Genomic DNA, 144,179 nt, shown 5'->3' on the forward strand with positions numbered 1-144,179 from the left:
CTAGAAATTTAAAAAGCAAAATTTTAGTTTAAGTGACGACTTCAAATGAGCGAAATTGTTTTGACAGTGAAGCTTTTTATATGTTTATTCCCTAAAGTGATTTCTAAAACAATTATTTATGTTTACAAACAAATCTTAAAAGAAATGGAAAGAGACTTTTAGCTCAAAAGAGAAGTTAAATATAAACTGATTCGAATTCAACAATAATTACACAAATTGTAATAATAAAAAGGATTTTATTTCATTGTGGTTCAGTGGTTAAATCCAAACTGAAACTTAAGAAGTGAAGAAAAAATAATAAGAAAATTGTTTGCGCTCAGCGCCATCTGTTATCATAAATCCTCAACACTCCCCACTTGAACTCCTCCGAGTTCACTAAAATTTTAAACATAAAAATTAGACAAAAATAACATAAACATATTTAAAAAAAATAACATTTAAATGTAAATAAATTTGAAATGAGATGCAAATATTCACTTGAAAGAAAATAAAATAAAAAACATAAACTATTAAAGTTTATCATTGTTCATTTCAGTCATTGAGTTCTAAAGGATAAATAAGTTGTACTGGGCGTTTATATTCGCCGTTGGATATGCGAATAAGGCAAGATCTTACAAGTCCATCACGCCCTTGAAATACTTTTATTATAATACCTATGTCCCATAATAGTTTTGATTTTGTGGTGCCCTCCATCACAACCACATCTCCCACTTTCAAACATTTTGTTTGGTTAGGAGAAGTAAAGTTGTGTGCAGATCTCAAATTAGACAAATAGCGCTCCTTCCAGCGCTTCCATAAATTAGCCAATAATGTAGCTTGGTATTCTTTTCTTTTTATAAGAATCTTTTTGGTGGATTCTCTATGGATGGTTTCTATGAAATGGGCTGGATACTCTGCCTTTTCTTTACCAGAGATTAAAAATTGTGATGAAGTAAGAATTTCCGGTTCACCAATTTCGTTAGTGACGTAGGACAAGGGTCGAAGATTAACGATGGTTTCGATTTCAGTCAATATAGTGGTCATCTCTTCAAAATTTAAGAGAGCTTTTCGAAGTATTTTCTTTAGAGGCTCTTTGACACTTTTTACCAATCTTTCATAAAATCCTCCCCACCAAGGGGCAAGTTGGACGATGAATTTCCAGGATATTCTTTTAGCAGCAAGAAAGTTTTTGAACTCGCAATTTTCCAAAATATCAAATAATCTTTGAAGCTCTTTATCGGTACATTTAAAAGTCTTGGCGTTGTCGGAGTAGATTGTATGACAACCACCTCTTCTACAGAGAAATCTTCTGAATGCCAGCAGAAAAGTCGAAGTAGACATGTCTGTGACTAATTCAAGATGTATTGCTCTCGTGACTGCACATGTGAACAAGGCTATATATGATTTCTTTATTCCATTTTCACCCTTGATGTAGATTGGTCCGGCAAAATCAATTCCGCATACGGTAAAAGCAGGAGTTTCACTAATTCGATCTTTTGGAAGCTGTCCAGTCATTTGGGTAGAAGGCTTGGCTGTGTATCTGCGACAAATCAAACACTTCGAGACAACCTTTTTTACTAATTGTCTTCCTTTAGGCACCCAAAATCTTCTCCGAATTTGAACTAGAGTGCTCTCTACTCCAGAATGAAATACATTTTCGTGTTCTCGCTTGACAAGCAACTCTGCAAATTTAGACTGTCTTGGTATGATTATAGGCTTTTTCTCATCAAAAGAATAATCTCCTTCGTCCAATCTTCCTGTGATTCTCAGGATACCTTTTTCATCAAGATAAGGAGCTAAATTGAAAATAGTAGAAGAAGCTGGAATAGGCAAACTAGATTGGAGAGCTCGTATCTCACTTTCAAAGAATTTTGCTTGAGTAAGCTTTACTAGTATATTTTCAGAATTTCGGAGCTCTTCTGCAGTCAGAGTTTCCATATTCGGCTCAACTTTCTTTAAACAGTTCAAATATCGCACTACCCACGCTATGATTCTAACAACTTTTTCGAGGTTGCTAAAGTTAGCGATATTTATCAACTCAAGTTCTTCACCATCTACACATTTCATAACGGTGATTTCATTTTTACGATACTCAATTTGTTCATCATTTTCTTTGAAGAGTTTCAATTCTGGCCACATTTCGGTCGGAAGCGACAACCAAGGTGGCCCCTTCCACCAAATGTCGGAATTCTTCAATATACTCATGGAAGCACCTCTACTAATAAGATCGGCAGGATTGTCAATTCCGGGGCAGTGGAACCAGTCCTTAGGTTGAGTAATCTCTTGAATTTCTTCCAATCGGTTACGCACAAATTGTTTAAAACGAATGGCAGGAGTTTTTATCCAACAACACACAATAGAAGAATCGGACCAAAAGAAACTGTCACACGGAATTTTTATGGCTCTAGTAATAGTTCGAAATAATCTAGCAGAGAGGAGGGCACCTAGTAGCTCAAGTCGTGGTAATGTAATCATTTTGAGGGGCGCAATTCTACTTTTAGCTGAAACAAAACATGTAGAAATATGCCCATCACTAGTTTCTGATCTGATATATGCTACTGTACCATAACCCTTTAAGCTGGCGTCAGAGAAGATATGTAACTGTGAACTTATAATTTCTTTGTTACCTGCTTCGAAAAAATAATAACGCGGTATTTTCAAATCATTAAGTTCACCGAATTGTTTACATATATCGCGCCACTGATTTTCCATATCTGAGGGTAGCTCTTGATCCCACTCCAATCCGCTTTTCCAAATGCTTTGAACTAGAGATTTTAGAAGCATTGTAAAGGGTCCCAAAAATCCTACTGGATCAAAAATACGCCCAATGATTTTCAAAATAAATCGTTTTGTTATTTGCCCTGTGTCTATCAATTTTAACAGATATTTGGACTCAAAGTAAAATACATCTTTTTTAGGATCCCAACAAACTCCCAAAACTTTAAATGGAAAACCTGATTGACCTAACGATTCCTTTTCATTCTGAACATCTATACCTGCATTCTTCCATAATTCGCGTAATTTTTTATCATTTGTTTGAAACTTTCTCAATACCATTCCCGCATCCCGAAATATTTCAACACAATCAGAACTTATTTGAAATGCTGTATCTGTACTGTCACTTCCCCCTATGACGTCATCGACATATACCCTTTCATTTAGTAATTCATACGCAAGAGGCATTAATTTTGCAAACTTTTTAATATGCTCTTTAATAGTAGCCGCTAAGAGAAAAGGGCTACAGTTGATACCAAATAGTACGCGGCAAAATCTATAAATTACTGTAGACGAATCATTATCGGGGTCATCTGACCAAAGAAATCTTGTGACATCTCAATCTTCTACATTAATCCCTATTTGTAAGCAGTGGCGTAGCGAGCTTAACTCGCGCCCGGGGCACAATACCTTTTTAGCGCCCCCCCCCCCATTCGAAAACCATACAAGATAATATGTAAAATACACTAGCAAATTAATAAATAAATAAATAAAGTAAAATAAATAAAGTCATAGGCTCAAGCTAGGCTTTAAATTTGAGACAAAAAATGCAGTTGAGAAAACAAGACTAGATTTTGAAATGTATATGGTCATTTATAATTAGTTCAAAAGATACCTATTATTTATTTTTCATATTTATAAAGAAATATTTTAAAAACACGCAGTTTTAAAACAATAAAAAAGTAAATATTTATTATCTCTAAGGAGATACATATATTTAAATGATTATAATACATTAATAAAACTAATTACTATGTATAAATTTTCCTTGCTTTTGATGAAGCAAATTTATCAATAATATCATCAAAGCTGATAATTTCAAATTTTTCTCTTTCCACACTTAAAAATGCTAGGTCACTTAGGTGATCTTGTCCCATCGTTGATCGTAGATATGTCAAAATTAATTTTAATTTGCTGAATGGACGTTCGCAGCTAGCAATTGATACTGAGATAGTCAGGAGTACTTGAAGTGCCACTCTCAGGTTCGGAAAATTATCTTCTCCATACGAGATTATAAAAGTAAGAAATTCTAATGGAGTTTCAGGTTCGATTTTTTTTCTACTGCGGAGTAACATTTTTTCAGTCACATATTACGAGTTCTATTTCATTAAAATCTGCATCATAAAATTCCCCCAAATTTTTAAAAATTTTTTCCAAGGTCGTTATCAACATTATCCTTGTTTAATAAATTTTCAACGTCTAGTAGAAATGCAAATTTGAAATTAAGGTCACTTAATCGTGTACATATTTCTTGGAGACGATCAACAACGCTTTCCATAACGCGAGAAATTTCACTTTCTGCGGAAATACCAACATCTCTAGCCAATTCTCCGGGCATTTTGCGGCGTTTTCTTACACGTATTGTTGTATCAATATCCCATTTTTCACAGAGACTTCGCTTTTTCTAATGCCTCTTCACAGAGCTTGTCTCGAATTTCGGCTAGTTCAGTAGTTAATGATTCAAGATCATGGAATGCTTCTCTAAAATTCATTCTAGGATCTTGTAATCTGAGCTGCGCACGATCAATCCTCCTTAAGATTTCACACCAGAAATGAACTTAAGTTATGAAACTAAAAGTTAGTATATTTTGCAACAGAATTGCAACTTCACTTCTGGTGTCACTTGTAGTGGTAGTGTCCTCTGCTAATTTTTCTAATAGTTCTACTATATTCTCTAGCCCATCGGCGATAACGCTAACCGCTTGTATTCTGGAGCTCCATCGTAACGTTGAACATGAGAAAAATAGATATATGTTTTCAATTATTCCAAAACATGTCACAACAATTGGATTTTGTTTAGCTGCAGCAACTCCTACTGAATTCAATGAATGGTAATCACAATTTACAAATAATGGTTTATGATTTTTTTTCCATTATTCTTTGTTGAACGCCAGATGTGAGACCTGCCATCTCGGCAGCATTATCGTAACATAGTGATCTGCAGTTTGTTAATGAAATTTCATTGGAATTAAATTTTTCTAAAATTGTATTTTCGATCGAGGCTGTATCTTTATCGTGTATTTCAATAATACCCAAAAAAGATTCTTTGATTGAAACTTTTTTTATGGATAAAATCAACATCTACATACCTAGCGACTTGGGACATTTGTTCTCGATGAGAGATATCAGGAGTTAAATCAAACAAAAGTCCATAATATTTATTTCTTTTGATATCGTTTACTAGTTTATTTCGAATTGTTTATGCCAGAAGATGAATGAATTCATTTTGAATCTGTGGTGACAAATATGAGACAGTTTTTGGAGTTCCTGTGGCATGATTAAGATGATTTGCTAGTAGCGGATCAAACTGAGCTACAAATCTAAATAAAGATAATAGGTTTCCTACATTTGTACCATCTTGAAGTGCTAGTTTTTCAACATGGCCACGTAGAAGAAGATTTTGTATAATTAAATATCTCAACAAGCTAATATTCCTTTAAACATATTTCGCCATTGTTCTTTTTTGGACTGAATGTTAGCTTCTAATGATACATCATTTCCCGTTCTACTTATTAATCTTCGTTCTGTTTCATTCCAAGTCGTAAGTGATTTTCAGTGATTTGGACTTCTTTCATGGCTAATCAATTCATCTTTTTCTTCCGTTTATTAAAACCAGCGACGAAACCAGTTACGAAAGATGATTGTGTAGCGGAATTTGATGTAATAAACAGTAAACAACAAAAGCAGTACGCTGCATTATTTTTTGGTGAATATAATAACCAGGATCGGTTAACTCAGTTCCTTCTTCTTCATTACCGTCCCGTCGAGAAAATCAAGATTTTGGCATTAGACGATTAGTTGACCGTGACTGTACAGTAAGTACATTAGAGTGTTTTTGTTACTGTTTTAAAATTACAAGCGTAAGCTACATTGCGTTTATAGAAATAAAAAAAAATAGTGTTCTGAAAGGAAGAATGTTTGTACTTTGTACTCTGCAAATATTTATTGTAACATATTATTTTATCAGACAAATCAAGAAAGGAGATAATTTATGTAACCACACAGCGTAGATGCCATAAGGAAGTGCTGACAGACACAGGTAGAGTCAGCCCTGCCAGTAGAAAAGACGTGCCATTTCTATTATGAATATATTATTACAGTTTGGTTCAGCCTATTAGTGTTCCTTTTTTTCCTTTTTATTTACGAATTAACATTTATTATATTACACTGGCACTAAATTTAAAATATATTTTCTAGAAATCAATTATAATAAAAATAAAAATTATCCAGCAATTTTTTGTTTTGCGGACCATTTGGCGCCCCTTTGTGAGTAGCGCCCGGGGCATGATGCCCCCCCTTGCCCACCCCTCGCTACGCCACTGTTTGTAAGAAAGCTTGCTGAACGTCCCCTATAAAAGCAATCTTGTTTTCCCGAAACGCTAGCATAAGTTCATATATATCTGGGTATAAATTTGGCCCAATATACAAACAATCGTTAAGAGACAATTCATTTTTCTTATGCGCGGAACCGTCAAATACAATCCTTAATTTGCTAGTTAGTTTATCGTTTCTTATAACCGCCCTATGAGGTAAATAACATTGTTTATAATTTTGGGGATCAGTGTTTTTAACTTTCTCAATTATCCCTTCATTTTCGTAAGTTTTTATAACTTTTTTATATTCTTCAAATAAGGATTTATCATTTTTAAATCTTCTCTTTAATTTGTCAAACCTCTCTGAAGCCAGCTCAAAGTTATCATTTAACAAATGTTTTATATTTGGTCTCCAGAGAAGTCGTACACTATACCTATTATTTTCAAAATGTAAATCAGAATTAAAATCTTTTAACAATTCACTTTTATTATCAACATTTTCTTCGTTCATAGTATTTATTCCTAATCCTTCAAGGTTCCAAAACAAAGAATAATCAACATCAGATATTATAGTATTGTTTACAATCCTACTTAATTGGCAATTATTCATGAATCTCCCTTGAACCACAAAACCAAATAAACTATCGGTTGCAACGAGCCCTTTTCCGAGCCTCAAAGACGTATCAAAGATTACGTCATGTAGGAAATCGGCGCCGATCAAAATGTCTATATCAGCTATTTCTCCGGTATCCGAAAGAAAAATATTATTTTTCCTTGCTAATTGTTTAATTTTCTCTTGGGGTGCGGCTATTTTCCCACACGTTATTTTTTCTACTACAAATGCTTCAATGCACACATTTAATTTTTTATCGTTTTTGTTCTGAAGATTCACTTTCACTAAATCATAAGAACACCCCTTGGAAATTTTTTCTCCAAAACCGAAAACATGCAACCGTTCAGTTTTAATGGTCCTGAGGTTCAACTCATTACAAATATCCCATTTCAAAAAACTGCGATGGCTACCAGAGTCAAATAAAATTCTAACCAACTTCTTTACATTACCACAAATCAAATACGCTAAAGAAGTCTGTAAATAGATCATTTCATTTTGTTTTCGTTTCGAAACACATGAAGCGGTAACGGATGCCAAAGTATCGTTTTTCTCTTTCGACTCATTATTTATTGCTGATTTATCACAAATTAATTCGCTATGCGGTTTCTTACATAATGTGCAAATACATTTATTCCAACATTTTTTGGATGTGTGATATTTCTTTAAGCACCGGAAACAGCGAAATTGATCTTTCAGCGTTTGTTTTTTTTCTTCGATGGTCAGAGAACAATCTTTCGATTCGTGATTTTTGGAATTACAAAACAAACAAAATATGTTGTTAGATGCCGAAACTAATGCTGAGGAAGATGAGAACTTTCGATTATAATTATGTTTACTATGGCTCTCCGACCGTTGCTGTGTTTCAAAATGAACACTTTGTCTTTTAGAACTATTAGACAACACATGTGAGGCTTCTCTACATTCTACCTCTTTTCTAATAAATGAAATTAATTCATCAATGTCAAAATCTACACTTGATTTTCTATTTTTATTATAATCTAAATTTAAATCCTCTGGTAGCTTTTGCAAAATAACAGGACAGAGTAAATTACCATAACTACCTTTTGTTACATTCATTGATTGCAAACTGCGAATGTGGATTTCACATTCGTCATAGAATTTACGTAGAGCTTTAATATCATATGAATTTCTTACAGAATTAATTGATAAAAGTTTATTCATATGACTACTAATAATTAAATCTTGTCTACCAAATCTTTCAGTTAGCAACTTAATAGAAGAATCATAATTACTTTCAGTTAATGAGAATCCAGAAATTGCACTTAAGCAACTCGCCCTAAATACATCTTAAGATAATTAAATTTATCAATTTTTTTAAGACTCTCATTACTATGTATAGCTATGTTATAGCTATTCCAGAAACTGTGCCACTCACAAGCATCACCAAAAAATTTGTTTATCTCCAATTTAGGTAATTTAACGTTAGCAACGTGCGAGATATTTCTATAAGTTATATTTTCTTGTAAATTATTGTTACCACTATTAAGCGTTACTTCCTGTCTTGTAGTCTGGCATTTCAGTAAATATCTTTCAATTTTGCCTTTATAAGCCACTACTCGATCTTGATACTCTTGACTTTGTATGATTTCACTCTCTAATTCCTCGCTCTTATCAAAATAATTTTCAATTTTTAAATCAAGAGCCTTTAAAGTTTCGTTTTTTTCATTTAACTGATTTAGATAATCATACAAATCAGGATAATCAGGAAGTGTTTCTAATAACGATTTATCAACTTTATTTATTAATTTTGTAATCAGCTGTCTGATTACTGCTCTTTTGGACTTTAATTTTTCAAAATCATCCATTATAAACAGCTCGCACGTTACTATAATAAATACAATACAATTAATGCAATAAAATATCAAAATAAATTACCGACTTAAGGGAGACCAAAACAAAACAAATGTTAACTTACATTTCATGCAGGTGGCCTATTTTCGGCCGGTGTAGCACCATGATTCGAATTCAACAATAATTACACAAATTGTAATAATAAAAAGGATTTTATTTCATTGTGGTTCAGTGGTTAAATCCAAACTGAAACTTAAGAAGTGAAGAAAAAATAATAAGAAAATTGTTTGCGCTCAGCGCCATCTGTTATCATAAATCCTCAACATAAACAGACGTTAAGCATAAGAGAGATGATTAAACATGATGGAAAGCATAAGAATTAAGCAGACAGAATTCGTTTTAGCACATGCGTAAAAGAAAACGTATGGAGAGAAAAAAACAGTTTTTTATCAAAGATAAAAAAAACCATTGAGGCGGCAATCATACGGGACTTGTCAGCGGTAGCGAACAATCAGAAAACTTCAAAAACGTTTTTCAAACTATTAAGACCCTCTTAAGCGCTAGAGGCTTGTAATTTTACTTTTGAATAATCAAGTTTATATGAATAGACAATTATTAAAAATTTATTAAATCAATTCCATTACATAGTTAATGGAAATTAAGAAATAAGTAAAATTCAAGTTATTTAAATTTGATAATTGAAAATAAATTCTTAGACAGATTAAGATATAAATAAAGAATATGAAAATTTTTCATTGATTAGTATTTTATATTATCACTATATACTAAATTATTTTATTTTTTATTTTATAACCGTTGTTGAACAGCCGACCCAATTTTTGGGTTTACGACTACTTATGTCCAACTCCGTAGCCTTGTAATTTAAATTCGTAGATGTAATTTAAGCCATTCGTTAGGTAATTTTTCCGCTCATATGGTAACGGTTCACCGAAAGTTCCGGTTTTCAAAATTTTCTAACCTATACATTGATTGCAACCAATTTTTTAGCAATCACTTGGGTCAAATTCAAGATAGGATCCGGATTTAAGATTTTTCTCACAGCTCCCAACTCAGAACTGTTCCAATTTTTCTGAAGCAATTAGTTAGGTTTACGCCCAATTAAACTATTATAATATAACTAATATAAACTATTTCAAATTAGCTTATAATGCATTAATAAGGTTACGGTCATTCGATAGCTAAAACAACTGTTAGACAGATCTCGGGTCTTTGTAATATACTTTTAATTGCTTGAAGATTGAGACAAATGACTGCACTTTTTACAGAAATCGGGTGATACAATATTTCAGAAGCACTATAGACAATAGGACCGTGAAATGATCTAATTTCTCTCTTATAATTTTAAAAAAATGTGTTAACATCACAAAATATTAATTTTCCTAAGTTTTTTTTCGCCTGTCACAGAGTAATTCAATAAAATTTTAATAATTAACATTTTTTTAAAAATTAAGAAAAGTATTGTTTCGCTACAGAAAAATCAATATGATAAAGCAATGCTTTGATGCATTTTTCCAGTAAAATTATTTTTACACGCAAAATGATATATTTCCAGTTTTTTTTTCTCTTATTCCAGTTGAAAATGACATTAATTTAGAAATTCTTATATTGATGAGGTTTATCGGAAAAAAACAGAATTGAACTTGATTATTTACTAACAACGTAGAAAATAGACCAAGGTTTTAATGACATACATTTTTCCTGCCCGAGAATAAGATTTGTGAATAAGATTAATTGTATTGACAGACATATTTAAATTAACCATGAAAATTGCATAACTAATCTACTATACATCAACATATTACATAATTTACGTAATTCTCAGTTAAGATCCTCAATCAACACATCTAAGGCGCATGTCCTAAGAAACCAGACTAACAATGTAACTAACAGTATTTTACAACCTTGAGTTGTAAGAGAAATAAACATATTTAATTATCGCACGAGATTTCAGTTTTTCAACCTCATTCTTCATTGATGAGGTCAAAATTTCTAAATAAAAAAAATTAATTAATAAAAAAATATGCATCGCCATAATATTGCTGCACTTTAACATAAATATTGAAATTAATTTTTTAACACCTTTGCCAGTTATCTTTAAAAAAGATTTAGTATAGTTATTTTTAAGTGTTTGAAATTTGCGTTACTAAACACAATTCTTGTATTTATTTATTTTTTTTTAAAATATTGATTATAATCAATACAATTTTAGCATACTAAATTTCAATAACAACTGATTTTATTTTATTTCATAACCGTCATTGCACAACCACCCTAATTTCGGGTTTACGACTACTGATGTTCAACTCCGTGGCCTTGTAATTTTGAACCCAATCCAGAAGACAAGGGAACTCCTGGATCAAGTTTGCCTCAATGGAGGACTTTTTGATGGAGCTAACCCGCATTTGTGTTATATAAAGAAGAAAATCACGAAAACATCCCACGGTTAGCCTGAAGGGAAGGGAACTCCAACCCATGATTCGTCTACCACTGTGGATATTTTACGTCAGAACTCTGGTCAATGCGAGTCGAGTATGGAATTCTTATCAACCAGCAATCGCCGGTTTTCGAACCCGGTTCATCTTATTGGAAGGCGAATGCTCTATCCCCTCGGCCACCATGGCTCAAGAACAACTGATTAAAAAAAAAGAGACAAAGATCACGTTTTAAGCAAAAAATCTCAATTTCTCTAAATAACATGAAATCATAATGGTCTAACGCCGTTTTCCATTGTTGTCGGCGCATTTTTATTGGCTGGAAAATCACGTGGTAGGATCCAGTTTCCCCCCATTCATTTCCATATTGTTTAGGTTGACATCAGAGTTAATGAAAGTAATAAAGGTATTGTTTTCTATAACTTTTTTTTTTGTATCCCTAATTTACAGGTATTTTCCTGTGCTGATTATGCTTTTGATAAAGGAGTTTAAAACTAAGATAATGAGATGCCAGCAAGTGATGTAGTGTGGGTATCTCGATCCTGATTGGTTGTTGAAACGTGGCATTTGTTTACGTTGGTAGTCGTTCTTTTCATTCTATTTCGAGTAAGCCAAACCCGTCAAGAATCAATACTGTTGTAAATATTAGCAAAATAAAGGTGACAGCTATTTTAAATAGTATTTAATATGAACTTAGAAATAAAAAAGGAAAAGAACGATTAGAAAAAATAAACTCGGAATATACAAGAAAAAGAAGTTGCCAGATTACGAAAGTGCAACTCTACATGATAAACAAAAAATAGCGTGAGGCTCGCTATAGCATGCTCGATTTATAACAGCCTCCTTCGAGCATGAAAACAGTCAGTAGTCAATATTGTCACTCAAAGAACTGCTCTTACACCAAGTAATGTCTTTTGGGCATGAAACTTCGGTACTGGAAGTGCCTTTGTCAGAATGTCTGCTCGTTGCTCATCACTTCTGACGTAGCCTAGTTCAAAATGTCCTTTAGCAAACTCATCTTGGACAAACTTGTATCTTTGATCGATGTGCTTAGTGCGAGCGTGAAACATCGGATTTTTGATGTACTTGATGGTACTTTGATTATCAATCTGGAGGATTGGTAATGAGATGTCGTTGGCTATCTCGGCAAACAGGCGCTTTAACCATATCAGGTCTTTTGTCGCATCCGCTGCTGCCATGAACTCTGCTTCTGTTGTTGAATTAGATATAGCCTCCTGCAACTTACTTCTCCAAGTAATTGCACCTCCACCGTAGAAAGATATCACACGTGTTCGAGATCTCCGAGTTTCAGCACAACTGTTGTTATCTGCATCACTAAATAGCATAAGGCTTCTATCATCTGTATCGCTATATACGATGCCATGTGTAACAGTAGTACGAAGGTACCTGAATGTAGTCTGCACAATTTTCCAATCAGTTTCTGTGGGATTGTCCAATTTACGAGATACTAAACTTACTGCATAAGCAATGTCAGGTCGGGTTCCCATCGCTAAATAAAGCAAGCTACCTACTGCTGATCTATATGGAATGTGACTGCTAAGAGGATTTGCCTCCTTGATCTTTATCATCCCATCAGCATTCGGAAGTTCATATTGAACCTTCAGATTTGCCTTTTTCACCGGAATGCGTGATGTTTTGGTAGTATCCCCAAAACGCTCTAGCATCTTTTTAGTGAATGCTTCTTGGTGCAAAAAGATTGAGCCGTCCTTCAACTGTTCAACTTGTAGACCAAGAAAACAATTTAACGTTGTCACTCTGAGGTTGAAATGTTGCTTAAGTTCGTTCATAAAGGTCAGGAATGATGCTTCGTCTTGTACAGCGACAATACCATCATCGACATAAATCGCCATCAGCATCTTGTGTCCCGAATCTTTACGAGTGAAGAGGCAGTGGTCAGATTTGCTTTGGGTCATACCATGTTTCTTTAGCACGTCGGTAAACTTGGCATTCCAACATCGACCAGCTTGTTTAATACCGTACAAAAGTCGGAGCATCTTGCATATACGTCCACTTCCGTCATCATATCCTTCGGGTTGATACATGTATATATCCTCAGTCAAATCACCATAAAGGAAAGCTGTCTCCACGTCAATTTGAAATAATTTTAATTTCTCCTTAGCTGCTGTTGCAATTAGAGCTCGAATAGTGTCGTAGCGACAAACTGGACTAAAAGTCTCCCCGTAGTCGATATCTTTCGTCTGCGTATATCCTTTCGCGACTAATCGAGCCTTAAATCTTTCGATAGAGCAGTCTGGGTTAGTCTTCACTTTGTAAACCCAGCGATTTGCAAGAATCTTTCTTCCTTCAAGTGGTTCAACAAGTTTCCACGTACCGTGCTTGTTTTGCGAAGACATCTCTTCGTCCATGGCTCGTTTCCAGTTGACATGCATCGAAGACTTCATAGCTTCTTCATATGATTGGGGTTCTGTCAAATTCAGGATGCTGCTGTAGACTTCATAGTCGTTAAATCTGGGTGGGCAGCGTACAGTTGATCGGTCACGCAATCCATGCGTCGTCATCTGTGATGCTTCACCTTCTAGATTGCGAAGATTCTCAGCCTCCTTCATGTCAGCACCATCGGAACTATCCGAAATTTCAAATTGCATACCAGTTGATGTACTAGTACTGGCACTAGAAGTCGTTTCTGAAGACAAGGAAGTGGGACCTATCTGCTGCTCGTTGAACACCACATTGGCGCTCTTGACTGTGTCATTCTTTGATGGTATAAAAACACGATAGCCATCACAATCACAATATCCAACCAAATATCCCTTTACAGCCTTGTCGTCCAGCTTACTTCTGTTGACATCCGGTACATGTACAAAAGCAGTTGATCCAAAAATTCGAAACTTGTCGATTATCGGCTTGCGTCCGAACCATACTTCGAATGGAGATTTTCCTGTGATTTTACTTGGTCCAGCTCGATTAAGAATGTAGACAGCCGTCGATGCTGCTTCTGCCCATAAAAACTGTGGTAAGCCTGTATCTTTGAGCATAGTACGAACTGAGTCCATTATTGTGCGGTTTTCTCTCTCAACTGCACCATTTTGTTCTGGTGTGTACGGCATAGTGATTCTTAACTTGATGCCTTCATCATCAGTCAGTTTTGTCATCTTAGCGTTGTCGAACTCACGACCGCCGTCTGTAACCAGTTCTTTCACATTTATGCCGTCCTTATTAGCCTGAGTAAGAAACGATTTAATCTTATCTACAGCTTCATCTTTATGTCTCAGAAATTCTACACTTCGAAATTTGGAATAATCATCTTTGATCACTAGCATGTACTTCTTTCCACCTCTTGACAAAACTGGCGATTCGATTAAATCTGCATGTATGATTTCACCTGACTCCTTCGTTTTAAATCGTTTTGATTTGAAAGTCCGTCGGCACTGTTTACCATACCTGCAAGGTTCACAAAAGAGTCCATCATCAGTGAAGTCTATACCATTTTGGCGCAAGTACTGTTTCACATATTGTACTCCCTGATGCCCGAGTCTTCTGTGCCAAACTGAAAGTGGCAACTTTGTCGTTGTCACCATTGTTGCATCTGGGTAAGGTGTTGTTACGTCATCGTCGACTAGGTAAGCTGAAGCAGCAGAACCTCCTTCTGGCTTGACCGGTTTTGCACGTAATTCAAAGAGTCCACTAGATGAGCATGGAGCTTCTAAAAGTATATTTTCAGGGTTTTCTTTACGAAAGAAACGACAAACCATGTCATCCGAATCTCTGAAGTTTGATATTCCTCGTTTCATAGCCTTTGACGCTGATAGTAAATTTTTGCTGATGTCTGGTGCATATAATACATCACTGAGCTCAATAGACTTTTGCAGGGTTCCAACAATTGCGCACATGTCAATTTCTCCGCAGCCATAAGCTGGTATTGTCTGTTTGTTACCAACTACGATTTCTACTGGCTTGTCAAAATGACGATACGTCTTGAAATATTCGGCTGAATTTGTGATGTGTGCTGTAGCTCCATCGTCTTTGAGCGACACATTTCGGCTACTGTCATTTTGGCAAATAAAAGCACTACATTGACTAGTTGTAAGAAAAGTTTCGGTTTTATTACCCGACGTCTTTGGCTTGTCTGGAAAATCAGGACAAAATTTCCCCATGTGCCCTGGCTTATTACACCTAAAGCAGTTGCCACGGAAGCTTTTCACACCGTCATTGCCCTTAGTAAGTTTACTCATACCTGTAGTTGTCGAAGGTTGAGATTTTCTCGCCATCTGGTACTTTGTCCCCTTCCTCCATTTCTTCTCTCCGCTGGCACTGTACCTTGCACCGCTTGTTACAAAAGCTGTTGTAGCGTCTTCTTTCATGCATACATTCTGCCTTTGAAGGCGCATCTTTATTTGTTCCATCAGTCTCTCGGATGACTTTTCGGCTTTTGGTATCGAGTCCCACTGTGACTTGAACTCCCTGCATTCGGCATCCGGAAGAATCGATAATATGCGCGGCATAAGCAGATTTTGGGGCAACTTCCCTTCGCCGCTCGCCTCCTGTTCCCGTTGCAAGTCGACCCATAACGTACGCAAACGTGCGAGAGACTTCATTACGTCTTCATCCTTCTCGATTTTGAAAGTGAAAAATTGTTGAAGAAGAGTATCCAATTTTACACTCGACACTTTGTCGAAGTTGTTCAGCAACTCCTTCCATATTTCCCGTGCAGAGTTACCATGCATGCGAATTAGATTTAAAATATCCGCCGATACATTTGATCGAATAATTATTGCGGCTTTTGCATTCGTCTTTGTGTAGGATACGAGCGCTTTGTTGTACTCACTGACCGTCTCGGCACTGGCGTCTTTCACAGGTACCGACGGTTCAACAACTGAGCCATCCAGAATTCCAACACAATCATTTAGGACGAATAAAGAGTTGATTTCTAATTTCCAGTCAGTCCAGTTGGACGCACCTTCCAACTTCGTGCACTGTATAAAATTCTTTCCTTCCATCGCCAAACTGTTAATCCACAAAAATGAGCAATCACTTCACCACTAACGTTAATGAAAAACGAAGTACTACTCACGATTTGGCATACAAAAGTTCATACACGTCGTCAAAAACAGCTATCCACGCAGTAAAACGTTGCTAATAGCCCATAACCTGTTGTAAATATTAGCAAAATAAAGATGACAGCTATTTTAAATAGTATTTAATATGAACTTAGAAATAAAAAAGGAAAAGAACGATTAGAAAAAATAAACTCGGAATATACAAGAAAAAGAAGTTGCCAGATTACGAAAGTGCAACTCTACATGATAAACAAAAATTAGCGTGAGGCTCGCTATAGCATGCTCGATTTATAACAAATACCCTTAAATGTCACATTCCATTGACAAAGATTTTAATTCTTTTACTAGATATTTCGTACTTAACACAAAGACAGGCACGAAGCCGCGTGAAACGTAAACAAACTAATTATGCATCGAAGTTGCCAGGTACACAAAATCAAAAATATATCACAGTCACAATAAAATACATTAACAAATAATGAATTTAAGTTAATTAAAAGGCGTAGACGTGAAAGACTATTTAAAGGAATTCGATATGTGATGCGGAAATGTATTTAATTAACTTCATGTTAATTAACATTCTAACTTGTTGTTGTAGTAAATTTACCTCGCAGTAGAACTGCACGATGGGCTATTGGCGACGGTCTGGGAAGCACCCGATCCGAAGGCAAGCTATCACAATTTTGATCCTCTGCACAGGGGATGGCACCCCGGCTTCGGTAGCCCGACGACCTGCACGCGAAGTCGAGCACTTTACGGTAGAATAGTTTAACGAGGACCAATACCGCACACCCTCGGTCCCTACGCAGACTGATCCAAGTGATCACCAAGCCATCACCCACCCGCACATTGACCGCAGCCAGTGATGCTTGACTTCGGTGATCTGCTGGGAACCGTGTCTGAACGATCAGTTCACTGCGGAACTTCTAACTTGTGTGGAGAAGCTTAGCTAATCTTTAACACGCCATTTCGCTCATAAGCGATCAGCTGATGCTGACTTCGTAGGTCACATGTGTGGGTATCGGTGATCTTCTTCTTCTTAAACTGCATAGTACCCAATTTTTTTTTTATTTTTTAGTATTATTATTATAACGTAATTCTGCGCTACATTTTAAGATAAAGTTACTTAAAAAGTGCCTAATATTATTAACCGTTAAACAATTATTATTTTTTGTGCAGATAATTTTAACATATTGTTATAAATTACCGTTATAGAGGTCCCGTAGTGGACTGATCGTTAAGACACGGTTCCCAGCAGATCACCGAAGTCTAGCATCACTGGCTACGGTCAGTGTGCGGGTGGGTGACCACATAGATCAGTCTGCGTAGGGACCGAGGGTGTGCGGTATTGGTCCTCGTTAAACTGTCGACGGGCTACCGAAGCGGTGAGTGCCATCCCCTCCTCAGAGGATCAAAAGAGGATGGCATGTCTTCGGATCATCCTCCGGGATGTTTCCCAGACCGTCGCCAATAGCCCATTGTGCAGCTCTAGTGCGACGTAAATTAACAACAAACAAACAAATGTTATAGAGGTTCGTTAAATGATTCAGATTGTAATGATTACCTTCATTCACAATGTGATGTAAGCAAAAAAAAAAGTATTTAATATATTCGCCAAATTACGGTTGCGAACTCACCAAATTCGTTAGAACAATATGTTATTACGATAATTGCGAAGCAATCATTGGGGTCAGTGAGCGGTAGCGAACAGGTGGCTTAGTCCCCCTAGTATTAAATAAAGAAAAGCATTTTTATTTCATTCAGCCTAATTATAGCAGATTCCAAAATTCTTTTAGATATAAATAAGAAGATTAATACAAGGATTATTTCCGTAACATAGGTAACAAAATAAAATGAAAATGCTCAAAGAATTTAGTTACTAATTAAATTCATTATTTTTTCATTCTTGATAACAACAATACATAATAAGAAAAGCACCATATATTTCTCCTACTCATAAGTAAATTGGGAGCAATGAAAACTCCAAGGAAAATCATATAATAGCTGAAAGCGGGCCTATTGCGAGAATTACACCGATCAAATCACGAATTAAGTACGAAAAATACATAATTAAATTCTTGAATAATGTTTTGTCCGTTTAAATCCCTGAAATATAACATAGATAAAAATAATTTGAGGTCATATGAAATCTATTGGGAGCGCCGAAATGACTACTCAGTTACATGTAAATAGCATAATTATATAAAAATAATTTTGTTAACCTAGTGAAAAGAGTTTGGTTTATGAGAACACAAAAGTGATTTTCATAATATTCATTTTCAGATCATTTAAGTTCTCAAACTAAAAATAATTTTTGAAGTATTTCCTAATTTAAAAATAAAAAAAATTACTCAGTAACAAAAAAATATAGGAATTTCCAATAAAGAATTTAGGATACTTTACAGGTCTTTTTTTTTCTTCTTTTTTTTAAATTTGCATGCTTTACAAAAACTCAGATTAATAACTTCAGAAAACTTAATTAATCCATTTTTGGTCAAACATTAAAATTTTTAAACTGTGGTATTATTTTAATTGAAATATGCTTAAATTATATTTCGTAAGACACAAAAAGAGTTTCGAGTATGAAAATTAATACGTTATTTAAGAAAGGAAATGGTGCGTATATGCAAATCATTGGACAAATCAGTAAGTTGAACACTAGCTTTTTATGACATTTGTTTCAGTTTAATGTTATTTTCAGAACTTTCAACTTTCCTTGATCATAAAAATGTATGATGAATTTCAAATGAAATAATTATACATTTTCAAAAAATCGAATCTGTCAATAACCGTTTCAAAAAAAAAAAAAACTAGCGTGGTTTAAAAATTTCTCAACAGAAAGTGATTACTTCAATTGAATTACTTATACTTTATAGATGTCTTCAGAACCCTTGACAAAAGCAGAAAAATAAAATTAATAAAAAAATATACATCAGTGTTAAAAAAAAAAATCTATTGAAAAATTTTAGACTTTATTTTTATCGTTACAAAAGTTTTGATATTGAATACTGAAGAATAATTTTCTTCAAGGCAATTATATATATAGATATATATTAAATTTAAAATAGCTGAATACAAAAAACTTCGAAATTACCTATATAAAAATAAATATCTTTTTTATGCTGAATAAATTGTTGATCAGGGATGAATTAACTCGTCATTGCACTTGAATTTTTTATTCATATTTATGAAACCCATAGATATATTATACCCCAAAGTTTGATTTCACTTCATTCAATATAAATAAAATTTATTGGAGTTTGTTTAGATTGTTTTACTAAACTTCCATATTCAGTTACAAAATAATAGCACGTAACATGACGTAGTTTCTGTGTAAAATTGTCAGCCAATGAAGTGTTAAGATTGAAAAGTTTGCTGCTTAAAAAGAAAAAAAAAACTGTTACTTACAAGAAGTTTATCTTCTCATTTAACTTCTGCATATTAAAGTTAGAGAGGATTTTTCTTTTCCTTTAAGAAATACTCCTAAATATTTGAGTGTGATAATACATATCCTTGGTTTAAAGAAATACAATACCATTGTTACGTCACTCTCATAAGATGACGTCATTCATTTAAAGTGTAAATATTAACTAAAACGATTTTTTAGCCTGTGTATATATGAAAAGTGTGAGTGGCAACAGAAAGAATGTTGTGCTAGATGTGTTCTACGAAAATAAAATGGTTGCTTTTGTAAATATGTGTACGCAGGTATTTCTTGTAAATTTAAGTTATTTCATCGCTGGATAGATCGGGTAGATTTATCGGAAGCACGAAACATTGTGGTGACCCGGATTTTAAAGGTTAGTTTTCATTTGCAATATTAATTGGCGACTGCAATTATGGATTCTCTTATCGCCAAACGAACTCCTGTTCGTGGAACATTTACAAAACGTTATAATCAGTTATTGGCGATGTGTAAGGAAAATAAAAGTACTCGTGAAGATATTGAAATTAAATTTTCCTCTTTTGAACGTATTGCAAACGATTTGGCATTATTAGATGAAGAAATATATAAATTATTAGTTGACGCCAAATCAGAAAACTTATCTGAAGAATACGATAAAATTGAAGAGTATAAGGAAAAAACTGATGCAATTCGTATTAAAGTTAAAATATATTTGGAGAAATTTCTCACATTTCCCGAAACCGCTTTGTCTGTGGCGGCTGAAAAGACAAAATTAAAGCTTCCCAAAATAGAATTAGTTAAATTTAGTGGGGAAGTCAAGGATTGGTTAAGTTTTTGGAGCCAATTTAGTCGAATCCATGATGATGAAGGTATGAGTGATGAGGACAAATTCCAATATCTCATTCAATGCATGGTTGTCGGAAGTAGAGCAAGGGAAATTGTGGACAGTTATCCGCCGTCTGCTGATAATTATGCCAAAGTGGTAGAAAGTTTAAAAACGAGATTTGGGCGGGAGGAACTTCTCGTCGAATATTACGTAAGAGAGTTATTAAATTTAGTGGTGAAAAATGTAATGAACACAAAAGCAAAGATGAACATAATGCAACTTTACGATAAATTGGAGTCATATCTGCGTTCACTGGAGTCTATTGGCGTAACAAAAGAGAAATACGCAGCAATGTTGTTTCCGCTTGTGGAATCATGTATTCCAGAGGATTTATTAAGAGTGTGGCTGAGAAATCCTGTAATTACTAAGGAAAATGATTCAAGTGATTCCTATGGCAATAAATTATCGCAGTTATTAACATTTTTGAGAGCCGAAGTCGAAGGCGAAGAACGTATTTCTATGGCGAAAACTGGCTTTAAAAATAATGACTCTTCGCATCGTAAAAGAGACAAAGATTTCGAAGTATCAACTCCTGCTTTTACTGCAAATGATTTGCTCTCTGAGAATAAGCCCATAGCACCACATTTTAAACGCAACTGCATTTTTTGCGGGAAGCAACATAGTTCAGAAAATTGTTTTAAAGGAAAGAATTTATCATTAGATGAGAAACAGGAAATAATAAAGAAACAAAAGGCCTGTTTTTTATGTCTGAAGGTGGGACATCGCTCGAAACACTGCAGGGCTAATATTCGATGTATTGTTTGTAACAAAAGACATTGGCCTGTAATGTGCCCAGACTTGAGCCAAATAAATCAGACACCGGCTGTGGGCACATCAGCTGAAGAAAATACTACTTTGTCGAATCAAAGCCAACCTGAAGTCTTATTGCAAACCCTTATGGTAGTTATTGAAGCTAATGGACGACGGAAAACTGTTAGAGCACTATGTGATACAGGATCTCAACGGTCGTACATCCTGAAATCAACAATAAATGAAATGGGATGGAAGACCAACAAATATGAAACTTTAACACACGTAGTCTTTGGTGGAGCTAGTTCCAGAAAAGAACATAAAAAATACACATTGTGGATAAGAAATATGAAGAAAAATAACAAGTTCGAAATTCAAGTTTTAGACCAACAGGTAATATGTGGATGTATTCCAAGTTTGAAAAATGGTTCTTGGTTAGCTGAATTACGAAGTAAAGGAATCCATATCTCTGATGTAGGTAAAGATTCTCAACAAATCGAACTTTTGATAGGAGCGGATTATATTGGAAAACTATACACTGGTCAAACCATGCAATTAAAGTGCGGACTGGTAGCGATGGAAACGTACCTTGGTTGGACTGTAATGGGAAAAACAAACCATACTTGTAGTTCCACTGGGCTTATCTCAACATCACTTTTCATTCAAAATACTTCGGTTACTGACTTATGGGAATTGGAAACAATTGGTATATCTGATCCTTGCGAGACAATTACTTCAGAAGAATACGATGCTCTTGCAACGGAACACTTTTCTAGAAATGTCAAAATAAACCCAGATGGTCGATATGAAATTAGTCTTCCTTGGGTGAAAGATGTAAACGATATGCTCAGTAACAGAGATATTGCGGGCAGAAGATTGAAAACGATGACAACTAAACTTATCAAGGATAACCGTTTGGATAGTTATAATGCAGTTTTTGGAGAATAGATAAAAGAAGGTTTCATCGAAGAATCAAACGAAGGTACCGGCCATTATCTTCCTCATAGAGGAGTTTTCAAGTCCAATTCCACCACGAATGTCAGACCAGTTTTTGACGCTTCTTGTAAAACAAGAGATAACTTATCGTTAAATGACTACCTGATGAAAGGACCAAATTTGTTAAAAATGATCCCTACCTTACTAATAAAATTTCGAGAAAAGAAAATTGGAGTTATATCAGATATAAAGAAGGCTTTTCTCCAAATATCCGTAAATGAAGACGATAGAAAATATTTAAAATTTCTGTGGTGGGAGGAAAAGGAAGCGAAAACAGTTAAAGTTTTTCAACACGCCAGAGTTGTCTTTGGTTTAAATTGCAGTCCCTTTTTGCTGGGAGCTGTTATTCAACATCATTTGAACAAGTATGAATCCTCCAATTTCCAAGATGTGGCTATGAAGTTGAAAAAATCCTTCTACGTTGACAACTGTGTCACGTCTGTGGATTCTGAACAAGAGTTAAAAGAGTTCATTCAAGGTTCGACAGACTTAATGGCTGCAGCGAAATTCGAACTGCGAGGTTGGGAGTTTACAGAGAAAGAAAACTTAACTGAAAAATTTGAACCGTCACCTGTGTTGGGTCTTCTGTGGGACAGATCAGAAGACGTATTGTTTTGTGACACTCGAACTATTATAGATCCTCCAGAAATTATCACCAGAAGAGTAATATTATCTTTTGCTAATCGAGTGTTTGATCCAATCGGATTTACTTGTCCAATTATGTTATATCCGAAGATTTTATTACAAACAAGTTGGCAATCAAAATTAGGTTGGGATTCAAAAGTTTCCGAGGATATAAAAAAGAAATTTCTCAAATGGTTGGAAGATCTGAATATACTGCATACAGTGAAAATTCCCCGTCACGCTATTTTGAGAAATAGTAGCTTAAGTCTTCATGTATTTTGCGACGCTAGTGGTCTGTCATATGCAGCTGTTATTTTCATAAGATGTGAGACACCATATCAAACAACAGTACAATTGTTACTTGCTAAATCAAGAATAGCACCTTTAAAAAGAATATCTATTCCCAGACTTGAACTTCTAAGCTGTTGCATTGGTACTCGTCTAGCAGATTTCGTTAAGAAAAGCTTGGAAATCGAAAATGTCAAGATTCATTATTGGTCCGATTCTACAACTGCTTTACAATGGATCCAGAAAGATGAGCCATGGAGTGTGTTTGTCAGAAATAGAGTTAAAGAAATCCGTGCTCTTTCATCAGGAAATTGGCGACACGTCCCCGGTCACTCTAATCCAGCCTATCTACCATCACGCGGCTGCTCGGTAACAAAATTATGGAGTTCAAGGTGGTGGGAAGGTCCTTCCTGGTTGAAATTACCTGAAAACACATGGCCTCTATCTGAATATAAAATTGATGAAGACGTTATCAACAAGGAAAAGGAAAAAAGAACAACCATACTCGTAAGTAAAAATTTGCTTGGAACAAACCAGTTTTTTTCTTATTTTTCAAGCTACACAAAAAATGTCAGAATGGTTGGATGGATTCTAAGATTCCTTGAAAATTGCAAACTGTCTGAAAAAGATAGGAAAAAAGGTGGACTAACTCTGGCTGAAATAGAAAGTGCAGAAATCAAACTTATAAAAGTTATACAAAATGAAGCCTTTACAGCAGATTATATAAAAAGCTTAAAATCATTGAATGTCTTCAAAGATGAAAAAGGTATATATAGAATTAAAACAAAATTGACAGAGAGAAATGATACCGAGAATTTTAGATTACCTATTTTGTTTCCAGAAAAACTTGTGTTGGTTGATATGCTAATCAAAGAGAAGCATTTGAAATGTTTACATGCTGGACTGCAAATTTTACTGTCCAATTTAAGAGAAAATTATTGGATTATTAATGGACGTCGAGCAGTTCGTCGCATCCTCAAGACCTGTGTTAGATGCAAACGATATAATGCACGAAGTATAAAAACTGTTCCCGTAGGTTTACCTGAAGACAGAGTTAAAGAAGCTTCTATTTTTGAAGTGGTCGGGATAGATCTTGCCGGACCTCTTCATTTAAAGGAAGGTGTGAAAAGTTGGATTGTCATCTACACATGTGCCGTTTATCGATCAATACATCTCGAACTTGTGCTGTCACTTTCAACTAAGGCGTTCCTTTTGAGTTTACGACGATTCATTGCTCGCCGAGGAAGACCTCACATCATCTATTGTGACAACGGGAGTAATTTTATAGGAGCTGAGAATCTACTTCAGTCCTTAGATTGGAAGTCAATTGAAGCTGAAACATCAGTATACAAAATTGAATGGAAATTTAATCCACCATCTGCTCCCTGGTGGGGAGGCTTTTGGGAGATTATGGTGAAATTGGTAAAAAATATTCTTCGAAAAATTTTGGGGAAAGCATGCCTTTCATACGAAGAAATGATTAGTGTTCTGTGTGACTGCGAGTCCGTTATCAATTCAAGACCTCTCACATACCTCTCAGAAGATCTGGATGACTTAATACCTCTTTCTCCGTCCATGTTTTTACAAGAGATCTCGACGGTGGGAGTACCTGATTTAGATCAGCTGGATACAATAGATCTTAAAAAACGCTATAGGTATCAACAGACGTTAAGAGAACAGTTGAGAAAAAGATTTCGCCGCGAATACCTAGCGACACTCCTTCAACCGCGCAAGAAGAATAACTATTATGATCTAAAGGTTGGCGAGATTGTGTTAATCGAAGATGACTTAAAGAAAAGATTACACTGGCCGATGGCTAAAGTTATTGCCGTCTATCCGGGAAAAGATAAAAGGGTACGCGTGGCTCGACTTAAAACAGCACATACCGAGTTTTTGAGGCCAGTGCAGCGGATTTATCCGCTGGAAATACGTTCGACACCAAATGAAGGTTCAACTCCAATCGCAAGCGCAACTTCAAATGAAGGTGACAAGCATAAAAAATTCCAAAGTACCTTACGAAACATCGTTACCACAAGAAGCGGCCGAACGGTTAAGATTCCATCAAGATATTTGGACACATAATTTTAAATTTATATTAGATTTTTTGTTATTTTGATTATTGAAATACACATAATCAAAAGGTGGGAGTGTTACGTCACTCTCATAAGATGACGTCATTCATTTAAAGTGTAAATATTAACTAAAACGATTTTTTAGCCTGTGTATATATGAAAAGTGTGAGTGGCAACAGAAAGAATGTTGTGCTAGATGTGTTCTACGAAAATAAAATGGTTGCTTTTGTAAATATGTGTACGCAGGTATTTCTTGTAAATTTAAGTTATTTCATCGCTGGATAGATCGGGTAGATTTATCGGAAGCACGAAACAACCATAAAGCTTTATAAAGCATCATGTTTTCTTACAGTAACTGTGCATTATATAAAATATACACAACATTCCTCTTAAAACTTATTGAAGGTTCCACCGCTAATGATGGGATCGCTAATCTTTGGGCTTAAAGGGCAGCATGCATACAATTAAAGACTGACTTTCTTCTACTTTGCATAAATCATGATTAGGCTATCTGCTTCAAATTTTCTTTTCTCCCACTGCAAACTTTTTTTTTTTTTTTTTTTTTTGCATGTGCGGATAACCACCAATAAATCCGTGTACAGTGTATGTGCATGTGTCTATATTATCTAACTATGTATCTTTTGTAAAATAAATTTAAAAAAAGAAGAAAAATTATTATTTAGTGTGCATTACTGCTCTCCACCCACCCCCAAATGCTAATTTATATTGTAAGAATCATTTAAAAAATTAAATTACATTTCATGTAGATCTAAATTCTCCTAGTTTATAGTTGCATTGACTGAAAATCATTTATTTTTTTTTTTCCTTTTAAAAAATAGAAGATATAGAAACTATGGAATGGATTCTATAACAGTCAGTAATTCCTTTAACTTTCTATATATAACAAGCTTAATTTTCTTAAAAATAAAAAAATCCACCTAGTAAATTAATAATCTTGTCAGTGCATTTTCAATGTTGTTAATAAAGACTTTAATATGATAAAAAGTTTTATTTACAAATTTTAAATTACAAAAAATGAATTACTAAATGACAAACAAAATCTTGATAAAGAGATGATTCAATGAGACCATAACTAATCATCTTTCAAAGTACCTAAAAATTAAATAAAGTATAAGAAACTTGGAAATATAATGCATCATTGATAATTTACTTCAATTATAAATTATATAATTTATAACATATTTTAACAATATCAAATATATTCATATTATGATACACATTAAAATATTAGAGATATTTAGTTGTAATACAACTATAGGAAATATAGAATGGATACTAATCGCACATCAGTGGCGTAGCGATTTTAACTCGCGCCCGGGGCACAATACCTTTTTAGCGCCCCCCCCCCCCTCACGTTCGAAAACTATACAATATAATATGTAAAATATACTCGCAAATTAATAAATAAATAAAGTAAAATAAATAAAGTCTTAAGCTCAAGCTAGGCTTTAAATTTGAGACAAAAAATGTAGTTGAGAAAACAAGACTAGATTTTGAAATGTTTATGGTCATCTATAATTAGTTCATAAGATACCTATTATTTATTTTCCATATTTATAAAGAAATATTTTAAAAACACGCAGTTTTAAAACAATAAAAAAGTAAATATTTACTATCTCTAAGGAGATACATATATTTAAATGATTATAATACAATAGGAGGCTAAGCCCCCTGCGCGCTGGCGCTCGCCAACCCCCGGAACTGCTTCACAATCCAATGCTCGCTTTGCTCGCGCATTGGATACGTTCTTAACGTCTAGCTTTTGTATACTTTTTTGAATACTGAAGTTCCGAAAACTTTTCACTGTAGAAAATTCTAAACCTGTACATTTCAATATTATCTGGGCATTTGGCGATACAACACTTATAGAATTGAAGGATTTGTTACGTCAAGCACTCAGGTATCATAATTTTGATCTAGTTGCGCTTCTATGTCATTTTGATTTATGTTGCTAAGTTAACTTTCAAAATATTCTATGGCTGGCAACAGCATTTTTATTTTTTAAGTTGTTTATTTTTATTTCTTTTAGAAATCGTTATTTTTTTTAGCGAAATGTTTTTTAACCTAGCAGAATTGGGTATACTATAGCCTACGTCACAGGTTGTGTTATTCCTACTAAATTTAACCCATGAACGGCATTTTCTGCGAGCCTAACTTCAAGCCACAAATAAACAAACGAAGCGTTTGATCGTTTAAATAGCTGCTCGAGAGATTTTATTGCATTATAAAGAAAATTAATTGATATTCGATTTTTGATTAATAATTGATTTATGTGGATAGTGGCATTTATGTGGATAGTGGCATTTATGTGGATAGTGGCATAGAATTTAGCATTGCGTCATGGTAAATGTTATTCCTACTAAGTGGAAGTAGTTGTGTTTTTTTTATATTATACCCAATTCTCTGCCGACTGCTCTCTGTATATATGACGAAAATAAAGTAAATATTTAAGTGTTGTGAAAAGAATCTTATTTAGTTATACGAAGTACTTCTTTAAAATTGAAAACTGTTGCCACCAGCGGAAAAGAAATACAGCCAAAATTTGGGAGCCACGTATTATATATATTAGATTAATAAAATTAATTACTATGTATAAATTTTCCTTGCTTTTGATGAAGAAAATTTATCAATAATATCATCAAAGCTGATAATTTCAAATTTTTCTCATTCCACACTAAAAATGCTAGGACACTTAGGTGATCTTGTCCCATCGTTGATCGTAGATATGTCAAAATTAATTTTAATTTGCTGAATGGACGTTCACAGCTAGCAATTGATACTGAGATAGTCAGGAGTATTTGAAGTACGACTCTCAGGTTTGGAAAATCATCTTCTCTATACGAGATTATAAAAGTAAGAAATTCTAATGGAGTTTTAGGTTCGATTTTTTTTCTACTGCGGAGTAACATTTTGCAGTCACATATTTCGATAACGAGTTCTATTCCATTGAAATCTGTATCATAAAATTCGCCCAAATTTAAAAAAATTTTTCAAGGTCGTTATCAACATTATCCTTGTTTAATAAATTTTCAACGTCTAGTAGAAATGCAAATTTGAAATTAAGATCACTTAATCGTGTACATATTTCTTGTTGGAGACGATCAAGAACGCTTTCCATAACGCGAGAAATTTCACTTTCTGCGGAAATACCAACATCTCTAGCCAATTCTCCGGGCATTTTGCGGCGTTTTCTTACACGTATTGTTGTATCAATATCCCATTTTTCGCAAAGAGACTTCGCTTTTTCTAATGCCTCTTCACAGAGCTTGTCTCGCATTTCGGCTAGTTCAGTAGTTAATGATTAAAGATCATGGAACGCTTCTCTAAAATTCATTCTAGGATCTTGTAATCTGAACTGAGCACGATCAATCCTCCTTAAGATTTCACACCAGAAATGAACTTAAGTTATGAAACTAAAAGTTAGTATATTTTGCAACAGAATTGTAACTTCACTTCTGGTGTCACTTGTAGTGGTAGTGTCCTCTGCTAATTTTTCTAATAGTTCTACTATATTCTCTAGCCCATCGACGATAACGCTAACCGCTTGTATTCTGGAGTTCCATCGTAACGTTGAACGTGAGAAAAATAGATATATGTTTTCAATTATTCCAAAACATGTCACAACGATTGGATCTTGTTTAGCTGCAGTAACTCCTACTGAATTCAATGAATGGTTATCACAATTTACAAATAATGCTTTATGATTTTTTTCCCATTATTCTTGTTGAACGCCAGATGTGTGACCTGCCATCTCGGCAGCATCATCGTAACATTGTGATCTGCAGTTTGTTAATGAAATTTCATCGGAACTTAATTTTTCTAAAATTGTATTTTTGATCGAGGCTGTATCTTTATCGTGTCAATACTTTTCAATACCCAAAAAAAATTCGTTGGTGGAAACTTTTTTATGGATAAAATCAACATCTACATACCTAGCGACTTGGGACATTTGTTCTCGATGAGAGATATCAGGAGTTAAATCAAACAAAAGTCCATAATATTTATTTCTTTTGATATCGTTTATTAATTGATTTCGAATTGTAGATGCCAGAAGATGAATGAATTCATTTTTAATTTGTGGTGACAAATATGAGACAGTTTTTGGAGATCCTGTGGCATGTTTAAGATGATTTGCTAGTAGCGGATCAAACTGAGCTACAAATCTAAATAAAGATAATAGGTTTCCTACATTTGTACCATCTTGAAATGCTAGTTTTTCAACATGGCCACATAGAGGAAGATTTTGTATAATTAAATACCTTAAGCAAGCTAATATTCTTTTAAATATATTTCGCCACCGTTCTTTTTCGGACTGAATGTTCGCTTCTAATGATACATCATTTCTCGTTCGACTTATTAATCTTCGTTCTGTTTCTTTCCAAGTTGTAAGTGATTTTCAGTGATTTGGAATTCTTTCGCGGCTAATCAATTCATCTCTTTTCTTCCATTTATTAAAACCAGCAGATGTTACGAAAGATGATTGTGTAGCGGAATTTGATGTAATAAACAGTAAGCAACAAAAGCAGTACGCTGCATTATTTTTTGGTGAATATAATAACCAGGATCGGTTAACTTCAGTTCCTTCTTCTTCATTACCGTCCTGCCGAAAAAACCAAGATTTTGGCATTAGACGATTAGTTGACCGTGACTGTACATGTAAGTACATTAGAGTGTTATTGTTACTGTTTCAAAATTACAAGCGTAAGCTACATTGCGTTTATAGAAATAAAAAAATAGTGTTCTGAAAGGAAGAATGTTTGTACTTTGTACACTGCAAATATTTATTGTAACATATTATTTTATCAGACAAATCAAGAAAGGAGGTAATTTAAGTAACCACACAGCGTAGATGCCATAAGGAAGTGCTGACAGAAACAGGTCGAGTCAGCCCTGCCAGTAGAAAAGACGTGCCATTTCTATTATGAATACATTATTACAGTTTGATTTAGACTATTAGCGTTCCTTTTTTTTCCTTTTTATTTACGGATTAACATTTATTATATTACACTGGCACTAAATTTAAAATATATTTTCCAGAAATCAATTATAATAAAAATTATCCAGCAATTTTTTGTTTTGCGGACCATTTGGTGCCCCTTTGTGAGTAGCGCCCGGGGCATGATGCCCCCCCCCCCTTGCCCACCCCTCGCTACGCCACTGAGTCACATACATGGTGGCAATCGTACATAGTCACATAATTATATTTATGTTACTAAATATAATGACAATAAATAAATATTTTTTGACAACAATCAAAAATCAATATTTAGTAGAAAGATTTAGAAGATCTGAGCTTACTTCACATTTTACTATTTTTTAAAAATTGAATTGTATTTTATGTTTAATATAAATAAAGGGTAGCAAATGGTTAGTTTTTAGACCCATAAAAAATTGAAATTTGAACTGGAACATTTCTTTCAATTGAAAATATTTTTAGTAAAGTACCAATTGCTTAAGATAATAATAAAAGGCGGCATGTTTCGAGCGCTCCCATTCTCAAGACTCACCAGATGCGAATGAGGAAAACTAATGAGATATGAAACAGAAAACGTAAAGCTGCTAATGAAAATGGAAAATAAAATTTGAAAAACATAGCTAGAAAAACTGTTGCAACCGAGAGTGAAACAGAAAATGCAAAACAAAAAAGGTACAAAAACAAAACAAGAAAAAATGCATCGACTGAAAGAGTACCAATACCACCACTATACAAAGAAATTATTTTAGATATTTAAAAGGAAATGCATTAAATATACATGAAAACTTTCATACCTATTTTTTTTTATAGCTAACAACTTAGCATACTTTAAATCCATAGGAAAATAAAAACATTTAAATAAGGAAAAAAAAAACATACATACAAAAACAAATCAAAGTAAAAATGTAATCTTTCATAACTCAACTTCTTTAAAAGATTATATATTTTTGCAAATAAAAAGATGATGTTGATGTAGAATAGAGGAAAATATAATGTGAATAAAGCACAAATAAAGTAAAGAAATATAACCATAGAATATCCATTTAAGCATGGTATATCCATTTCCGGACTTTATACACTGATCTTCAGACACTGTTCTTCATTCAACGTGGCATAAATGATACCATCTAATCCTTTTTCCTTCTTCATATTTTTATGCTACCAAACAAAATAATAAAAAATATACAACTTTTACTCATTATCTGTGCTACCCATTATGTTAAGCAAACCATTTAAATTTGATTTTAAATCACCACAAGATTTCATTGAGCTTTGGAAGTTGATTTTTTTTAGTTATATTTTAGTTCAAACTTTGTCAGACTTTCACCCTATTATAATTTAAACATTAGAGTATTATAAAATTGTGTTGAAAACATAACATGCTTTCTTTCAACAGAAGAAGAAATCACGATGGTCCAACTATAAAATAAAAGGTATACTTGTAATAAAAAAATGAATGAAACAACAAAAATTCCAACTGACAGATATTTTTAGTTTTCTCAAAGGTATCAACTTCACCAACTCTTGAAAGATTAATTTGTTAATTGCATAAAAGAATCAGTTCTATGTTAGCATGCAGTACAAGGAGTGCATTTTATTTTAAAAGGCCTCATGTATAATAAAATTTGGATAGACCATATTCAGGACGGCCACTCAAATCAGATTTAAAATTTCCCTGATTTTTCCAGGTAAAAATCCTAAAATTTCCAGGTTCGTGTTTTGTTTTTTTCTTATAAAGTGTAGGATGTGTACAAGAAAAGTGTCTATATCATAAAATATTTCATTCAAAATGTCATTTTTTTTAACATATCATCATGAAAAAAAAAATTATTTTTTAAAGTTTTTGTACAACATTAATTTTTAAAAATTTAAGATATGTGGAGAAAATAATATGTTTACCGTGTAGGACATATTGTTTTCATTAAATTTAATTTTTTTTAATGTGTTACTTTTAGTAGTATTTGCTCAAAGCGTACCTATAAAATGGCAAAAACAGAATGACCAATAAAAACTCGGATAAATATTGTTTAATAATTTTTTTTAATGTGTTACTTTTAGTAGTATTTGCTCAAAGTGTACCTATAAAATGGCAAAAACAGAATGACCAATAAAAACTCGGATAAATATTGTTTAATATATTTTCATTAAGCAATAGATTTTTATAATGACGGTGGCTAACAAAAGTGCTTGTTCAGTGCTTTTATTGGAATAGGAAATAAAAATTCATTAATTAAATTTAATATTTCACAATGGGCATTTAATAATAAGATGTTATAATCGATTCTTAGCAAAACTGCGTGGAATATTTTAAAAACAAAGGAAAAGTTAATTTTTAAGATATCAATAATCAAATAGTAACAATAATTTTACACAAAGAAAGTCATTGTACAGTTAAATGTTTTCGGATTTCAGAATAAAAATTATCGTCAATTGCTTTAATTCTTTTTTCATTTAATTTTTATTTATTTATTTTCAATTTAGTATCAAACTTATGACAGCAAAATTATATTTTAATTCTTGCTAACTAATTCCATAATATGTTATTTTATCATTTAAAAACGGCTCGTAGTCGTAATGAAACAATAGACCAAATTTCATTATTTGTCATCATAAGAGGTAAATCAGTAATAAATATGTTAAATTAGTTTATTGTGTCCTATTGCACTGTGCAATATGTGATGAAATCTTAAAAGAAGGATTTCATATCAGAGATTAAAATTATAAAATCTGTGGAAAAATTCATAAATTCGCAATTGAGTTCTGTAAAATTTTTAAAAAAATATTCTGCACGAATTTCACCTGACAAAAAAACTAGCTACATGTATTTAAAAGCTGTTGTAGAGGCGAAAGGAAACTCTACTAAATCTTAATTTCATGAAAAAATAAATAATTTACTAATAGACATAGTTTTTTTTTTTTTTTTGAAAGTGTCGATGACTTTTGTGGGATAAAGTTATTGTCACTTTTTGATGATTGATGTATTAAAAATAAACTTTTCCTTTGTTTTCAAAATATTTCTTACAGTTTTGTTAAGATCAGAATACATTTTTTATAATTAAATATCCATTCTGAAATATATTCATTTTAATGAATGGGTAGTCTTATTTCATTGAAAGTCATAAGTGTAACAACACTTTTGTGAGTCACTGTAATTACATTTCAATACAAAACTGTACTATATACTGCATTATACTGTATTTTTTTCTTACCAGTGCTTTTTATAAAATTCATTGATCATATTTTCTTTAAACCAATATCTCAAGTCAAATTTTTCAATAACGTTGTTTTGAATTAGCATTATTATTTTAAGAGATTCAGTATACAAAAATAGATGTCACAAATGTAAAATTGTCTAATTTTTTGTTCTATACTCTATGGGGAAAAAAAAGAAGATAAAATTCCTTAAATTTTATACTTTTTTTTTTCCATTTGAAATTAAAACATTTAAAGGATTCCAATCAAAACACACAGTTTTTTAGTTTAGCAACCATGAGAGAATTTTATGAGGCATTCTAGTTTAACAGGGTTATAATGGAGCAAATTTTGATGCAAGCAAAGTAATAGCTAAGTTGATGACATTTTAACTGTTTGGAGACATATTTCCGTCTAAAAAATGTGGGTATAATGAATGAAATAATTTAAATTAAGAAAATTAGTAAATAATTTAAATTAGTGAAATAAAAAAAATCTAAGAAAAAATTTCCAGCTTTTGTTTAAAATTCCCTGATTTTTATTCAAATTTCCCTGATAATTTCAGGTTTTCAAGGTTAGCCATAAGAAAAAAATTCAAAATTAAATTCAGTTTACAGAAGCATTTCAGATTTAGTGTTACCATTTCTTTTATTTCTATTTATTAATTTGAAATAATTATTCAACCTAAAAAGATCCCCCCCCCTCCCAGAAAAAGTTAAAATGAAATAGGAAGAAATTTTTTAATTATATTAGTATTTAATATGTTACTTTTGCCTTGTTAGAATCAGTTTGAATGATGTCACTTCTGAAATTTATTGTTTGACAAATTAAATTTGTTTTATTTATTGTACGTCTATAATTTGCATAAAGCACTAAATTCCTCTAATTGTTTTACTTTTCATGAAATAATTAAGGAAATAATAATAACAAGAAGAGCCCAGATTTTGATGGAAAAAATCCCGATATATCTGAATCCTGTCTAAATCCCTATTAATGCCTTAAAAGAGCAAAAATTGTCTTAAAAATATAAAAATATAAACTAAAGCAATGTTTTTCTCATAAACACAACACATCAAAATATATTACAAAGCAATATCATATGTGTTCCACATTTATTTAAGTTAAATGTTACAAGCTAAAATAACGAAAAATGGAAAATATATATTGACTTTTAAACATTTTCTTTTTTTATAAAAATTTTAATGGACATAAAAATTTCCATATCACTAGATATCAGATTTACATCAAAGTTACTAGATTAGATCATTATCAAATTTTTCAGAATTTATTTATGTTGTCCGTCCACAATTTCTTTCAATAGTATAATCCTTGCTAGAAAACTGTAATGTTCTAAATAATATAAATCAGAGAAGTTGAAAAAATTACAGAAGACAGTTAAGAGATGGAAAAAATTACCATTACTCAAGATTTTATATCAATAACATAACGGGAAAACTTGGGAGTCCAAGGTATTATGAGTTACAATATAAATTACAAGAAAAATCTTGCAATTAATGTAATAAAAAGATCCAAAGTCAAAGAAATAATTAAAAACTGAGAAAAAAAAATATCCCAAAAATTTAAAAAAGGCACTACAATGCAAAAAAAAATGGCCTATAAGTAAAAGTGTTCAAAAATGCAAATGTCATCAAATTCTGGGCCTTAAAAATTAGTTTTCTTAGACGGAATTTTAAATAGGCTAAATTAAAATGAAATATCACATTCTTTGTCATTTGTTTTCATTTCTATTGTAACGAAAATATTTTAATGCATAATAATTATTGTCTAAGTTCTGAATTTTTAATAACCATCATCATTTCTTTAAGACATTTCAACTTCTGTCCTTTCTTTAACAAAAAATTTGCTCTTAGACATTACAACTGTCTAACAAAAGACTGCAACTTTTCTTTTTGCTTCAAAATCAATCTATCTAAAATGTAAAAATAAAATACTGGGATAAACTCTTGAATTTTTTTCCTCTTCTTTAGATTAAAATCTGTAAATGAAGCATCAAATTTTCTAAAACATGCAGCAGAAAAAAAAAAAAAATCTAGGAGCATAATCGAAAGTTCAGTTGAGTAGGCAGTTGTATTAATATTCAAGCCTTTGTATTATTTGTTGTTACATAATGAATATTTTAACAAAGATTCTTTTCATTTATAATTTTTGAAAAATAATATCAGTTTGAATTGTCCTAAATTTTAGGATACCAAGCTTCTACTGTAGTTTGGAAAAATTGATATAAGATACTATACACTTACCTTCTAAGAAAGCCAAAGCTTCACATGCTTCAATACAATCACCTTCAAAAGAAATTTTATTAATTAATTTGAGAATATTTTATATAATAATTTCTAAAAAAAAATCAAACTTTTGTACAATTAGATGACATAAGAAAAAAAAGATTTTAATAAAAACATTAATGTGAATTTCTTATTTTAAAACTAAGCTAACAGCTGATGAAGATTTGGGACACTTCTTGAGAAGAAATCAGATACCTTAGTGTAATGACTGCTCGTAAGTATCATGTTTTTCTTTTATTTCAATTAAAATTTTTAGATTGCAGAGAAGCATTTGATGCATATGCTGATCACTATCATATGATTGCAGTTATTACTTTAAATTTTTTTCTCTTTTTTTTCACATTAAGACTTTTAAAACTCAATATAAAATTCGTCTTTTAATAAAGTATTGTAAATGAAATGAAACACTTATCAGTCTACTAAATTGATATACTCACTAGCCAACAGAATTTTTATTTCATTAACAACAATTTAACATAAATTAGGCTTCAGGGTCACTTTAGTTACATTTTCGAATTAATCATTTTTTGTCTCATTTTTTTTTAATCTTTCAAATTGTCTTTTTCTTTTTCATATAAGATAATTACAATCTTTCCAAGCAAATTCTCTTTGTACATTATAATTATGCAAGTAGAATATTCAGATTGCAAATTTATTATATCACTTATTAGATTATAGATTGCAAATTTAAAATCAGTTTTTTCTTTCTTTTTTTGCATACTTCATAAGAAATCTGTCTGCGAGAAACTTACTATTATTTCCCATGAAAAGGCAAAAACTACACCAAGAATTCATCGTTATACCTCAATCTCATATCAGTCACAGCCTTTTCGTATTTTTTTAATAGATTATAAGATTTTAGGTTTAATAGATTATAAGATTTATAAGATTTTAGGAAATAGTTATCGTTATGGATTCTAGTTCAAAACTTTTCAGATACTTCTTTTCTTAGCGTTTTACTTAATCCCTATAAGCAGATGCGTTACCAGTTGTACTGAATTGCTTGCATTCTGTCAATTTTGAAGTTTAGAGTGAGTCTTCTACTTAGGTACCTTAAAACTGTAACCCCCAAAAAAGCACTATCTCTTCCATGTGCAGTATCCCCCACTATTCTTTTCTTTTAGAATGCTTCACTCTCTTCACAGAGTATCATTCTAAGCAAAAAGGCAGAATATATTAATGAAAGAACCAATATATTAATGACTAGACATGCTTTCTTCCCCTTACATATAGCCCCCCTGCACACATTAATTTTTGTCTCTCTAAAATGCTTAACCCTCGATGCATGGTCTAATTCCAAGTGATAAAAGAACAACATTTTGTTTTAAAAAATTGAACTGAAAAATTGCTCCTATGAACTATAGTTATGTTAAAAAAATTAAGGACTTTTAAAAACCTTGTACCAAAATTAAGTACTTTTAAGGGCCCTTATTTTACAAAATAAAAATTAAGCAGTTTTTAAGAACTTTTAAGGTCCGTGGGAAGAGTTATGGCAGCAGAGGATTGGTGATATAAATAGGAACCTTGTTGGACTGCTGAAAATCGCTTTGTGTTTGTGCCTTTGAAACAAGCACTGTAATTGGTTTGAAGTGTATAAAAGGAACTCAATTTTCTCCTGCTTCAAGGGTATAGTTGGCCAAGATTTCATTGAAAAGGAAAACAATGACAATGAGCAGTCACATAAATAAAGCTTACCATGTAAATAAATTTCTAGAATGTGAAAATAATTATCTAAGACAGTGGTTCCCAAATGATGTTACCCAAAATACGTTCCCAATAGATGTTACCCGAATTTTCAATGTCAAAAAATAATTAATTTTAAAAACTCTTACTTATATCTTTTTTCTGTATAGTTTTCTTTTTATTTTGTTTTGTGAATTTGTAAGCTTCTTTGCCCAACATATGGATAAAGAGTTCCTAAAATATGGAGAAGAAAAAAATGAAATATTATTTATTATAACATTGAAATATTAATCAATTGATATGCTACAGCAAAAATTTTATTAAAAAACCTCTAATGTTGAAATAATTTTGCGCAATAAATATTGCCCAAAATATGACAACATATAAGTAACTTAAGTCTGTCTTTGCTTAATATCAAGCGGTAGGAAAACTTTGCCAATTCACATTTTTTATACAAAATAATATACAAAAAAATTGCAGCCTTTTGCTGTGCAACATTTAGTAACACAGTAAAAAAAAAAAAATATTCTTATTATTCCTTATTTTATTCTAAAGCTGTAGATGAATAATAATAAATGGAAGAATTTAAGTGTTTGTATATGTATTTCTCTTATAACACCAAAACCATTTGAGCTAGGAATCTAGTCAGTGGGTACAAGAGACAATTTTAACAACAAATCCTTAAATATTTTAATTAGTACATTTAGTAAGGAGTTTTAAAAATTGGATTTTGTTTATTGCATACATGTTCCTCTATTAATTATTTTGGATTCATTACATCAGAAAATAGGAAAAACATGTATAACATGTGAGGGCTACATCCCCGTATTAGTAGTATTTCTAAAATTATGAGAAACCATATGTTTATTTTGTTTATAGTTCGCTTTTGAAATGAGTCCTTATAAAACTGAATAATTCCAAATCAAAAGTAAATTAAATTTTAAAATATTAAGTCTGTACTTAAGAGCAAAATAAAAAGAGGCTTGATTCTAGTAAATTGTAACTAAACATTACGCACAATCAGGGTTGGTAGGGTTTAGGACACAATAGATTAATCCACGGCTTAAACCGTCCTGTCCAAAACCCTTTTACTCAAATTATGTCACAATTTTATCTGAACAATATTTAAAAGGTAAAGTAAACATAGAACTAATAACATATTGATAATTAAATCTACAACGGAATATTTGTTTTTAAAAGCATAATGTTTTATTAATATTGTTTGACTCTTCAATTTAAACATTAAACAAAGGAAGATTAATCAGTAATCCACTTCAATTGGTCCTCTCATTCAATAGTACATAACTGAAGTTTGACCTTGCCATACAGGTTAAGCTATTAGGGACTAAGTGCTTGGTTAGTCATAAACAGGTTTGTTTATCTATAGTACTATTCAAGAATACTTTTATTTCATTCATGTTCAATTCTTTTAGCATAGTGGTGATGTGTCAGTAACTGAAACTGATGTCATGCCCTTCAAAACTGTTAATACATTTTTCAGTTATTTTGTATTTAAACTAATATATTTATATTTAAAAACAATTTTTTTAAAAAATAGATATCTTTTTTATCATCCTGTGATGCAGAAATTATAACATTTTTTAAAAAATATATTGTGAAAAATAAAAGGTTAATTTTTAAACAAATTTAGCATTTTTTTTAAAAAATTATTATTTAATATTGCATTATTATCCTTATGCAAAAACATTATTTATCAGTATTAAAAGCATATTTATATTTAAAGAATTATGTATTCACTTTCGTTGTTCAATGAATTATGAATCTTCAATAATTATAAACCTTTTCCTATTATATTATATTATTTTCTTTTAATAAGTTAAAGTAAATTGTATAAAAAATTTCAAATATTTATTGATACATGTAATTATTATGTGTACAATAGTTACACCTATAGAATTTTTACCTTTTACCAAAGTTCAAGGTTTTGGACAGTTTTACCCAGTTAAGGACAGTTTTACCCAGTTTAAGACAGTAAAACCCACTTGTCCTGTCCAAAACCAGTTTAGAACGTCCAAAACCCCAACCCTGCGCACACTAGCATTATTTTTGGAGTCAAATGCTACTACCAATAGTTAAAATTTAATTTGATAAGCTGAAATTTTAATGATGTGGCCTTTTTAGTCTAATAATGTAAAATAACCATTAATGGAAATAAATAATAAATTAATAAAAATTCAAATTTTCTTACTCTTATTGAGGCATAAAAGAATTAAAATCACTATTTAGAATGATTACAATAAACAACTCACAGTTATTATCTGTAATATAAACTAAATAATTGTAATATTTCAAATATTATGAATTTTAAATAGTTTTATATTCTAAAAAAATAAATAGTACCATGTTTTTTGAAAAAGCAATAACGAGTTTCAATATTCTTAGCTTTTTTTTATGCATGATATGATATTGATTATGATTTTTTATTATGAACATTTTATGAATCATAATTAGAGTTGTAGTTTTAATGCAAATATTGTGTGTGATTTAAACAATTATGCAGTTTAACTTTTAATAAATTGTTGTTACTCACATGGAAGAAATTTGCCCTAAGATTTTCCTAGTCAAAACTTTTTTGTCATATTTCAATAGCTTATGACACTTTTAGATAAGTTTTTGACAAGTCATGTCAAAAGCCGGTTTTGGCATCGAAAACTTAATGGATTGGAAGACTCTTAACCTCCTCCCATCATTATTATGCACTTTTTTAATTTATTTCCAATACAAGAATCCAATAGTTTTACTTTACAAAATTCCAGTTCACTTAAACAAAAAAAGATAAAGATACATAGTAGATCAATTTTTTTTTATATTCCAGTATTCACACCCAATAAAGAAATATCAAGTTTGTAATGACATGACTAAAATCAATTTCATTGATTAATTATTTCATCAAAATCTATTAGATGTTTATGATAATATAGACGCTTCTCTTTCCTTTTTAGAAAAAAACTAGTTTTTACTAAACTCATTTACCTGCAACAGAAAAAAAAAAAATTCCTTGATTTAAATTCCCAAAGAAATTCAATAAATTCATTTTTGCTTTTAACTGTTGATTTTTAGTTTTCCCTTATTTATTTATTATTATTGTCATTTATAGCTTGGAAATTAATGAAATCACTCTAACTGGATTCCTTTACTAAACCTTTAAAAAAAACTATTTTAATAATTGATTAAATAAAGGTTTCTTCCATGTGCAAGGTTAAAAACAGGAAAATTTAGTCACTGATCTCTACATAACCAATAACTAAAATATATAACTAGCCTGGACAAATTCACACCACTCTATTTACATGTATCTGCTTTTTTTTGGTTTTCAATAAGTTAATAATATGAATTTGAATGAAAAATTACAATATAAAGAATCTGAATAGTTTACGATAAGGATGAAATATACAATTTTATGACAACAACACCGTCCAAAATACGAAACTAAATATCAAAACAGCAAAACATCTGATTACATCGTCTGTTGGCCAGTGGCGGATAACTAATAATTATTTTATGGCAGTCTGAGTCAAATTTTATTGAACTCGGAACACCGTTAATTTCAAGCCCTGCACTTTGGTTGGAAAATACCTTTCGAGGTGATTTTATCCACTGGGAAAGAAGCTAGCCACCCAAGGCACAGATTTGAGAAATATTTTAACTTGTTTGTTTACTATCAATTTAATCTAGTTTAAACTTACACCAGCTTTGGCTATAGCAAATACAGCATCTTGACTAGCTAAATTAACATCAGGATCTAATTTCATAAAACTTTTGATCCTGGTTAAAGGAAGTTGTACGATCTTTTCCAGCTTTTCAGGAGCAGCGCTGGTTTCCTCATTTTGCCGCCCAGAAAAGGGGTTTGTTTCAAATGCTTCTGTATCATTATAATAGCTATTAGATGGTTCGCCATCAGGCAAAATGTCCACTGTGGCTTCATCAACAACAATCATATCAGACGCATTATTTTGAATGAGTTCATCCATGATTATTTTCCAGTCAAAAGACCACAACAAAATCATCAACAAACAAATAGAATAGAGCCGCGCGGTTTTTTTGTTAGCATTTCCGACTGTCTGTTTCTGCGAGGTACTAGACTAAGCTTACATTAAAAAAAACTTCTGATTATCTTTGAATTCCGCTCAATAACTCATAAAATAAATCTTAATATTTCCTTCTCCTAAAATTTGTGTAATTAGTTCTTAGCATATGTATGTAAATGGATAAAAAAAAATATAAACTTAGAAACTTAATTTTTATTGCTGCTACTGATCTTGATATGACAAAAATAAGTAACCAGAAGCGTAAACAATAAGCGGGAATTTTATTATGATTTTTTTACAAATTTATTTTGAATTAAATATAAAATTTGTATAAACCGTTTAATGTTAATATAAGACTAGCAAATGTCTTTTCACATAGAATTGAAGCTTATACACTATATAATTTAAAAGCATGTCTCGGAAGGTACCTTATTAGGAAGGAAGGCTATTTCATCTTTACTTGGAAAATCGAAAACCTTGCAAATAACGAGTGTATCTATAGATCTACTTTTATTGTTGAAGTTATTCCAAAATAGAAGTGCCGCGTAGACCTCAATCTCTGTGGTCACCCTAGTAATGGGACGAAATATGCTGCATGCTGTTTGAGTACACATACTAATTTTGTTGTTGCTGTTTATTCCCTAGAAATCATCGATTCTGAAGGTAATGTGATTTACTCTCGTGTATGCATTTTATCGTTTTCAGCCGTCAGATTTTATATCGATCCAGGATCTGCAAGTGTCTGATAACAAAATTTTGTTTCGATGATGTAACTACTAATCATTTGATGTCATATTAAAGAGAAGGTATCGAAATTATCAGTTGTTTAAAAGTAGGAAGCGAAAAGATGTCTAAATGTAAATAAATTCTCAAATGCAATTGTGAATGTACAGCATAAACTGAGTTACTTCCAGAATTTTACCTTTTTCATAACTCTCTATATGTTTGTTTTGACATAATGAGCTTGAATCATTAGAGTCTGAATATCTGGCCTTAAACTGGACTAGCTTTCACGAAATTTTCAAAATTCAAGTTACTGTCATTGATGATTAAAGAACTACAATCAATGCATTACATTTCACAGAAAGCTTAAAAAGTTTTGTACCACAGTAAAATCGAAACAGTAACGTGATTTATGAAAATTCAGTGTGGTATAAGTTGGTGCTTAAATTAAATTTTAAATCCAGCACCAAAAAGAGTTTTACTATTGTAGTTGCTTTTTCTGTTGATTCAGTTGCTGAAACAAATGTTTTAAATATTGATTCATTTTCCTAACAAGTTGTTCCTTGAACTCTTCAGAATGTTCTTAGATGTTTGTTTTTAAGCACAATATGTTGTAATATTAAGCTGTAAACAGAAAATCATGAGGAGTTATCATTTTATAAAATGATTCTGTGTTCTTGTTCTCCTGTGTTGTGTGCTATGATTGACCAGACCAGGAAAAATCCTCGTGAATGAGTAATATAATCATGAGTAATCCTCAATGATGTCTTAGGTGTACCTATTGATACACTAAAAATAATTTTAAGGTTTTTTTAGACTGATTTATTCAAAGTTTCTGACAGTAATAACATTCCAAAACTTTTAATTATCACGCATAAATACAAAGTCTCCTTATTGAAAAAGAAATTGATTTGTTTTTAATTTCGGTGTCATGATAGAAAAATGTTTAAGTTAATGCAGTTAGAGACAATGCTTTAAAGAAAAGTGTTATAGACTATATCAAAGTAAACAAATAGACTGTTCTTCAAATTAGTCTTAATTGCTCATTGAGAACCTGACATTAGGAAAGAAAATTTCGACTGAATTGACTTTAATGTATAATAACATAAGTGTTTTTGAGTTTGATATGTTTAAGGTCTCTTCAAAAGATAACTTATCCCAATATTGATAATAAACATTTAATTCAAAATAACAATAGTCGTAAATCTATTTGCCAACTTAATAATGTAATTTATGTGTGAACCTGTAGTTTTTGTAATATGAATTTCGTTGGACAAACTTGTAGCACTCATAAAATTAGAATTAACCAACATTGCTCAAATATAAATAGCAATAAAATTAATAACTTAGAATTTGGTCTTTAGACATTGTAGATGATTTTGATTTAAGACTACAAAAAGAAAACTGTTATATGCTTTTACACTAAACAATTTTACATATAGGCTTAAGATACCTTTCAATATACACAGATTAACTTTAATAACTCTTCTACTTTTTCACATTAAAGATGAGCATGCAAATCAAGGTAAACAGGGATCAAGATGTAATAAATACTCTTTTAATCATGACAAATTAAATGTAATTGTTATTTCTAATCAGGAAAAAGATTTTATTAACCATTGCAATATTAAACCGATGAAAGGTTTGTTTTCTCCCTTAAAGATATCTATAAACTTCAAGATCTTATTAACAACTTTTCTTTTACTAATTTGCACTTCAAACTTCTTTGTTTTGATCTTGTGGAAGGAAAAATAAGTAAAATTTCTCCTAATGAAAAGAAAAATTTAAATAACTTATGTATCGTTATTAACTTTCAAAACTCTATTTTTGATTTGTTTAAATCTCATAATGTATTTGACAATTTAAAGAATTTGTTTCTATTAAAAGATTTAACATAATTTAAAGCTATGAATATAATAAAACTCTTTGTAGAACTTTTTTTAATTATTATGATATCAGCAAAAATTTAGGGAAAATTAATGTAATCCACTTAAGAAGGTCATTGTGACCAGTTGCCTATCCTCTTCACTTCATCTGGCACATGATGCCTCAAGATTCTTTTTCCAGGCCAGTCCTCTTACCTCCTCCCATCCATTTAGTTTTGCTTTGTAAAAATCTTCTTGGTGCATGTATTTTTTCCAAGTATGTCTTGGCCTTCCTCTTTTGCATTCATCATCAGGTTCCTAAGTAACTTCGATGTTACCAGGACTATCCCGAAGGATATGTCCAGTCCATCTTCACTTTAAGATTTCCTCATAAATGGGTGATAATTTTGCCTTTATTAATAGATCTTTATTTAAAATAGTGTTGTGCCTGAAAATTTTTTAAATTATTCTTTAACATTTGTTCTGGAATGTTTCCAGGTTTACTATTTCAGTTTTGCTGAGTTTCCAACATTCAGCACCATAAAAAACTATTGAGTGAATAACAGCTTTAAAAACATCTATTTTTGTGGAGATTTTTTTGTTTGAGGCTTTCAAAAATTTTTGAAGGCTCCTGAAACAGGTTCTAGCTTTTATGATTCTTTTGTTCCTATATCATTGTTGCTGCCTCCCTGTTTATTTACTATTGCTCAGGTATGTGAAAGAATCGAATCCATCAACTTCTTCAGAATTTATTTTTCACTCACTGTGAGGAAGAAAAAAAAATGTTTTAAATTTGTTGATAAACCCTGCTTGCATTTTGATCCCAATAAATGCTCCCTTTTTGTAAAGATAAGCCGCCATCCCTTTAAAACACTGCCTTTTTATTCATATTCCATTTTGAAAAAAAAAAAAAAAAAAGAGAATAATAATAATAGTTTACTATTTAAATAATAATTATACACTGTTAAAATTATTTGTGTTTATATGTATAGTTCTGATTACTATTACAAATATTCATACTATTATTCTCAAATGGTTACATTTTCGTAAGTATCTTTTTGGGGGTGGTATTAATATGTTTTCAGGGGATTTTGAAACTATTTTATGTATAGTACTAGACACTCCTTCCATTATATGTTACTTGATGTGTTATAGACAAATTCTTCCAAAATTTTATTAAAAACAATGGATATCCAACTTCCAACTAATGTTATTGAATTCTATATTGAGTTAATTGTGTGTAATAATTATTAATGAATTAATTTATACTAAATATTTTTGTTACTTTTACTGTGTATAATTTCAATTCTGGCAAATTCATGGAAAAAATCTTCTAATATTTAAAGTATTTTCAATAAATGTTAATAATTTCTCTAAAAATCATCAAAATTTAAATTTAATAATTTTGACCTTTGTTTAAGATTTAGAATTTGTTCAAAATTTTGACCTTTTATTATTTATAAACTTTTAATTATACAGTATAATATAATTACCTTACACAAATCCAATTTCGGGTCAATCCAAGGTAACAGACAAATCAAATGTGGTTCTGTACATAAGTAAGGACACACCATAAAAATATATCCCACTATCCTCTATTTATGCTTAAATTTCATATTTTGTAATCTGGCCAACTTAGTTACGAAAATAAATTTAATCATTTTTGAAAGATGTCAGTAAATAAATAGACATGTGATTTCACTACTTGCTTTATATGTTACATATGTGTTTCATTCTGTTTTTTTTTTTTTGTGTGTGTGTGTGTGTGTTTTTTGTTTCATATGTTTTTTTTAAATTTTTTTTTTATTTTATTTTGTTTGCTTTCTATTATTTTTTTAAATCATTTTCTTTAAAAAAGAACTTTTTTTTGCATTTTTTTTTGTTATATATATGTATTGTATATACAGTACTTTTTAATCAGATATGCTTTTTGCTTAGTTACATATTATTATTAATAAAATTTGGAAAAGTTAATAAAAGTTAAAATAGTCATTAGTTGAAATTCAATCCACACTTTTCAAGATCCAAATTCCTCAAACTCTACTGGTCGATTGTTCTTTGAATTGAAATCAAGGAGTAGGAAAAACTGTAGAATTTAAAGAAAGAGTCACATAAGCAGAATTTAATCTAGTTTAAATTTGAAGTTCATAGAATATTTTAAAATAATATTATACAATCTTTTATGATCACATTCAAAATATATTCTATAAGTATTTTTGTATAAACTTTCATTACAGTATTCTTTGTCCAACCATGAGTAGTTGGATAAAGGGGCTTCAGCACCAGGGATCCCGCTGGTGTACTCCTGAAGGGGATTGGGGTGATCCATCAAATGTAACAGCTACTATAGTTGAGGGCGTTTTTTAATAATTATTTTTTTAATAATTATTGTTTTCAATCTTTATTTTTTGATTACTGTTTTCTTAGTTAATATTTTAATCATTTTTTTTTCTAATACGAGTGATATTTGAAAAATGACATAAAATGAAACCCGATGTCATACAATCAGGATTGAACATGATTCAGGCTTTGTTAATAATCAGTCTGTAAGATGAAACATGAAAGTAATCTTGCAAGATAAAACTTGAAAGCAATTTTGCAAGATAAGATATGTTTCCGTAAGGTGGAGTGATGTCATATCTTCGATTCAATCAAAACAGGAATACGTGATGTCATACAATCAGGATTTAACATGAATATGAAGTACGTGTATTCAAGATAAGGCATGCATCACTTCTGTGAGGGCTAGAAAGATGAAGTACATTGAAATGTTTCGCTCAAATCTTGCTGGGTCTTGTTTCATTAGATCTTTCTCGAATGTTCCATAAGGGTGGAGTCAGAAAATCATGTCATTTTCTCTCAATCAGAATATGTGTGACTGAACTAAAATAGTGATATCATTTTTAACCAAGCATTACATGGTCATTCGAAATGCATACTGAGTAGTCGACTACAGTATAAAATCTGATGCATTTGCCCAGAGACCTTATTCTGATTGTAGGATTACCTCTCTCAGGGCACTTTTCTAAACTTAGTTTGTTCTCTCTTTGTTATTACGTTAGATTTTTTTGTTAATTTTTTATTTGTCATCGTTGTTAAAGCTTTTGTTAGTTGTTTAACTTTTTATTTAAAAGTTTTGCTAGTTGTTACGGAGAAGTTTTTAGTTGCTTAACTTTTTATTTAAAAGTTTCATTAGTAGTTTTCTTTATTATTATTTCTAAATTTATCAAGTTTTAAGATGAGTCAAGAATTTAGTGCTTCTTTGCATGCAAACGATGAAGTGCTTGCCATGTGTGATTTTGGAGACCTTACCGGTAAAGATTTGGATAACATGTTGAGACAAGATCAGCTCAAGTTAAGCTCAAGTTTCATGCCCTGAATGTACGAAAAGCTTCAACACCCGGTGAAATATGCTGCGACATCAGCGTTCCATGCATGGGGATAAGCGTCTTCAGTGCCCAGAGTGTTCCAAAACCATCGCCAGAACTGATAAACTAAAATGTCATCTCAGTGTGCATAAACGGAAAACTGTTGTTTCCACGTTCACTACTTCCAAGCAGCCTCGTCTAAATATTCTTACTGCACATCAGAATACTGTTTCTAATGTGGTTCCTGCTCATCCATCAACGTTCCGTGCTACTTCTCCGGTTCCGGATCCTTCCACATCTGCCTTTAATGGGAGGGTGAAAAATATTCGTCTTCCCAATAATGACAACATTAAAGACATGCGGACATTTCTAGAACTCAAGCGAGAAGATTTTGTAAGAATAGTATATTCTCACCTCGTTGACTATAAACAGAAAGTGAATATGAAATTTGTGTGCCGTTACCAAACAGTGACTCAAAATGGTATTAACAGCGAGGTCAAGAATTTCAAAACAAAAAATGCAGTATTTACATCTTCCGTCGATCTAAATGAAATCTATGGAGCAAAGGGGGGGGGGCATCATGCCCCGGGCGCTACTGACAAAGGGGCGCCAAATGGTCCGCAAAACAAAAAATTGCTGGATAATTTTTATTATAATTGATTTTTGGAAAATATATTTTAAATTTAGTGCTTGTCTAATATAATATACTAGGAGGCTTCGCCCTCTGCTCGCTGGCGCTCGCCAACCCTCGGAACTGCTTTCGCAGTTCATTTCGGATTGCTTTGCAATCCGATGCTCGCTTTACTCGCTCATTGGATACGTTCTTAACGTCTAGCTTTTGTATACTTTTTTGAACACTGAAGTTCCGAAAACTTTTCACTGTAGAAAATTTTGAACCTGTGCATTTCAATATTAATTTGAAATTGCAAACAGTTCACATATTTTTCTTAATCACACTATTCTAAATTTCAGTTGTTGAGAAAAGTAACTGTTGTAAGTTTTGTTTTAAAGTCTTTCCCACAAAAGGGCTAAAGCCATGCGTTGTAAAACAATATGAAATAGTAGTCTGCCACTGAACGCCGGATGTAAAGATAATTTTGTATTTTTAATTCTCTGAATGGCGCCACCCTAATATGGAATTTGTAAAATAAATGTATATATTTTTGATTGTTGATGAAGCCCATCATTTTGCGTTTTCATCAGTGTTCAGAAGCAGAACAACTATAAGTTTATTTTATCACAAAAATATAAAATGTATAAAAAACAAAGAAAAGAGTAAGAAAATGAGTTTATTATTTAAGTTAAAGTTGTTTATTTAAAACTTTTTATAGAATTTCTTTAAAAACACAATTGTTAATTTGGGCATTTGGCGATACAACACTTATAGAATTGAAGGATTTCACCCTTGATAGTCCAACATATAATTGACCGTGTCTAAACACTGGTTTAGTTAAATCCAAACAAATTTTATCGAAAGTTTGTCCCTGGGCTTTGTTTATAGTCATCGAAAAAGCTAATCTAATTGGAAACTGCTTGCGTTTGAATTTAAACGGCATATTATTATCAGATGGAATTAGTGGAATTCGAGGTATAAGATGAAATTCACTGTTACCATCATCACAAATTTTTTTTGCTACAATGATATTTTTCTCTAATGTAGCTACTGTTAATCTTGTACCATTGCAAAGACCTCTAGAAGGAGCTAAGTTTCGAAGTAACATAACTATAGCTCCTGTTTTTAATTTTAATTTGTGAGGAGGCATTCCAGTTGGAGTTAAACTATTTAAAAATTCTTCAGGGTATGATAGTTGGTCTTGAGGGTCATCACTGACTATATTATCGGTACTCTCATAAATAACTTCACTTCCTGGTAAGCATGCTAATACACGGTTATTATTTAGTAATGATGAATCATTGGTTACAGTAAGTATAGCTCTACCTTTTAATTCTGCAGGTGTTATTGTACTAAAATTGATATCTTGAAAAAGCTGTTTTACTGGATCTTGAATTTCAGGATAGCAAATTGGGGGCAATATAATTTGATCTCCACTTGCACCCTCCCCAACTTGTAACAGCCAATTAGCAAATTCTCTTTCAGAAGCCAGAGCACGCATATTTTCAGTTAATTTGAAAACAAAAAATTTAGTCCAAAGCGCGTGTTTTTTAATACAGCTCGCAACTGTCAAAGCTCTGGAACCTCTCTGAATAACCGGAGGAACCTGTCGAAAATCTCCACCCAGCAAAATAATTTTTCCACCAAACGGTTCATCAAGTTTAGTTAAGTCCTTCAGTAGTCTATCGACAGCTAAAAAGGCATGAATGTCCGTCATGGGAGCTTCATCCCACACAATCAATTTAGCATCTACTCTACTAATAATTTAGCTTCAGGAGTATTGGGTTTCAGATTACACGTAGAAGTAGAATTTAATGTTAAAGGAATTTTAAAAACTGAGTGGGCAGTTCTGCCTCCGATTAATAATGTAGCTGCAATTCCTGTCGATGCTACTGCGATGACTTCATCTCCTTTTCCTCTAACTGCATGTAATAGAGTTGAATATAGAAAAGTTTTCCCTGTCCCAGCAGGACCATCAAGAAAAAAACACTTTTGAACATCAGACTGATTTCCGTAAACAGCATTAGTACTTTGTCAACAACAAATCGCTGTTCAGAATTAAGCTTTTCAATATTTGCATTAGCTTTAGACTGTTCTTCAGCAGTGTCGAAGAATATTGGAAAGAGATTTGTCGGTAAATTGACCGAAGGAAGTTTACCTTTTTGCAAGTTTAAACCGTGAGACTTAAGCAGTTCATTTAATGCTGCTTGTGCATAAAGTGGCCCAGTTTCCTCCGAATATTTATTTATGAAATCTTCAGAAAGAGCTTCTTTATGTTCAACCCAAAGATCGGGAATATTTTCAACCTCCCCAAAGGCACAAATCATGGCAAACAAAACTCTAAGGTAGTTTGGCATGTGCATTCTTGCAGCTTCAAAAAGAGTGTTATGCCAGTACTGATCCCCATCAAGCAGCCTAAGTTCTTTACACGCCTCTTGAAACGTTTGGCAGAATTTCCCATTGATAGTTTTTAAACTATTAAAGGAGAGTGCACCTTTCTCTCTTAACAATAACATTGGAAGGTAAAATCTCTCAGAATCTTGTACACCAACTATTGGCATTCTTCCAATGACTTTTTGCCCGCCTCGTTGCCTTTTTTCCATTTATTTGAAGCTTTATCGAAGACATAATGTTCAGGAATATCCGCATAGTAAAATTCATGCGCTTCAACGTCAACTTGGTTCAATTTAAACCAAGCAGTTAAAGTTGTTTCTTTAATTGAAGCTCGTTCAACTGCTTCATTTTCTTGGCCCTCTATAAAGTATATCGGTTGTTGGTCAGGCAAGTGAACTGCTAGTCGAACTACTGTGTGAGATTTATCAGACATGCTAAACTCACTTAGACGCCACATTGCCTCTGGAGCGCTAACATATCGTCCATCTAAAAAATTTAAAACTTCATGGTTTATATTGCTATCATTTTTCAGCACGATAGAAGCTGCATCGTGCCCTTTATATACATATTTATACAAATATTTTACACTTTTTACAGATGCGCAAACTTCAACATTGATATGTGCATTATACTTCTTGATAAGGTAAGGATTATATGGAACAATCCAACGATTATCAATGTGATGCTTGCCAACTTTGACTGGCTCAGTGCAGCGTCTTTTGTAAACTGGATAGCCATTTACATTTTCTTCTGTCTCCTCTTTGAAATGTTTAGGAAATTGCTTCGAGCATTTACCATCTCTCATACATGGGGAATTTTAGTTTAAATAACCACAGGGGCCATGGACCATACATCTTGTAACAATTTCAAAAAGACGTTGATTTATATTTACATTAGGTAATTCTGCTCTTACAAATCTATCTATGTCGTCTTTTGAACGAATTTTGGAGGAAGAGTCTAATGTCAGTAAAATATGGCTATGAGGCAAGCCCCGCTTTTGCAATTCAATAACATATATGTAAGAAGTAACAATTCCAAATATATTTCTCTTTATGAGATCGTCCAAATGCTCTGACAGCTTCATCTGGAAAACTCGTACAATAATATCTGGTCTATTCTCGGGTTTTTCCCGACCATTCATGGCATTTAAAATTTCAGGCCAGGCAGGATTACAGGTAAATGTAACAAACAGGTCCGGTCGCCCAAATTTTCTGACCATAGCCATAGCATCTTGATAATTTTGTTGCATAAATCTTGGGCTTCCTTGAAAAGAAGAAGGCAATATGATAAGCTTTCCTACGCGTAAATTGTTATTCAAGGCTTGTGTTGTTAAAGCATCCAAAAGTCCCTGGTAAAATTCTACTCTTAGATCTTTTTGATTTTAGCGGATGTAGTTAAGTCGAGATCCTTCTGTTTTAACGTAAGCATCTACCACAAATTGTTGAAATAATTTGCCACTGCTATGCAAAATACTGAAACCACCACGAACTGAAAGCCTATAAGCATAAAATTGTAGTTGAGTTACTCTATTTCTTTTAGCCGAGCGTCTCTCTTGAACATGTTCAATTTCATTTGACCATCCCTGTTCTCCTCTTGGAAAAAGTAGAGGATAAACCATAGGGTCATTGCATTTATTTAAAGGAGAAATATTTATGCAACCCTGCCCAACTGGATAAATGCATATATCTCTATTTGCTGGTGGTTCGCCTTCATCTCCAACAAATATGGCAGCGACTTCAGTTCTGGAGGTAGGTGCATTATAACGCCGCATATCCAAATCTGAATTTTCAGCAAAAACCATTTTTACCTTTACTGCTGGATTAGCCTGCACTAATTTATGCATTTGCAAATATGATTCAGCATACGGATTTAGTAAACGTAGCATTTCATCCAATTTTTTCATCACGGAGGCAAGGCAAGATGGATTATTGGATAGACGCTTTCTGCTTGCTTCAGAAGAATCAAATATATACAACTGTCCATATCCAGGTTTTTTCTTTTCATCTGAATACAATGGGGAAACTCTGTGGTAGATCTGTCCATGAATACGAAAACAATATGGGCCGTATCCAGGAAGTAATTTTACTTCAGCGCCCATTGATGCAAAAGCCAGTGATGCATTATACTCCCGAATATGCTGTTGAAAGTTCCTAGCTTCAACTGAATTATTGGATAGTAAATCCTTTAAAAGTTCAGGAGGATCAGCCAAATTCGGCAATCGGACTTTCCCATCATGGCAGCATTTTGTATATTTTTTACTGGAGTTTAGTTCACCCCGCCAAAAAAGTGCGTGACAAAAATTGCAAACTTCCGTCATACTACCGCAATCGTGTTCCAAGACAGTGACTTCAGTTTGAGAATTCACCTGATTAGCCATATGATGCTCACTACGTTCTCTTGAGCGCCGAAGCCTATCGGCAGCACTCCTGGCCAATCTTCGTTGATGTTGTTCAACAGTTGTTTCATTAGAACGTCGTGCTAGTTCTGTAGCATTTCTAATTGTTCTCCGTTGATATTGCTCTTCTGGAGTTTCATTAGAACGTCGTGCTAGTTCTGTAGCATTTCTAATTGTTCTCCGTTGATATTGCTCTTCTGGAGTTTCATTAGAACGTCGTGCTAGTTCTGTAGTATTTCTAATTGTTCTCCGTTGATATTGATCTTCTGGAGTTTCATTAGAACGTCGTGCTAGTTCTGTAGCATTTCTAATTGTTCTCCGTTGATATTGCTCTTCTGGAGTTTCATTAGAGCGGCTCTCTCTTCTTCGGAGATTGTTATAAACCGTACGTAGGTTATTAAGATTCATGAAATTTAACTTAAAATAAATATGAAATATTAAAACTGCATTCAACTCATAACTAATAATATAACAAAACGTGGAATAGTAAAGCGCTCAATTCAAAATAAAATAGCAATAGCATAACACTTCTCATTTCTGCCAATGAAAAGGAACTATTTCAGTACTCATAACCAACCAACCGTTTTTTTCTCGGTGACAATCGGAGATAGATAGACATATGATGCTCTCTACGTGCTCTTGCGCGCCGAAGCCTATCAATTAAAACGTATTAGTGTTTTATAACATGGATTAGCCATATGATGCTCACTACGTGCTCTTGCGCGCCGAATCCAATCAATTAAAAATGAAAACTGTTGCCAGCGCGAGAAAAGAAATATCATCGGTTTTATTCATACATACGTACGTATTAGCGTTTTATATAATATAGATAGATGTTAATTCGTAAATAAAAAGGAACACTAATAGTATAAATCAAACTGTAATAAATATATTCATAATAGAAATGGCACGTCTTTTCTACTGGCAGGGTTGACTCGACCTGTGTCTGTCTGTACTTTCTTATGGCATCTACGCTGTGTGGTTGCATAAATTATCTCCTTTCATGATTTGTCTGATAAAATATGTTATAATAAATATTTGCAATGCACAAAGTTCAAACATTTTTTCTTTCAGAACACTATTTATTTTTATTTCTATAAACGCAATGCAGTTTACCCTTGTTATTTTAAAACGATAACAATAACACTCTAATGTACTTATATGTACAATCACGGAAAAAAAAGTATCCGGAAAATAACATTTAAAGGATCGCCTTTTTTTTAATATCAATACTTCTCAGACACACAGCAAATACAGCGTTTTGCCGTTTCTAGGAAAGGACGCAAACGCCGTATTCGTTGTGTGCCTGACAATTATCTGTATTAAAAATAAATGATTCTTTATTTGTTACTTTTCGGATACTTTTTTCCGTGACTGTACATATCCGTGACACTTGGGACAGGTTGTGGAAGTCCGCAACAAATTAGGGAAATACCCGAAATATTAACGTTTAAGTTACTTTGTGCGTGTATTTTTCAGTTTTGCGTCCTTGTCATCGCGCTCTGCTTAGAATAAAAATGTAATGTTATAATATTTAATAAATTTAATGTTGGCATAAATTACGTATATTTCACTGTGTTACTACCTTTCAAATTCAAGGCATTTTTGGTAAGTAATAAAACTAATAAGATTACTTACTACATCTACTCGACGATTCTATTACTCAGTGAATAGGGTATGAAAAAATTTTTTAATAGTGATCAATAAAACAATTGAAGAAATTGACAATATTCAATTTTTATTACTATTTATAGTAATAAAAATTAAGAATTTTTAATTTACCGTAAATATTATGGACTTTTGTTTGATTCAACTCCTGATATCTCTCATTGAGAACAAATGTCCCAAGTCGTTAGGTATGTAGATGTTGATTTTATCAATAAAAAAGTTTCCATTAAAGAATCTCTTTTGGGTTTTATTGAAATACATACCAAAGATGCAGCCTCGATCGAAAATACAATTTTAGAGAAATTAAATTCCGATGAAATTTCATTAACAAACTACAGATCACAACGTTACGATAATGCTGCCGTGATGGCAGGTCACACATCTGGTGTTCAACAAAGAATAATGGAAAAAAATCATAAAGCATTTTTGTAAATTGTGATAACCATTCATTGAATTTAGTTGGAGTTACTGCAGCTAAACAAGATTTTTTTCTTCTTTCCTCCCAACCCTGAGCATGTACCTAGGTTTTGAAAAACCCTCAATCGTGCGCAGCTCAGATTTACAAGATCCTAGAATGAATTTTAGAGAAGCGTTCCATGATCTTGAATCCTTAGCGACTGAACTAGCCGAAATTCGAGACAAGTTCTGTGAAGAGGCAATAGAAAAAGTCAAGTCTCTTTGAGAAAAGTGGAATATCGATACAACAATACGTGTAAAAAAAACGTCGCAAAATGCCCGGAGAATTGGCTAGAGATGTTGGTCTTTCCGCAGAAAGTGAAATTTCTCGCTTTATGAAAAGCGTCCATGATCATCTCCAACAAGAAATATGTACACGATTTGCACGATTAAGTGACCTTAATTTCAAATTTGGATTTCTACTAGACGTTGAAAATTTATTAAACAAGGATAATGTTGATAATGACCCTGAAAATTTTTTAAAAATTTGGGTGAATTTTATAATACAGATATCAATATAGTAGAACCAACACCTCCTAGAAGTATGAAGGCCTCAGCACGGATCAATTTAGTAGTCCGATGTGACGAAGTTAACTGCGCAGTTGATGAAAAATAAGAAAGATGTCATTACGTTCGGGGTACTAAGCTGCGCAGTGGTTGAAAATACGGCGTATGTCATTACGTTTGGACTACTAAAGGATATTTATGGTAACCCGTGCAGAGGCCTACTCTTTTCTAGGAGGTGTTGGTAGAACTCTTTATCGAAATATGTGATTGCAAAATGTTACCCCGCAGTAGAAGAGAAATTGAGCCTAAAACTTCATTAGAATTTCTATACTATACTTCTTTTATAATCTCGTATGTAGATGTTTTTCAAAACCTGAGAGTGGCACTTCAAATACTCCTGACTATCTCAGTATCAATTGCTAGCTGCAAACGTTCATTCAGCAAATTAAAATTAATTTTGACTATCAACGATGGGACAAGATCGCCTATATGACCCAGCATTTTTCAGTATGGAAAGAGAAAAATTTGAAATGATCAACTTTGATGATATTATTGTTAAATTTGCTTCATCGAAAGCAAGGAAAATTTATACATAGTAATTAGTTTTATTAACGTATTATAATCACGTTATTATTAAATATATGTATCTCCTTAGAGGTAATAAATATTTACCTTTTTATTGTTTTAAAACTGCGTGTTTTTAAAATATTTCTTTATAAATATGTAAATAAATAATGGGTATCTTTTGAAGTAATTCTAGATGATCATATACATTTCAAAATCTAGTCTTGTTTACATTTTTTGTCTGAAATTTAAAGCCTAGCTTGAGCCTATGACTTTATTTATTTTACTTTACCTATTTATTAATTTTCGAGTATATTTTACAAATAATATTATATGGTTTTCGAATGAGGGGGGGGGCGCTAGTTAAGCTCGCTACTCCACTGGAGCAAAGGTGGATAAAATTCTGGCAGAAGCTGATGATTTTCAAGGGAAAGAATCCGGATGGGATCTTGAGGAAATCATCAATTTAGAGACATGGTTAAATAAGTACAATCCACTTGGCGGTTCTTCTTACATTGATTTACCACCAGTGATAAAGCAAACGCACGCTATCATCAACGTGCAAACACCGACAACCGATGCTTTATGTGAGCAGTACTCTCTGCTCTCTACTCCATACCAGATCGTTGTCTGCATGCTTCGCGATGTCAGAAATATGAGCCTTATATCTCTACGCTGGACTTTACAGGGATAGAGTTTCCTGTGAAATTACAAGATGTGCCTAAATTCGAGAAGCTGAATGGACTTTCCATCAACGTGTACAGGTTGACAGAAAATAATAAAGTGTATCCTCTGGTCATCACGAAAGAAGAGAAAACTCGACATATTGACCTAATGTACCTCACCAATGCTTCATCCTCTCATTATGCCTGGATCAAGCACTTATCTCTGCTGCTCTTCCGACAGTATAGCAAACACAAAACAAGCCATGTTATCTGCCGTCGCTGCCTGCAGTTCTTTCAAACGGAAACTATGCTCAATCGTCATCATCTCAGCTGCAGTCAGCACGAAGCTGTGCGTGTACAGATGCCCGAGGATGAGTGGTTATCCTTTAAAAATGTTAAACATTCGCCCCCGATACCATTTGTCATCTACACTGACTTTGAATGTCTCACAAGACCTGTAGACTCCTGTTCACCTGATGCTAAAGACTCTTTTACAAAGGCATATCAGAAGCACGAGCTGATCAGCTTCTGCTATTACATTGCCTCGACAATGGGAACATACAAGGAACCATTTATCCACCGGGGTCCTGATGCTGAGAAAGTTTTTATGAAAAGAATGAAATTGGAGGCTGAAGATATTCAGCAAATCTACAATCATCCTCTGCCTATGGACCCATTGACCGAAGAGCAACAGCGAGTTTTCGATACTGCTACAAATTGCTATATGTGTAAAGAAAAGTTCTCCACGAATAATTATAAGGGAAGTGTTTTTTTTTATTCATATTAGTTCTTAAAATATTATATTAAATATTATCGTATGTATTATTATTTTTTAATATTATTTTCCCTACGAAAGATCATTGTGAAAATTTTGATTAAAATAAAAGTTTAGCAGTTAAATCATTTGTTTTTAAATGTATATTTATTACAAAAAACTTAATCTTATATTTACTGTGTAAATCAATTATTTTTAAATGTATATATCTTTTTTTATGCACTTTGTTCGAAAACATTTTTACTGAGTATCGCAACATGAAAGTGCTATATTTAGTTTTTAAAATATTATGTGAACTTAAAAATTATCTAATGAAAAAATTAACTTAGTATCAATACTAGAATTGTTTATTTGATTAAATAAAAATTCACTATTTATAAGCATTTTTTTAAATATTTCAGTGATTTGAGCTTCTAAGTTTCGATTACTCATTCTAAATATTTCATATCCTAATTAGAATAAAAATATAAATGTTTTTACTCTTAAACGTGGAATTTAAAGACTAACAAAAAGTAACATATAATTTTATCTCATATGGGAAAAACCTTTTATTTAGTTATATAACTGCTAGTTATTTATTTTTCTAAAGTTGCTTATTCTTTATTGTAGGTGAGGGACCATCAAACCAAACAACTTCGCGGTATATCCTGAAATACATGCAACTTGAAGGCAAGAATACCTAACTTCATCCCGGTGATTTTTCCCAACTTGTCCGGATATGATAGCCATCTTTTCATCAAGGAACTGGGGGGGAGGGATGATGGGAATATCACCGTCATCCCGGAGAACACGAAAAAGTACATCTTCTTCTCAAAGCAAGTGGGAAACCGACTTAGTCTTCGATTTTTGGACTCTTTCCGATTCATGGCTAAGAGCCTCGACCAACTCGCTAAGAACTTATCAGAAGACCAGTTCAGGCTGATTCAGACATACTTCTCATCTTCTCAAGTGCCTCTACTACTGCAAAAGAGGGTGTACCCTTATGATTACATCTGCCATCCGGATAAGTTTGCTGAGACTTCCTTGCCTCCTCAAGAAGCTTTCTATAATCGTCTTAATGAGGTCAGTATCACTCAGGCGGACTACAAGCATGCTCATCGAGTATGGGATTTTTTCGAGTTAAAAAATCTTGGTGAATATGCTGATTTATACATCAACTCGGATGTTTTGCTGCTTGCGGACATCTTTGAAAATTTCAGAGATGTCTGCATGAAAACATATGAACTGGATCCCACTTGGTATTACACAACCCCAGGGCTGTCATGGGACGCTATGTTGAAGAAGACTGAAGTTCAGCTTGAGCTGCTGGTGGACTATGATATGCATCTGTTTGTGGAGAGTGGTATTCGCGGTGGGATCTCTCAGTGCTCCCACCGACACAGTCGAGCTAACAATCCGTATATGGGGGCGGATTACAATAAAGCCCTAACATCAAATTATCTCCTATATCTCGACGCCAATAACTTGTACGGTTGGACCCAATCTCAGTACCTTCTTCTTAAGGATTTTCATTGGATAGACCCAGCGACGGATGTCTTGGAGAACCCCTCGACAGCTCAGTTGGATATATCCTGGAAGTTGATTTGGAATATCCGCCTTCCATTCCCGAAGCTCACGTGGATCTACCCCTCTCGCCTGAAGCAAAAATTCCACCTAGCTGTAAAGAAAAGAGACTCCTGACCACCTTGAACAACAAAGAGAGGTACGTGCTGTATTACCGGAATCTTCAACTCTATTTGCAACACGGCCTCAAACTCACCAGAGTTCATAGGATCCTCCAATTTACACAGTCTCCCTGGTTAAAATCATACATCGATATAAGTATTACCCTCCGAACAACTGCAACCAACGATTTCGAGAAGAATTTCTTCAAGTTGATGAACAACGCAGTGTTCGGAAAAACCATGGAGAACAACAGACGTAGAGCGGATGTAAAACTGTTGAAATGCGAAAAAGGCGGAAAAACTCATCGCCCGATCAAACTTTCGGGATCGCACCATTTTTTCTGAAGATCTCGTAGCTTTCCATATGAGGCTGACAACCCTACCTTTTAACAAGCCAATTGCCATCGGAATGGTTATACTCGATGTTTCCAAAACATTAATGTATGATTTCCATTACTCCAAGATGTTACCAAGATATGGAGGACTTCTTAAACTTCTGTACAACGATACCGACAGCTTCATCTATAACATCACCACTCCAGATGTGTATGCGGACATGAAGACAAACTTGGAGCTCTACGACACTTCCAACTATCCTACAAACAATGTCTACGGCTTCCCCTTGATAAACAAGAAGGTTCTTGAAAAGATGAAACCGAGGAGGAGATTATGACGGAATTCGTTGGCCTGAGGTCTAAGATGGATGCACATACAGTTGGTGCCCAGGTAACAAAGAAACTGAAAGGAGTTAAGAGAACAGCCATAAATCGGAAAATTGATTTCAAGGATTATAGGCAGTGTCTATTTGAACACCGGGAGCTCATAACTTCGATGAATCTCATCTGTTCAAAGAGTCATGAAGTCTTCTCGATTACTTCCAATAAGTTAGCACTGTTTCCTCACGATCAGAAAAGACACGTCTTGGAAGACAGAATCAGCACCCTTCCATTTGGACATTATTCATTGCAGAATAGCTCATAATAAAAAATGGAATTAAAAAAATATTTTTTTTAAAAAAAAAGATAAAATAGATGGAATAAGTAAAACCAGAAAAACTATAAATAGCCTTGAAAAAATTGTATCATTTCATTCATCTCTTGAAATTCAAGCATCCCTTTACAGCCGTCCTGGCAGGTCCAACTGGTAGTGGTAAAAGCTATTTCATCAAGAAAGTGATCGAAAACAGAATGTTACAGCCTTTCCCAAAATCTATAGTGTGGTGTTATGGTGTTTATCAAAAATTGTACGATGAAAGGCCTGATGTTATTTTTCATGAAGGACTTCTGCCGAATTTAAATCAATATTCAAATGCACTGATAGTGATTGATGATCTTACGAGTGAATTGGGAAATGATCCTCCATTAACAAAACTATTTACAAAGTTTTCTCATCATAAATCTTTAAGTATCATCTTTGTGGTCCAGAACATTTTTCATAAAGGAAAGGAAATGAGAGAAATATCTCTAAATGCCCATCATCTTGTATTATTTAAGAATCGAAGAGACGAATTGCAAATTATGCATTTGGGACGTCAATTATATCCAAGTAAATTAAAGTTTTTTCAAGAATGCTCTGCAGATGCTACTTCAATACCTTTTGGATATTTACTCATAGACTTGAAATGTGATACAGATGAATCCTTGCGCATGCGCACTGGAATGTTTCCTGGAGATTCTTATTATGTGTACCAGCCTCATTAACTTCATTTCGACTGCGAATTCTTAGCCAATAAGATGTCTGCCGTGGTAATTGACTTCGAAGGTTTTCCACTCCCATCAGGAAGCTACATCATCAAGGAACTCGCATTTCAAGACGTAGAAGTTAGTTCTATCTCGAGACTATGCACCTTCCAACCACCGTACCCTTTCGAAGAACTATCAGCCCATCAGAAAATGCAATACAATTGGATGACAATAAATATTCATCGAATCGACTGGAATCAAGGACTGGAGCCTTACACCAAACTTCGTATCATGCTAACATTTTTGTTTGGTAGGTTTTCACACATTTATGTGAAAGGATTCGAGAAAAAAAAGTTTTTGGAATTTCTATCTGGAAGAGTGTGCTATGATTCAGAAGATCTTGACTGCCCTAAAATAGATGATTTAATGCCATCCTTTTCTTCCTGCCCCACACATTCACCTGACTTTAAACATTGTGCCGTCGTCAAAGCAAAAACATTTGCTCTTTTTCTCAAAGAAGAGTTATAAAAAGCTTCGACATCTGACAACAGAAATCATTTGAAAGCGAGATGTCTGCGTGTGATGTACGAACTTTAGAGCTTATAAAATTGATCTCAAAATCTAAACATTGCAAATCACTTATAAAAAAGTGTTCAAAGCGTGAAATTAAAACTCTGTGCGAGTGTGTTTTGAATGCTCTTTGTGGTAATATATCACTTACAAGAACTCAAAAAACCCGTTTATCTCCTCACATAGAAAGTTTAAGTAAACTTGCGAACAAAAAAACACCATTATACAAGAAGAAGAAAATTCTTATTCAAAAAGGAGAGTGCCTGCAGCTATTTCTACCATCAGTTCTTTAATTCATGGAGTATAGTAAGAAATTTGTGCTAGTTCCAGAAGATAGAATACAAGTTGCAGAACATCTATCCGAACTGGATCAACTGATGAAAAATATTCTTCAGAACAAAAAGTTATCAGATGAAGAAAAAGTGACTTTGTATTTACGAGTGTTGCAAAAATATACACATTTTTCAATTCAGAAGCCTAATATAGAAGAATTTGAGTCACGTCAAACAGAAATTCCAACAACAGAACCAGCGAAAGAAGAACTTATACAAATAAAAAATTAAACAGAAGATCTGGAAGAAAGAATCCTTAGTGTAGCTCCAGCTCGATAGCAGGATAAAGAAACAGAAATGTTAAAGTTTTTGAAAGATCAAGAATCTCTCCTTTGGAATAATAAAGGAGAAATCATTTATAAAAATGTAACTGTTCCTGGAAGTAACATTGTAAATCTCCTCAGTGACTTTTTAAGAAATCGGAAATCAGCTCCAGAAGGAAGACATGTATTTTTAAGTGCTTTGAATGATGTTAAATTACCGAAACATTTAGCTGTAAATAAAAAATTGTATAAAGAAAATAAAATTGTGGAACAACCTATACTGTATGCTCGCAGAAGTGCATGGTTAAAACTTTGAAATAAATGCTATTTTATGTATTAAAATTTTCGTCTTTATTGATGTTTTTTTCTTTCAGTTATAAATATTTTAACTTGCTAAAATTTACGGAAAAAGTAAAAAATAATAAATGTTTTTTTTTTTTTTTTTTAAGTAATAAATGTTTGGAAAACGAATAGTGTTAGAATTTGTTTTTTCTCTAATGCATTAAAAAATTTGGAAAAGAAAATCAAAAGTTTTTCTTGCATAGAAAAATTATTTTTTTTTCTCCAATAAAAAAAAAATTTTCAAAAATAAACTTTACTAAATATTTTTATTCTAGAGTGGAAAAATTTCAAAAATAAAATTTGCAAAAATAATTTATCTTAAGTAGACAAAGTTTTAAAAGAAAATTTCTGAAAAAAAAATTTATGTAAAAAAAAATTTTGAAAATTAAATTTATAAAAAAAAAAATTTTGTGTAGAAACATTTTAAAAATAAAAATTTTGTTAAAGTTTTCTCATTGAAGCAAAATTCTGAATTATAAAATTTTCTAGAAATTTTGTATAAATTTTCATAAAAGAAGCAAAGATACAAATTATTTGGTTTAATTTCTTTCTATTTTTTAAAAACAAATCTTACACCATATCGTTTCTTTACAAATTGAAACATCAGAAAATCATTGATATACAATCGATTTAAAATATAATACATAGAATAATATAACATTCTAAATGGTGAAATTTTCCCTTTCTTAAAATCAATTTACTTCTAAACACATGCAATATTGTCTTTTTTGTGAAAATAAGATATTTTTATTCTTTTAATTACTTCGAAATTTTTCTGACATTCTTTACTTACTGAATAAAATTAAATTTTATTGAACAAAAAATTAAACTGCCCTTTCTCAAACTCTGATTTTTTTTTCTAAAAAAAATATCGTAAATAAAATTATGTCGTAGTGAAAAAAAAATATTTATTTTTAAATCCTTGAAAAAAAGTTTTAGTTAAAGAAATTAAGAAAAAGCTTCATTTTATACAGAAAAGATAATTAGAACTGCTAGTAGTAAAGGACAAAATTATGAAATTGTGCATTTTTAACACTGGTCACTTTTTAACCCTTAGACGCAGAATTTTTATTTAACATATTTCTCATACTTTTTTTATTATTTTGTATTGATATAGGTTAAAATAAGTGAGCAATATTATATTTAGCATTTAAAAAAAATACGATTTTTAAATACAGCATGAGATATCGTTTTCTTTCTCTGCTTTAAAGGAAAAATGTTCCAAATGCGGCTCACTTCCAAACAATTTTTCAAATTTGCTGTTTTTTAGATTTAAGAGAAACGGTGATTCTTCAATAGAATTTCTTTGATTTGCAAAATATTTTATTGATAAATTTTTAAAAATGAATAAAAAAAAATTTCCCTAACTACTTTTTTGAATTTTATATTCTAGTATGAACATAATTCTGATAATCTAACATGTTTTGTTTTAATTATTTCTGTGAACCTGATGTGGATAATTTGCTTTGGTAAAATAAATTTGTTCATGGTAAAAATGAAAGAATGTGTTTTAATATATATGATACTCAGAAAACTCAAAACCACATTTCTTTTGAAACAGAGTTTAATAAAATTTGGTTCCCAAATAAATACTTCATGCTTTCATCTTTTTTAGTTCCTTTATTTCATAAACTTAATCATTCCTATTTCTTTTTTAAATGAATAAATCTGCTAATTAATTTTAATTTTTAATTAAGAGAGCATGCAAATAGTTCTATTCTCAATAAATGGAACGGCTAACTTTTTATTTTAATGCAAGTGTATAACTAATTTTTATCCCGTCCCGCAGTGTAAGTAACCCAGTGATCGTAAGACTCGTGTCCCAACAGATCACCGAAGTCAAGCATCACTGCTTGCGGTCAGTGTGCGGGTGGGTGACCACTTGGATCAGTCTGCTTAGGGACCGAGGGTGTGCGGTATGGGTCCTCGTTAAACTGTTCTACCGTAAAGTGCTCGACTTCGCGTGCAGGTCATTGGGCCTATGAAGCGGCGGTGCCATCCCCTCTGCAGAGGATCAAAATTGTGATGGCATGTCTTTAGATCATCCTTAGGGATGTTTCCCAGGCCGTCGCGCCAATGTCGCGCCAATTAAACATAATATGTTTTTTTCTTTGACCACAGTAAACATTACCATATACGTTATTAGGTTTACGTTAATTTCCAACGAACTTTCCGACCGTAAATCTTCAGCCAAATTATTTAAATATTAACATGACAAATCGTAAGGTTTATTAAATTGAATTTATTTTTTGCAGTGCCCTTTTTGGATAATACGCTTATAATGGATCTCTCCTATAACTTGTCCAGCACTTTCCCTAAAGCACCTGTTCAGCATTGTCCCAAAAGCGTTGATTAAATACCACTTTTTATCTTTTGATTAGACAGGTCGGTTAGGGACTATTCCATGCCCTTCCCTTATATATATTATGTAAAAATTCTGACTGTACCTGAAATGTCACTTAGATAAGAATTTACTATCATCCCATAATAGGGGTGTCACTTAGATTGGCAAGTGGCATTAGAAACAACAAGAACAACACGAGCCACAGAGATAATCACATTTTGTTTTGCTCCCTGCCAGCAGATATTGCATTGCTTCGGTGAAGACGGATCAGAGCTTCATAGGCATCGGGCTAACCATGAGATGCTTTCGTGTTTTCTTTTTTTTTTTTTTTTTTGCCTCCATTTTGCACAGATACTGAATAGTTTCGCTTACAAAATTTCTTCCTGAAAAGGGAATGTGATCTAGTTTTTTAAGCAGGAGTATACTTTTCTTCTAGATTCTAGGCTAGGAAGTTAAAAATGAAAAAATCTGCACATTCGCCGTGTAAATCAGTTGTTTAACGCCGGAAATTTGTAAAACAATGACTTGAAGGACGAAGAAAAATAAACGTCACCTAACTAATCACGATCGCGTAGTTTACCATAACAGAAAAAAATACCCAAAACAGTTTTATGAATTGAAAAAAAATATGTCATTTTTTGCATAAAACTGCTAATTTTGACTGAAAAGTATTGAAAATAATTAATGTTAGTCAAAAGCTATAGATATTTTTTTGTATAAAGCTAATAAAAATGCTTTTTTTTTTTCAGTCTCCTACATACCTTTAGGAGTAACGAAATATTGTAACTTTTCAATCTTTATCAGAGTCATTTAAAATGTTTCTTTTTTTAATATCAATAATTACCAAATTCTCACCAACTTAAGCGAAAAATGCTAGTAAAACTCCAACTCCGCAAACAAATGTTGAACTCATTTTTCCACTGAATCGTTTTTGAAGATCTGCAAACAAAGACTACATGAAACTTGATTCCAGTTTGTACCGAATAAGGGTTGTTAAAATTTTATTTCGTGAGTATAGCCTCAATGTATGTATATTTAATTTAGATCTTTAAACAAAATCATATTTGCGGAAAAATATTCAATATTCTCCAAGATCTCATGCACAAAAATCGATAAAATCCTCCCTTGTGCAGTTTTGATCAAATAGTGTAACCCCAAAAGTTTTATAAGTTATGTCTTCTTAAATATACTGAAAACATAACAAATGAGCGATAGAACGAAAATGAGGAACATAATCTCTAAAGCTCATTTACTCAAATACACTAAAATGTCGCTTTCCTAGTTCTTCTACTAAGCTTTTTAAGTATTTTCTGACACTTAAACTAACACAATGTGAAAGAAATATTAGCTGTATTATGAAATAGCTTTTATATTTTCAGCGATTATCGATTACAGAGCTTAGCATAGCAGCTCTGACATAAACAAATAGTATAGATTGAAATTTCCATCTCGCATATTTTCAATTTAATAATTTTCTTAAGTGTTTAATTACAACCTGAAAATGATTGAAACGGTTTTCAAATGCATAATAAAAGTATACTTTTTAAATATAAAAAAGCAAAGTAATTTGAAGTATTTTTCAAATGAATAAAAATTGATATGAAAAAGTGAACTACAACACTCTTATTGATGCGTTGAATTTTTATTTCACAATAAACATAAATAATAAATAAAAAAATGAATGATGAATTTTCAGCACATAACCTTTCGTATTGGACAATAGTGTGAAAAAAATTCTTTTCTTTTCGTCTTAAATTTTTTAGCCATTTATCATCGAAATTGATTTCTTAAGATGTTTTTTTTTCACATTAAATCTATGTTTTTGGATTTAAATTAATTGGCAAATGATAAAACAAACTTGCTTCTGGCATTGTGTACTCACACTTAATTTAAATGCAATGCAATACATTAATCTTATGCCAAGGACTAAATGACTTTTCATTATCAATTTGTAATTTTTTTTCACACACTAATATTTCAAGTGATTTATGTGCATAAATTCATCATGATGTGTTGAAAACAAATAGTAAAATGATGAATACGTGATATTACAGTGATTAAAATTTAACACTTGTACATTTTATTCACTCGATCAATATCAGAAAGAGTTAAATTTACTTTTTTAAAAGGATCGTAAAGTAATTGTCCTGTCTTGGCTTCGATGGTCATGGCTTCATCGGGGTTTTTGGAAAAAGCATAGTTCCCATAGATCATTATTGAATCATAGTCAAAAGTATGTTTTCATCCATCTTAAGCTTTCTGAAATTGTGTCTCTGATCTGAAAGAAGAACGTTTCATTTCAAATATTTTCACTAACTCAATGAAACAAAATTTTATTTCTTTGTCCCCTCGGTAACAAAGCTGAATAGCGTTTGCAATTTCTTTCCTCGACGCGATCTTAATTCGGGAATTTAATTGAAACATCGAGTTTCTCTTTGCATTAAAATTAAGTTCGTTCTTATATTTCGTAATCAGATTGTTCTGTATTCGCCGCCCTTTATACATATATATTATTAGAATACTTAGCGTAAATGAAGTAAAAAAATTATATGCACTAGAGGTTACAATTAATATTTAACGAAGGGGAAAACAAAACACTATCGAATTCTCATGAATCTCAGGGAAAAAATACGATATTTAAAATATTAAAACCAGTCTGGTTGCCTAATGAAACTTAAAGGTGTTTGCAATAATAACTTTTCAGCTCCTCTCTTTTTTCATTTGCATTCAAACGAGCTATGATGCTTGAAGTGCTAGAGATTTGTTGAATTTTTGTTGCGTTTTTTCCATGTTTAGTAATTTGCACCTCTTATGTGGATACGATTTTACTATATTTAAGATTTTAAAAATGTACCTTTTGGGTGCCCATTACCGGACAACCTGCATCTGACGAGACTAACTGTACCTGACAGGATAAACTGTACCTGAAGTACGGAAAAAAAAATTCCCTGAGACATTTAGCTGCAAAAGTGTTCGAAACACGCTAGCTGTAAACATAGAAAACATTGAAAAATATAATAATGACAACCGTAGCTGACGTCGTCAGGGGTACCAGCCCCGGAAATCATAAAAATAGTACGTAACCTTTTCAATGGAGAGAGCTAGACAAAGGACTAAAATTTGCTCTCTCTGTACCCCAAAGGCTTTGCAAGAAAGCCAGGAAATTGCGCAATTTTCCTTTCAAATTGTTGTTTTAAGCTGTTTTTTAGCATGAATTTTGATTTCTCTTTTTATTATTCAAAACACGCTTTTTTCTTTTTCATTTTAAGAACTGTTTTTTCACCATTTATGGAACCGGTATAGTTTTTGAATTCCTGTGCAAAAATTCTGACTTTAAATGAAAAGTATTACGAGAGTTTAAATAAAAAATTTGGTTCAGTAATAAAATAGCGAATTTCTTATAACAAAACATACAATTGTATTTATATTAAGAAGTGTTACTACAGATACAAAACAATAAAAAAGCCATTTAGCTTAAACTTCAAAAATACTTAGACCATGTTGTAACTGTACGATAAATTTAAAAACTAATTGCAAAAGATATTTTCTCAACCTTCCATTTTCTTGCGGAACATGATTAAATAACATAAACATTTTAAAACAGTTTTAAATAATATAAAAGTAACAAAATATTACATTAAGTGTTTAAATAATAGCCGAAAAACATGAACATAAACAAAATGAATACATAATAACAACTATGAAATTAACATAAGTATTTTTTAATAATATTATGAACACCTGTGCACCTCAAATTAAATCCTATAGATACTTATTATGTTTTCAATAAATTTTTCAAAATTAAATTGAATTTATGCTCTAAATAGACTTCGACTGAGTTGTTTTTCTCTTTTTTAACCCTTTCGAAGGCCGTGGGAAGTATACTTATCACCACTTTTAATTTAGGTTTCCTTTGGTTAATAACTTCAGCTTTCTTGAAGTGCGTTAGAATAAAATTGGTAACCATTTGTTAGTTTAAAAAAATGTATAAAAGTTGTAAAATACATAATTCCTTTTGAAGTTTGTAGCATTTATGAAATTCATTTTATAAATAAAGAAAAATAAAAGTCAATAAGTTCGTAATATGTCGTGTTAAATATATTTACCACCAAAAAATGGCATTTTTATAAACTAAATGAGTTTTTTTTTAATATCAATTCTTAAAACAATTTCAATTCCAAAAAAACTTTAATTTACCCTTACTAGAAATAAATGGCCCATTAAAGGGTTAACTTTCGTAACTTAAAATATCGTCTGCGCTAACTAATTAGCATATTTAAGGACACCCCTTTGAACCATTAAGATTGAGTCCTAGAACGTGAATATCCGATAATTAAATTAAAAGTTATTCAATGTGGTCCGTTTTTTTTATAGTGAAGTATGTATTTGAGAGCTTAAATAATGTTTTGTTATAAATTCTTTTATACCTGTTTATAATGCTTTCATTTTTTTCTATGCAATTTACACTTTAAATAATGGGGATCGATTTAGACATTTGAAGTTAAAAACAGCTCAATACATCATTCTTTTAAATTAGTTAACAACTAAACTATTTTAATTTTTAAATTGAAAAAAAAAAGTTGCCTCCATTATTTACGTGTAATATGTTGAAGCTGACTATGTTACAAATTACTCCAAATGCAATAATATTCACCAGTTCATAACATATATTTATTCGCTTAGAAACATTCAGATTTTCCTCTTCCATCACCGAAACATTCGAAAAAATGGTACTCACACGAAGGTATATTATTCATGTGAACGATTAAGAACTCGTCTCTATCCGATCTATTTTGTTCGTGGTAGAAACCAATGGTATGTCCAAGTTCATGAATGATTGTTCCTATGTTCAGACATCCGGGTGCTAGAGATAATTCCTGTGGTTGGACGGATTCTCTATCTCGGCCGACGGCGGAAAAACACCTACAATAAGATAAAAATGCAGTATAAGAATTCTTTATTTCAAGTGAAAGGAAGTCTAACTTATTGGTTGATGAAACAGTAATTTTTCTTATTCACCGTTGAAAGCTTCTTGAAGCTATTATGCGTACATAATTCTTATTATTTGCATGCAAATAATAAGAATCATGCAGCAAGAAATTTATATGAAAATATTATGAATTGTTACCAGATATTCCGTGGTGACTGTTCTTAATAATTTTAGAAACCATGTTCAAATGTAAAAAAGTAAGAGGATTAGTAAATTCGTATTTTAAATAGAATGCACAGTGGGCCAGCATCCAAGGTTTTGTAGCCAAAATTAGTATTTTGATGAAATTTGTTTCAAAATTTGAGGGTTTTTATGTGCAGGTTAATTGAATTCATAGTTGAAATTTTGAAATACACTAAAAATACCCCAAAAAACAAAATGGCGGTTGAAATATGGCGAGCAAAAATTTAAAAAAATAGATAGTACGTTTAAATAATTAAATATAGCAATGAAAATATAATATTTTTTGTAATTTTATATTAAAAATGAAAAGCAAATTATATTTCCGAAGTATTATTACAAAATAACTCGAATTAATTACAAAATAACGCGAAAACATGAGGGGAAAAAAACATAATTTTTGTTTTTTGGTATATTTAGTCTACCTTTGCAATACGGGCAAAATGGGCAGGTTTTTTCGAAAGAAGATACATCGAAGAAGACAACAAAAAAGTTTAGTTAATTACCTCGTGGAACTTTTTGGAGCTAAGTTTCGAAAGTCATTCAAACATTGCAAAATGTCAAATGATAAGATATAAACTATAAGTTTGTCAAGAGTATTAACCTATCCAACAAATTGAAAAATTGTATTATAATTTCAGACTAATTAATCTGATAAAAATGTAACAGTGAGGTGAAATATTCCTATATATATTTCTGAAATAAAAATTTAAAAGTTACATTAAAAAAAAAATTAACATATTTTTCATTACATTGTACTCTTGTCTGTCCAAAAAGTAAATTATAATGCTTGGAATGATTATGAATGCTTAATTTGGGCTATATTAAAACTGCCTACACATATTCTAATTGAAAATTTAATTTTTGACTTTTGGCCAAAGATCATGGTCTTCTGGCCCACAGTGGGATGGGACAAAAGCTCTGTCGTTAACCTGTCAAATCATTAAGACCGAGTGAAAAACGTAAAAATCAGTTTCATTTCTCGATTTAACTCGGAGGTGTTTCTAGAACAAGAAAAAAAGTATAGTCAAAACTATCAAAATATGGTAAAATGTACCGTGTTTCTGACTCAATGGGAACACTAAAAAGGTCTGTTATAATTACGATATCTTAGCCTGGCGTTAAAACCATTTATTCGGTTAAATTTACTTTTCAGTTTTGTATTTTTTTTTTAATAGTAGTACTATTAAAAAAAATTTTGTATTTGTATTTTTGTATTTTTTTTTTTCTATAGTAGTAATAAGAGCTGCAATTTAGAAAAATCGAATTTCCGGTAAACCGTTACCATATGAGCAGAAAAATTACCAAATGAATGGTTTAAATAGTTTTAACAGCATTTTTTTCTTCTTGTAATAAGCGCTTTTCTATACCTCTCTGCCTCCTTAGACAATCAAACAGTCTTCTTTTTTTTTTCTGATTCCGCTTTTCTCTATAGTGATTCATCAGATTTTTCTGCTTTTTGTTTATCATTATCTCGCTTTAATTTTAATATTTGACTGCTATTTAACAAGGAATCTGAAAGAATTTATACTTAAGGTAGTTTTTACGAAACTCCCAAAGTATCTAAAAACATACTGTTTCTTACTTCAAATGTATTTTTAATTTTTTAGAGATCTACATTGTAAAAGTTCTATTTCACATAGAGATAAAAAAAACAGCAAAAATTTAAATATCTGTTTTTTTCAGCCGAAAAAAAATTTAAACAATGAATGATTATTAACAACAATGTAAAGTATTCGGCAATAGTTACCATTCGGGGAGCCCTTTTATATTCGGTGATTTGAAACATAAAAGTAAGAACCAATCGCATAATGGTAAACATAAGTTGCAGTAACCCGAATGTGACTTCATTAAAAGCAAAGACAAAGAAGAATATGATGGTAACCATAAATTAGTTTTCATGGAAATTTAGTATCGAACGAAAATTATAACCGAATGAAAATGAAAATTATAAATTACTGAATGAAAATTATTACCACATCAAGAGGCATCTGATTCTACGCCTTAACCAAATATTTATTTAAACAATTATTATTCGTAAATTATTTTTTAAGCAGTTATAACCATCAAAGGGTAGATTTTTCTTGTAACTTACAAATTGCTTCAAAAGCTATTTTACCCTTTTAATTACAAAAGGAAAAACTTTATAAAAGTGTTTTGCTAAAAGTTTATTCACTAGAACCTGTTTCCTCTTAATTAACAAGACGGATATTCGACAAAGATCATTATCAGCAGTAAAACCACACAAAATCTACTTAACTTTAAAAATAAATTTTGAATTAATTTCTCTCTTGACAGGGTTAATGTTGCAAGACATCGAAGCTAAAAGGCGCTTAAATCCGATGGGAAATAAGTTTGGAGAGCTTGCTTAGATTAGTTTTAAAACCTGAAAGGAAGTTCGTCAATTTTATGCAAAAAAAAAGTTAACTTATCTAATGAATTAACTTTCAGAACTGAAGGAAATCTTATTTTGGGCGAACATAAATTTTATTTTTTGTTCTATTTGGCTATCGAAGCTGCCAAAAAAGTAAGATATTAGAAAGATTGAATCATGTAAATGATTATGTGCCGTTAATTGGTAAATTGAGGGCCGCAAAAATTGTAACAAAGAAAATTGGGAAAGTTAGATTGTTTTTGCTAAAAGTTTTTCTTCTTCTTCTTTTCATTAGAAGGGAAAGGACTTTGCTTATGATGCATAAGGCATTCAACATTTTTCATTTTTTTCTTCATTTTTTTTATGATTCAATGAACTCGGTTATTTCTGACAGTAGATGTGACTTGATCAACAGGCCAGTGGATGACTTCTAAGTCAAAGCTAATGGCTGATGAATCATTTATTAGGCTCATTGTGATAATTTGATTAATGTATAGACTAATATATAGAATTTGACGTTTTTTTTCTTCATGAAACGCAAATTTTGATTAATTTCCTTAAGAAAAATTCTTTCGCTAAGATCCGTTTATGCAAATTTTTAAATTAAGTGTTTAATAAATGTTGCCCCGATTCAGGCTTTCGAAGTTGAAGCGATTGACAACAATTGTTTCGCTCTTGAAAAATGAATTGCTTGGTTTTTTCGCTTAAGGTGGTGATTTCATATTTAACGATATTAGTTCCTAGATCTTATGGTTTGGCTTCAAAAATATTTCAGAACATAATTTACAAGTTAAACATAATTAAATATTTTGTATTAAAATATTTATTCCCTTTTATTATTTTTTTAGTTAAAATTTGATGTTTTCTTTTTAAATTTCGTTATTTTTTTGCGATGCATTAATAAAAAAAGTGCATGGAATACGGATTATTAGTAGCGAGATTTTTATTAATAATTACCGTTCATTATTGATAATAAACGGATAAATTGTGAAAATATCAAGACAGTGATGTGTTGCCATTTCACGATTTTCTGTTCTCCAGTACTCTCTATACTAATCTTTTTTATAGATTAGGTGCAACTGCAACTCGGTTGCAATACTTGTGTGATTCTTGTTACATTTCCCAATAGGTAAACTGTCGTAGATGTTGAGTTTTATATTTTCCACATAAAAGTATTTCAAACTCTCATTGCTTTGACTTAAGACATCATTACCATGTATTCAAAACAAATATTAATGTCCACTTGGTAATGCAAAGACTATTTAAGGCCGAATCGTTGAACAAATAAAAGTTGGTTCAACTTTCATTCTAAATCTCAGAGCTCTTTACAAAGAATTCAGAAAAGTTAAATTAATATTTATGAATTTCTGTAATTATGAACTTTGTAATGAAACTCAATAATATACTGGTTATAATATTGAACAACAAAAAGTAAAATTAAATATTTTTTACTTAAACAAACTAAGAAAGTCATTATTTACTTTACACAACTTTTAATCTTGTCTTTCTATCCGTTTGATAATTATGATAGCGGCAAGTAGAATAATATTGAAGAGTTTTTGCACAGAGTTTGTCTTAAATTAACCGTACCGCAAACTATTTTAACCCCTTACGAACATGGCCATTGCTAAGTAAAAACAAATTTTAAATAAGAATTACCAATAATAAATTTTGCCCTTACGTCTGAAGTTTCAAATATATTACAAATGGAATAGAAGATATACCTAGATAATTCTTAACTTTGTTTCATAATTATTTAAATTCCTTAAAATAAAGGCTCATAGTTTGATCAAAATTTATCAATGATATTTATAACATTTATTATTCATTTATTTATTTGAAAATTGAAAATCAAAACTTCTTTTTTTTTAAAAAATTAGTTTAAAGTTCTGCATTTTAAAATAACTCTTAAAAAAAAAATAGGAAAAAAAATTCATGGGTGATTTGCTTAATTGACATCTTTTATCCGAAGTCATGACATTTTCCACTTTTGGAGAATACGGTAATAAGCAGACAAAATATAAAACTAAAAAATTCTCTGCTACATTACTCTCATTAAAAAATTATAATCATGCTCTCAGAAAAAAGTGTGGTGAAGACCACCAAAATATGGTGAAATTAATCGTGTTTCTAGGAACACCAAGAAGTTGGTTATTTTTACAAAAGTGCTTTAGGTAATGATATTTGGTTAATTTAACAACAAAATACGGTTTTATAATGTTTAATAAAGTTTGGTGAATGTGGTAATAAATTAGTAATTTTATATTGATACCTTAGAGCATCGCATAAAAATCATTATTTCAGTTTAATTTGTTTTTCAGTTTTGTAATTTTTACTGAATGTGTGGTAACAGCTGCATAGTTACCAACCCTAATGGATTTTCCAGTAGACAACTGGGTTTTGCCAGTTTCTCCTGGTTTACTGGTTCAGTAAAATTACTCTTAGCTTTTGTGCATTCTTGAGAATTCCCCAAAATTGAGTTAATTGCACCAAAAAAATTCCTAATCAAAAAAATGTTCACACATTTTTTTGCTTGTTTAAATAAGTATTTTTAATGCATAATAAATCGTAACCTGTTAAAAACTTCTTTATTTTTGGTTCTAAAATTTTTAGCTTATTCAGAATCCTTTTTTTAATTAATTCAAAATTTAATTTCTATTACTATTCAAAATTATGAGTAATCATATAAATGAAAATATTGTAAACCATTGTTTATTAGTGTAATAAAGTTATTGTATTTTATTGACTTTAAAATCCCTAAAATTCTTTGTGTATAGAATATTTGGTATATTATGCAACAGTTAATATCAAATTTATATTATTTCTTAAAATCTGCCGGATTTTTTCCCCATCCATGTAGCTGTAATTTTGAAGAAAAAAAATTCTGGTAAACCTTTACCATATGAATGGAAAAATTACCAAGTGAATGGTTCAAATACAGTACATTTTGGTTTTTATTGACCAGAAACATGAGAAGTCATTTCCATACAGTACAGTAAATTTTCCAAACTTTTTTTTCCGGATGTAAGTATATGATACATAAACAAAACTGGATTCGGAAAAATTATTCCGTTACAAGTAATGATGTGATAAAAACTGATACAATTAAGTACAGAAATACTTAATTTCAGCATTATATATTTTGACACTTTCTCTATATTTTAAAATTAACAGATTCTGGTTTTAAACAAAAATTCTGGGCAGAACACTTACCCTTCACCTTTATATATTTTGACATATTCTCGCTCTGTGGTTCTCGGAACAAACTTCACGCAAGTAGTTTTATGGTAAGCTTCTGTTAAGAATATTCGTATCCAGAAGCGCTCCAGCAGCGCCCCCTATGAAACCGGGATTAATGTAAATTATTATGTCTTGAGTGTCTGTGTTAATATGTATGTGTTTGTGTTGCGTCCCAATAAATGTTTCTAAAAGTAACAATTCGTTTGTCAATTCGAAAGTAATTAGTTTCGTAACAGAAAATTGATGCATCGTCCGTGGAAGCCCATGGTTTGTTCGAATAAAAAATTCGTTTGCAAGAAATAAAGAATGACGGCATGTGGGGTATGTTGTTTTGATTTGATACTTATCCATTTCGTATTGTGTTGAAAGAAGTTAAAAGTCATTGCATTGAAATAGTTTCGATTTGGACATTTAATTGTTTCATATTGTGTCGAATTAGGGTTTATGAGTAGGAAATTGTTGAAATGGTAAAATTGTGTTGTTTATGTTTGATATACTTTCGTTTTGAATAAGTACTAGTTTGAATAAGTAGTGTTTGTATTTACTGAACCACATATGCTTTAAAAATTGTTTGATTTGGTAGTGCTTATTAATATCTGAATAGGAATATAACTTTAGTAATGGCTGAAAAGAAAGAGTTAGATAAGTTAAAAAAGCAACGCACCTCACGTAGAGGACAGGTTACTAAACTAATTACAAAAATTAAAACTTGTTTAGATGAGCAGGGAATTGAAATCGATGAGTTCGAAAGTCTGTTGATCCAATTGCAAACCAAAGACGATCAAATCAAATCTTTAGATGTTAAAATAGAAAATCTTTTAAATAATGATGATATTGAATCAGAAATAGAAAAAATTGATGAATATAACGAAGAAATAGTTTTTACTACTGTTAAATTAAAAAACAAAATAAAATCGTTGCTATCGGATAGCGTAATTGAAAATAAATGTAATAATGTGCAAGAAAACCCAGTGAATCGTAGCGGAAATATAAGCGCAAAATTGCCTAAATTAAAAATTCAAACTTATTATGGCGATCCATCAGAGTATTTGAATTTCTGGAATCAATATGAAAATTCAATTGACAAAAATCCTTCTCTCTCAGATGTAGAAAAATTTTCATATTTATTTAGTTGCCTTGGCGGTGAGGCACCCTCTTGCATTAAAGGTTTTGCGATAACAGAAAACAACTATAAACCAGCTCTTAAATTAATTCAAGATACATTCGGTCAAAAAGATGTTTTAATTAACGCCCATATGTCTAAACTGTTGAATATGACCCCTTTAAAAATTTCGTCTAATTTACAGGAATTAAAGAATCTTTATTTTAAATGTCAAACTCAAATTCGTTCTCTTGAAAGTTTAGGTGTAAAATCGGAAACGTATAGTGTAATGCTTAGCGCAATTATTTTGAAACTATTTCCCAGTGATCTTATTTTAGAATTTAGTAAAGAGCAAATTTCAAGTACTAATCATGATCTAAATGAATTAATGAGTTTTTTGCATAACGCTATTATCGCCAGAGAGAGGGCTTTTCACTTGCAGCAGTCTGCGGGTTCCCCCCCTTCGCCTCGCCTGGCGTCGAATTTCCATTCAAAACAAATTTCTCGTAAATATAACGGAGGCTCTTGGAATCGGAATAAATTTATATCCTCCGCGAATGAATTGCTGACTAATGCAGCTTCAAATGGTTGTATATTTTGTAATCAAAATCATTTGAGTTCTTTATGTGAGAATTTGAAAGCTCAAAATAAAAGAGAGAAATTATTACGCGAAAGAAGATGCTTATTATGTTGTAATGTTAATTGTTTTGTTAAAAATTGTAAAGGCCCCGCTTGTTCTTTTTGTAATGGTAGACATGCGCGTGCAATATGTTTTAAACTAGAAAACTCTAAAAAGGATAAGGATGAGTCGAAGAAAAACCAAAATGAAGAGAAAAAATTAAATGAAATTGTATCCACTTCTTCGAATCATATGGGGAATAAAAATGGAGGGATTTTGTTGCAATGTGTAAAGGTAGAAATTGTTGGCACTAATTCTTCGGATTTAATATTTTCGTTGTTTGATAATGGCTCTGAACGGACTTTTGTTAAAAAATGTGTTTCCGAAAGGTTAGGATTAAAGGTTGTAGGGTTTGAAAAATTGAAAATTTATAGTTTTGGCTCTAAGAATCCTAAGTTGCAGGTTTGTCGCAAAGTGGAGGTTAAGTTGCGAAATATTTTCGAAGGTAACGAAGTCATGATTGAGGCATTGGAGATAGATGAAATTTCGAGAGCGCCAATTCATGTTCCTGATCAAAGGGTTTGCGCTGAGATGAAGGCCAGGAGACTTGAGTTGACGTTTAATACTAATGAGTTGTCCAATGATTGTAGGATCTCATTGTTAGTTGGATCAGATTATTATTGGGATTTGACTAAAAGATTTCAAAGGTTAAATTCATCATTAGTTGCTCTTGAAACAGTTTTTGGATGGTCCCTTCAAGGTAGATGTGAAGGTTCAATTGAGTCCGCATCGGTTAATTTCGTTTTTAGTGAGAATGATTCAATCTCTTCGGAGCTTAGACGATTTTGGGAATTGGAAAGTTTGGGAATTAGAGGTGACGAAATAGAGACTTTAGGTAGCAAAGAACAAGATCTTTTGAGGGAATTTAATGATTCGATTCAGTTTGTTGACAATAGATATTGTGTTAAGTTGCCTTGGATAGAAGGGATGCAAGAAAAGTTGGCGAGCAATAGGGAGGTGGCATTAAAACGTTTTAATAGTTTGGTCAAGAGGTTTAAGAGAGATCCATCTTTGTATAAGGAGTATCGGGAGGTTGTAGACGGTTATCTTATAGAGGGAATAGTTGAATTGTCAGATGATTTAATTGATGAATCTACGTTTTATTTGCCCCACCATGCTGTCATTCGCGAAGATAAAACAAGTAGTCGCCTGAGAATAGTGTTTGATGGTACAGCTCATGAAGAGGGAGAATACTCACTCAATGATTGTCTTCATACTGGAATGAACTTATATCCTAACTTGTTCGAGCTTTTGTTGCAATTTAGACAAAATGCTATAGCATATACAGCTGATGTTAAACAGGCATATTTACAAATTTTGATAGACTCAGATGATCGACGATTTACCAAATTTTTCTGGATTGAAGACCTCAATTCAGACAAGCCTTGTGTACTAAACTTCACTAGAGTGCTATTTGGACTTAAACCAAGTCCTTACTTGCTTGCAGCAACTCTTAAGCACCATTTTGAAAGGTGCCAAAATTTATTCCCAGAAACTTGTGAAGTGTTAAGAAATTCGTTCTGGGTCGATGATCTCGTTGGAGGAACTGATAATTTAGAAACTGCTCATAAAATCAGCACCGAAAGTGTAGAGATAATGAAGAAAGCTGGAATGGTGCTTAGAAAATGGCAAACTAACTCGATACCACTCCGTGAGATGTACAAAAGATCTGGCATAGAAACTGATGACTCAAATGGCATAAGTGGAAATGGTGTACCAAGTAAAGTTCTAGGACTAGCTTGGAATCCTGATGAAGATATAATCTTTTTTGACGTCAGCAAGTTGAAAGACATTGCTGTCCATGGTAGCAGTACCAAGCGATTTGTATTACACCTTCTGGGTCGCATCTTCGATCCCATTGGCTACGTTGGTCCTTTCATTATGAAACTGAAAATTCTTATCCAAGAATTGTGGGCTGCTAATATTGACTGGGATGTTGAACTTCCACCTTTACTGGACTACAAGTGGCAGTTGTGGTGCAGTGAAATCGAACATTTGAACGAGATATTCATTCCTAGACATTATTTTTCAGGATTAAGTTTATGTGATTTTATTTCATTTGATATTCATTCTTTTTCAGATGCTTCCATGAATGCCTATGGCTGTGTGATCTATTTAAGAGGAATTACTCGAGAAAATCGAGTGATTACTAGCTTTGTATGTTCCAAGAGTAGGGTTGCTCCTATTAAGTCTATCACATTACCACGTTTAGAATTGTTAGGATGTTTATTGTCCGCTAGGTTAGTTAAACAAGTTAGTAAATGTTTAAAATTTGAAACTACTCATCACTATTGGACAGACTCAACCATATGCATGTATTGGATTAAGGGAGAAGCCAATAACTACAAGACCTTTGTTAAAAATAGAGTTAATGAAATTCAAAATTTAACTGAACAAACACAATGGTCTCATTGTCCTGGAAAAGAAAATCCTGCAGATATCCTTTCAAGGGGTATTTCTGCATCGGACTTAGTCAAAAATTCGTTGTGGTGGTATGGACCACCTTGGTTGAGTCAACTTAGTGAGTTTTGGCCTTGTAAAATTGAAAATGAGAAACCCATTGGAGATTTAGAAGTCAGAAAAGAATGTGAAATAATCTCCCAATGTAAATGTACAGTGTTTGATTCAGAATTTGTGTTAGATTTAAATAAATATAGTAACTTAGATAGAGTGTTAAAAATTACAGTACTGGTTAAAAGATTCGTCAACAAGCTCAAAAAATTACCAGTTGAGTTGGGATCTTACACTGCAACTGAGCTCTCAGAAGCTGAGATGGACTGGATAAGGTATGAGCAAAGTCTTGTCTACTCTTCTGAATTGGAATGCATTAAAAATGGTAAACAGGTATCTAAAAAGTCGTCTCTTTATTATTTCGCCCCATTTTTAGATAAAAATAATGTTTTGCGAGTAAGGGGAAGGTTAGAAGAAAGTGAATTTTCAGATAGCGAGATTCATCCAATTCTTTTACCTAAAAAGTCAAAATTTACTGAATTACTAATTTCTAGAGAACATAAAAAGGTTTGTCACGGTGGGGTGTCGGCTACCCTCGCAAAAATTCGCAGTGCATTTTGGATTCCGAAGGGTAGACAAATAGTGAAAAAGGTTTTAAAAACTTGTCTCATTTGTAAAAGGTACTCGTTGAAACCTGCAGAACAAATTACTGCACAATTACCAAAGACTAGAGTTCTTGAAAACCCCCCTTTTACTGTTACTGGAATTGATTTTACTGGTCCAGTCACTGTTCGTTCTGGTAAAGATATTAATCAAAAATCTTATATAACATTGTTTACATGTGCTGTTACAAGGGCTGTTCATATTGAATTAGTCACGGATATGACAACAAAAAACTTTATTTTGTCTTTAAGACGATTTTTGGCGAGAAGGGGAAATTGTAAGGTCATCATTTCGGATAACGCTAAGAGTTTTAAAAATACAGAAAACATTTTGAAAAGTTTTTCTAAAATTTTGGATGATTCAGAGTTAAACAATTTTGTGGCTTTGCATGAAATAACATGGCAGTTTATCCCCCCTCATTCTCCTTGGTGGGGAGGATTTTATGAAAGACTCATGAAGAGTATTAAAGAACCTTTAAGAAAAATTCTCGGTAAATCTTTTCTTAGCTTTGAAGAAATGACGACCATTCTAGCAGAAATTGAATTTGTATTGAACAATCGACCACTTACTTATGTAAGCAATGAGTTAAATGAACCACTACCTCTCACACCATCCCAATTTTTATTTTCTGGACAGGAAATTCTTAGCTATCCAATTCATTTTACAGAAATTTTGAGCAATGAACCCTCGAATAAAGAAAGTTTAACTAGACGTAAAATTTACCAAACTAGACTTGTACGTCAAATTTGGCTGAAATGGAAAGCTAATTATTTAATGCAATTAAGAAATGCACACAAATTCGTTAATCCCTTACCAGAAAAGGATCTGAAGGTAGGGGACGTAGTATTGCTCGAAGGAATAACGAAATCTAAATTTTTGTGGCCCCTTGGCATTATTGAAGAAGTAATTATTGGCCGAGATGGGCATATTAGATCATGCATTATTAAAACATCTAAAGGTCAGTATAAACGACCAATTCAGTTAATTTACCCCCTTGAAATAAATTAATACTAAAAGGTTTCATGTATCATTGCCTATATTATCCTTGTGTCATAATGTTTTTTCTTTCTTTAATTTGTATTTGCATTTAATAGTTTGTAGTAATGTACTCTTAACAGAGTACAGGTGGGGTGTGTTAAGAATATTCGTATCCAGAAGCGCTCCAGCAGCGCCCCCTATGAAACCGGGATTAATGTAAATTATTATGTCTTGAGTGTCTGTGTTAATATGTATGTGTTTGTGTTGCGTCCCAATAAATGTTTCTAAAAGTAACAATTCGTTTGTCAATTCGAAAGTAATTAGTTTCGTAACAGCTTCCATTCCTTCTAAGATAAGTTTCTTTTCATCTTCTGAAATTTTCAAGAAAATTTGAAATTAATTGAAATTTAGGCACTAGATATAGTAATTGGGTACTTGCACTTGGAGTAGAAATGAAGTGATAATGCTTAACCATGTGATTTAAATCAGATTCATTTGGATACTTGTAAGCGATATCACGTGCGTGATTAGCTTCCATAATTTACCTACAATGACGTCACTTCGAGCCTACCTAGCAGCATAACCTTCGAACATAACAATTTAACCTTCGACCATCCGAGAATTATTGCTCTAAAACTTAGTATAAGTTTAATTTACAATCTGCAAAATAATTATTTTCTTATTTAAATATCCTTAACAATTTTTCAAGGTTTAAAAAGCAACATAACCACAGATAGTGGCAAATATTTTTTTCCTTTGTATTACTCAAAATGAATAACGTCCATTTTGGTCTGTTTCAAGTCTCAGTTTTTACCCTCTGAGCATGCGTAAGGCGTGCTTGAAGAGGGGTAGAGATAATGGATAAGATGTAAATTGATTGTAAATGACCAATCCTAACACTATATCCATAGTTTTCAAAGCCGTCGAGATTCTCGACTCGCACCGATTACAGTGCTGACGTAAAATATCTCAGTGGTAGACGGATCATCCTGGGGCCGGGCAAGGTTGACTCAGCCTTTCATCCCTTCAGTGGGTCGATAAATGAGTACCAAGTAATAATGGGTTGGGAACTAAACACTGGGGTTTCCGCGCTCGGCTGACCACCTGACCGGAACATCTGCTCCTGCACACCAGAACCCAAGGACAAGAAAACTGAGATGGGCACAGTAGGCCTTGGCCCTCTATGGGCTGTCGCGCCACTGAATTTAGTTTGGCAGACGGATCAGGGGTCAGAATTTCCTTGGGAAGTGTTCGTATTCTTCCTCTACTATTCCTTCTGCAGAGGATCAAAATTGTGTGATGGCATGTCTTCGGATCATCCTCAGGGATGTTCCCGGACAGTCGCCAATAGCCCATTGTGCAGCTCTAGTGCGACGTAAAAGAGCTACAACAACAGCAACAATCTTCCTCAACGTAACGCAAAAGCGGCTTAGTTCCATCAAAAAGTCCTTTCTGTAGGCTAGTTAGTCCAAAAAATTGATTCAGGAGATCCCTTGTCGTTTGGGTGAGATTAAAAATTACTAAGGAGTTGAAGCTAGGAGTCTTAGTCGGCTGTTCAACGCCGGTTATAAAACAAAATAAAAGCCGTCGAGATGAAACGAAACTTACTTGGTAGTTTTTCAGGTTACTTTTTTGGTGGTGGCTTATTCTAATCATTTATATTCAATTTGAATATATTTTATACCTGTTGATTTTTTTAGTTTGATTCTATTCAAACCAATGGTCGATTCTACTCTATACTAATTAATAAATTCCATCAGATTCGATCATATTAATTCCATTATTAATAAATGATAAAATACATCAAACGTTGCAATCATCACAGGTTTTGTCTTAAAACAAAGTCAGTTAGCGTCAGTTAGTCGTAACAAAGTCAGTTAGCGTAAAAAAATTTTTTGCGTGGTTATAATTAATAAATTTCACAATACGAATGATTACAAATAAGTGAAATATTGAAGAAACAAACAATGTTTGTTTGGTGAAAGAGATAAAGGGATGAAAAATTAGAAAGCTGAAAAGATTTGTTCCATATTTACATGGTTTATAAAACAATTTTGCGTTCGTATTTATTCTTATTTATTATTACTTTTATATTGATTTCTTATGCTTATTCTTTTGGGGGAGGTGGAGATTTTTTAGGGTATTATGTTTTATAGATATATAGAAAATACAATAAATCAAAAACAATAATAATAACTATTATTTATAAATATCACAAAAAATAACATTGCATTGTGGATTTAGGAAATTTATTATAATATATTTATCATTTTGAAATTAAAGGATAATTTGGACACCACTTACCAAGAGATGAATCTATAATGAATGGTATAAAAGCTGCACCTGGATAACCAGGCCACCTATAATCCTCACTCAATATTCCATTCTGTCAAAAATAGAAAATCTATTTAAGGACTAAGCCATTCAATTGATCTGAGAAATATCAATTATATATTGTATATATTTACTATTACACATTATTATACAGTTTTGTAAGGATTTGTAATTTACAAAAAAATTGCTGCAGCAGTTTATATAATATCGAGATTTCAGTAACCATTGTTACAATTCTTAATTGCAATTTCTTTATGTCCCAAAAATCCCAAAATACTTTTTGATCGTTACAAATGCTATAAAATCTATTCAGTAGATAGCAAAATAATATATTAATATTACCTAAAATTATGGGATAAAATAATAAATTTTGATGCTGCATTTTAAGTTTAGTGAGTTTTAAACTCGTTTTTTACTTAATTAACTCTTCAAGAAATCATTAATTAAAAACTATTTAATATTTTTCTTTAAAACTAAATATTTTTAATAAGGTCTTTGATCTTTATACGCATTTATTAATCTTTTGAAATAAAAATCATACCGTATAAAATATTTCTTTTTTTCTAAAGGATTAAAAACAAACACTCGAAGAAAAAAAAAACTATTTTTTATAGTACTAGAAACGCAGGAAATTTAACATAATTATGGAAATTCACATTAACATTTAGTACAATGCAGATAGTCATGGAAAATGAACGCTGAAATTTTGAAATCTCATTAAAAATGAGTTTTTATATATATAGTAACAAAAAGTTTTACCGTAAAACTTAATACTTTTTTCACATAAAACAATCAGTGTGCAAGCAGCGTTATATTTTCCGACACTCAATATGAAATAATATTAAAGAAAGTACTACTCAAGCATTGAGAAATTAAAGAAATAGTTTATAACTTTTGCCAATAAAATAAATAATTTTTATAATATTTACTCGCAACATACGATGCGACGGTAAAATCATGTCACCTCCAAACATTCCTTCATTTTGAAGTGCTTTGTAGCGTATATCTGTAATAAATTTACATTAAAAATCAATAGTCAACACTTTAATTTTAAATATCAATCAAATAGTTTTAAATATCAATTTACTTAATTTAATAAATGAAAGGTTTACTGCTATAAGGTAATGGTAAAATATAGTAAATATAGGTCATAATAGGTTATACATTTTTTCAAAGCGAGTCTAATAAATTAATATTTTTAGTTGAATTTTAGCAAGACAAGAGCACCATAAGCATCAAAATAAATTCAATGTAAAATTCTAAATAAATAATTATGGATAAAGGCCATTGGTGTGTTTGAGAAATTCCTAGTCTAGACATTTCGATAGCAATTTGTTACAGACATTAATTTATTTAAGAAATATTTTTATGATGTATAATCTAATTCTTGAATAATATTCTTAATTAAACGTGTTGAAGGACTAGGGGCAACAGCTATTCTCTGTAGTGCAAAATCTCCATAGTAATATTCGAATTATAGTAATATTTGTATTATTAGTAGTATAATAGTGATAATGTAATCTTAGTAACCATTCCTCTTTTTTTTGTAAATTTACATTTTATAGTTCTTTCAATTTCATATATTTAAGTACAATTTTTAGATTGTTTTTATATTATAAACAAAGAACCAAACTGCATTTTGAAATACCCACATACATATAGTGCATATAGCATATCCTTATTGATTTGGGTCGCATTCATTTCATCGACAATCACTTCATCGACACACCATTTCATCGACACCACTTCATCGACAGGCCGTTTCATCGACTAGGTCATTTCGTCGACAGGCCATTTCGTCGACTGGGTCGTTTCGTCGACAGGCCATTTCATCGACAGGGTCATTTCGTCGACAAGTCATTTCGTCGACAGGGTCATTTCGTCGACAAGTCATTTCGTCGACAGGGTCATTTCGTCGACAAGTCATTTCGTCGACAGGGTCATTTCGTCGACAGGGTCATTTCGTCGACAAGTCATTTCGTCGACAGGGTCATTTCGTCGACAGGGTCGTTTCGTCGACAGGGTCATTTCGTCGACAAGTCATTTCGTCGACAGGTTCATTTCGTCGATAAGTCACTTAGTCGACAGGATCATTTCATCGACAAGTCATTTCGTCGAAAGGGTCATTTTGTCGACAGGGTCATTTCATCGATATGATCGTTTCATCGACAGGGTCATTTCATCGACATATCATTTCGTCGACGGGGTCATTTCGTTGACAAGTCATTTCGTCGACAAGTCGTTTTGTCGACAGGGTCTTTTCATTGACAGGATCATTTCGTAGACAGGGTCATTTCGTCGACAAGTCATTTCATCGATAGGGTCATTTCGTCGATAAGTCACTTAGTCGACAGGATCATTTCATCGACAAGTCATTTCGTCGAAAGGGTCATTTTGTCGACAGGGTCATTTCATCGATATGATCGTTTCATCGACAGGGTCATTTCATCGACATATCATTTCGTCGACGGGGTCATTTCGTTGACAAGTCATTTCGTCGACAGGATCTTTTCTTTGACAGGGTCATTTCGTCGACAGGGTCATTTCGTCGACAGGGTCATTTCATCGACAGGATCATTTCGTCAACAGGGTCATTTCGTCGACAATTCATTTCGTCGACAGGTTCATTTCATCGACAGGGTCATTTCGTAGACAAGTCATTTCATCTTCACCTAGGTTATTACATCGACAGGGTAGTTTTGTCGGCAGGGTCATTTCGTCGACTGGGTCATTTTGTCGACAGGGTCATTTCATCGACATGATCGTTTCATCGACAGGGTCATTTCATCGACAAAGCATTTTGTCGACAGGGTCATTTCGTCGACAAGTCATTTCGTCGACTGGGTAGTTTTGTCGACAGGGTCATTTCATCGACGTGATCATTTCATCGACAGGGTCACTTTATCGACAAATCATTTCGTCGACAGGGTTATTTTGTCGACAGGGTCATTTCGTTGACAAGTCATTTCGTCGACAGGGTAGTTTTGTCGACAGGCCGTTTCGTCAACAGGTCATTTCGTCGACAAGTCATTTCGTCGACAGGGTTATTTTATCGACAGGGTCATTTCATCTACAAATCATTTCGTCGACAGGGTTATTTTGTCGACAGGGTCATTTCTTTGACAAGTCATTTCGTCGACAGGGTAGTTTTGTCGACAGGGTCATTTCGTCGACAGGGTCATTTTGTCGACAGGTTCATTTTGTCGACAGGGTCATTTTGTCGACAGGGTCATTTTGTCAACAGGGGTCATTTCGTCGACAATATTAAGAGAAGATTATTTTGTAGGCAAAGTCATGCGTAATTTTGAAACTAGTCTTATGATTCTTTTACAATAGACGTTATGCCCCTTGCACTTTTTTGTAATTTAGTATATTTCTGATGAATTTTTTTAAGCCTAGCCTGATGCAAAATCTTAATAGTATGTTGAAGTTCCCGGAAAAAAGCATTTCATTTGAAAATTGCCTACTCCTCTATTCATATCACGTTGCAAAAACGAAACATTAATTGTATTTTACACATTTAAGTTGTATATTACACAATTTTTTTCTAATCATATTTAACACATTTGTTTCTAAGATTAATTTTTAATGTACATTATTGTAGATTATCATCGCAAAAGCAATTGCAACAACTATTGTGAATGATTCTTGATGTAGGGAGTGAATGACGGGTGAAATTAGGAAGGAAAAAAAGACGGTATAAAATGAATCTGTGTGATAATGAAACCATGTGGTCGATAGATAATTTCAATGACAAGGTTTTTTCGTCAACGGGCCATTTCAGCTGCAAAATGTTCTGTCGATAAAAAAGAAAATTATACTTATATAACGTTCCCCCGCAATGAGTAAAACGCATTAATACAGTTTAAAATCTTGTCCAAAAAAAAAAAGAGAAGGAAAAGGAACTAACTTTTGCAATGATAACAATGGTGATGTTTACAAAGAATTTAATCCGAAAAACACAAACCTTTTAGATAGTTATCTAGTAAGATTACTTCTTGTTTTATCAAAAATTTATATATTACCTGTATTTAGATATTTATTTTTTTCAAGCTCAGTTGATTTTTTTTCATATGCAAGTAATCGTTAATTTTGTTACTATTGACATATTAATAAAATTTTCTTACATGAAATTTCAATATTTATATATTTTCTCTTTAAAAGAAAGATCGATATAGGAAAAAAACAAACTTAAGTTGTATGAGTGGCTATTACGAAGGTTGGCGAGCGAAGTGAGCAACGGGCTGAACTTCCTAGTATTATAAAAATCTTGGGAAAAAAATGCATGAGGGGAAAAATAAAATGAAAATCCAACTTGGAAAACATATTGGGAAATAATGTTGATAAAATTTTTTGTTCTAATCCTCTTCCTCATGTCTTTGTCAGCTATTCTGCTGAAGAGGGAAGTTTCTGACAATTCTTGTGAAATTTAAATGAAATATTATTTGAAACAAAAATCTTGTTCTCGCATTTCCAGTTTATTTTATTTCTTATTTAATTAATTATTTATAACGTTTTGGCGTTTAATAGTTTAATATGTATTTTATCCTATATGTTCCCTAAACATTTATAAGTTTTTTTACCTTATAAAATAAACTTCGTTAATGTAAAAAAAAAACAAAAAAAAAAAAAACTCACAATGACTCCACATCCTCGGTATGCGATGCAATCGAAATGATATAAAAAATGGTTCAAAATCAGAGGAGGGGAGGAAACCTGTATAATTGGTTTTTATGATCTAAAACATTTGGGAAAAAAACGCAATTTACTACGATACAACAAATAAATTGACTTTTGAGTTTATAATTGAGGAGAGTTATCTATATGCATCTGATTTTATTCTCATTAATGTTTTATTAAAATAAGTTTAGCAAACTTGTTTTTTTCTCAAATATTAAAATGTTTTTCTTTTCGATTTGCAAGAGAATAAAAATTTATTTAAATTAATAAAATTTGCAGTGAGAGTATATATTTTAAAGGCGAGCAATAAGTCCTTTAAAAAGTGTAAATGGAAATGTTTTTAAATATCATGCTTGATATGTGTCCTGATAAAGAAATGTGAATTTTTGTTACCAAAATGAAAAAAGGGGAATTTTGAATGTTGATAGAATATTTTGTGAAATTTTGCCCTTGTGGGTTTTGCTATGCATGAAAATTTTTATAAATTGTTTTTCTCATTTGTAGTCTATTGAACAAACTTGATATTTTAAATACATATGCATTTTTTATTTTCATTTTTTCTGCATTTTAGTTCTGAGTCTCCTGGCTTGTTCAGGCAGAAAATAATCAAAATTTTGATTGGCGATAAGTCGTGCTAATAGTGGTCAGTAAGCGTTTGAAAATTGTGTTTTCATCCTGTGTAGAAAATCAGTTAAAAATTTCAGCAATTATACTAGTAAAAAATTGGTCAAATTTTAATTGCAAGATTTTTTTTTCTTTTTTGTAGAGTAGGAGTTATTTATTCTTACGTTTAAATTCCAAGCTTGACTTTTTGTTAATTTTCTTTTAAGCAAAATGTGTCTAATTTAAATCCTGCAAATAAAAAATGAATTAATTCATCATTTACTTACTACTATTATTATTCTTATTAAATTATACTATTATTATTTAATTATAATAATAGTATAATTCAAAAATAGTATAATTTGATAGTATTAGATTAGAATTGAGTAATTAATACTATTATTAAATTCACTATTCATAGAAAAAACATATTTTGTGAAGACCAAACACTAACAGGCTTGCAACGTTACGCCCGTGCTTCTAAACAATTTTGGTAAGGTGAGTAGCACTTTAAATATTGTGGGAATCTACAACCGCCTCGGTAAATACCTAAACATCAAGTTTGTGTTCCTATTGTTCTTCGAAATCTCTAATAGTAGTAACGAAACTAAGACTCAATTCGATTGTTCGAATACGCATATTCCTGTCCTAATGTTAAAGATGCTGAACAAAAAGTTTAAAATTGCAATTAAAGTGAACATTAAGAAATTACTTTTCCATCATAAAAAACCTATATTTTTTTCTACTTAAGCAGATATAATAATTAGGTCTATGATTATTTTCATTTCTGTAAGAATTCGACTGATGTCTATGTTTTTGATAAAATTTATGTAAAAATGTTGAAAATTTTTACTGCAATAAATTTAGCTTTCCTCTCCTTGAAATAGTGTCTAAATTTTCATTGTAATATATTTTTATTACTTTTAATTCTAAAAATATATTTTATTAATTTGATTTGATATTAAAAACAATTTGATTGTTAACGTCACACTATATTAACTGTAACCACGGTCCGGATATCATGCTTGGTAATGTTCTGAAGACAATCCTTACCTATCCTAAAAATAAGTGTCGAGCTATTACGATTTAGATATAGAAAAGTAGATTTCGATACATCAACCGTTTAAACGCTTCTCAACTACCTATTAATTAATTTAAAAAACGAACTTCTTTTAGTGCAATTGGAACAATAAACCGCCATAAAGAATTTTACTTTAGTATAAAATTAAATAGGTGCATTTTTCTAATTAATAATAGAAATATTTAGATTAAATCTCTAAAATAGTTTCAGAATTACGCATGACACTGTCAACGAAATGACCCTATCGACGAAATGACCCTCTCAATGAAAAGACCCTGTCGACGAAATGACCCTGTAAATGAAAAGACCCTGTCAACGAAATGACTTGTCGACGAAATGACCCTGTCGACGAAATGACCTTGTCGACGAAACGACTCTGTCAATGAAAAGACCCTGTCGACGAAATGACTTGTCGACGAAATGACTTGTCGACGAAATGACCCTGTCGACGAAATCACTTGTCGACGAAATGACCCTGTCAATAAAATGATCTTGTCGACGAAATGATCTTGTCGACGAAATGACCCTGTCGACGAAATGACTTGTCGACGAAATGACCCTGTCGACGAAATGACTTGTCGACGAAATGACCCTGTCGACGAAATGACTTGTCGACGAAATGACTTGTCGACGAAATGACCCTGTCGACGAAATGACTTGTCGACGAAATGACCCTGTCGACGAAATGACCTTGTCGACGAAATGACCCTGTCGATGAAATGACCCTGTCGATGAAATGGCCTGTCGACGAAACAACCCTGTCGAGGAAACGGCCTGTCGACGAAATGACCTAGTCGATGAAATGGCCTGTCGATGAAGTGGTGTCGATGAAATGGCCTGTCGATGAAGTGATTGTCGATGAAATGAACCAGACCCTATTGATTTTAATCCTATATATTCAATCCAACGTATTAAACGAAGATTAGAAGTATTTGTAACCAAGCGTTAAAGGTAACATAATACTTACTTTTTTTTAAAGGAGAATCTAAACAATTACAAAGATTATAAAGTTCATCGGGGATTTAAGCTTCTAAATAAAAAAAAACTTTAATGTTTAAGGTTTTTGTGGTTAGAAACAATGCGTCGAAAGTTTAATACAAAAAGAGACAAAGACAATATTCAATTTATAGTTTTATTTTATATTTCATAACAGTCATTGAACAACTGAAATTGAGCTTACGATTACCAATGTTCAATTCAGAAAACAAGGGAACTTCTGAACCAAGTATTGGGAAAAACTTTTGGAAAAGGACTTTTTGTTGAAATTAACTCGCATCCGGGAGGATTGCTTTACTTAGCAGCAAAAGCTCTTAACAGCTCAATTTTACTGTATTCGAGACTTTACTTCAGTTGCACTTGAATAATGTTGCACTATTTCGTAGTTAAATTTCTCCACAGCCTTAGCTACTCAACACTGCAACGTAATATCTTAACAGCTTAGTTTTACAATGGATTCAAATTTTGCTTACTGATAGTGCAAACTAGTAGTTTTTTTTAATCAAAACTAAAAGAAAAATATCCATTTGCTCTTTAAATAAATCTTTCAATTTAATGACATAAATGAAAGAAATTTATAAAAAATATACGCTAATAAATACTTTAAATTTGGGCAATGGTAAACTTTAAAAAAAAAATATTATTGTTCTAGAGAATTTATGTGGGACGATGGTTCTAAACAGTTGATCCATACAGAAGAATGAGTTTCTGAAAATTCTGGTGACAATGATGTAAAATTAAAAAGGTATGAATAAGGTATGGAAAATAGTTTTTGATCTAAATTTTAATTAGAATTTTTTCATGCCAACTATTCTTTAATTACTCTATATCGCAAGAAAGAAAAAGAAATTTTGAACCATGGCACTATTACTCTTGATTCTTACGCACTATGTAAAGCTGAATCTAACTATGACCCAGTTTCCTCCCTTATGTCTCCGTTTTCTAAATAGGCCTTCCACTATCAATTTTTTTTCTTCAAATTTTATAACCAGGAACTAAATTTGAAGAAAGGAAGAGTTTGTCAGTTTAGCTTCTTAAGAAAGGGAGTTGAAGAGTTCAAACGCATTCACAGTTGCAGGAAAGGGCGTATAAAGGAGATTTTTAGGAGATTTTTGAAAACAACTTTAAAAAATAATAAGTTTTCTGTAGCTGAGTAAATCAAGATTATTTAAATCTGATCTGATCAAGATCTGAGTAAATTAAGATCAAACAAGTAATATTTCAATGTTTCTGAAGATAGGAAAATTAAGCAAATCATAAATAAAAGATAACTTTTTAAATGTATACACTGAGAAAAAAAAATAGTTTTATAATATGTGATAAAGTTTGGTAAATGTTGTAAAATTCGGTAAATGTCGTAAAATTCGGTAAATGTCATAAAATTTGGTAATTGCACCATGATACCGTAGAATATGTTGTAAGCAATTATTCGGTTAAATTTATTTTTCAGTTTTGTATTTTTTATTAAATGTGCTTCAATAAGAACGATAATCTTAAAAACCAGAATTTTCGGTAAACCATTATATTATAAGGATGAGGAAAATGAGATAATGAGAGGAAAAATTTCAAATGTACGGTTTAAATACCGTACATTTTAGGTTTTTTTAACTAGAAGTATGGGTTTTTTTTTTACCAGAAATTCCCCTACCATATACGATTCGGAGATTTTACCAGAATTTATTTTCTTCGCTTACTTCATTGTAGTCTTTATAAAAAAGAATTAAAAACAAATACCTACTTACTGTTTAAGATATAGAAAATGTTCGTTTTTTAGTCTCTTAATGTTTGTAAATGTTAAGTAATGTTATGTTAATGTTATGTTGTAATGCTAAGTAAATTAATGTTTGATCCTATGAAATAACAAAAAACTAAATCTGAAAAATCTAGACTTATTAGAAATATTTAAAATTCTAAAGGAAAACATTTAAAAGTCATTAAAAATAACTGATTTTTGTAATTATTAATGTAGGTTTTATGTCTACATTTAATTAAAAAATTAATTATTAATGAAATTTAATTATTAAATACTGATTATTTTGAAAGTGAACAGTTAAAGTTAATACGCAAATCTACTTTATTACGGAATGCGTTGTAATAAAGCTTTTAAAAGGAGAATATTCTGAATAACTTTGGATCTAATGTTTGGATTATCACTTACTAAGACTCCTTAATATTTTGAAAGTGTCATTTTAAATATGCTAATTAATTACTGCATACAATATTTTTAGTTGCAAAATCAGACAAATGAACTGTCTCTGAATAACTATGCCTTTTTTCAATAGATTTGAAATCTTAACTCTCAAAATATTCGGGTAGCAACAATCCTGAGAATATTATCTGAATAGTTTGGTCAGGAGAACTAATTTATTATCATATTCTATATTAGAACCTCAAATCATCATGTAAATCATTAAATCAAAATTTAATCCTGGGTGTTTACTTTTGATTCTCATTTAACAGCTGTATTTTACACTTTTACATATTTCAGAGCTTAAAATAATAAAAGGTTGTCTTTAAGTTTGATATAAATTTTGAAATTTTTTCACTTTTCAAAATTTTTCAGAAAACTCTTCGATTTTAGTAAGTTACATTTCTTATTCAAATAACATAAACAGAAGAGGAATTTATGCATGAAATTATGTGCTAAAACTACCAAACCAAATAAAAATAAATAAACTCTACATTATATTTTAGACTTGATGAAAATACTTGGAATGATATGATGCATGATTCTTTCGAATATGAATATGAGGAGAGAAGTGTTCCTCCTAATTTGGCGAGTGAAGTTGTTGACAATTAAGGGTATTTATGCAAATTTTAAACAAAATAGTACTTTAAAAAACGATTTTAATGCATGTAACAAATATTCTTTAGTTTCTTTGTTACATTAAAATTGTTATATCAACAAAACAAAAAATTCTAAAGAAAGCATTGCTGGTATTCTAATTATATTTAGTACTTATGTTTATAAGTAGTAGTTTCTGTTTATTATTAAAATAAAGAAGATACATATTTTTCAATGTCATAAGTTGGACTACAATTAAATACAAAATTATTTAATTCAAAGCATAAATGATGGTTGTATGGAATAAAATTTTTTTTTTAAATATAGTTTTATTTGTTTGCATATATCTAAAAACTTTCTATTTAAAGGCGAGTCTCTAAACGTTAATTTACATGCATGGGTTATTGAAATTTATGTCACAAATTTGTATAAATACGGAAGATGTTGTTCTGATAAGCGCATAAAGTAACAATTTATTATCAAATCTAGGCACTAAGTTTATAAAGTAATTCTAGAATAGTTGAAAAATGAAAAAAAATAATCGAGAAAAAATATTTTTTCACATTTCAACACAATTTTTTTTAACAAATGCAGTAGGAGACTTGTTATATAGATTAAATATGCTTTAATTTTTCAAACTTGATACAAAAACTTTTTTTTACTTAAATCGTCTGTTATTTTTATTATAAAATCATTATTCGATTATAAAATAAATATCTTGATTTAATGACAGAAGTGAAATAAATTTTTAAAGGCATGTATTCATATGCTTTAATTACCTCGAAAAATAAGAAAAATTAAAAATATTTTTTTATTAGGTATATTTATTGGAATGTAGATTTTGAAGCATCATATTATGCAGAAAAAAGTGATTCTGCACAAATTTGTGATGATGATGCTAAAATAGAAAGGTATGTATTAAACCTTTAAAACAAAAAATCTCTGACACTTGTACCATACTAAATGTTTTTTAATTAATGATGAATTCAACAGAATAAAAAATTCTTAATTTACATTGCTGATATTTTTGTTTCTTTTGTGCAGCAATAAAGATACAAAATTTTCAAAAATTGGTTTAATTTGTAAAACGAAGAAATTGTACTTTTTTTAAAAATATTTCAAGATTTATAACTACAAACAAAAAATTTGAATGAATAAAGTACGTGCCTTGAGTTATTAAAAAATTTAACTTCAGTTTGTCTTTTTCTTCCTTTGTTTAAAAATTTTAATTCATACTAAGTTGCCAAATCTCCTAATATTTTTCACATTCTAGCCAAATATCCATCAGATATTATTTTAAAACTATAAAGTCATTGTAAATTTCTATTTGTTAAGCAAATCCTTATAAAAAATTTCATATCTGATTTTTAACAGAAATGATAATTCAAAAAACAAGAATTGAGTTTTAAAATACTTTTTAAAATAATTTCAAATTTTGTTTCTTTTGTTAATGGACATTTTTATTCAACTAATTATGGACGCAGAAATGACAGAGACTGTAACATCCAAACAAATAAAAAAAAGGTTTGCAACATCAACCAAATATAACACACTCTGAAAAGTTACTTATATTTCTTACCTAAACTTCTTTCAATGAAACTCATGTACTGTCATTAATACATTTTAGTAGATATTACACTTTTTTCCAGACAGTGGCCTAGGTTAAGCTAAACTTATGTTTTTATTACTTATTTTTATAACTTTTTTTAGAATTTAATGTAAATTATTTCATTGAAATATAAAAAAAGACTGATACTTGTTTCTGAAAAATATATCTGAGAAAAACATTTTAGGAATGTACTTTTTATTGCATGCAAGCTCACTTTATGATGAAAATTCATACGAAATATTTCAAAAGGTAAAAAAAAAGAATATTTTCTGCAGCCATTTCAAAGAATTATGAAAACTCCTCAATTACAACTTTATTGGCAGCATCATCAAAACTGTAAAATAACGAAAGATCTTATTATTATAAATGTTGAAAATTTAAAAGAATATCTATATTTCAAGCACTAAACAATTTAAAATACTTTAATGCGCATTTTTTTTTAAATACAACGTTTTAAAAAAATCTGTAAGGAAAGGGAAATGGGAAATAGATGAAAAGGAAATAGAAGTAATGTTTTATTTTTTATTTATAGAAGTTTTATTTTTATTTAAAGCAGAGTAGTAAAACTTTCTATATGGTAAAAAAAATTGTATTCTTTAATTTTTCTCCAAAAATGTTGCATTTTTGGTAATTTGCAAAATTTTGAACCTTACCGAGATATTATATGTAAGTAAAATGTACATTAAAAATCTATGAAATCAATTTTGCAACCTCTATTGTATTCTGTTACGAAAAGGATGATTCGGAAACTTATGAGATGAAACTTATGAAACTTACCGAGATATTATACGTAAGTAAAATGTACATTATAAATCTATGAAATTAATTTTGCAATCTCTATTGTATTCTGTTACGAAAAGGATAATTCGGAAACTATATGTAAATTTGGAAAATATTGCTATGAAGCTAACTACGAAATTTCTATTGTTTCTGCATAAAAACACGAAGTTGATTTTTACTTACATCTGATATAGAATGAGTATTAGGTTCTGCTAGCTTTCATGTTTAAATTTAAGTTAGGAAAAGAACTTTAAATTTACGGTATGCAATATTTGAATAAATAAAATCGATGTAATTTACTGACTTGCCCTTTGGAAGCAAAATATTTCGTTTCATAATTTAATACTCCATATTCAGATAAATTGATTCTCGGCCATTGGTGTTAAAATTATTTGCTATTTTTTTTAAATGACATGGATAACAGTGCATTTTTTTTTATCTGTTAACAATTATTTAGAAAAAACTGCTAAGAAAGTTCATTACAGCTTTTTACATTTTCAGAGTTGGAATATGCCCTTTAGAAAAAGAAGTTGAAGCATGTGTTAAAATGGAAAGTTTTGAAAAAAGTTACACCCTTAATCATCGGGATCGTGCAAAGGTGGATTTTGAAAAGTAATTAAGTTTTTAACTGAATCAAATCAAAGTAACAGAATATATATATATATATATATATATATATATATATATATATATATATATATATATATATATATATATATATATATATATATATATATATATATATATATAGCCCCTATTATATTTTGCATGATATCAATATTTCGATACAAGATTGAATCTTCAAATTTCTGGTATTGGTTTTGTAAGAAGCATGTAATAGCAAAAAAACCTTTGAAAACGTAAGTTTAAACAATGTAAATAAGTTATAATTGTAATTAAATTGCAATTTTTAAACTGTTTTTACAGGAAAAATACGAAATAGATTTTAAGACTTTGCGTAAAAAATTCCTTTAGCAGATATGTAATGGATTTAAATGTTTTCTTATTCCAGTTTGAAATCGAAATTACTTTTTACCTCATTTTAAATCATTGTTCTCAACATGCCAAATTTATGAACTTACATTTCTTACTGACTGTCCTTTCGGATCCAAAATCTAATTCTGAAGATTCATATTGTGAAACTTTGTTTTCAAAAATGTGATAATAAATTAAATGAAATAAATGAAATAGGTTTTAATTTACGTGAATAAAATTGAATTTTCTCTCAAATGATTGAAAAAGTGCAAATAAAGTTTTCACAATAGATTTTTATAGTTTTAGAGTTGATAATGAAGATGTAGAAGTTGCATTGTATCTGAATCCAGAAATTGCTTTAGATATGTTCGCTCATAAATGGGGTTTTGGAAATATGAGCAGAGAAAGGTATTGTTTGAGTTCATAAGTTTGTTTTTATCATTTGTTTTTAAAATGTTAATTATGTTCTCACTATTAATGTTATTCACAATTAATGTTCTACTACGTACGACTTCACTCCGTATTTACGACTATTAATGTTCAACTCCGAAATCTTGTAATTTTGAACCCTATCCAGAAGACAAGGGAAAGCCTGGAACGAGTATTAGGAGAAATTTGCCTTCGTGGAGGACTTTTTGATGGAGCTAACCCGCATTTGCGTTACATGGAGAGGAAGACCACGAGAACCTCCCACGGTTAGACAGACGGCCAGGGGACTCTAACCCATGATCCGTCTACCACTGAGGATATTTCATGTCCAGCTAATAGATTATAAACAAGATTCCGTGTTAAAGCTGAGCTATTTTTTTTACATAAGTTAAAATGTTAATTAACGTAAAGTTAATTAAATGCTGCGTCGTTTCGCACATCGAATTGGTCAAAATATAATTCTTTCCTGCCTACATCTTTTACTTAACTTGTATTTATTATTTATTTTTGTGTTTTTTTGTAACGGGGATTTATTTTTATTTCGTGTATTTGGCAAATTCGATGCATAGTTAGTATGTTTACGTTTGACATGGCTAAATGCCTATCTTTCCGTAAGGTAAGAAATATGTAGTTAAAGAATTTAAATCTTTGTGAAAGAATATGGAATCTGTCACTTAAGAGAATTGATACTTAATGGGTTTGGATAACTTGAAATAGAATCAAAAGAACAGTTACTGACGTAAGCAAATGCCGCGTTTCAACAACCAATCAGGATCAAGATACACACACTACGTCACTTGGAGGTATCCTATTCATCAATATACCTATCCTTTTCCCCCCTAAAAGTTACAAATCATTAAAATTTATAATGATAAACACTCTGCGGCTGCATTTTATGACTAACTTTCATTTAACGTTTAATACTCGAAAAATTTGAAATAAACGGTCAAAAAAATTTTTATACTTATATGATATAAATATATGTTTACTAACCTTGCTGTACAGAAATCTTAATTTAGAACACATTGATTCTTTTAGTTATGAGACTGCCAAAAATGTGGTTGAAGCAATGAAACAGAAAAAGGCTAAAGAGATGAAAAAGACACGTGTTGGATCGTTTTTCCGTATATTATTGTCTTGTTTGGAGAAAAACAAGGAATAGTTAGAGGTGACAAGTGAATGTTGAAGCTCATTTACGTAGTTTCAGAAGTATTTATTGCAACGAAATCTCGTCGACGCCATCGTTTTTGCCCTTTCATCGAGGCGGATGAATTTAATTTCTTGTTCTTTCATGTTCAAATGATTTAATTTGCAATTTAGGCCTCTTTTGGTATTTAAATAAAAAGGACAGTTATCGACGTTTATTGTTTCTATTTTCTTATGTTTCAATCAAATCATAAAATAATTAGCAACTAAGTAGCTCAATTGATAGCAACACTGAAATAAATATCAACTTGGAAGTATGGTTTATATCCATGTACGTTGATTCTTCCAAGAATCTTACTGAAATTTTAAACAAAATGCCGACTTGAACAAGATTTGTTTTAGACCATTTAGAAATAAGCTGATTTCTTATTATAATTTTTTTTTAAAAATAGATTTTCTTATAAATATTTTTTAACTATGCAGTTTTTAACTATTATGATATATATATGTTTAGTTGAATGTAGTCATTTTTAATTGGAAAAAATATTTACCAATGACTACATTATTAAACCATATGTTTTTATTCTGGAGGCCAGGTAATATTTTGCAGAATTCGTTCTACCTAACTAAGCCTCTGATTGCTTTTTCTTTTCGTCATTTTTTAAGAAAGAAATTAATACTTTCAAAGTATTGTCAATAACAAAATAAATCACTTGCATTATAAATGTGTAATTTACAAAATAATGTGTGCATCCTCAAACATTTCTGAGTATTAAATCTGATCTATCAACACTATTTGTTACAAATGGTATATTACTGAAAATACTTTTTAGGTCTTCGAATTATTGGTGTAATTACAAAATTAGATTTGATGGATGAAGGTACAGATGCTCTTGAAATAGTAGAAAATAAACACTTACCACTTCGAAGAGGTTAGTAATTTAGATGAATATGATTAAAGCAGTGTAGTATTCTGTACTAAATACCTTATTTCTGTATCTAATTCCTTTATCTTTAAATAGTAATCAGTACCAAAAAATTTGTGAAATATTAGTACTATTGGTAAAAAAAAAAGAAAAAAAAATACTATTTAAAATACGACAGAAAAATTTAAAGAGAAAAAGACCAAGATTACCAAAATATAGGAATATTTACCCAGTTTCTAGTTCTATAGGAACAACAAGAAACTTCATAATTTTTTTCGAAAGGCTTTGGTAATGATTTTGGTAAAATTAACCGTAAAATATATTTCTATAATATTTGATAAAATTTGGTGATTTATCATGGTACCTTAGAACATGGCATTACTAAATGTTTGGTAATAAGTACTACTTTGAAAACTAGAATTTTCAGTAAACTGTTACCATATCAATTGAAAAATTAGCAAATGAATGATTACATACCATATATTTTGGGTTTTATGTTCAGAATGATAACTTTTTTCTTTTTTTTTTTCCACCAGAAATGTCATTAGCAAACTGTACGGATATTTCACCAGAATTTTTTTCTCCAATTGAATAGTGCGTATCGAATTTTGGAACAGGACTATTCAAGTAATTTTTTTTAAAAAAATAGTTGAAATCGAGCAACTGATTTAGGTTCGAAAAGTTATCCCAATATAATTCCAAACCAAATCATTCAGAGAGAGAGAGAGAGAAAGAAATGAAATAAACGTAACACAGCAGTAAAATTTTTAGTACTACATTCATTTAAAGTGAATAATTTTTACACTTATTTAAAGTTAAAAAGAACTCTTGAAAAAAAGTCACCATTCACCTAAAAAAGATAAATAAAAGAAGGTTATTACGAAGAAAATTTATCCGTCCTAAAATAGGTTTTTGGATTGAAATCACTTATTAGATTATTTCGTGGAAAATTATAAGCATCAGAGCAATGAACATTTGAATATTTTTAAATATATTCTCAGAAAAATCTCCTCAGTATTAAAATACATTAACCTTAATATTCTGCTAAAGTCGATGCAATCTTAATACGGTGCTAAACAGAACAATTTATTCGTTCATACTGACCAATAATATTGCGTAGTGGCTTGCGGAGAGGACGAAGGCCACTTACAGCCCCTTGAATCTAATCAAGGGCTACACTAGAGAAATAAATAAAGAGACTTATAATTTTATAAAATAAAGAATTTTAAGAGATAAATATTTAGCTCAATAAAAATATTTCATGTAAAATAAAGTATGATTTTTGCTTATAATTAGTTTAATAGTGAATTTTTGATCAGCACATTTTAAATATTTTTTGTATATGAGAAAAATAATTTACATTATCTCCGTGGAAATAAGGTAATTTTTCCTTAGAATAACTTACTCGTACGTACATAAAAATTCAAATTTGGATTTTCTTATCCAATGCTTTATTATTATTATTATTATTATTATATTGATGTTCTTTCTTGAAATGAGTACTCTCTTCTTTTTAGAGTCCTTAACTCAAATTCAGATTGAAAATTTTGCTTCGAACATCCAAACGCTTATGCACATTTTTTCCCGTATCCTTAAATTCAAAAGTTGAACTCTCTGCTCTGTCAACTAATTTCTTGATGGTTTTCATAAGACTTTTTTAGATATTGAAAAAAAAATTACATTAATTGGGTACTTGCACTTCAAGAAGAAGATCATGGATACCCGGACATGTAACTGATAACGTCTTCGCTAGCAGATCGTTCATAAGCAAAATGGCTTATAAAAGTTGAGCTAAGTTTCTCCACGTAAGTTAAAATGTTAATTAACGTGAAGTAAATTAAATACAGCCCTGTATCGCATATCAAATTTGCTGAAATATAATTTTTTCTCGTCTACGTCTTTCACTTAATTAAGATTTTTTTTAATTTATTTTATTGTGACAGTGATATATTTTTGCTTTGTGAATCTGGCAACTTTGATACACAATTTTTTTTATGTCCTACATGGCTTCATGCCTGTTTTTGTGTTAAATAATAAATATATAGAAAAAGAACCTTTGTGTAAGAATATAGAATAAGTCACTTAAAAGAAATGATAGTTGACTAACTTGGATTACTCGAAATAGAATGGAAAGAACAGTTGCTAAAGTAAACAAATGCCACACTTCAACAACCTTCTGTTGATTGTTTGATAGTAGTTACTTGATTTTTTAGAGAACGAAAAATAAAAAAAAACATTATGTAAAATGAAGCGTACGGAAAAGTTGCTGTCATTCCAGTTTAATGTGCAGATTGTCTAGGTAGTTTGAAGATTACTTAAGTAATTTGAGAAATAACACAATTTTTGGCACTTTAATGGACTACTCTGATAGATAATCTGTAGAACAACTGATTTGTACAGTTATGCGATAATATGTATACTAAAAAAATTATTTACTATTTTCATCTCTCCTTATAGCTGTTTCTTCCCCTTTTTCTAAGCATACAGTTGCTGATTTAACTGCATTAAAAATATTCTCTTAAAAAATACTAATTAAGTATCAATATTAAAGCGATGAAACACTTTTTAAATGTTCTCATCGTTTTCAAGTTTGCAGGAACATTTTCTTTAGTTTATAGAAGAAATATTAAAAAAAAAATTTCTTTCAATTTGATTAAGCTATTTGAACCCAGTCAAATGAATTCTAAAAAAAAAAAGTGTTTCGAATTTTTAATTAATTCTTTGAAAGAAAGTTTTTTAAAAGGAAAATATTAGATTTGCTTTTGATGTAGCGACGTAACTGCTAATAAAATCTACCTTCTTTTAATGAGGGGAGTATACCAAGTTGCTCTTTTTAAGATTTAAAAAATTATCGTGCTTTAGTTAATCATTAAAAAAAGGCTAAAGTTTCAATCGTGTTGTAGTTAATTAAATAAGAGTCTTCTTTGAATAAAATAGAAGCAAGAAAATCTTATTTAATCCTCGAAAAGAAGTAATATTGCTTTTTGAATGCATTCAAATCAAGCGAATATGCATTTAAAAACACTTGAGTTTCGAATGTTGCTTTTTTGTATTAATGTGTGTTGAAATTTTCTTTTAATTAGAACTAAAATCTTCGCGGCATTTTTAGAAATTTCAAATCACTTGAATTATTATTACTGAGCAAATTAATTATCTCTAAGTGCATTGTTAGATATTGTGGTTCAAATTGGGCGAAATTATTGCTAAGTTTAATGCCCTATTAAAGTTACAGAAAATTTATACTATAGTACGGTAAAAAGCATTTATGCTATGCCTCATTGTTTAACCGATTTTGCTAAGATTATAGTACACCGCAAAGTAAAACACAAGGTTGAGAGTTTTAAACATTTAATAAAAATTTTTTCATATAGCACTGATGGTACGTATATAAACAAATTAGAATTTACAGAGAAGAAAGAGTCTTTTTTGGTAAAAGACAAGGGACACTAGATAAAGAAACTGTTTTTTTAGATGTTTTTAATCCACCATTGCTCTTCACGACATTAATAATTAGTCAGAGTTTTGAAAAGTTTTATTTCCTAATTAAATATTAATTGGTGACATCTAATTTTCAAAGTTTGCGCAGGTTCAAAACAATATTAATTATAATAACTAATGAAACCAATTAATGCGGAGCACCAAATACCCTCTGCGGACGATAAAGAAAGAGAAATATATTTCCCTGATGACAAATAGTGATGTGAATGACTATACAAGAATCGGTTAGTTATTAGAATCTTTTCATTTCAATCAGTGATTTGAATCACATAATTCGAATCATATTGATCCAAATGGCGTGATTCGAATCACTGATCTGAATCACATGATTTGAATCATTGATCTGATGCACTTGATTCGATTTGTGATCTGAATCACTTGATTCGAATCATTGATCTGAATCATTCGGTTTGAATTAGTAATTTGAATCACTAGAATCGAATCAGTGATCTAAATCACTTGATTCGAGCCACTGATATTAATCCCTTGATTCTAATAGTGACCCAAATCGCATGTTTCGAATCAGTGATTCGGGTCACTTGATACGAACCAGTGATTCAAATAGCATGATACGAATCGTTGATCCTAATCACGTGATTCGAATCACTGATCCTAATCACGTGATTCGAATCACTGATCTGAATCACTTAATTCGAATATTGTTCCGAACAACATGATACAAATCATTGATGCGAACCGCATGATTTGAATCACCGATCTTAACCATTTGATTTGAATATTGATCCAAAGAACATGATTAGAATCAGTTTTCCGAATCAAATGATTCGAATTAGAAATTCGTATAGCATAATTAGAATCAGTGATCCGGATCATATGATTCGAATAAGGGAGACGAATTAAATAATACCAATCTGTGATCTGAATCACTTAATAAAAAGCGGTAATTTGAATCACGTGGTTTGACTCAGTGATTTGCATCACTTGATTCGAAAAGTGATCCAAATAACTTGATTTAAATCAGGGATCAACTATCTTATTCGTATCAGTTTAAATGACTTGATGCGAATCATTGATCCAAAATATGGAAAAGTTTAAGAAACTGCAAAAGAATTTTTTTTTTTTTAATTTTTTTTTTTTCATCAGAGTTCATCGAACTCTTTAATTGGAAAATCTTAAGCCCCTAAAAATGAATGAGTTAGAATCTCTTAGATTTTACAAGATATTTTTAACTGCATACAACATACCATCACTGGGAAACAAAACTAACTGAAATTTAAGAAACAATTATTGATTTAAATCCCTTAGATGACTCGTTTTTCCCAACTCTAATTAGGAAATACCATACATAACGCTTAAGACTCTGATATTAAGATTATACAATAACATATAAACGAATATTTTGAAAGTTTGATACATCATAATCCTTAAAATAAGTATGCGATATTTGTGTGACTGATAATAAAAATGATTTACAAGTATACCAGAAGTATATATTAAAAGCAGTCATTATGAAACACCTTACATAAATCTTAAGACTCTTATATTAATATTATGCAGTAACATATAGATGAATTTTTCAAAAGGGTAATACATGTTATACCCTAAACAAAATATTTGATAAATATTGAAGGAATTTATTTCACTAAATCACTTTTAATTTCGTGCTCGCTATACAGAATATCTTTTATTATAAAAAAATAATAATCTAACCAAAATTTCTTAGTACAGATTTCGAAACATTTTTCACTAACTTTATTAAAATCTTGATATTTTTTATATGGCTTTTGCTGTTTTTATAATGTTAAAAATTTTTTCGTTTCATTATTCTTCCTTTTTTTGCATTGTATACCACTATTCAACGAAGGTTAGAGTATATTTTGTAACATGCAAACTAAAGCAAAATAAAAAAAGGGAATCAAGCGCAAATGAAAGTACATAAATGGTTATTAGCAATTTCAATTCTATAAACAAGATCTCCATCAGTGCCTAAACACCAAATGATGGAAGAGAAAGCAAAGAGACAACATGTGTACAGAGAAAAAAGAGAAAACATCTGCAATGTTATTTAACCAATAGGGGCAGAGGAACAAGTTCGAACAAGAAAATAAAAAGGGAAGATTAGAAACAGGTGTAAAGGGATTTCAATCCAAGGATGAATTAGATTAAATTAAAATAGACTACCGAATTTTGGAAAACGGTAGAATACTAGAAAGATCATTAAATAAATTATTAGAATTTTTCAAAATATAGAATGATTCTCCAAAATTTAAGTTCGGTAGATGAAGAACAGTGTCGAATGATTTTAGTAAAAAAAAAGTTTTAACTTGATGTACTTTTTACATTAATACGCTACTGTAACTGTATTTTTTTTACCTATAGTTTTTTTGTCGTTAGCATAAAAATAAAATAAATTTTTAGTCCAACAATTTTGTTATTTCCAGAAATCCGTGGCTCCAAACTAGAAACAAAACTTTTAATGGAATAAATCTAATAGCAAAGGGGAAAGAATAAAGTAGTAGTCATACCTTCACTTCGTTTCAAAGGAGATTTAGAGATAAACGCCGCTAAAGTCAAAATAAGCCTCACAATCATTGGGAAAAAGATATTAAATACATCAAACAGGAAAAACCCTCATTCTCAAATGGGAATCCTATCTCCAAAAGTGCACTCACTATACTTTTCTCGCATCAGCAACCTCAATCTCTCCAAAAGCTTCAATCTGATGTAAGGGAATCGAAAATTCTCAGCAAAATATAAAGACGTCAACGAAATGCATGATCTGCAATTTTCAACTTCACACATTTCTTATCTTTTTTTTTTCAAATATATATTTTGTTTTGAGTTGCGCATTATGTCACGCGTGACAGGCTGTAGGAAACATACACTTGTTTGTTGAGACTTTTCTACAATTTCAAAGGAAATTATTTCATATTAGCATTTAAACTGAAGAATAACTTGTACATTTTTAAAGTTAATTTCAATCTAATTACTTTGTTGAAATAATTTTAATCCTTTCATACTTCATTTTTTTAGCAGGTAATCATCAAAATTATTATAATGAAAGAAAAAGCTTCTAATTTATAATTAGTTTTGATGAAAGGTCAATAACTTAACTTTTTCGGAACTTCGAGTATGCTTATTTATTAAAATATAGATAAATAAAAAAAATTTTCTCTATTACTGATTACACTGATTAACAATTTTTTTTGTATGCTATTTTTCAATGAATCTGAGATATTTTCATTTCAGTAGTTTCAAATCTACAGCCAGTATCTCTTTCCGAACTACATTTCTTTTTTTTTAAATTAAAAATATAACATTTTTATACAAGTTTAAAAATGTTATCTATAACAGGAGGATGGATAAATAATACGACAAATGTTCAAAGGAATTAGTGCACATCATCAGGAATAAAAGTACATACAAACACGTGACCGAGAGCGTCAACATACGCCGCAAAGAGCGCTTACCTTTTATAAACTGTTTCCTCCCGTGCATTTGAACAGGTCATAATAGGGAAGCACCCCTAGCCGCGGTCAACGACATTTACGGCCATGGGTTCCTAGGCAATTTCAATCCTGATAATGCTCCCCTAAAAGTTTGTCGCCACATTTATGCGACCCCTTGCTATATATGACATTTTTGAACTTGTACATTTCGAAAAGAAATAGATTCAAAATGTCACTTGAAAAAGCTGCGTTATTTAGAAGCAAAATTAGTTTCAGATTTGAAATGCCTGCACCTGCATTAGACAATATTAAGCATTTGTATAAATGCAACAAGAAACATGTTCCTCGGTGTTATTAGTGGGGCTAACAACGTTTGTGGGAAACAATTAGTCATAATAGTTTTTAAATTACATCTTTTTAATTGAACGACACAGACCCTAAAAGAAATTTCGAAAAATATATTTTTTTAAAAATTCATTCTAAATTGATATTGAAAATTCTTGAGATTTTGATGAACCATAGGCATTAATGGGTTAAGCAACTAACTTATTGGTTAATTATGGGTTAATTAAATGGTTATGGGTTAATTAAATAAATAAAGCTTAAATAAAGCTTATGGGTTAATTAAATAAATCTTGAATATTTGCAATAAAATAATTCTTAGTAAAATTATATTTGATTATCAAGACTTTTTTTTAAATAATTTTACTATACCAATTACTAGTGTCAAAGTTTCATAAAAAAAATGAACATTACTTTTTCAAACTTTATAAACTTCAAACTATCTCCAGCGATGACAATGTCAAGTTACATTTAAAAACTTTTCGTTAAGCTGTATTGCTAAAAGAGGAAACGGCTCTATTGAAACGAAAAAAAGAAAAAAAAACAATAGATGTGGAAAATCTTCACTGAATTTAACTCCTTATGACATTCAGAAAACTTTTATCTGAAACAAATTGCAGTTAGCTAAGAAAAAATTTGCCAGAATAACAATGAATTCGTGTCTTTTTGAATTTTGTTAAATTTACGGATCACTACATAAAGAACAAAAGATTTGCTACGGCCAAAAATAATTAACATGCTTTGGTTTATTAAGAAGATATATTTTAGTACTTTATTTTACGAACGAGAGCTTATTTTAATTACTAACTTTTAAAGAGGATCTAATTATTCAACTCCTCTACATGTAGCTTAATATAGTGGTGTATATGTAAAGTTTATTATGCGTTTCAATTTATCGATAAATTAATGGGCTAATTTTATTGATATTTTTAACTTTTTCTTACACATCCTTAAATATTTAAAAATCAAAGCATGCTATCGAGTATTTCTACACCTCGAAGCTAATTACTTGAGTAAATATGTTGTTTAAATAAGCTTAATTTCCACTTGTTTGGTACATATTTAAACGGAGAAAAAAATTCTGGTGAAATTATCATACTGTATACTAAGGACATTTCTAGTAAAAAAACATAATTCTGTATAATGATACCAAAATATAGAGTATTTGAACTTTTCATTTGGTAATTTTACTGTTCATATGACATAGTTTTCGGAAATTCTAGTTCAAAAATTATAGTCCTTATTACAATACATGTAGCAAAAAAAAAAAAAAAATACAAAACTGAAAAGTAAATTTAACTGAATAAATGGTTTTAATGCCATGCTCTAAGGTATTATAATAAAGTAACGAAATTTCATCATATGTTATAAAACCATATTTTATTGCTAATTTTGCCAAAATCATTACCAAAGCACTTCGGTAAAAATTATCGAGATTTTTGGTGTTCCCACAGAGCCAGAAATATTGTAAATTTTATCATCCTCTGATACTTATGATCAAAAATTTTTTCTCGGTGTATACTTATCACTCATTTCTTTTTTCCCCTGAAGTTGCATTGTGCTAATTTACATTAGACTTATGTACGTGATTTACATTAGACTTATGTTACTAGAAGGCCCACTCCTTGCTTGCTGCGCTCGTTAACCCCCGATATTGCTATGGAACTTCGATCACTCATTGAATACTTATATATTTTAGTCCAGTTTTGAATGTTTGCTGATACTCTTTTTAAAATGAAATTCTAAAATTATACAATGTAAAAATTCTGTGAAATGTTTCATTTATAAACATTCAATTCACTTTATTTACATTATGGTTTTATCTATTCAAATTTTATAAACTTCAGTGTTCGAAAGCCCAACATAGTCTCTATTCTTACAAAAACTCATAACAACTTTTCTAATTCATATACTCGCAAAATAAACAAAAACTAAAGAAAAAGATAAGAAAATTTTTAAAAAAACGCATGTCGGATCGATCTTCGTTGATAAAAGGGCTTGCTCTTCCACTGTAATTTTGAAACGTCTTTAAAAGTAAAATATAGCTTTATAAAACTGTACTCATTTATTACAAATGCCCAGAAGATTGGCTATGACGGCATTAGTTCTCTGGCCTTCCAATACCTCTGTACATTACAATTTAAAAAGACAAGTGCAGAGCAAGTGCAAGATGAGAAGCATCAAGAATTTGACGTTTTCCACACAAAAGACAAAAAGGAGAATCACAAAGCCCGAACCGATACAAATACGCGGGCAAACAGTCATGACCTGTAGTAAGGCGGAAAAGTGCCACAGCTGCTCTTCAAGAAAAATCTGGAATCAACCGTTTATCCTCAAGCATGGCTTACCGGCATTTCAGATTTTTCTAGCCCATGGCTTACCGGCAGAGTCACATAATGCTTTCTGCTTTATTCTGGTATTATAACTTCTTTTTACCAGGTGCTTGACAGAATGAAAAGAGAGGCTTTTCAAAGGTTCCAGGAGGACCCCTGCCCCACTTTTGGCTGAAAAGTTGGCAACCTCGTTTCCAGGAATCCTGCAAATCACAATATACAAAAAGAACAAAAAGAAAATCAATAATTTTTATTTACTGGGCATGAGCTGCTCATAGAACTCATAAAATAAGATCAAAAATGTAATTTTTCCGCCTTTTCTCTACATTTGGAACTTATATATATACATTAAACAATTTTTCACGAGACTGTTAGAATTAGAGCCTTATTGAATCGTCTCTGTTCTAGTTATTGGACCAGCGTAATTTTATAATTGTAACCAACACAAATATGAACAACAACTTGTATGTTGATATGAAGTGTCCACTGTTAACCTTTCATTTCTTTCCATTTTTTTTTAATATTTTGGGCAAGATGACAGTTTGTTTCAGCTTTTCGTTGTCCCTGCGAGAAAAGAAGTTCTTGCTTATGACTTCTCACTCGCTTGATATTTCTGCTCTTTGTTGCCAACGCAAAAAAGAAATAGACCGTGTGAAAGGAATATAAAACCTTAAGGGGTCGAATACCGTAGAGGAAAGACATCACATCGTAAGAAGAAATCACGAGTAGATTGGTAGTTAGGTACTTTATTAAAGTCGAGGCAAAGCTGCACAATGGGCTATTGGCGATGGTTAGGGAAACATCCCTCAGGGTCACCCACCAGCTTACTGACCACAGCCAGTAATGCTTGCTTCTATGCTCTACTGGGAACCATGCCTCTACTATAAGTCCACTGCGGGACCAAGAAAATCGATAAGTAATTGTCCTAGGATTTTTTAAGGACAATGGATGAACAGTATTGTACAATCCTTTAATTCGTGTAGCACTTATTGCTACACCCCCAAAAGCATGTTTTATTTTGAGTATTGGCTTTACTTAAGAATTCCCAAACTTAAAGACAAAACTTTATGCAATACCGTTGTTCAACTTTTTCTGACATCTTGTCGAAAAATTGCTTACCTGTCTTAAGTCTTGCAATTGCCTACTCTTAAACGACCTCAGTGTGGCATGAACTGAGTGGTGTACAGTAGTAGCCCCTATATCCTGACGTCCAATCATACGACACTTGGGTTATTCAACATCAGTTCCGAAGCCAGTTAAATCTCCGGACGTTTCATCATTATTACAGCTGTTGTTACCAATTACTGCTGCTCTTATGGGTCTCCGGCCATTTAGCTCTAAATTCAATTTAATTCAATTACTGTTGTGACAACGAATGCAAAATCTGACTGCAAGAAAACGCATAAACAACACAAAACAGAAACAATCATTTTTTTCTTATTTAATCATTATTTATAGTTGAATTAATAAAACGCTAATGCTTTTTCAGATTTATTACAATCAGTAATTATAAGTTGTAATTAGTAATTAAAATTAAAATTTGATGTTTATGTACTTAGAAACTCGACTTAAAAGGTTCTCCAGTTATCCAATGATTTTAATTTTCCCAGCTTATATCTGGTCCCTCAGGGATCCGATAATCGTAATTTTTCTATAAGAATTGAGCATGCGTATCAGAGTTCAGTGACGAGCAGACAGAAGAAGCTGGCAAAGGGAAAACAGCTCCAGGCATCTAGCCAAAAATGAGCATCTAATCAACGACTAACTTACTATTATCCATTACTATTATTTTTATTTAAGAGTTGATTTGGTTTCACGAAATTTTACGTAAGGTATAACATAAAATTTCATTGTCTTGAATATTGAAAATTGTCTTGAATAATATAATCTTCAAGACAAACAACACTTATAAAATGTAAATATTTTGTGCATATAAGAAAAAATAAGAATATTTTGTATGAAACAATTAACTTTCTGCCACTGATTAATTATCACTTACGTTAGCATAAAAATAAATCCAATAATCTGAATTTAGATTAGTATGAATAATATATTTTTATAATACTTTTTTGTAAAATAGGGTACTTAGGTCAAAGGTCTTCCAATGCTTACGCTTCTCACTTCTGAGGCATAAAATTTAAGTGTTTTCCCCGAATATCTACATCCATCTATAGTCTGTGTAATATTAACTATTGCTAGAGTATAACCTATATATATATTTCTCTTACACGGCGACAAAAAAAGGCCTCATTACAACTCCCCGAATGGCAACGCTAGAAAATCGACCAATGATTGCCGCTAAAAATGTCACATGCCAAATCTAGTTGAGATGGCTCAACATATAGCACTTTTAAAAACGGAAACTGAAATAGCCAGAGAAAGCATAAGCTAGGCAGAAGTGAGTAGTCTTTATCGATAGATCTCTATTTTAGTATTTTGTCGAAAGCGCTTTTTTTCACGAATTTATATATTACGAATTTATTTGACGATTTTTGATTTATGTCACGAATTTATTTGCTTTACTAGAATTTATTTGTTTATGCAGGTTTTTCCGTTGCAATTCACTTATTTAAATTTTTAATAGACTTAATTATAGCCAAAATTTTAACCTTTTTAAAGAGATATCATTTTTAGAAATTTTATCTTAAGATTTTATACTATAGCACATTTCTAATTGGTTTAATGAATTACATCTCATTTATTTGAATTCAAATTTATTTTAATGACTTAGTATTTACTAAAAAGATATAATCTTTTTTAAAAAATAAGTTTTTATACGGATTTCAATGATTGTTTTGAATTCTTAGAATTTTGTGCATTTGCAATGTACCTAAGTTAGTAGTGAGCGAAGCGACCTTGGTTTGCGAAGCAAACCATATAAGATTGCGTAGCAATTTTCGGGTGTTGGCGAGCGTTAGCGAGCAGGGGGCTCAGCCCACTAGTTACTAATAAAAGCTAAGCCTGTTTTGTTTACATTGCTAATACAACTTAATTTCACACTTATTTTACTTTCTACCGGTGTTCTGGCGATTTTTCTCATATTTCGGTGATTAATACAGAACTAATGATCCAATTTAAGTAAAATTTGGTATGGAGTTACATTTATACAATACAAACAAAATAAACATTTTAATAAGCGCGCATCATTGTGAGTAACATCCCTCGGAATCAAAAAGTATGAAGCAAAGGTTTCAGAATTGAAAAAATATATATTAAAAAACAATTAGTCCTATCAGAGTTAATTTTAAATTGTATTCAGGTCTCCCGCTGTAATTTTATGTAGAAAGTAAAACTGTTTAGGAATTCCTGTGGCATTTGGTTCCTTCGTTCTGCCAAGTGATTTTAAAAAACTTGTTGTAGTAAGCAACTTCTTTTTACTTGATTTAAGCTTCATAACTTTTCCTATAATTGAAAGCATTCTTTATGCGAATAACGATTTATACATTTGTTCTGAACTTTTTTTTACTCTCATATTTATGACTTACATCTGTCAATAATATTACAATGTATGCTGTAAACCCAATTATGAAAGACGCTGCATATATTGATCTATTTTAATTTAGCATAACAAACTTTTTTGTGGCCAATTTGCATTATCACATTTAAAAATTTGTATTGATATTGCAAGGAAAATAATTCAAAAGAATCGCTCATAAATGACAGACTTTTAACCTTTGTACTTCAAAAAAAAATATTGTTTCAAGTTGACGGTTTTCCGATATTAAATAACTATATTACAAAAAAAAATCCAGAATGTATTAAGATTCGCAGTTTGACAGACTTTAATTTGTCCATTTTTTTCGAAATGGAAGTAAAAATATTCAACCATGTACACGCATTTCATTAAAAAAAAGAAATATTGATTAAAATACATTTTTTCAGACATCAAATCTTATTAATACTAGTTGGAAAAGTACTTTTAGAGATAAATAGCCTCTTTTTTTAGTTATCTCGAAGAAATTTCTTTGTTATTTGCATACATATGAAGTCAGTTTTTATATAACATTTCCTTTATTTAGTTTTCCAAAACAAATCAAATAACTAACCAGTTATGAATTTGTTATGTTACAAAAATTAACTAGTTAAATCTGCAGCAGTTTATTTGGGTACCACATGGAAGTAAGTACATCGAATCTTCACTACCAGATTAAACGTTTAGCCCAGAAGGAAAAACTAAACTTGATTGTATTATATAGAGCAAAATGAATCAAAATTATAACTGGATGAAAGTATACAACAGTGCAACGCCTTTGGAAGTCTTATCTCTGTCTGAGAAATATTCAAACAAAAAGCCAAAAATTCCAAACAGTGCTTTTCCAATTACATTCATGATTATGTTAGTCATCGGGTACCCCTTTTCTTTGAAATCTTTTCAGACAAATAAGAAGATTTCATCATTGGCGATTAAATTCTGGTGTGCTTTAATGATAGTAATGAAGACAATTTGTATGTCTCTCAGCATGCTTTATGCCCATCTGCTTTTACCACAAACAGCAGTTAGATACTGTTACCACGGCTTCTGCATTTTCGTGCACATCAATATGTGGATTATTATATACAAGCGAAGCAAAATCTGTGGAAGAATTAGAAAGATTTATCGCCTTTCGGTTTTGCTCGATCCACGAGTATACGTAGGAGCGCGTTACATGGCATTACAATGCTTGTACATGGGGATTCTTAACATATCTTTAATAGTAATTACTACGTTGTTCTTTTATGACTTGCACTGGGAAGCCATTTTAAAAGGATTTTCAATGTATTTCGAAAAAGAAATTAGCGGCATCAAAAACTTGACCTGGCTGGTAATATTTTCACTGATTTTCACCCACAACATGAATATGGCAACTTCATTCGCCGTGCTTTTGCTTTGCCAGAACACGTTTTTTTCTGTGAATAAAATTATTTGCCTTTATGGTGAGAACTTTAAGAACGAGCTCGCTCAAGATCGAGACACCAATCGCATAATTTTGCGTTACACCAATCTTTTTAAGCAAATTTACCATTGCGCAAGAGATGTGGACAGAATCTTGAGTGTGATTCTGTTTTTCGTTTATGGTTCCATGCTCAGCAATTTCTTCAGCACTGTCAGTGTTCTTGTCTCGAATTCTCCCATGTTAAAAAATCCGTTAGCAGTTGGATATACTGGTGTGACAGCAATATCTACTCTTACTATATTTTTCCTGCTCACAATAAGTGGTTCAAAAGTGACGCATGGAAGCGAAATTCTAACAGATGCAGTGGTTACGAGCTCGGAGAAGTTCGCAAAAACGTTGCCAAATCAGAAGACTATGGAATTGTTCTCCTTGCTGGTTAACAATATTCGGGCATCAAACCTGGCAATTACAATCTGGGGCATGTTTTCTGTTCATAAAGGATTCATCATGAACATTGCAAGTGTCTTAGTAACATATGGTATTCTCATGTATCAGTTAGATGCTTTAAAAAATGCTTGAAGCAAACAAAACGCAGCTAATAAAAGTTCTTTTAAATGCTTCACAAACTAGCAATATTTTATATTTCCATGTATTATCAGTTTTCATATGGCAACATCTTCTGAAATCTTTATTGGTTAACCTTCCCACGCTCGCCCGCGCAAATTTTGCAAATTTTGTTCTTAATGGAATTTTGCATATCGCAGCTGAGACATCTGAAGGTCATTTCTATTCCTCTTTTGAACCCTTCTCAAAATCATGGAATGTGCCAACTGGAAGTCATGTGACAATTTTTATTTTTAATCGAGGTTTGATGCTACGTGGTAGTTTGTTCTTAAAATTTACGACACAGGCGTGGTCGTGGGTGAAAATTCGAAATATATTTCTTTTTCAAGTGTTCTGTAATTTTGTGACAATAATTGGCGTGTATTATTTTAATTTGTATAAAATCGAATCTATAATTTTTATATCGGTTTTCATGGCAAAAAAATATATACCATCAGGTGATTTTTTTTCCTCGCTTTCTTCTAGAATCGACTGACGAAGAAAAAAAAGGGAAGGAAGTATTTGGATTTGAGATTGTTAGCGATTGGAGTGAAGGAGATATAGAAATAATTATAAAAGTAGTGAATCCAAACAATATATTTCGGGCAATTATGATACTAATAATTCAGGGGAAAGAAATGATGATAAAATGCTCGATGTTGGCAAGGATAAATCTTCTAAGTGGTGAAAAGTAAAGTATGCAAACTGCTGAAAAGCGAAAAAGAGGAATATAGTAAAAGTGCCTCCTGGCCTTAATCACCATGCCAAGGATATAGAGAATGAAATATAATTATTTCTAAAAATAGTTGAAATAAACATGGTTGATGAAACTTTGGGGTGTACAAATAAATATTTAAATTTGTTAAAACATCAAGAGATAAAAACTCAAGAGACAGTCAAGTAAAATTACTTAGCTCGCGTGAAGGAAGGTCAATACCCTATTGGAACGAAATTTTTTATGAACATGTTCTAGTTTGATTTATATATCTTCACAAAATAAAGTCTAGTATTTGTAAAATTAAAACTGCACTGAAATATTACGTTTACCACAGTCACGCCATTGGTCACGAAATTGTGAAGCCTTAACCTTCATTATTCCCCTGGCCCACAATGAGCTGTTCCGGGAATGCTTTACTTAAAATATTACGTAGTGAAACACTGTAAGCGTGACAATTTATCAAATTAATATTTTGCCTAACCTCTATTTTATTTATTACTTATTTATCAAACTGGCTTTGTCAAAGCGATATTTTGTCAATTAAAAATTTTATCAACACATTTTTCTACATAATTTTGTAGAAATATATTTTTCAACAAAGATATCGAAAATTTTACAGTCTAATTCTTGTTTATATGCTTCGTAAACTCTCACATTTAATTAACAACAAATTTAAAAACTAAAATCGCTTCTCGTACTATGTCAATCTCCTTTTAAAAGTTGATATCTGAAATAAGAGTACATTTCGATTCAACTATATATTAAGCAAGAATGCATAGTTTAACTACTTTAAAATGACAAAAATCCATTTCTTTGTTTAATTCTTATCGAGTAACCAAAGCACCGAGTCTCTGAAAATGATAAGCTATATGAACTACTACTTCAATAGAATTGAACTTAAATTCATGGTTTGCTGCTCATTTCTTAGGAAAATAGTAATTTACTTCCAGCAAGTTCAAAAAGTAGTTACAAAATTAGTCAACAGATGGTACTGATGACTGGAAGACAAGCTAAAGGCAGATTTCGATGCAACCACCAGTTTTAGCAGCAACATGACACAGTCTTAGAACAAAATTAACTGACACATGCAAGTGTTCCAGTCACATTTGGCAAAACCATATCGCTGGTTCAAAGTTAAAACGACAATTCTGAAAACATAATTAGTGTTGTTTGAATGAGAAGTGAGTGCAGAAATGTCGTTTTAACTTTGAACCAGCGATATGTTAAAGAACTTTTGTAACTAATTTTGAAATTCGTTTTTAAAAAAATTATCTAGTTTCTAGATCAAAATGAAGCTGAAAACGGTTTATTTACAGCTCTCCCAGTTATTTTTGATAAACTTGATATTAAAAAAAAGTAGACCTTTGTCCGATGAATTAAAACCTCAACATAAGAAATAAAAGTTACCAATCATAAAACACAGGAAATGACATTCCGTGAAATTTTACAGACATTTAGTTATCTTTCTCTTTTGAAGTATTTTAAAGTTCATGACTATTAAAAATTGACTGTTTTTTAAATATTAAATAATGAAGAACAATGATAATCAACCATTAAAATCTATTCCATTCCTCTATCCTCTATTCCATTCCTCTATCCTCTATTTCATTTCAAGATTCATTGCATCCAGTCTAGTCATGCAGTGGATTTATAAGAGGGCACTTATTATTTATGAACGCATAGAATATCTGACATTCCAAAATTACAAACTTTTTATCAATATTTTAATTACAAACACAAAAAAGTATTTGGTTTGTCATTTTCGATTTAAGAAAAATATTTGTATCCATCCCTTGATTGTTGTTATCAGATTAATATATGAGCAATAAAGTAGTTACATTACTTAAGTTCAAGGCAGTTTGGCAGGTATTTAGTGAAAAAAAATATTCCATGCCTCATAACTCGGACCGAGGAGGCTATGGACGACTCGCCCACGCCCACATCGGCTCCATCTCCACACTTCTGATTTTGGGATAATCATATTATATTTAAAATAGATTGTATTTTGTATAGATTGAAAATGTATTTTGTGGAAAGTTATATATATATAACTTTCTTCAAAATACATTTTATTATAATTATTAATATTCACTTTATGGGTCTCGTAAAGTATATGAGACTCGCTATATATGAGATACAATGGGAAAAAGTAAACTGCCTGATATTATAAGTGTTAACAAGTTTTATTGATTAGCTTTAAACGCTTGAAATACGCAAGAACATTCAGTTAACAAGAAAGAATTTATGTATGACTGTAACTTACCATGGTGTATAAATTTTTTCATATTTTATAAATATCTTTAAATTGGTTGATGACTCGTACAATGCTTCAATCAACAATGATATGAAGTATGCTGTTAATTTTATTTATAACTCATTGAATACCTGCTCTTCATACGTGGTAAAATTAACAAAGTACGAAAAATAAACAAACTTTGTTAATTAAGATTTCAAAATCATGTAGAAAGCAGAAGGACGAGAACTGACACAGTTTATAAAGCTTAAAATTATTTTTTTTTTCATTTTTATTTATGATCATTTGTTGCCCTTTCCGATAACTTTTCGTTTTGAGATTAAGTAAAACCCATTTTTAGAAGTTAATCTCAGCAAAATAAAGATTAATTGTATCACACGTGGCCTAATGCTGATGCTCGTGAGCAACTCATGACGTTTAAAATTTATCACAGTTAAGCAATTTTCTCCTGTACTTGTCCATTTCGGAGAGGCCGTAAATAACTAATTGCCACAGTACCTATTACGGGTACCTTGGTACCTGCAGTAGTATATTTAACAATAATAGTAGGGGAGAGTGGGGTCAATTGTAACATTTTTTACTTAACTATTTTTAACTAATAAAAAATAACTTCTAAAACCCATTTTTAGAAGTTAATCTCAGCAAAATAAAGAACAATTGTATCACACGTGGCCTAATGCTGATGCTCGTGACCAACTCATGACGTTTAAAATTTATCACAGTTAAGCAATTTTCTCCTGTACTTGTCCATTTCGGAGAGGCCGTAAATAACTAATTGCCACAGTACCTATTACGGGTACCTTGGTACCTGTAGTAGTATATTTAACAATAATAGTAGGGGAGAGTGGGGTCAATTGTAACATTTTTTACTTAACTATTTTTAACTAATAAAAAATAAGTTCTAAAACCCATTTTTAGAAGATAATCTCAGCAAAATAAAGATTAATTGTATCACACGTGGCCTAATGCTGATGCTCGTGACCAACTCATGACGTTTAAAATTTATCACAGTTAAGCAATTTTCTCCTGTACTTGTTCATTTCGGAGAGGCCGTAAATAACTAATTGCCACAGTACCTATTACGGGTACCTTGGTACCTGTAGTAGTATATTTAACAATAATAGTAGGGGAGAGTGGGGTCAATTGTAACATTTTTTACTTAACTATTTTTAACTAATAAAAAATAACTTCTAAAACCCATTTTTAGAAGTTAATCTCAGCAAAATAAAGATTAATTGTATCACACGTGGCCTAATGCTGATGCTCGTGACCAACTCATGACGTTTAAAATTTATCACAGTTAAGCAATTTTCTCCTGTACTTGTCCATTTCGGAGAGGCCGTAAATAACTAATTGCCACAGTACCTATTACGGGTACCTTGGTACCTGCAGTAGTATATTTAACAATAATAGTAGGGGAGAGTGGGGTCAATTGTAACATTTTTCACTTAACTATTTTTAACTAATAAAAAATAAGTTCTAAAACCCATTTTTAGAACTTAATCTCAGCAAAATAAAGATTAATTGTATCACACGTGGCCTAATGCTGATGCTCGTGACCAACTCATGACGTTTAAAATTTATCACAGTTAAGCAATTTTCTCCTGTACTTGTCCATTTCGGAGAGGCCGTAAATAACTAATTGCCACAGTACCTATTACGGGTACCTTGGTACCTGCAGTAGTATATTTAACAATAATAGTAGGGGAGAGTGGGGTCAATTGTAATATTTTTTACTTAACTATTTTTAACTAATAAAAAATACAATATATTATTAGTATTAATTGACAGACGAGTAAAGTAGACTATCCTCTACTAGAAAAAAAAATACCTTATTTTAAATGTTATTATATTAGTTATTAACAATTTTTGACAGTCGTGCACTTGTTACAATCGTCCCCACTTACGGGGTCAATTGTAACAGTTCATAAATTCAACTTAAACATAGTTTATTATACATATTATCATAGTTGTGATATATTTTTTTATTGAGCAAAATAGTAGTGATATTTTAGGAGTAAAAATAATAATGAGCAGAGACCTAAAGGGTTAAACTTTTAACTTTAAGGGATTAAGAATTTTAATTTATGCTGTGAAAGGTGACAAATAAAATAATGCACATGCAACATAATATAAATGATATAGGAAACTATTGGTGGTTCTTAAAGAGTTAAGTAATGGTTGTAAACATAAGATTATTTATTTTCAGCTGCTACAATCGTCCCTTTACTTATAGTTACAATCGTCCCCATGACGCCATTTCAGCTTCATTTGTTAAAAACAATGCTAGTTAATTACCAAAACTAATCTTTTTTTTAAATGTTAATTAAGGTGTCCACTTACATATTCGGCTAACAATTTTTATTTGTTTAAACAAAATTACTTAGTTACAATATAATATTCTAATGCCAATAAAAGTACTAACGTAGCGTGAAAATATCTTTTGTGATATAATTCTTTCAAAAGCACATAAAAATGGTGGCCAGCAGGGGTGTACATGTAGATTTATTAAATACACCTTGTGCGCCACCTAGGAACCAAATCTAGAACCCGACACTCGAAATTTTTGCTCTGTTACAATCGTACCCTGTTACAATTGACCCCACTCTCCCCTACCTGTTACCAAATTTACTTAACATGGGCTTCAATAATAGCATAGGAATTTTTTGACGGCTCCTCTAAACGAATAAGTAAATTTTTTTCGCTAATTTTACTTCTTAGTGCAAAACTTTTATTTTATTTCAGTTACTGTTGATTTGTTCTACAGAAAAACGTTCTAAAAGCAAAACTATATATAATAATAAACATGTGATTTCAGATAATTTTAAGAAGACTAATTTGGTGACGTAGTCTTAACATTCCACGTTGATCATTGACCATACCAGACCATGATAGAACTTGATTGCAACCGTCTGTCTAAACTTAATCTGTAGTAAAAAGCTAACTAAATACGTTCATCATAAAAATGTTGCGCTATAAGATAATATCATGCAGTTACATTGCAATAAATAATTACCACTTTCAGTTTTAAAAGCTTTTAATTTTAAATGATTGTCGAAACCGAGAACTTAATAATAGTACATAATAGTACATTATAAAAAGGGACAAAAAAGATAGTTTCATGATTCATTTATAATTTTATAATAATTATTTGCAATTTTTAGTTTCATAAACTTTTAATTTTCAATAACAACCAAAATTATAAAGAACCAAAACAACCAAAGTTGCAGATAATATTATTAAGGAGAGAGAATAATTAAATATTACAGGTAAATAAAACTATAACTTTTATTCATTTTATACTAATGACAGTCAAATATATCGAAGTCTTCTTTGTTAATGACTGGTCATGTCATGTGATTTTTTTGTGTCCAATAAGAATGAATCATAAACAGTAACATAGTGATTTTTGACATTTGCCTTATGATGCATAAACATTCCGAGAGACACACTGAAAAGTTAAAATTGTGTCATTAATTGATTTACCTTGTTGCTACAAATAAAACATAAAAGGCTTGATGACATTTTTGTAATTAATTGTTGTTAGTTACAGAATAAAGGCGATGTAGAACGTGTAACACACTTTAGCAGAACACATATCGTATTTTTTTTTTATTAACACAAACAAGCAGTGAGTTTTTGTGTTGATTGATTATTCAGATGAACATTTTTTTCCTAAGCTTGCATGCGATATGAGTATATAGACTTTTTTTATTGCTCACAAAATTCCATTATGTTGCTTAAATTATTCATTGGATTACTATACATTTGCATTAATATGAATATAGCACAAAAAGAATTTTTCATTATCGGGAAAGGAAAGGAAGTGTTATTACAATATTGATTTCGATTCACCTCAATTAGTATTTAAAAAATATTTATTTTTAGCTTCGAATAGTGTAAAAATTATGTCACTTCAAATCATCATGTAATATATAATTTGTTTAACAATGACTCAAATAGGTAATGCAAATAGATACGTGTTTTGGAGTATTAATTTATTTAAAATATAGCCTTGGTATAGCATAGCATATCACATTGCAGCAAGATTCAATGTTTTTCCTAGAATAATTTTTCAACTCTTTCCGTAACAGCAAATTTCGGTTTAAAATTTTGGTCGGTCTGAAACTTAGCAAGTGCGATCTTAGACAATGCATTCTAAGTGAAACGACGTACTTTATTTCTTTGTTGTTTATAGGATAGTGACAGTAAGCGCTTAAACCAATTAGTTTTACATTTCTAGAGGTTAGTAAAATTTCCAAACTCTCTACACTGCACCAGAGGGGTTAAACAGGAATTAATATTACAGAACAAAACGAATCAAAACCTCTATTGGTTAAACGAAAAAGTTACGAATCTGGAAGTTAATATCGCATCTGAAAATTATGCATCTAGAGTTGGAAGTGCTTTGCATGAAAATTATTCCAACAGGTAGGCAAGGATTGAAAACATCGCTTTATCTTTTACATTCAAGATTATGCTTACCATAAAATATCCTTTATGTTCAAAATTTCTTGACGCAAATGAAATGACGTTACCTATGGGTATTAAGTTTGGTGCACTTTAAATACAATAATAATTTTGAATCAATCCAGAAGACAAGGAAATTCCTAGATCAGTACCCCCAGAAGTATGATCTGTTACGGAAACATGGAAACCTTTGCGACTCGACAGATTTAACGAACATCAGTCACCATTTACTACGCGGGGAGTCTTCGGTCGGCGGGAATCGAAATCAACACCTTTTGGACATCGTAAATCCAAAAACTAGGCCTGCTTTTCAACAACGGATATAAAAATAAAATATAATAATAAAGACAGTATTTGCGATTATGGGTTTGAACTATTAATTTCTTATTTTATCAAAAGCAACCCTCAGATATCCACATTACAGATTCACTATTTTTGTACAAATCTATCTGTGGTTAATTATATAGAAAGGAAATAAATTTCATCGGGAAGATTCGTCACCTTTTGAATATTGTATTTTTTCGTACGTATTTTAAACAAGAAATTGGTGAAATTAGGCTCTTTTCTTGGATGGCTATATTTACACTCGAGGTCTGAATATGGCATGTAAGTTCTTCTATTTTACCAATATACTTTCTCTTCGGCTTATAAGATGACACCGAATAGCATTTTTTTTCCCTGAGGCATGAGATTTTTTTAAACGGATCTCGGATTGTTCACATCGTTGATTTCAAATTCGCAATCAGTTTCACTCTCCAAGCTATAATTTTTTAATGACATTTTTGGTCTATTTTTTGTTGAGTTTAAGTTTAAGAACGTTATATACCACGGGGGACTCATAAATTTACGATACACTTCTAGGGTTGTTAGGGCACATCATCAGGATTAAAATGCTATAGAAACCCATGATTGGAAATTTCGTCCACCCCTAGAGGTGCTTCCCCATTACAAATTGTTTCTCCGTGTGCTTCTGAACAGCTCATAACAGAGAAGCGCTTCTAGCCGTGTACGACGACATTTCTGGGCAAGAGTTCCTATGCCATTTTAATTCTGATAATGTGTTTTAAATCCCTTAGAAGTTTATCGCAAGAGCTACGAGAACCCTAGTTACATATAAAGCTTTTAAATTTGCACATTTCTTAAAAAACAGACTAAAAATGTCACTTAAATAATATGTAGCTTTAGGAGCAAAACTACTTTCAGATTTGAAATCTACACATAAGTTAGGCATGATCAAGTATTTATTTAAACGCAACAAAATATTTATTTTTCCGTGTAATTTTTCTTTATGTTAAAAACTTCAAAAACGAACTAGCTCCAATAGCACGTACAATGTGATTTTTCTTTAGAAACACTAATCTTTACAAGCCATTGCATACTATTGCATAAAAGATATTGAAAATATCTTGAGAGTTAATTTATTCATTATTCCATAGTCAGAAATTTCTCCAGCGCAATAAGCATTTTCAGTTACAAGAATCTCATATTTAAAAACCCATACTTATTTATTTATATTTGTTTGACAGCAGTATCCCAGGGCTAAAAAGAATAGAAGGGCTGGTTCACTCCTTCGAAGAAATTTTCGCCTCCCCAAACCACCGATTTTCGCCTGTGACGTCACGATGGCGCAAAGCTTGAACTTTTACTTCAAGAACGGAGCGTTCGATCTAACTATCTCTAACTTAAACGCTTGTTAATTGCAAATAAGCTACCTAATCTTTCATAAAAAGTATGCATAGAAATGAAAAAAATCAGAAATAGGCTGTTATTTAACAGCGGAATTGTTAGAAAAAGCGTTTGAAAAATGCGCAACAAAAAACATAGTTTTCAAAAATACTGATGTTCTAGACAACATTGAAGATATAATGCATGACTTAACTAACTACATTCCTAAGTCTTGGGATATTACTTCAATTTGGGAAACAAAATTATCAATTCTTAAGAAAAAGAAGAACTGAATTATATTGCTGGTTACATAGCATTTCGCCTTTAAAATATTGATACAAAATTAGAAATAACATCTTCTCAGTACATCCAACAACAGGGGAGCAATACGGAATGGATAAGTTTTTCAAAGGTAGGATTGATCATTCCAACAGGAGCATGGATGGAAGTGTGTCAGGAAAAGTGTCATCAAAGAACTTATAAATGAATAAGAGGGACGATATCCTGCTGTGAATAAAACAACAATACGCTTATTTTGTAGTCTAAGAACTTTTATAAGAATTCGCCATCAAAATAGAAACCACCCCGTTACATCAAAAAGAAAGGCAGTCGAAAAAATTTTTAAAAAATGGATCAAGTCAAAGAAAATAAAGACTTAAATGAAAAGTGTAAAAAATCGTTAAAATTCTCCTAGTTAAAATTCTCCTAATTTTCTAACATAGTTTTTAATGTATTCATTCTAAATATTTATGATTTTTTTAAAAATTATATTCTCTTAAGTTTAAATATTCATAAGAAATTGAAAAATTTCTAATATTATTATGAACCTAAATTATTATTTTGTTTATTAATTAGAGTTTAAGGTTGTTGTTTCTTAATGAAGTATAAACAAATTACCATTAACAGCATATTTTAAAATCAGGATTCTGAATTTAACCCAACATTACAAATTATTGATATCGAACGATATGTAGCTAAAAAAGTGTCGATATATGCTTTAATTTCTTTGAATAATAAAAATTGAAACTGAAAATTTCAAAATAAAGTATTTATAGCGTCATTTGCGAGAACCAGTAAAAGATTCTTATTAGCTTAAAATGGTATTTATTTTAATTTTATGGCCAAGAAAATTCTTTGAAATATGTTTTTGAACGGAAATAAAATGTTAATTGTGTAAAGTTTGAAAGAGAAAGGAAAAGTCGCCAAGTCAGAAGACATTCAATTAGTTCTCTTTACTGTTTCGCAACATCGAGACATTAAATATGTCAATTATAGACTGGGGAAGGTTTTCAGTTGAAACAGGAACAAAACGAGTGTTGCAAGTGTCTTAGTAACGCGTGGTCTCATGTATCAATTCGATTCATTAAAAATTCATTGAAGCCAATAGTTACAGAAGTAGTATGTTCATTGTATATTTTAAAGGTATAATTTTTTCTTAAACAAAAAAATAATAACAATGACGAAAACACTCACAATGTTATGTTCTTTTAAGTGAATTTATGGATTGCATAAATATACTAAAATCATTCTACCTCAAATAACGTCTCCTATATTCAACAGTTTTTACCAAATATTTAATCTGATAGAATAATTTATTTATTTATTTATTTTTTATTTTTTGATGATCCTAATGAAAAAAAGGTAGGTACTGAGTAACATTCTATTCAATTTAGCGTTATAACACGACAAACTACAACAGTACATTTTCTCAGAATAAGCGTCTCCTGATTTCAATGGAGGATTTTTTTCTGACTTTTAAACTGGTTTCACAATTCATTTTTTATACCTCAGAAGACCTCAATCAAAAAATATATTGATTGGAATTTTAGTGAACTTAGGAACACCTAGCAACAAAATTAATGATGGCTCAGGGTCAAAATCAATCAGATTTTAGAGTTATTGAGGTAAAAAACTGATTGTCTAAGACAAAGAATCAGTTGTCCTGAAAGAATATTCAACAGAAGGTCTTGAAAGAAGGATGATGATAATAGCAACAAAATATACATTTGTTTACAAGGCATAATTTTTTATTTATAGAAATCAAAAAAGGAAAGTAAATTTAACAAAATTGCTAGCAATCCCATCTTTCTCTTTTTCTAATGGTAATATCTTTCTAAACCAAATAAATACGTACAGAATGTTTTTTAATTTTCTCGGTTTCAAAATGACAAATACGAGATTTAAGAAAAACGAAAGCTTAAAGTACACGTTTGCATTTACGTTTCAAGATTTTTTTTTTTAGGTTCGTGAAGAAGAGAGAGAGTGTTTGTCAAAGATTCGTGACTCCTCTGCGACAAAAATCTTAAATATCCACATTCTTGTGTTAGCGAAATCCTTGGAATATCTTTCTTTACTTTAGAGAGATACACTATCCTACCACAATGGAAGAGACACTTTCAATTTTTGATTTTTTTTTCTTTTTTAAATTTTGGAATTTCTCTAGTAATACTAAGATAATTATTTTGTTACTTTAGATGTAATTAGTGCATCCGATTTTTAATGCTTAGCAATAAGATTTAAAATTTTCAGAGGTTTCAGGGAACGATATTAAATTGCGAAAGAAAACAAGTATTTTTGATCACCCTATGTCAGAAAATCAAGCAATAAATTTGTAACCAAAACGGATGACTTTGGTTGTTATTTGTAATATCTGGAATCCATTTATAGAAGAAAAAATACATTTTCTTATGGTAAGGAAATAAAATCGTTTGCGGCAATGATATAGTTCCCTTACTCCAGTGTTTCCCAAACTTATGACTTTTGCGAACACTTTCTAAATTTTTCGTAATGCTGTGTTCCACTGATAAAAAAAAATTATGTATTTTTTACTATAAAAAATTGCACTGAAGCTAAAAATCACAACTGGCTGTTGACACTACTAAATATTAACTGTTAACTCTGCAAAAAATAGCCAATAGAAAAATACGCAATCGTAAATTTTCATGGCCAGCTTTGTTTTTGAATAATATTTTTTTAAATTTTCGTTTGTTGCAAGAAAAGTATTTCAAATAAGAACGCGTACCCCTCTAAACTGCACCCGTACCCCTGGTGGTACGCGTAGCACACTTTAGGAAACAATGCCCAACTCCAATAAACTGTGATGGAAATACGACATAAACAAATTTGAATGATTTAAAAAGGTTAAACAAAGTATTTTTTCTATTTAAAAAACATTGTTCAAAATTGTTATGAAAATTATATTTCATAACTATTTCTTTAAATTTATCTGGTAAAAAAAATACATCTACGAAATTAATATAAATCAAGTAAGAGCGTGCAAATGTGTTTCAAAAAAGTTATTCTTCAATCTTTTCTATTTTATTTGATATATTGCACAATTAAAATGCCACCGAATCTCTGGAATGAATAATTTTGCGTAATTTCCGGATTTGGCATATTTCGCCAACGATCCCAGCGATAGACCGCCAACCCTAAACAAATATTAGTAGAGACATGTATGTATGAGCTGTGTGACGTCACATTACCATGGTGATTAATCATAGCTGCCATGTTAGAAGCGCAGGAGTGATCAGCTGAGATGTTGTTCTGGGTTTCCGAATATATTTGCATTTTCTCCCGATAGGGCGAAGGAAATGCTTTTATTGAAAAGGAAACAAACAATAAAACAGTTTTAATTTCGAATTCAATTTCTGGGAGCTTGTGTTCCAGTTGATTGTCTTTTGTTCGGAATTCGAGAGATTAGATTATTTGCAAAAATAGCACAACGCAAAATAAATAGTTGAAACCGAAGTTTCGTATTAAAATATTATGCAAAACAGTATCGATCTTTCACCAAAAATTGAAAATGCTTACACTTTTAAATGAAAAAATATGCCTTATTTATGTATAAAAATTATTGTTTAATTTGATTATTAGCAATATAATTTTCAAAACTCAATCGTTGATATTTCCTTTTTCCATATTTTTTCTTCTTAAATTTACATAATTCATATTTAAACCTTCCGACTTTTTTTTTATATTTTTCATACAAAAATTAATTTAATCGTATGGGTATTACAAGCATTTATATAAATAACATTTAAAATTATCTTCGTTTTAATCTTTCTACTTAGAAACAGTAGATCTTTATAACTTTTGATTTAATGATTAAAATATTATGTCCTAGCTGATCTAGTCTCTTAATGGTTAGTGGAGATTACCTGAAGAGAACACAAGAACGTTATATGGCAGAAGATAATTATTTTTTAAACAAATTCGAACTTGGAGAAAAAAAATTCCGTTGTAATTACGGTACTGTATGATAATGATATTTTTGTTTTTTTTTTTAAATAAACAAATAAAAATACATAATTTTGGCAATAAAACCCCAAATATAAGGTATTTAAACCTTTCATTTGGTAGTTTTACCGTTCGTATGCTATGATATAAGATTATTTATTACTTTATTTAATAATGATTGAAAATCAGGTTGCCGTGGAGCCATTTTGGCTAACTGCGTAGCCAATAGTTGCGGGCTCGAATCTCGTTCATAGCATGGATGTTTCTCTCTCTGTGTTGTACCCCGATGTGTGAATGTGGCCCACCCTATTTACAGGTATCCATAACAGTGTGGCGTTTGTAATGTTGCTTGCCCCTGTGACTTAGTTTCACGGGTGCACACCGGGTAACGTTAAATAAACAACACTTCCAACATATTCTGAACGAGAGTTTAGTGAATGCCGTTCGAAAAGGAAATGATTGAAAATATCTTGAATTGTTAAAATATCTAAAATGTGCATTATTTTAAACTATGTAATTTTAGAAACCAGATTCAAATAAATTTTGAACGTAATCAGTCAAATATTGTTTAAACAGCAAAATTTTGAAAAAAATTTGAACATTTAAGATTTTATTTCTTAAGAAACATTCGATCGATTCAGTTTTATTGTAAAAACTTAACATGGTTTAAAATTATGTTTTCATTTGTGTACCTTACAATTCAGAACATTTAGTATCATTAATGAATTAGATAAAAAAAAGCAAATAATTAATCATAAAATTTTTACTTTGCATTGAATCATTTCTGATTAACCAGTTTTATAACTGTGAACTTACAAAACTTTTTTGATACGCTTAAATAGTCCTAAATATAAAGTAAATAAAATATTGCAGGAAAAAATTATACTTTCAAACGCTTTTTTGATTAATGGGACTATATTTTCTAGACAGCAACTTAACTTCCAATGTTTTTATTTTGAAAAATCCTGCCCTGTTAAAAAATATGAATGTTTATTCAGAAAAGCAAATTTTTGTGTTATAAGCCAGTGTAAAAATTCATGGTTTTTTAAAAATCCATGATCATCTAAACTAGTCTTAAATCGAATGTAGAATAAAATGTTTCGTTCTTCTTAAATTTTAGTTTGTAACGTATCTTGATATTTGTTTGGGTAAAAAAAAGTATCAATTTCAAAGTTATCGGTAAAATGATTTCAGCTTTTCTAAAAAATCATGCATTTTTAAAGTTTGTTCTGTTTTCTGTAAACACTGTATGGTATTCACAAATAAATATTATTTAAGAAAGTTATCTGAATCAGTTCTAGAATGATAAGACTGAAGAAAGTAACTCTTTTGAAGATTTCGTAATGGCACGTGTGTATCCTTTTGAAACTCAATATTGTTATGCATATGAATGCATAAATCTATTAATGATCATATTGTTATGAATACACAAATCAATTAATAATCAAATTTGAAAAAAAAGTAATGCATGTTCTTTATAAGTATCCATCTCGGTGTATGTAAAAGGCGAAAAAAGTTCCAGTAAAGTTACCGTACTGTTTGGTATACATATCTGGTAAATAAACTATAATTGTAGTTAATAAAACCGAAATATACGGTATTTGAACAATTTATTTAGTCTTTTTTTCCTGCTCTCGTGGTAACGGTTTACCGGAAATTCTGGTTTTTCAAAATTATAATTCTTATTACCAGACATTTAGCAAAAAATAAAATATAAAAACAAGTTAATGTGACACATTTAGCAAAAAATAAATAAAACAAGTTAAAAAATAAATAAAAATGCTTGGTCATTACCGTACAGTACGGTAATTTACCCAGAATTTTTTTCCACGTGTTAATAGGAAAAAGAATTGTTGAGTTTTTAAATGTACACCAGTTAAAAAATATGAATTTTCTTCTTAGAAGTTTTTGATTAAAGATGATTTGAATTAAAATTTAATGAGGACAAAAATTTAATATCAGTTTCTAGTACATTTTTTTGTAACGTTTTCGCTCTTTAAAACATTAGTTTGATATTTATTCTTTTCTACTTCAAGAGTATTAAAAAATCATCAAATAATACTTTCAATTTATTTCTTGTTAGAATTTCAATTAAACCCACTGTTAGAATTATTACTCTAAAATTATGGTAAAATAACCGATAGCAGCCTGTCCATCCGATGAACTGAGAAGTTAACGGTAAAGAACGTTTTTGACCTTTACGGTTCTGAACCTGTTTTCAACTAGTATGTTTATAAATTTCTGAATGCAAAACTTTACTGTCTTTAACCATTTACTTATATCATGGTTTCAAAACCGTTAAAGGGACATTTATCGGGAGATAGGAGCTAGGCTATAAAATTGGTGTGATAAAATTCTGGTTCTCAACTTTTAACCGTTATTAGGTGAGAGCAGTTAATAAACGGTATTACTCACAGTTAACAGTTTGAACAACATTTTATTTATGGTTAGCTGACTGTTTTGTTTGAATATGGTAAAATAAATACTAAATAAATTGTTGTTTAACAATTTTTTCTGGGGAATTTCTAATAGTGCATCAACTCCCAAGATTTACAAAATTTTAACGTATCAATTAGAATTACTTTGTTCAAAATCATAGATTGTAAAAAAGAATTACTTGTCTAAACAAAGCAAATTCTGGCTTAAAATTTTTTTTTCTAAAGAGATACACCAATTCGGAAGCTTCTTCATAGTCACCAATTTAATGGGAAAATAAAGTTTTACTTTTACAGATTACAATAGGAATAGCATCAGCTAAAGTTAGAATCATTCAATCCTTTTCTTTAAACTATTAAAGAAACTTATTTTCTTATAATCTTAACATCTTTCACTACAAAGTATGCTTTTTTTTCATATGACAGCTTTAATAAATTTTATTTATAGGCATGCTGCTGTTCTTCGGCGTTGTAAACAATGCCGAAAATTAATCATCGCTGCATGATATAATTTCACACATTGTGTAAACATTGTATCCGATAGCTGATGACAAACAGACAAAATATGAAATATAAATATTCCATAATTTTCATTAATATTGTAAAGTTGAAAGTAATTTCTAGTTGAAACAGGTAGGTGCGCATTTTGCTTTTCTTCTTCTTTTTTTTAATGAGAAAAGCATAATTTTTTAGTATTCGCCATGTATTATTAATAGTAACCAAACAGACCAGGGTAATAATATGTCCAAGATGTGTAAGCCCTTGCCCGATATTCCCTATAGATCACTTATATTTTTTCCAATCAGGTATTATGATCCGTGATAGCACATGGGTTAGATCGTTCGCCTTTCAGTGAGGTGTACGGGTTCGAATCCGAGGGATGACTGGTCAATACGAATTCCGCAATCCAGCTTGCACCAACCACAGTGCTGACGTAAAATATCCTCATTGGTAGACAGATCATGGGTCTGAATCTATTTTCTATCAGGCTAACCATGGGAGGCTTTCGTGGTTTTACCCTCCACGTAACGTAGATGCGGGATAGTTCAATTAATAAAAATCTCCACGTAGGCTAACTTATTCTAATGTTTGATAGAGGAGTTCCCTTGTCTTTTGCGTTAGGTTCAAAATTACAAGGCTACGGAGTTGAATATTGATAGTCTCAATCCCCGAATTACGTCAGTTGTTCAAAACTGGTTATAATATAATCGGGTATCATTAACCATAATCCTACTAAATTTTTGCTGCAGAAGAAATTTATTCACTGAACAATTATGTTTTAATTCTATTTTTGCTTTTTCTCGCTTAAAAAATAATTGCTATTTTCAATTTGCTTGTTTTTCATTTTAATTTCTTCATAAATTCAAAAAATACGCAGTAAGAGCTGCCTTGACGGAGCATCCTACATTTATCGATATCGTTAAAAAACATTGACGCGTGTAGAACCATAAATGAGGGGTGAATTTTCTTCTTTCTTAAGAAGGTTTAAATTTCACCATGTAACAGTACAAATTATTTCCTAAATTTGAGTAACAAAAACCATGATTTTGCAGGAACCAAAATGTGCAACACATAAAAAACGATTGTATATTATATATAACTAATTTTTTCGCTAAATGAAATTGGATAGACTTTAATTTCGCACGAAAACCAATAAAACTTAATTTTCGTAATAATCGATAAAATATAAAGCGTCTGAAAATTTCCAGACTCATTTGATGGAGATCTATTTTATAAGTAGTAGACGAAAACGATTTCGCTTGATTATTTCGTCTAGCGAGTGTCTGGGATAATAGGCAATTCATAGAATATTTAATGAATAGTTTCATGTGACAAAAAATTAATGGAAAGATTAGTTAGAAGGATTTCTTAATTAACGTTTCATAAATAATCACATGAAACGATGCCCACACGTGTCAATAAAAAAATATCTATATATATATATATTTCTCTTACACGTTGACAAAAAAAGCCTCATTACAACTCCCCGAATGGCAACGCTAGAAAATCGACCAATGAGTGCCGCTAAAAATGTCGCATGCCAAATCTAGCTGAGATGGCTCAACATGTAGCGCTTTTTTAGCTAAGAACTCATTTTTTAACTTGTTTTATTAGCTACTTCACTTTTATTCTCCAAAACAGAGTTTTTTTTGGCCTCTGGGGATAGCGCACTCCCTTTCCAATGAGATGACCCGGGTTCGAATCACAGAGATGGCTGGTAAATACGAATTCCAAACCAGGCTCGTAGCGTCCACAGTGCTGACGTAAAATATCCTCAGTGGTAGACGGATCATTGGTTAGACTCTCTCCTCGCCGTCAGAGCAACCAAACAGAGGTTTTGGTAGTTTTCCTCTCCATGAAACGCATTAAATGCCTCCCCATGAATTTTTTTTCCAATACTTAATCTAGGAGTTCCCTTGTCCTCAGGATTGGGTTCAAAATTACAAGGGTCCGGAGATGAGCATTAGTAGTCATAACATTGGTAGCCATACACTCAAAATTGGGTCTGCTGTTCAATGACGGTTATAAAATTAAAAAAAAAAAATACTTTATCGACGCATTAAATTTAATCAAAATCTTTTATTTTCTACAACATTGTAATAAAATTCTCTCTCTTGTTATAAAACAGATACTCTCTAAACGTATAAATGAAGCCTTTAAAGATAATAATACCATAGCTTCTAAAAGTATTATCTCCAAGGAAATGCGACCGCAAACGTGATTTTCGAAAAAAATATTTATATTAATACGGTTTATTAAAGGAAGAAAATATATTTTATCCTTACATACCATATTTATTAACTTTTATTTCCAAAAACTGAGCTATTATATGAACAATGGAACTTAATGAATTCTAACACAGCTGGCAATGTTATCTAAATCTTTTATTTTATAAACATTTTTACAAAATTGTATTTCTGTTACCAAGCTGCAAATCAGTTCCATTCGCTTAAAATATACATATTGAAAATAACAGACGACATGTTTCTAGTGATTTGAAACAAAAGTGACAAAAACTGATTTGAAATACAAGCGACAAAAATTATTTGAAATTTCTTACCAATTTTGTTTCTTCTCATTCACGCCTGGCAAGTCTTGAAAATGGGCACTTATTTTTGAGCTCTTTAAAGATGTCGATTGTTATTCCCAATTTGTGTATTTTTGAAGAGAATGAAGTATTTTTTTAATAAAGTAATATCTTACCGATTCAGCTTCTTGGGATTATTTAAGTTTATAAACTGTTCAAAAGTAATTTTATGACTTACAAAAATATGATCTCCTTACAAATGTAATTGCTGACGACCACAGTGCTGACGTAAAATATCCTTAGGGGTATCAATGGTCTTAGTCTCCATGCCGTCAGGGTAATCGTGGGGGATTTTCATGGTTTTCCTCTCCATATAACGCAAGTGCAGGTTAACTCCATTAAAAAGTCATCCACGAAGGCAAATTTCTTTCAATTTTTGATCCAGGAGTTCCCTTATCTTATGAATTTTGTTCAAAATTATAAGACTGTGGAGTTGAACATTAGTAGTCGTAAATCCAAAATTGGGTTGGAAGTTCAATGATGGTTTTAAAATAAAATAAGACTATATCACAAAAACATTTTTATACTTACATTAATTATTTCATATTTACATTGTTTTAAAACATTTTTATGTATACTTTTTTAACCATAAGTGGGCATATGTCCACTCATGGTTAAATTTAATTATAGTTTAAATTTTGTAAAACTTACTTGATTTTACATAGCATACATAGCACATAGTCCCAATATTATGGTTCAAAGTATCTATATTATGATCTGCGTTTGGCGAATTTTCCTGAAACTTTATTTCTAACATATAGCTACAACAGCTGTAAGCATTTTTTAAACAATGGCAAAATTGTTCAATTTAAAATTTTGATTTAAACTGAAAAAGGTATTAATTCAAATGACGTGAATATTTCTTCTATAAATTGTTATATTTCATAAGCAACCTCACAAATAAATATATAATTCTAAATAATAAAAAGAGGAATATGAATTTTCAAAAAAATACATTATAAAAAATTTATAATTATTTTTTTAAGATTATTTCTTTAAAAAATATCAATTCGTTGACTGTGCATTTGCAAAATGCATTTGTTAAAAGTTTGAAAGAAAGATTTTTTACCAATTAACAAACAGTCAATTAATCTCATTATGATGAATACATTAACCATTTTCTGTGTCAGAATGGGAATTAAATTGAAAGAAAAATATTTTTAGTGTGAATAAAGAAATAAGACAATCTATTGAAATCTAAAAGCCATTATGCCACCTTAATGCTTCGCATTTTATTTCGTACCCTAATCTTATTTTTCATTCTTCCATTGTGCGAATTAATGTTTTTTTTTTCTTCTAAATCTCAGTGTTCAGAACCGAAATTAAAAGAGACATTAATGTACTTAACAAAGGAACAAAATTTCTTGCCACCGAATTAAACAATGTTTCGTATTATTAAATCGCACAAAGATGTGGTGATCCTTTATGTCGTTCTTTATTCATTTTCCAGCACCTTTCGCCTTTTTATTCGCATTTTTTATGACGCGAAAACCCATTACGAGACCAGAAAAAATCGTAAAACAGACAATTTTTACTACTGTTCTCCGATTCAATCTAAAGAGGAGAAACGACATCAGGGGAGGAGGAGAGATTTCGGGGGAGCATTTTTTCTTTTTTCATTAATATTGCTGTAGGAAAATTCGGAACGAAAGGGAAAGTAGTTCCTATTCCTGAAAATATTGGCGACGTTATTTTGGCGGAATCCAGACGGATAATGTGGCAACCTTTTGTGGACTAGCAGCCAGTTCTGTCTGGAGCGATCAAATCTATGTTTTCCCCTGATCCCGGACGCTATTCCAGAGGATTTTTTTAAAGTAAATAATAGCAACCAATTTTTTTTGTAAACAAATAATGCAAGAGCTTGATATTGTTAAAGGATTTTATGCTGTTCCCAATAGTTATGTTATGGTTAAAAGTTATTTGCAAAGAAAATAGAAGGCGATAATATCCAGGAATGATAAAGCATATGGATAAATTTCTGCTCTACTTTTGAGTTTTGATTGCAAGAGCATTTATATTCGGAAAAAATGAAGGTGAGACTTATATCCCCACCCCAAACTAATAACACAACACAAAATATTTAGCCATTGCTTTTGTTCTACTCATTTCGGCAAAACGGATTTGCTAAAAATAGAGCAATATTTAAAATTTTATTATTTATCCAGCGAGAAAAACCAATTTATTTCCAAAAATCATGAATTTAATGAAACTTCTGAATAAACTACATTTCTAAATAACTCCTCTATTTATAAAATAACTTTTCTGCTCCTGTTATTAATGAAAAATGTATGTTTTTTATCCTTTTTCGAAATTAGATAAGTGTTAGCTTGTTTGATGGAAAACAACAGAGGGTCAATAGACTATTTCCCCCCGAAACTGTGGAAGTGCATAGAATTTACATCCTTTTTTTAACGAACGCTCTGATTGCTTTAGAAACTGTTCCTTTCCAAAAACGTCCGGTAATTGTTTTCCAAAAGTAGATTTCATAGTCTAGTCAGATCCTCACAAAATATGCCATGTTTGACTTTGTAATTGTAAGTTAATATCATTATGCATTTTAAGTTGAGACTTTTGCAGAAGAATGACTCTATTTCACTTCTTCATTTACTACAAAAGTTGAAAGAAGACTTAAGAAGTTTTACTTACCTTTTAAGTTTGCATTAGACGCATTGATAACATACTTGGAAACTGTACATTTGAACAGTCTCAGCTCAGAACAAAGAGTGTAGTTAATACGGAAAATTGAAAAATTTAATTAATATGCGTGAACATCATTTACTCCAACGAACATCAAGGCTTTAGGTAGTTTTTTAGTGGAGAAAGAGGAAAGTAATTACAACAAACGTGATCTTTGTTTGGTATTTATAATTCAGTCGACGTTTCCAAGCTGTGATACTTTTAATTTTTCATCTTAAATAATAATTCCTTGTTAATTAAACTTGTTCTCTTGAAAATGCACATCGGCGAAATGTTAACAATGTTGAGTTAGCGCCTACCTAAAGCATGGGAGCCACTGTTGGAAAAGGAGCTGCTCTTCTAGAAAGTCTTCCTCCAAATCAAAGTCTACATATTGTAATGCTAGGCTTAGACTCGGCGGGCAAGACAACAGCACTTTACCGTCTAAAATTTGATCAGTACCTAAATACAGTGCCAACAATTGGATTCAACTGTGAAAAAATTAAAGGAACCACTGGGAAAGCTAAGGGAACAAGTTTTCTTATTTGGGACGTAGGAGGACAAGACAAACTCAGACCTCTGTGGCGATCTTACACGAGATGTACTGACGGAATAGTTTTTGTACTGGACAGTGTTGATGAAGAAAGACTAGAAGAAGCTAGAATGGAGTTGATGAGGATGGCCAAAGCACCTGAAAATCTTGGTGTGCCCGTTTTAGTGCTTGCCAATAAACAAGACTTACCTGGTGCAAAGGATGCCAAGGAAATTGAAAAAGTTTTGGGACTGAGTGTTGAACTTGGAGCAGCACATTTGTGGCACGTGCAGCCATCCTGCGCTATTATTGGCGATGGACTGGAAGAAGGTCTAGAGATATTATATGAAATGATTTTAAAGAGACGTCGGCAATTAAAGCAAGCTAAGAAGAAGTTTATTTAAGTGTGTAATTCGTTGCTCATAACAGCTGGCGCTGTTATGGTTTTATGTTTCATTTCCATGCTTTTGGCTTTCTGGATAAATTTTAATGAAATTTCTTAGATGGTGAGCATATTTTTTAATATTTTAAAAAATTAAGCATATACAAGCTTTCTGTAAATCATACATGAATGTTGATATTTTTAACCATTTTCGTGTCCTCGCATGTTATGTAATAAAATCATAAAGTTGCGAAAGGTCTTAAACTCATGAATAAATCACAATTTTATAATTTAACATCACAAACAGTTTAAAGAAAAGAGAAGAAATTAATAGCAAATAAAATCAGTAAAATGAATCAACAATAATTCAATTTCTTTAAAGTTCCTTAAAAGAAGTTATTTAAATTCTTCAATTAAGTTCCTCCTCTTATTAAGTTCCTTAAAATAAAACCAGTAAATAGAAGTCTGAATATATGTACTACAATCACTATGAATGAGAATAAGAAATGAGTTTACCACATGCTTCAAAGTTAGAGTATTTAATTTTAACTGTCAGTTTAATGAAACTTATTTTTTCCTACACTTTAATGTTTTGTTTGATTGTTCTTTTAAGTGCAATTGTTTATTAGATTTGAAAAGATATAATATTTTGTATCTCCGTCCGCATATCCGTCCTTTTTATTTTATGTTTTACCTTGCAATACATATACAAAATCATATTTTTACTTATACCCAAATAACTGCTATAATTTCTAAAAATATTATCATAAATAAAGTAATAAAATTAAAAAAATGATTGCTATTTGTTTGCGTTCAATTTATTGTTTGATGGCATACAAGATTAATATTCATATGTGATATACATGATTTGTTTATTATGTAAGTGAGAATTTCATTCTATGAATTCATGTAACAGAAAATTGAGCATAAATGAGTAAATTAGGAATAATGTAACCTATTTTATAAAATATCTCTTCCCTTTATTGTTTATAAAAATAAAAATATATACTTTCAGTGTTTTTTTATTTTATGTTATAATAATTATATACTTATTTAGTCTTGATTTTGTATTAAGAGAAATAAGCCTTAAAGTTTCTTTTTTTTAATGTTTCATACGCCTTCTCTATACTTTATATATGAAAATACACTTCAACATTACTTTAAGTTTTAAAAAATAATTTTAAGAAAATTATCTAAAATAGCAATAAATCTATCAAAATTGTAAATTCATAATAATTAAAATTAAACCATAATTATAAATATAATTAACAATTAAAAATTAAACCATAATTATAAACATAATTAATAATTAAAGTTTATTAAACTGTTTCTAATATTTCTTTGCGATTTACTTATATTTTGCTTCTTGTTTCGATTTAATTCTCAACCAACGTGAGTATATATATGTAACAATTACATCTCTTCCAATATTAATTTTGTCGTTAATTTATTCCAGAAAGCCTCATGCTATTATTCAATCATAACATATAAGTCCATATGAACTCACTGCCTAAAACTCATATATCATATATGTGTTTGTCCATTTAAGTACTCGTTTGTTTATTGTTCGTGAAATCAACTAAAATGTTGAAAAATACATTATACAAAATTACTGCAGTATTTTTAGAATAGTCTAAATTTAAATGTATTTTAAACCTACTCCATAAATCTTCTATAATTTGTGGGGTTTTTTTTCTTTTGTCAAAAAGATTTAAATTAAACAGTTTGTAAAAACTTATTTTAAAATTCAATTTTTTAAAAATTAAATATACTTTACTATTTTTGTTAAAGAAAAGACTCCCTAAATAAAAATTCCATAAAGTAAAAATATTAAGCATTGTTTTGATAACCGTTAGAACACTGTTAGAAAATTAGAAGCTTGAACCATTCAAATCGTTCAAAATTGCTGCAATCTTAATATGATGGCAAGTTAAAGCTTAATATTGTTTAAATTTGTTGCAATCTAAATAAACTGTCAAGTTGAACCATCATAAATTTGCGTCAACCTTAATAATGTGTTAAGTTAAACTGTAATATAGATCGAAGTTTTTTCATCCTTAATTACTGTGTTAAGTTGAACCATAATAACATTAAAATTTGCTGTAACATCAATATGGTGTTAGGCTGAACCATAATATAGGTCGAATTTACTGCATCGTTATTGGTTATTAAGTTGAACTGCAATATTGTTCAAATTGGTTGCAACACCAATATAGTTTTACGTTGAACCGCAATATAGTTCGAATTTATTGCATCCTTAATTAGGTGTAAAGTTAACATACATAGCACGTTAAGTTAACATTGAAACTTAATATCATTCAAATTTGTAGCTACCTTAATATGATGTTATGTTGAACCATAATATTGTTCGAATTTATTGAATCTTTAATTGGGTATTAAATTTAAACATAATATGGAAAAAATTGTTTCACTCTTAATATATTACGTTGAACCATAATATTGTTCAAATTTGCTGTTATGGTGTTCTGTTGAACCTTATTATTGTTCAAATTTATTGCATCCTTAATTGGGTGTTAAATTGAAGCATAATATCGATCAAGTTTTTGTAATTTTGTTATGTTGCACCATAATATTGTTCAAATTTATTGCATCCTTAATTGGGTGTTAAATTGAAACATAATATCGATCAAGTTTGTTGTAATTCTAATATGATTTCATATTGAACCATAATGTTGTTCGAATTTATTGCATCTTTATTGGGTGTTAAGTTGAAACATAGTAACGTTCAAATTTGTTGAATTGAAACATAATATCGATAAAATTTGCTGCACTATTAATGTGGTGTTGCGTTGAACCATAATATTGCTCAAATTTGTTACAATCTCAACATAGTGTTTCGTTGAGTCATAATATTGCTTGAATTTATTGAATCCTTAATCGAGTGTTAAGTTAATTGGGACAAAGTATAATATCGTTCAAATTTGTTGCAACCTTAATATAGTATTAAGTTGAACCATAAAATATTACTCGAATTAGTTGCATCTTTAATATGCTGTTAAGTTGAAAAATAATATTGCACATTTTAAAATTGTTCGAGACACTATGATTCAACAACAATTTAACAGCTTAATGAGATTGCCAAAAATTTCCACTTTATTATGGTTCAAGTGATCGATATTAGGGTCAAGGTACCAGTACTATAGATCAACGTTGAGTCGACTTTTCTGAAAGTAAAAAATACGTTATGTTGGTGTTACGCTAAAAATTGATTGCTATTATTATATTTGAAAATAGAAAAGCTAAAAATGATTGTTGCCAAAGAATATAAATATTAATTTAAGTTCAAGATTTTTAAGCTGTTTGAATGTACTGCACATATCATTGATGGGAATGATCAAATTATTGAAATATATTTATTTATGTATAGTAAAAACTATTTTGAATGTACCAACAAAGTGTAAATAATTTGATTTTTAGAAAAGATTAAGGAGAATGCTTTTGTTGTCACTTTACACTATGTTAATTAGCAAATCATTTGTACTGTTGCAAAAACAGAATTAATTTAATTTAAAAAATTATACAAGGAATGCGAGTTTAATAATTAAGCTTTAATATTTAACTTTAAAAAATTTAACTGTTGTCAAGATTGGAATAATTTTGCTTTAAAAAAAATGTTGGAAATGATGCCGTTTGTCAATTCTATTTGGTTAATTTCCTTAAAAAAATTATTCTAATGCCAAAATTGGAATGATTCAATTTAAAAAAAATAGAATTAATACATTTGTCATCATTTCATATTTTGCTAATTTTTAAAAATTTAAACTGTTTCCAAGATTAGAATAATTTAGTTCTTAAAAAAACCAGGAAGAATGCTCTTGTTATCACTTTTCATTTTGTTAATTATTTTAAATTTTTGAAAGTAGCAATTTAAATTTTAAAAAAAGTTAGGAAAATATGCTTAGATTTTTTTACTTGTTAAAACATTTAATCCGTTGAAAATCCTGCGCTAATTATAAATATAAAATTTAATTATTACAAATAACTTATAAAAACCACATAACAATATTCCACTTTGCAATGTAACTATACAAATTAGACGTACTTATTAGATTTAAAATCAGTTACAAAATCAATTCTATTGATGGCAATGAAATAATCACTAAAAAACAATTACAACTAATGAACGATGTTTTTTTATATTAAATAATTAATTATTATTTTAAATATAAATGCTAATTGCAAATAGAATAATTCGATAATGGAGGATATTTACTATATGATTCTTTTCCTTTAGGTAAGCAATCCCATTTATTAATATTTTTTATTGTTTTTCATTTTTAAATATAAATGATATAGTTGACATATAAAGTTTGTTAAGGAAATAATCATTTCCAAAACAAAAGCAGTTTAGTGTAATTCAGTGAACATGTTTCAATGAACGAATAATTTTCCGATTTTGTTAAAGCTAATGAAAAATTTATATATTCAATGTTTTCTTTAATTAATTGATTAATATCACCCAGGGAAATAAATACATTTTTGACCAAGTTGATTGGTTTTAATCCAGTTTATAATTGTACAGAATGTTGCCAGATCTAGTTCAAACATTAAATTTTTTAAATTTTGACTTTTTGAAAAATATTTTGAATTCTTATTTTATTTATTTTTTTAATGATATTTTTAGTTTTTCCGTTTTTCCTGATAATTGTGATAGATCACACGGAAAAAAACAATTCTTGTAAAATTACCGTGCTGTATGGTAATGATATTTATAGTAAAAAACAAAACTGTAATTTTAGCTAATAAAACCACAATATACAGTATTTAAACCAGTCATCTAGTAATTTTTCCTTTTATATGGCAACAGTTTGCAGAAAATTTTGACTTTCAAAATTATAGTTCTTATAATCGTAGATTTGGCAAAAAATAAAAAAACTGAAATATAAATTTAACTGAATAATTTTTTTATTCCATGCTTTAAGGTATCATAATAAAATTACCACATTTACCAAATTTCATGGCGTTTATTAAAACCATACCAAAATCATCACCAAAGCACTGGCCAGAAACGCAGTAAATTTTACCATATTCTGGTAATTTTGATCCTGCTTTTTTTCTCAGTGCATGATTTGTATTAATATGCAACTATTAACTTTGCCATTTTTAGTCATTCTGCTTAAATCTCCTGCAAAATATGATTTATGCTAATAATCGTAATCTTCCATTTTGAATTATTCCTCGCAATTTTTTTTTCAGATCATGATTTGTGCTAATATGCAAAAACAAAAAAAAAAAATATTATCTTCCACAAATACCTAAAATAAAAATTTATTATCATTATCATTGTATTATTATCATTAAAATTTATTATCATTATCATTATATAATTATCATTAAAATTTATTATCATTAAAATTTGTTATCATTATCATTATATAATTATGATTAAAATTTATTATCATTATAATTATATTATTATCATTATCATTATATAATTATCATTAAAATTTATTATCATTATCATTATATAATTATCATTAAAATTTATTATCATTATCACTATATTATTGTCATTAAAATTTATTATCATTATATAATTATCATTAAAAATTATCATTATCATTATATTATTATCATTAAAATTTATTATCATTATCATTAAAATTTATTATCATTATCATTAAAATTTATTATCATTATCATTCTATAATTATCATTAAAATTTATTATCCTTATCATTACCATTATATTATTATCATTAAAATTTATAATCATTATCATTATATAATTATCATTAAAATTTATTATCATTGTCATTATATTATTATCATTAAAATTTATTATCATTATCATTATATTATTATCATTAAAATTTATTATCGTTATTAATTATTATCATTATTACAATAATGTAGTTAATGTGTCTGAAAACAATTGTGTTCTATCTCTTGATGGTGACAACATTAATAATTTGTAAATATTGTTTACAGAGTTTAAATAAAAAGCATTCTTCCACGTTCTATTCCAATGGTGATACCTATATAGATCAAGACAATGTATTTCTGTATGATGTATAAAAATGTCTTCAACATTGATATTTACTGTGATCTGCATATGGTTATTTGTCTTGCTTCCATATAATAACAAAATGTAACTATTTCTTGAATCTTATGAACTGTAGTTGCACAATCATACCAAATTTAAACAAGAAGAACATTATTAGTGCTTCGATAGAGCTTTGACACTAGTCTGTATTTAATAATTACTTTTTAACTGATAATGTGTTGTATGATTCATATAGAATTAATTCGCACTTCTAAAGAAAATATGAGAAATCTATGTCACATTTGTTGGGTTCACCTGATTAAAATATGTTCTTAAAGAAATAGGAATTGCAATTTAAAAATTCGCTTTAGTTTAAATGGATTTTTAATTGAAACTATAAAATTAAAATCATCACATAATAATTTAATTTCTGGTTTGCATTTATAAACCATTTTTATACACATAATTACTTGATTTCAAATTCTTGCTCACCGTGTTTTTCACTTTAATGTACAAAAAAATGGATTTTCAATTTAAAATATGTTCTCAAAAAGGTAAGAATTTTCAAACGTATATCACGCCAAAATTATAAATCATATAATTATTTGTAGAAAAATGTATATTAGTTTTAATTGAAAATACTAAACTATACTGACAGCATAATTACTTAACTTCGTAATTTTATTTATAAGCTATTTTTTCACGCATAATTGCTTCATTTCTTATTTTTTGCTTAACATGTTTTTCAGTTTGAAATTCAAATTTTGTACGTAAAACTTGGTAACAATATTCATTTTTATAAACATGTTTTTGCAATGCAAGTACTACATGCAATTTATTTCACTATTATTCACCCTTCATTCATTAACTTTTTTTCCAGTACCTTTTCGTAACATTGTAAGAACAGAAAAGTTTATTTTTTATACTTTTATTACATATTTTTCTTTCTTTACTTTTAATCATTGTTTCAAGGAAAATAAAAAAAGAGTTTTTGCTTTAATGCAAGTTTACTTG

At 30.9% G+C, this 144,179-nt stretch overlaps 11 protein-coding genes across 12 annotated transcripts; 5 read left to right on the top strand and 6 right to left on the bottom strand.

Annotated features, from left to right (window-relative positions):
- Window positions 1-531: 531 nt before the first annotated feature.
- On the bottom strand, window positions 532-2,454 carry LOC147806128 (uncharacterized). Its single transcript, XM_087149544.1, has one exon. The coding sequence runs from the start codon at window positions 2,452-2,454 to the stop codon at window positions 532-534; it is 1,923 nt and encodes a 640-aa protein (XP_087005670.1).
- A 17,589-nt stretch (window positions 2,455-20,043) lies between these two features.
- LOC147806129 (uncharacterized) lies at window positions 20,044-22,194 on the top strand. Its single transcript, XM_087149546.1, has 3 exons — window positions 20,044-20,119; window positions 20,228-21,541; window positions 21,632-22,194. The coding sequence occupies exons 1-3, from the start codon at window positions 20,044-20,046 to the stop codon at window positions 22,192-22,194; spliced, it is 1,953 nt and encodes a 650-aa protein (XP_087005672.1).
- Window positions 22,195-22,638: 444 nt separating this feature from the next.
- LOC122269079 (uncharacterized) lies at window positions 22,639-25,236 on the top strand. The gene has a single exon (XM_087149547.1). It carries the CDS (start codon window positions 22,639-22,641, stop codon window positions 25,234-25,236), a length of 2,598 nt encoding a protein of 865 aa, XP_087005673.1.
- Window positions 25,237-26,215: 979 nt separating this feature from the next.
- On the bottom strand, window positions 26,216-41,474 carry PolE4 (DNA polymerase epsilon subunit 4). Its single transcript, XM_043046828.3, has 4 exons — window positions 41,108-41,474; window positions 37,550-37,634; window positions 35,676-35,717; window positions 26,216-26,339 (listed from the first exon to the last, which is right to left on the bottom strand). The coding sequence occupies exons 1-4, from the start codon at window positions 41,426-41,428 to the stop codon at window positions 26,320-26,322; spliced, it is 468 nt and encodes a 155-aa protein (XP_042902762.2). The 5' UTR covers window positions 41,429-41,474; the 3' UTR covers window positions 26,216-26,319.
- A 12-nt stretch (window positions 41,475-41,486) lies between these two features.
- On the top strand, window positions 41,487-59,122 carry LOC147806130 (uncharacterized). The gene is made up of 2 exons (XM_087150255.1): window positions 41,487-42,112; window positions 58,052-59,122. Exon 2 carries the CDS (start codon window positions 58,307-58,309, stop codon window positions 59,120-59,122), a length of 816 nt encoding a protein of 271 aa, XP_087006381.1. The 5' UTR covers window positions 41,487-42,112; window positions 58,052-58,306.
- On the bottom strand, window positions 46,055-49,735 carry LOC147806131 (ATP-dependent DNA helicase PIF1-like). The gene is made up of 2 exons (XM_087149548.1): window positions 48,809-49,735; window positions 46,055-46,123 (listed from the first exon to the last, which is right to left on the bottom strand). Exons 1-2 carry the CDS (start codon window positions 49,733-49,735, stop codon window positions 46,055-46,057), a joined length of 996 nt encoding a protein of 331 aa, XP_087005674.1.
- On the bottom strand, window positions 50,570-51,217 carry LOC147806132 (uncharacterized). Its single transcript, XM_087149549.1, has one exon. The coding sequence runs from the start codon at window positions 51,215-51,217 to the stop codon at window positions 50,570-50,572; it is 648 nt and encodes a 215-aa protein (XP_087005675.1).
- Window positions 51,230-51,661, bottom strand: LOC147806133 (uncharacterized). Its single transcript, XM_087149550.1, has one exon. It carries the CDS (start codon window positions 51,659-51,661, stop codon window positions 51,230-51,232), a length of 432 nt encoding a protein of 143 aa, XP_087005676.1.
- Window positions 59,123-66,262: 7,140 nt separating the features above from the next.
- Window positions 66,263-105,824, bottom strand: LOC107450136 (astacin-like metalloprotease toxin 4). Of its 2 annotated transcripts, none has more exons than XM_016065870.4 (7): window positions 105,625-105,824; window positions 84,560-84,636; window positions 83,601-83,682; window positions 81,630-81,667; window positions 75,397-75,473; window positions 69,378-69,562; window positions 66,263-66,917 (listed from the first exon to the last, which is right to left on the bottom strand). In XM_016065870.4, the coding sequence occupies exons 1-7, from the start codon at window positions 105,689-105,691 to the stop codon at window positions 66,853-66,855; spliced, it is 591 nt and encodes a 196-aa protein (XP_015921356.3). In that variant the 5' UTR covers window positions 105,692-105,824; the 3' UTR covers window positions 66,263-66,852. The 2 variants fall into 2 exon arrangements, with proteins under 2 accessions (XP_015921356.3, XP_071037525.2); XM_071181424.2 differs by lacking the exon at window positions 105,625-105,824 and adding an exon at window positions 98,308-98,397.
- LOC139425708 (uncharacterized) lies at window positions 92,403-98,930 on the top strand. The gene is made up of 5 exons (XM_087149367.1): window positions 92,403-92,407; window positions 94,594-94,686; window positions 96,666-96,776; window positions 97,440-97,547; window positions 98,607-98,930. The coding sequence occupies exons 1-5, from the start codon at window positions 92,403-92,405 to the stop codon at window positions 98,728-98,730; spliced, it is 441 nt and encodes a 146-aa protein (XP_087005493.1). The 3' UTR covers window positions 98,731-98,930.
- A 28,970-nt stretch (window positions 105,825-134,794) lies between the features above and the next one.
- LOC107450138 (ADP-ribosylation factor-like protein 4C) lies at window positions 134,795-137,477 on the top strand. Its single transcript, XM_016065871.4, has one exon. It carries the CDS (start codon window positions 136,573-136,575, stop codon window positions 137,179-137,181), a length of 609 nt encoding a protein of 202 aa, XP_015921357.1. The 5' UTR covers window positions 134,795-136,572; the 3' UTR covers window positions 137,182-137,477.
- Window positions 137,478-144,179: the final 6,702 nt, after the last annotated feature.

The sequence above is a fragment of the Parasteatoda tepidariorum genome, chromosome 8 (genome assembly GCF_982258835.1).
Source record: "Parasteatoda tepidariorum strain Cologne lab strain chromosome 8, Ptep-v5.0, whole genome shotgun sequence".
Taxonomy (NCBI): domain Eukaryota; kingdom Metazoa; phylum Arthropoda; class Arachnida; order Araneae; family Theridiidae; genus Parasteatoda; species Parasteatoda tepidariorum.

What these genes read in the sequence shown, in the direction of transcription:
- LOC147806128 (XM_087149544.1), bottom strand. Translation starts at nt 2,454, where the DNA reads ATGATTACATTACCACGACTTGAGCTACTAGGTGCCCTCCTCTCTGCT.
- LOC147806129 (XM_087149546.1), top strand. Translation starts at nt 20,044, where the DNA reads ATGGATTCTCTTATCGCCAAACGAACTCCTGTTCGTGGAACATTTACA. An exon ending in TAATCAGTTATTGGCGATGT is followed by an intron (nt 20,120 to 20,227) that starts GTAAGGAAAATA and finishes ATAAATTATTAG; the next exon opens with TTGACGCCAAATCAGAAAAC. An exon ending in TTTAACACACGTAGTCTTTG is followed by an intron (nt 21,542 to 21,631) that starts GTGGAGCTAGTT and finishes TTCAAGTTTTAG; the next exon opens with ACCAACAGGTAATATGTGGA.
- LOC122269079 (XM_087149547.1), top strand. Translation starts at nt 22,639, where the DNA reads ATGAAGTTGAAAAAATCCTTCTACGTTGACAACTGTGTCACGTCTGTG.
- PolE4 (XM_043046828.3), bottom strand. Translation starts at nt 41,428, where the DNA reads ATGATTTTGTTGTGGTCTTTTGACTGGAAAATAATCATGGATGAACTC. An exon ending in TATACAGAAAAAAGATATAA is followed by an intron (nt 35,718 to 37,549) that starts GTAAGAGTTTTT and finishes TTTCTTTTGAAG; the next exon opens with GTGATTGTATTGAAGCATGT. An exon ending in AGCTTTGGCTTTCTTAGAAG is followed by an intron (nt 26,340 to 35,675) that starts GTAAGTGTATAG and finishes TTTAATTTTTAG; the next exon opens with GTACTTTGAAAGATGATTAG.
- LOC147806131 (XM_087149548.1), bottom strand. Translation starts at nt 49,735, where the DNA reads ATGACGGACATTCATGCCTTTTTAGCTGTCGATAGACTACTGAAGGAC. An exon ending in TATATGTTGGACTATCAAGG is followed by an intron (nt 46,124 to 48,808) that starts GTGAAATCCTTC and finishes TAAATTCTACAG; the next exon opens with TTTTTCCTACTCCTTGATTT.
- LOC147806132 (XM_087149549.1), bottom strand. Translation starts at nt 51,217, where the DNA reads ATGAGAGATGGTAAATGCTCGAAGCAATTTCCTAAACATTTCAAAGAG.
- LOC147806133 (XM_087149550.1), bottom strand. Translation starts at nt 51,661, where the DNA reads ATGCAACAAAATTATCAAGATGCTATGGCTATGGTCAGAAAATTTGGG.
- LOC147806130 (XM_087150255.1), top strand. Translation starts at nt 58,307, where the DNA reads ATGGCTAAGAGCCTCGACCAACTCGCTAAGAACTTATCAGAAGACCAG.
- LOC139425708 (XM_087149367.1), top strand. An exon ending in GATGATGCTAAAATAGAAAG is followed by an intron (nt 94,687 to 96,665) that starts GTATGTATTAAA and finishes TTACATTTTCAG; the next exon opens with AGTTGGAATATGCCCTTTAG. An exon ending in GCAAAGGTGGATTTTGAAAA is followed by an intron (nt 96,777 to 97,439) that starts GTAATTAAGTTT and finishes AGATTTTTATAG; the next exon opens with TTTTAGAGTTGATAATGAAG.
- LOC107450136 (XM_016065870.4), bottom strand. Translation starts at nt 105,691, where the DNA reads ATGATTGTGAGGCTTATTTTGACTTTAGCGGCGTTTATCTCTAAATCT. An exon ending in CGTCGCATCGTATGTTGCGA is followed by an intron (nt 83,683 to 84,559) that starts GTAAATATTATA and finishes TATTTTTGACAG; the next exon opens with AATGGAATATTGAGTGAGGA. An exon ending in TCTTAGAAGGAATGGAAGCT is followed by an intron (nt 75,474 to 81,629) that starts GTTACGAAACTA and finishes TTAACAGAAGCT; the next exon opens with TACCATAAAACTACTTGCGT.
- LOC107450138 (XM_016065871.4), top strand. Translation starts at nt 136,573, where the DNA reads ATGGGAGCCACTGTTGGAAAAGGAGCTGCTCTTCTAGAAAGTCTTCCT.